At 41.3% G+C, this 122,666-nt stretch overlaps 12 protein-coding genes across 17 annotated transcripts; 8 read left to right on the plus strand and 4 right to left on the minus strand.

Moving 5' to 3' along the window:
• The first annotated feature begins 529 nt into the window (after positions 1–529).
• lrrc8da (leucine rich repeat containing 8 VRAC subunit Da) lies at positions 530–6,956 on the plus strand. The gene is made up of 2 exons (XM_041055045.1): positions 530–844; positions 3,361–6,956. Coding segments are annotated over exons 1-2 (2,559 nt in total). The 5' UTR covers positions 530–843; the 3' UTR covers positions 5,919–6,956.
• A 1,865-nt stretch (positions 6,957–8,821) lies between these two features.
• Positions 8,822–14,771, plus strand: LOC121193153. Of its 2 annotated transcripts, none has more exons than XM_041055334.1 (11): positions 8,822–8,989; positions 9,229–9,344; positions 10,171–10,264; positions 10,411–10,894; positions 11,131–11,206; positions 11,425–11,482; positions 12,660–12,807; positions 13,012–13,072; positions 13,166–13,296; positions 13,399–13,488; positions 14,363–14,771. In XM_041055334.1, exons 1-11 carry the CDS (start codon positions 8,910–8,912, stop codon positions 14,378–14,380), a joined length of 1,356 nt encoding a protein of 451 aa, XP_040911268.1. In that variant the 5' UTR covers positions 8,822–8,909; the 3' UTR covers positions 14,381–14,771. The 2 variants fall into 2 exon arrangements, with proteins under 2 accessions (XP_040911268.1, XP_040911269.1); XM_041055335.1 differs by having other exon boundaries at positions 10,411–10,873.
• An 864-nt stretch (positions 14,772–15,635) lies between these two features.
• Positions 15,636–24,756, minus strand: znf644a (zinc finger protein 644a). 2 transcript variants are annotated; one of them, XM_041055332.1, is made up of 6 exons: positions 24,646–24,756; positions 19,588–22,240; positions 18,335–18,928; positions 17,624–17,749; positions 16,612–16,714; positions 15,636–15,831 (listed from the first exon to the last, which is right to left on the minus strand). In XM_041055332.1, the coding sequence occupies exons 2-6, from the start codon at positions 22,235–22,237 to the stop codon at positions 15,636–15,638; spliced, it is 3,669 nt and encodes a 1,222-aa protein (XP_040911266.1). In that variant the 5' UTR covers positions 22,238–22,240; positions 24,646–24,756. The 2 variants fall into 2 exon arrangements, with proteins under 2 accessions (XP_040911266.1, XP_040911267.1); XM_041055333.1 differs by having other exon boundaries at positions 24,707–24,732.
• Positions 24,757–26,357: 1,601 nt separating this feature from the next.
• hfm1 (helicase for meiosis 1) lies at positions 26,358–40,630 on the plus strand. The gene is made up of 39 exons (XM_041056287.1): positions 26,358–26,428; positions 26,522–26,637; positions 26,992–27,307; positions 27,949–28,289; positions 28,708–28,749; positions 28,823–28,893; positions 29,033–29,165; positions 29,646–29,797; positions 29,939–30,016; positions 30,361–30,516; positions 30,630–30,830; positions 30,938–31,026; positions 31,122–31,165; positions 31,327–31,428; positions 32,057–32,202; positions 32,337–32,431; positions 32,567–32,700; positions 32,801–32,848; positions 33,033–33,113; positions 33,256–33,347; positions 33,523–33,629; positions 33,781–33,828; positions 33,986–34,083; positions 34,169–34,303; positions 34,473–34,558; positions 34,679–34,762; positions 34,940–35,097; positions 35,323–35,426; positions 35,641–35,826; positions 35,971–36,036; positions 36,181–36,305; positions 36,882–36,964; positions 37,106–37,221; positions 37,366–37,440; positions 37,876–38,175; positions 38,315–38,396; positions 38,580–38,679; positions 39,167–39,311; positions 39,446–40,630. Exons 1-39 carry the CDS (start codon positions 26,358–26,360, stop codon positions 39,499–39,501), a joined length of 4,662 nt encoding a protein of 1,553 aa, XP_040912221.1. The 3' UTR covers positions 39,502–40,630.
• Positions 40,631–44,441: 3,811 nt separating this feature from the next.
• cdc7 (cell division cycle 7 homolog (S. cerevisiae)) lies at positions 44,442–50,031 on the plus strand. Its single transcript, XM_041055351.1, has 12 exons — positions 44,442–44,608; positions 44,978–45,068; positions 45,461–45,547; positions 45,710–45,845; positions 46,726–46,819; positions 46,911–47,053; positions 47,237–47,588; positions 47,816–47,923; positions 48,164–48,339; positions 48,490–48,572; positions 48,775–48,924; positions 49,114–50,031. Exons 2-12 carry the CDS (start codon positions 44,978–44,980, stop codon positions 49,554–49,556), a joined length of 1,863 nt encoding a protein of 620 aa, XP_040911285.1. The 5' UTR covers positions 44,442–44,608; the 3' UTR covers positions 49,557–50,031.
• Positions 50,032–50,281: 250 nt separating this feature from the next.
• On the minus strand, positions 50,282–56,823 carry glmna (glomulin, FKBP associated protein a). Of its 2 annotated transcripts, none has more exons than XM_041055267.1 (19): positions 56,741–56,823; positions 56,275–56,354; positions 55,925–56,050; positions 55,715–55,828; positions 55,445–55,553; positions 55,043–55,331; positions 54,805–54,904; positions 54,517–54,698; positions 54,347–54,400; positions 53,940–53,970; positions 53,234–53,323; positions 53,082–53,123; positions 52,843–52,916; positions 52,661–52,745; positions 52,439–52,548; positions 51,736–51,799; positions 51,083–51,218; positions 50,806–50,873; positions 50,282–50,694 (listed from the first exon to the last, which is right to left on the minus strand). In XM_041055267.1, the coding sequence occupies exons 2-19, from the start codon at positions 56,311–56,313 to the stop codon at positions 50,605–50,607; spliced, it is 1,803 nt and encodes a 600-aa protein (XP_040911201.1). In that variant the 5' UTR covers positions 56,314–56,354; positions 56,741–56,823; the 3' UTR covers positions 50,282–50,604. The 2 variants fall into 2 exon arrangements, with proteins under 2 accessions (XP_040911201.1, XP_040911200.1); XM_041055266.1 differs by having other exon boundaries at positions 50,806–50,876.
• Positions 56,824–56,874: 51 nt separating this feature from the next.
• Positions 56,875–65,884, plus strand: rpap2 (RNA polymerase II associated protein 2). The gene is made up of 12 exons (XM_041054319.1): positions 56,875–56,939; positions 57,218–57,263; positions 57,467–57,581; positions 57,726–57,824; positions 57,936–58,001; positions 58,093–58,181; positions 58,290–58,325; positions 58,500–59,646; positions 59,850–59,956; positions 60,310–60,390; positions 62,341–62,409; positions 65,596–65,884. Exons 1-12 carry the CDS (start codon positions 56,885–56,887, stop codon positions 65,738–65,740), a joined length of 2,055 nt encoding a protein of 684 aa, XP_040910253.1. The 5' UTR covers positions 56,875–56,884; the 3' UTR covers positions 65,741–65,884.
• An 889-nt stretch (positions 65,885–66,773) lies between these two features.
• On the minus strand, positions 66,774–71,302 carry gfi1aa (growth factor independent 1A transcription repressor a). Of its 3 annotated transcripts, XM_041054323.1 has the most exons (7): positions 70,922–71,302; positions 69,441–69,667; positions 69,057–69,260; positions 68,021–68,439; positions 67,676–67,813; positions 67,343–67,508; positions 66,774–67,214 (listed from the first exon to the last, which is right to left on the minus strand). In XM_041054323.1, exons 2-7 carry the CDS (start codon positions 69,550–69,552, stop codon positions 67,036–67,038), a joined length of 1,218 nt encoding a protein of 405 aa, XP_040910257.1. In that variant the 5' UTR covers positions 69,553–69,667; positions 70,922–71,302; the 3' UTR covers positions 66,774–67,035. The 3 variants fall into 3 exon arrangements, with proteins under 3 accessions (XP_040910257.1, XP_040910258.1, XP_040910256.1); XM_041054324.1 differs by lacking the exon at positions 69,441–69,667 and having other exon boundaries at positions 70,922–71,301; XM_041054322.1 differs by lacking the exon at positions 70,922–71,302 and having other exon boundaries at positions 69,441–70,564.
• Positions 71,303–78,057: 6,755 nt separating this feature from the next.
• rpl5a (ribosomal protein L5a) lies at positions 78,058–81,717 on the plus strand. Its single transcript, XM_041054325.1, has 8 exons — positions 78,058–78,162; positions 78,532–78,601; positions 78,743–78,858; positions 78,943–79,077; positions 79,339–79,541; positions 80,166–80,343; positions 81,167–81,255; positions 81,550–81,717. The coding sequence occupies exons 1-8, from the start codon at positions 78,160–78,162 to the stop codon at positions 81,650–81,652; spliced, it is 897 nt and encodes a 298-aa protein (XP_040910259.1). The 5' UTR covers positions 78,058–78,159; the 3' UTR covers positions 81,653–81,717.
• A 204-nt stretch (positions 81,718–81,921) lies between these two features.
• dipk1aa (divergent protein kinase domain 1Aa) lies at positions 81,922–90,279 on the minus strand. The gene is made up of 6 exons (XM_041054321.1): positions 89,884–90,279; positions 85,167–85,301; positions 84,675–84,782; positions 84,372–84,548; positions 84,126–84,257; positions 81,922–84,024 (listed from the first exon to the last, which is right to left on the minus strand). Exons 1-6 carry the CDS (start codon positions 89,935–89,937, stop codon positions 83,344–83,346), a joined length of 1,287 nt encoding a protein of 428 aa, XP_040910255.1. The 5' UTR covers positions 89,938–90,279; the 3' UTR covers positions 81,922–83,343.
• A 593-nt stretch (positions 90,280–90,872) lies between these two features.
• Positions 90,873–100,821, plus strand: mtf2 (metal response element binding transcription factor 2). The gene is made up of 15 exons (XM_041056069.1): positions 90,873–91,068; positions 92,102–92,303; positions 92,488–92,569; positions 93,702–93,812; positions 93,969–94,069; positions 94,317–94,489; positions 94,606–94,701; positions 95,064–95,132; positions 95,272–95,395; positions 95,797–95,864; positions 95,991–96,161; positions 96,490–96,604; positions 96,834–96,892; positions 97,646–97,747; positions 98,308–100,821. The coding sequence occupies exons 1-15, from the start codon at positions 91,064–91,066 to the stop codon at positions 98,681–98,683; spliced, it is 1,854 nt and encodes a 617-aa protein (XP_040912003.1). The 5' UTR covers positions 90,873–91,063; the 3' UTR covers positions 98,684–100,821.
• Positions 100,822–101,079: 258 nt separating this feature from the next.
• On the plus strand, positions 101,080–117,579 carry ccdc18 (coiled-coil domain containing 18). The gene is made up of 25 exons (XM_041056146.1): positions 101,080–101,609; positions 102,445–102,602; positions 102,857–102,963; positions 103,268–103,396; positions 103,631–103,727; positions 103,829–103,950; positions 104,127–104,415; positions 104,652–104,739; positions 105,071–105,288; positions 105,389–105,499; positions 105,771–105,902; positions 106,191–106,325; positions 106,493–106,570; positions 106,690–106,806; positions 106,950–107,117; positions 109,040–109,170; positions 109,919–110,082; positions 110,215–110,428; positions 111,529–111,628; positions 111,758–111,895; positions 113,141–113,281; positions 113,643–113,780; positions 114,963–115,385; positions 115,467–116,216; positions 117,219–117,579. The coding sequence occupies exons 2-24, from the start codon at positions 102,471–102,473 to the stop codon at positions 116,196–116,198; spliced, it is 4,104 nt and encodes a 1,367-aa protein (XP_040912080.1). The 5' UTR covers positions 101,080–101,609; positions 102,445–102,470; the 3' UTR covers positions 116,199–116,216; positions 117,219–117,579.
• Positions 117,580–122,666: the final 5,087 nt, after the last annotated feature.

A 122,666-nucleotide genomic window follows, 5' to 3' on the forward strand; every position in this document is an offset into this window, starting at 1 on the left:
CTGGGAAGACGTTTCGCCTTTTATCCAAGGGCTTCATCAGTTCATACGCATCGGTCTATCTAGTCCGCACTAGTCTGACTAGTGACTAGTCAGACTAGACTATGACCTGGATGAATGAGAACATTCACAGACATCACTGTGTCTGTCTGCTGTTTGCTCCTGAGCAGGTACAGTGGGTTTATAGAGACATTTGGCTGAAAACATGCACTTTGTTCGATTTAAAAAGGACACTGTGATAGCGTTGATTGAAAAAAAGTAAAGTTGTGTTCCTGACAATGAGCTGAAACTCTCTGTAAAGCCGGGATAAACTGCAGATCCAGGTCTCTGCAGGCCCATCACAGCGAGCCACCCCCTTTCACGTGTTTTCACATTGTGTTTAAATACATCGTCAGTGTGAAGTATCTGCTGCTTTCAGGTTAATGTAAAGTTGCGGTTCTGCTCGGCCTGTTCGTTTTTTTCCCCACACGCCCTGAACGCAGCATCAGATAAGCTCGCAGGCGGTGTCTTCGGGAACTTGCCGTAATGTCATCCTCCAATGAAAAGCGCCCATAACACCCACAACAGCGGTCCGTGCGGCTCCATATTGGATCTACCTTGTCTTAGAAATATACTGTGCCGGAGGTCTGCCCGGGCACACCGTCCAGAGTGCGGCCGGCTCTGCTCCGCGGGCTCAGGTATGAGGGATGGAACCGACAAAACCGCGCTGTCACGAACAAATGTCGCTCCGAGCTTTGTTTTAACGAGGCCGGGGAAATAAGGTTAGAGGCGCACCTGAAGAGCGGAGAGAAAAGTGGCATGCAGGCTGAGGAAGAAATAATTGGATTGAGATAACCCCACAAAGACAGTAAGTGTATTTATCTTGCTGTGTTTTCAGTCATTTATTCAAAGAATACTAATAATCAATAACTTGACTGATATTCTTTCTTGCCGCGTGGCCCAGGAGGTAATGCCCTCCCGATAAGACACTGGTTACCTGGCGTGAATGTTTAACGCCGGGACACATGATGATTCTCAATTTCACATGTTTCAACAGGTCACCTGACGCGGTACACCAACAGATAAGTTACTGCGCAAGAACTCCCCGCGTGGAGAAGGCAGTCAAATGTTTCACCATCTTACTACAGAGATGTGTTATTTCCTCTTCTGATGAGATTAGTCTGCCTAAATACAAAAAATGTTGCCCAACTTATTGTTTATCTTAATTAACTTACACTTAACATGTAGCACAGTGTTTTTTTTTTTTTTTTTTAATAACTTGATGCAGTTTAAAACAGGTTTAACCCAGTGTAAAGAGGCAGCCCCTGGTGCTGCCAGGGCCCGCCTGTGGTGGCACTAGGGCCCCACCCTTTCCTGGGGGCCCTCATGCATAAAGCTTTTTTTTTCCACCCCCAGAGCCTGTTTGGTTCTTCCATCATGTGGGAGTGTTGTTATAAACTACCGCGGAGCCACAACCACTATCAACTTTGTCACTGTTGCAGTGTATAAATATCACTGGTACATATGCTGGAGATAAGGCAAGGCGGTTATAGGCCCCCAGACCCCCCCCCCCCCCAAAAAAAAAAAAATTTAAAAACTAAAACTGAAACTTGATGGAAGCCCATTGATGCAAATTCATGACCTGACTCAGAGCGATACATTCAGCGCTGCCTGCCACTCCAGACTAATCAAATTTAGTCGACTGTATAGGCCCTCTTCATGATGCACAGTTTGACTTGTCACAGAAGGAAAAGCTAATGTTACTAATAACATTAGCAATGGCCCAGTTCTATTCAGGTGTCCTGGTAAACTGATGACATTGTGACTGTGAGCCAGCCTGCACAACAAAAGGACCCTGAAACTCATTTATTCATATTCTATACCGCTTGATCTGTGAGGGTCGTGGGGAGAGGGGGGGGGGGGGGGTCTAAATTCCATTTAGACACCTTTAATTTTATTATTTACCAGTGTTTCTCCTACACTACTGTGACTGTCTACTGTGATTGTGTGTGAGAAAACACTACTGAAACACCTGCTGCACAGTAACACGCTTGTGTTACAGTAACACAAGCGTGTTACTCTTTACGGTATAGATCATGTCCATGTCAGACTGCTTTTAAGTCACAGCGGGAGAAGAAAAGACTTTCAAGTTCCTCAAACAAGAGGTTAACCTATTGTAACCCCACCGAAGAAGCGCAACTGGTTTTTGTGAGAATTTCTAAATTCTTTGGCATTTTTGCAATGCTTTTTCTTGCATACATGCTGATCCAAACTATCTGTTGTAAGCCTATATAAGCAGATAATATCAGCCCACTGATTTATCGGCGGGCTCTGGGGAAGACATACTGGAGCTGAAAAAATTCTGTAATTTTTCCCTTGCGAGATAAAAGTATATAATAGTACATATTATACTGTGAAAAAAAATAACTTCTGCTCTGAAATATACCATAATGTGAGTCGAGAAAATTCACTTTAAAGAAAAATTGAGTTTGCAAATCTCTTGTATCTTCATTGAAGTAGAAGCAGGAATCAGATACAAGCAGTCCTCATGATACAGAAAGTGCCACATCTTCCAAATAAGGGGAAAAGAAATGCCACAGTTTTCAGTGATTCACTAAACAAAACGTGTGTGTGCCAAACATCTTAGTCAGTCCGAGCAGTTGGTGGCCTTATGTTTACATCAAAGGGCACTGCACTGTTCCAGTAACCACGGCTTGTAATACGTCTTAATTTAGCGCGGTCTTGGCTCTGTGCTTAAACGCTATTAAAACATTACTGAATGAAAGTAGACGGCAAAGCGAGGGGAGGTGAGAGTTGAAGTTAGCACAACAGGATAAAATGATGGAGCGCAGTCACACTCGGCAGCACCGTCACAGTTACACATTCACACCTTGTAGAGCTGGGGGTTAAACGTGCTACTCTAGCAGCTTTAAGCAGGGAGTACTGCAGGGCTCTCCACTTTTGGCACAGCTTGCTATGAATTTGCCCCCAGAAGGGTTTTAACTTCCTGGTGTAGGTTTGTGCTCTGGAGACTCGCATTGAATGTTATTTTTAAAAATGCTTTTTTTTTTGTTGTTTCCTGAAAGATTACTCATAACAAAAGGGCACAGTGTTGAATGAAGTCATAAAGGACTGTTTATGTTGAGACGTTGGTAATCTAAACATAGGACTTTCCCAACATTTTGAAGTCGGGCTGCAGTTAGCAGTTATGTCTTTTAAAAAGTGGATCTGCGTTAAATAATGTCTTTAAATGTCCTTTTACTCTCCAGCCAAGTGTATGAAACCCAGATATTTTCCATTTACAGAGATGTAAATCAGAGAAAATGTTAATAGCATACAGTTAATTTGAGAGTGCCTTAACTGACTCTCCTCCATTTGTTGCAGTGATGTTCACACTCACTGAGGTTGCATCCTTGAATGACATCCAGCCGACGTACCGCATCCTAAAGCCATGGTGGGATGTCTTCATGGATTACCTGGGGCTGGTCATGCTCATGCTGGCCATATTCGCCATGACCATGCAGATCACCAAAGACCAAGTGGCTTGCCTTCCGTGTCTGGAGGACCCAGAGGATGCCTCGGGAGCTAAGTCTCACTCGTTCCCTCAACAGAGCGGGCACGAAGCAGCCTCATCCGCAGCCACCGGCGCCCCTGTGGTAACCACCATCCCGCACATTACCAAGGACTTACCGGACGAAGCTGTCCATGAGATCCACGTTACACACCAACACACGGCTGTTTTGGCAGAGAAATATGTCAATCAACCTCAGCCAACGGGGATCAAGACCAATCTGGACTTTCAACAATACGTCTTTATCAACCAAATATGTTACCATGTTGCCTTGCCCTGGTACTCAAAGTACTTTCCATACCTCACTCTCATCCACACAATTGTTCTCATGGTCAGTAGCAACTTCTGGTTCAAATACCCCAAAACGAGCTCAAAGATTGAGCATTTCGTGTCTATACTGGGTAGATGTTTTGAGTCTCCCTGGACTACCAAGGCTTTGTCTGAGACAGCTTGTGAGGACTCGGAGAACAAACAGAGGCTGACTGGCACCTCGTCGGCACCAAAGCAGGTATCTTTAGAGGGGAGGGATGAAAGCCCAAGTGTCACCTCATCCACTCCCATGCTCGGGGTGAAGTTTTCCGCAGATAAGCCCATCGCGGAGGCCCCAAGTAGTATGACAATCCTGGATAAGAAAGATGGGGAGCAAGCTAAAGCCTTATTTGAGAAAGTAAGAAAATTCAGAGCTCACGTGGAGGACAGTGATTTCATCTACAAGCTTTATGTAGCGCAGACCGTTGTCAAAACTGTCAAGTTTATTTTGATATTGTCCTACACTTCGACCTTTATGGCTAAGATTAATTTTAAGCACAGCTGTGAACCTGATGTTAAACAGCTAACAGGATACAAAAAGTTCTTCTGTACGCACAACATGGCGTTCATGCTAAACAAGCTTCTTATTAGTTACATGGCTTTGATTTTGATCTATGGGATGGCGTGCTTGTACTCACTCTTCTGGGTGTTTAGACGGCCTCTGAAGGAGTACTCGTTCGAGAAGGTCAGGGAAGAGAGCAGCTTTAGTGACATTCCTGATGTGAAAAATGACTTTGCATTCCTCTTACACATGGTTGACCAGTATGACCAACTCTACTCCAAGCGCTTTGGTGTCTTCTTGTCTGAGGTCAGTGAAAACAAGCTGAGGGAGATCAGCCTCAATCACGAGTGGACTTTTGAAAAACTGAGGCAGCTTGTGACCCGTAATGCACAGGACCAGCAGGAGCTGCACCTTTTCATGCTCTCTGGACTCCCGAATGCAGTGTTTGACCTCACGGACTTGGAAGTGCTCAAACTGGAGCTGATTCCTGAGGTAAGGTTCTCGGCAAAGGTCTCCCAAATGACCAGCCTGCAGGAGCTGCATCTCTGCCACTGTCCCGCCAAAGTAGAGCAGACGGGTTTTGCTTTCCTCCGTGACCATCTTCGCAGCCTGCATGTCAAGTTCACCGATGTGGCTGAGATCCCAGCTTGGGTGTATTTGCTCAGGAGTTTGAGGGAGCTTTACCTGATTGGCAACTTGAGCTCAGAAAATAACAAGATGATTTGTCTAGAGTCCATGCGAGATCTGAGGCATTTAAAGACATTGTGCCTAAAGAGCAACCTCACCAAAATGCCCACAAACATCACGGAGCTCTCGCAACATTTGATTAAATTGGTAGTGCACAATGATGGTACAAAACTGCTGGTACTAAATAGTCTGAAAAAGATGACGAGTCTAATCGATCTGGAGCTGCACAGCTGTGAACTAGAGAGGATTCCCCACGCCATTTTCAGCTTGACCAACTTACAGGAGCTTGACCTGAAGTCCAACAACATCCGAACCATAGAGGAGATCATCAGCTTCCAGCACCTCAAGAGGCTGACGTGCCTTAAACTATGGCACAACAAAATTATTACCATCCCAACCTCCATTGGGCAGGTCAGGTCTCTGGAGTCTCTGCACCTCTCACACAATAAACTAGAGTCCCTGCCTCCAGCCTTGTTCGCGCTTCCTAAACTGCGGCACTTGGATGTGAGCCATAACTCCATCACGGTTCTCCCTCCAGACATTGGCCTCCTCCACAACCTCCAGTACTTTGCCATCAACTCCAACAAGCTGGAGGTGCTGCCCAAGCCTCTGTTCAGATGCACCAAGCTGAAGGTGTTGTGTCTCGGGCACAACGCGCTCACCGTGTTCCCAGATGCCGTGGGTCAACTGGTCCAGCTCACTCAGCTGGACCTAAGAGGAAACTGTCTGGACAGACTACCCTCCATGCTGGGAAACTGCCGCCTGCTGCGCAAAACAGGCCTGACTGTGGAGGACCATCTCTTTGACACTCTGCCTGTGGAAGTTAAGGAGAGCATGAGCAGGGAGAACGTGTCCTTTACGTCTGGCTTATAGCACAAAAACCACAATGCAGACAGGCCTGCAGCTCTGGTGGTTCATAAAATGCCTGTACAGTGGATGGAAGAGACTTTTTTATTATTGTAATATTCATAAAAATTGAATGCTTTTTTTTTTTCTAGATTATTTTAATGGGTTTTTCTTAGTTGCTTATATGATAAAATAATAGATTGCTTTTATTGTTGGTGAGTATGTATCTAATTCAGCTTTTTCATAACTTTGATAAAAGATTAGAAATTTAGCTTCTCTATAAACCAAATCTGTTTGCTCTAGTGACACAGTATGTAGAATTATCATTATTGTTTTAGGTACTCAGGTATAATTGTTACCATGGGGAACAATCTTTTGCCTTAACTGCTGCTATTTTTTTTACAGTGAGGGCTTTCACAAACTTAAGGCCAAATATAAATATTTCATGTTTTCTTGTCCATAATTCAAACACACATTATCCACAGAGCAATTTCTATATGTTGTGGAAGCAGACACAATGCAATGCTCCTTTCTTGGTAGTATTTAACTTTTGTTCAAATCATATAACCTTTATTTTCCTTTATGTCTTGTAGCTAACAGAATGAGTGTAGAGTTGTAAAACTCCGGTGGAGACTAAGCACCAGAAATGACCCTTTACCTTACTGTTGTAGAGATTGTACACTAAGGCCTATAGTAATTCACTTGCACAATGAAAACCTATCAATTTTAAAGATTGACGATTGTCCTTCGTGTTCTAAGACCAATGTGAGTTGATAAAAGGGAAATCTGTTGACTATCTTTTTTTTAATCATGCTTTGAAATTTGAAATTTGAAATGTGTGATAAGACCTGTCACAGGTGGGACTGATTATCCTACATGTAAGAATTATGTAATGACATTAAACATGTCTGCCTTTCTTTCTTCTCAATGTATTACTCTGTAGGCCTATATATATATATGTGTGTGTGCGTGCGTGTGTGTGTGTTCCTCTGAGCTGCTGTACCACCTCAGTGATCCTATGCTCAAAGTTCACAACTTTATGGCACAATAAAACAAGATTTTAGATGAATGTCTAATTGTTATTCATCCACTTCAGCTGCACTCCCCTGAACACTCTGCTGCAGGCAGTATGCTGAAATAGAAACACCTGTTTCTATTTTGTTTCTATTAAGTTGTTGTTTTTCTTTATTGTTCTCAAGTGGATCAGATTCACAGGCTTCACTTGGATAGCATATAGCATTGTCATAGCAGGAAAGACACACGTACAACTAATAACATTAACAGTGACTTTACAGTGAAGTTAGCCCTGTTTCCTGTCTACAAAATAAGAGTTTTTGCTCATGTCCCCTCAGTGAACATGATCATGATGCCAACCGGCTAATTCTACAATGACACATTTAAAAGTCCACATACAGGTAATGTGTTTCCACTTCACTGCGAGTAAAGACGCTTTAGTCTTCGTCTTAACATCCCAGATTTTTTTTCTTTTGGTTTGTGAGGCTTAACCCACATGATCTATAATCTTTTTCACCAGATGTCTAATGTTAATATGAGGAGGATAGATGTCTCGAGTTCATCCATCCATATGATCCTACAGCAGATATTCCTGCCAGAGTTATGACTTCTACCAGACTGCTGGGTTCTCCAGTACATGGGTTGGATTTGACAGAGAACTTGTGCTGCAAACCAGACCAGTAACATTGTGAGTCCTGTTGAGGAGGAACAATATCTTCACTGTTCCTGTGTAGATCTGGACCAGGTCATAGAGGTCATGTGTGTTATCCATGTATGTAGCCTTCTGTTCAGCACTTTAACTGATGGCCTTGCAGAAATATTTAGAATAACTGAACTTTTCAGTGAATTTACATCACGGTTTACCCGTCCTTGAGATATCCTATCCTGGCTCTAAAGATGTCAGCACATACTGCAAATAATTCTGTCTGGCTGTGTTTAAGCTCATTCACTTTGTTTAGACTATAACTCACCTTTCAGCAGATGCTCTTGTCTGCTCAATGTATTACTGTAAATCTCCTCTGCAGAATGTTTGTTAAATTCTACTTCAAGCATTCAGGTGTGTGCCTTTATCAAGCTATATTTACTCAGCCTGTTCATCATGTTTAACACAAAGGTTAAACTACTATCCCACGGACTAAAAGCGAGGTAGGATCTATGTTTACAATGTTTTGAATACACTATGATTACACTTGCAGTAGAGACACTTGTCCTGTTGAACACTGATGTCTCTGTTTTTCCTAAAATAGTATCAGATTACATTCTGGAAACTTCCAATGACGTTATTAAGAAACTGTGAAACACCTGTGAAATAAATCCTTAGAGTTGTTATGTTTCAAAGCTCTCTAACAAGAATTAAACTCTGGAACATACAGTGAAAAAAAAATCAGCCTTCAGTCTGTGCATTCAGCACAAATGCCATCCATAGGTAGTCAGAAGCAAAATCTAAAATAGAAACCCAAACTGGCATCAAAGTGGAAAATAGTACAAAACCATATTGACCTGAGGATAGGACATATAGGTTTAAATCAAACACTACATAGAATACACAGGCACCTTACTGGACTATGCACACTGTGATAAACCATAAACTGTTAAACATGTACTGATAGACATCAACAGGTATGATGAAGAAAGAAGGGAATAAATATCAGTTTATAAATGGTGGAAAACAGTATTACTTTGGGGAATCTGATGGGGAAGACGTCTTGAAAAATACACAGTTTTGTAATTAATTATTTAAGAGCAACATAGTGAAAACGCGGTTTTCTCCTGCTGATCCACGGCTCCTCTCTCCAGTCCACTAGGTGGCGGTAATAAAACTACAAGCTTGTTTATCAACCGGAATTTAAAGCCGGAGAAGAAGAAACAGGTCTATAATACGCTGCATGATGCTGCCACCTGTCGGCCGACGTAAGTATCTGCTAACGAGCTCTTTGTAGGTGAAGTAGCTTCACTCCACACACTCCAATACTAACTCATCTTCTCCCGTAAAGCAACTAAACAATGAACCGTCAGAATAATGTTCCGTTCAGCTCTTCAGCTGTTCCTATAGGAGCTGCTCCAGGATTCAAACTGCCTGGGAGGTAAATAAATGCCCTGCTCAGTCTGAACATGTATGAACTCTTCTTTGGCTAGCTATGTAGCTAATGCTAATATTAAAAAATGCTAAGCTAGGTAAGTTTGCTTTCCTGCTATGTTGATGTTAGCACTGGTAAAATACCATCCTGCCTTTGCCCTGATACGTTCATTGCTCGCTTGCTGTGATTGTGGTATTCACTTGCTGTGCAGGAGTGCTGAAATATTTGTCTCCTGTGATAAACAGAGTACCCATAGACTTTATAGAAGCTATGAAACGCATCCCTGCGAAACCAGCAGCCAACACAAACCCTAGGACACCTGACATGGCTGCTAAGGCACTACCAGCCCAGAAATGTGCAGGTAATCTCAGTGAACACCTGCAGACAATCACACAGCAGGTCCTCATGAGGCCTTACCAGTTCCACTGCATGTTTGGTTTACATGAAATTGCTTTTATTTTACATCATTTTGATATCGTGAAAGTTTTTTTTTTGAAGAATAATTCATTATGTCTGTTTTTTACCCCCATATTTTCAGTGTATTTTCTAACTTTTGGAGTTATCAGTAGAGCCTTAACCTTTAGCTCCAGCACTTACCCAAACCTGTATTATCTTTTGTCAGAGTTACATTATTGTTGAAAGATAATACAGTAGCAACATTTCAAAAATAATTTTGCCCTAGAATTAGCATGCAACAATACTGACCAAAACTGATGCATGATAAGGATCATGAATTTTCAAACTGAGGCAAGTTTTATGACTTTAATGATTGATTTTGATATTATAGAGAAATCAATGGAAACCAATCTCTGGCTAAAATTATGGGAAAAATACACCCAAAAGCCTTGTAGCATGTGTTAAAAAATGGCCAGCATAAATGAAAAGTATACATATTTTTTTTGTTTAGGATCCTTAATCTGTAAATATTCTGGGGAAAAAAAAAGCTGCTTACTGTATAAGAACTAGAAAAGCTGTCTGTGGGTATTTTTTTCCAGGTCAGATTCTGGGATTATTGTGTTAATTGTTGTCCTAGTAACCAATAAAGTCAAATTTCAAACAGAAAATAACCAAACACCACTTGCTACAGTTCATTGGTAACAAGTTGTAACAATAGATTGCATATCTGAACGCATTAAATCTGTCAAAAATTGTCATCACTGTCATGACTTACTTTTTGCATTCTACAGCGCAACCTTCTGTCAATAAATGGAAGTCTTCATTCAAACCGATTGGAGACAAAGATAACAATTCTCAGGACAAAAACACAGGCAGCTCAGAAAGGCAAGTCAGAAATTATGGAGCCTCTGTAAATGATTTGTAAGTCTCACTTAGTAGGTTCCTTGAATAATCTCTGCCTCCCAGTGATGATGGTGACATTTCTTTACAGATGTGATTTATATCATTGTGAATTGCATGTAATCCCTCAGGGACGAGCTCTATGACCCTTATGATCCCGGCTCGTCAGATTCTGAGGTCGAGGTGACACAGAGAAAAGACTGCAGCCACCCCCAATCTGATCAGGAAAACAACCTGGGACGTCGACGATTGTCTCCGTGTCGAGGTTCCCGTAGGAACAGCCGCTGGGATATACCCTATTCTGAGGCAGGGAGCCGACTCTTTGACAGACGTGACTTTAGCCCTGAAACCATACCCAGCGAGAGCCGAGGTCTGAGTTCGGGGCATAGACTGCCGGAACAACAATCTTATAGCCCAGACACTGAACCACTTGACAGACCGGTGTATGGCTCCATAAGTAGACCTCTGGACCACAGGGTCTGCAGCCCTGACAGGATTGTTCACGGCTCCTCCACCCAACAGTTTCCTACATCTTATGGAGGACAGACGACCAACGGTGAGGAGAGGATACCAGTGCCAGAACACAGGAGAGAGGTATCATCGACAAGACTGAAAGTATAACGGTTGAACTTTACTGCCTTTATGATGATAACAACCTGAATTTATGTCAAGCAGTGCATAATTATTCAGAAAGAAACCTGGTTTTGGGTTACTGGTTACATTCACTGTTGAGTTGTATACTTAAGCAGGGGTTAGGGCCTGTTTATGGAACAGACTCTGTTTGCTTTTTATGTGGAGGTGACAATACTGTGACACCAGGTACCAGTTACAGACATGTCTCTCTTCTGTAGATGACCACTACTGTTAGACTGTCCCCACCCAAGTTACAGCGGGATTATCAACATCAGTTGGGGTTCGCGAAAACAAGTGAGTTGGCATTTTCATGAAGTGTTATTTACCACCATTTCAGATTAAATATTGGGGAGCATATGATTGCATTCACTACACACTAGAGAATATAGTTTGGAAAAAATGATGATAAACAAAAACAGCATGTGTTTTAATGAGCAGAGCAGTACTTTTTTTTCATGTGCACATGTATTTCCTCTGTGAACCTAAGTTATTCTGTGGATAATGTTCTGCAGGTCTGGATCAAATCACAGAGGTGACAAGAATCAGAAGCAAACCTATAATAATGGAAAAGTAAGCATTGATACATTGATGTCCTATTGTTTAAAGATGCTACATGTACAGTGTTTTGGTCACAATCATATTCACTTTGATAGTGTAGGAAAATTGCCATAGCAACAGCAAGGACACACAGGTTCATATTTTCTTTAAAATTATGTTTCATATTGTCTGATACCGTTTGGCTCAAACTGTGCAGGATTAACTAATATAGAAAGATGATACTCTTTAAATCTCACTGCATGTTTTCACTGAGGCAAAGTTACTGTCCTACTGTATCGAGCTAGATGTTCAGCATCAACTGTTTGTGTAGTTTAAGTTACTAAATCCTGGAGATAATCAACATTAATTGCTAATATATTGTCAGAAGAAACAATGTACAGTAGAGTAAGTCTCTACATACTACATTGCAACTGTGGTAGGTCAGCTGTCATTAGCTATCATCCACTAAGTTAGATGTTAATACTATTGCCCAAATCTAAGTCTCCACACCTCTACTGTAAAAACTGTATGAATAGCTCAGTATAGTTGTAACTAAAACATGTCAGCAAAAATGTGGGTACACATGTGTCAGCCGCTGCTGTTATAAACACATTTTGACACTGTATAAACACTGGGTGAGACAGTGGAGAGAGAGAGAGCATAGTTAACTTTGTGCAAATTAATAATTTTCATTCCAGTTACTTTACAGCTTTGCTAGCTCTGTGTTTTTGTCCCACAAGTGTTAGTCACAGGAGCTGCAAAGCTACAGTGACTAACACTGCAACCAAGCTACAATTAATATGATGAGAGAGTCCTTAATGAACACAACCGGTAACATTAAAAAAAAAAAAACTTCCTCAGTTTTAATGTTTTAAGCCAGTTTTAATGCTTCCTCTGTACATTCATGTCTACGCTCTGCGGTCAGTAGAAGGGGACTGTGTCACTCACATACAAGTTATAAGCACATTTACCTATTTATGTAATACTAAAGCACTACACAGAAATGGAAGTTTATTTTAAACCCAGCTTTATAGCCTGAAATTGTCAGGTTGGATGTTTAAACTTAATTCTTAGGACTCTAATGTCAGTCTGGTCATAAGAAGTCACTTTAAGCTCCTGTGAAGACCGTAGGCTGTTTAAAGCTATGCTATTTAATTGTTCAATAACTAATATTCTGCAGCACTGAATGTCTGAACATTTTTTCTTGCAGGAGTTCCATCACCTGCGACCTTTGTGACGTTGAGCTGGCCAATGGGCAGGAGCTGGATGATCACTTGGACAGCAAAAGCCACTGGGTGACATTGGAGCACATTCAACAGGAGAATAATTACGATGATCTGGCTATAGCTTTCCTGCAGGTAAGATAATACATAACATGGCTCAATACTTTATATTGAGGGTCCATGGGTTGAACCGCCAGTCTCTGTAATAGGGTTCTGTGACTACTTCTTCTTTTTCCCCAACAGTTTTTTTGTGTTTAACCTAATTGAACAATAGATACATAAACAAATGTTGGTACATTAGTGTGTCAGGATGGTGACTGACATCTGTTATTCCTACAGGAAGTCATGCTGTATAAAAGCCGTCAGTGTAGTCGAGCCATAGGGGAGAGTGCTCTTCAAGGTAAATGCGGAAAAAAAAAAAACATCCGTTGTCCCATTATCTTCTATTTAAGACTAACAAAGCCTAAATGCAGTGTGATTGTCGTATTGTCAGCTCTGCAGGAAAATGACCACATGACAAAGGTGGAAATGTTCCACTGTGCAGCTTGCAAAGTCTATGTATTCACATCTGCATCCTCGGTGCAGGCTCACATTACCTCGGAGGAACACCTCTCCAACACAAAGGTAACAGCATCAATTAAATATCTGTCATCATAATCTGTGAACTCAATACTGGCCCTAGAAAGAACGAGTTGAAGTGTTGACCGATTGATTGATTCCCTGAAGGAGTTTGAAGTGCAGCAGAGACGTACTTGCCTCAGCAAAGCAGAGACCATAATGAAGGAGCTGAAACCGCAGTTTGAAAACTTCATGAAGGTATTTGACCGTAGAGAACATGCAGTGTATGTACTGTAAGTTAGAACTTAATGTATGTAATACATGTCAGTGTGGAGCTATGGAAATTTTTTGAGAAATTGTTCCCCCATGTGAGCAATTTTTGCCATCAAATAACCAAAACTCTTCAGTGTTATTTCATGAATTAAATTAATTCATGATTATTACAGTTAATCGAGGGTGTGCTCGAAATACAATTTGGTTTTATTTTGTTTTCGGAACAAGATGTATGTCAGTGCTTTAGGTTTTAGATGCTGAGGACAACATGTTATCCATGACATTCTTCATCTAATGTGTATTATGAAATTTAGGAGCTCAATTTAATATTATGTGGGCACAAATCATTAATGTAAAGGAATAAACTCAACCATTTGATGGCGCAAATTCCTAAAAAATAAACCAATCAACTGGCTCTCTTTACTAATGCAAATAAAAAACTACTTTGTCCCATGGCTGGTGGGATTAGCAGCCTTTGTCCAGTCACATGCAACAGTAAAAAATATATTTCAATAGAGGAACAAAAGCCTTATACAATAATCAAATACTAAGTACTTGGCTGTGAAAATATGAAAGCTATCATGTGAGTTCTTCAGTCAACGTTTTCAATACATAAATAGTCTTGTATGGAAATATCTAATATTTTCCGTTGTGTCTTAAAATGAAGGAACTATTGTATAAGATGAGATTGCAGTTCTTCCTCTCTTCCACTCTGAAGAGACAAAACATATTGAAGTAAAACACTGTAAATGGTACCCTATAAAGCTTCTAGTAATTACTAGTAATTAGAGTGGACTGCACTTGGGCTATGTTGAGGTCTGTGTATTCAGGTATCAGACAACTGACTCTTCTCTTTCAGGGTGACAGCCCGTTTTGAATGACGGAAATCGTTCAAAGTCTTCGAAACACTATTTACACTGAGATGCTGTTCAGATCAAGGATAATGGACAGCAGCTCACTTTGAATCACAACCACGTGAACTCTGTATCAGTTTTCATGGACAGCATATTGCTCAGAGAGCACGATGTTCAGGCGCCAGTTGGGACTTTTCCGAATAAACAAAAGCGTCCTGAGTTCAGGTTTGTTCACACAACATGGAATTTTTTTATGTGCGGTTTGTCTTTTCACGTTCTGTCTATGATAATGTTAGCTACAAAACACCCAGGTCATCACCATTTGGTCACTTTAAGTAAATGAAGCTTGTGATTTTATTTATTTATTTATTTTTATATTTACAGATCCGATGTTTATAATTTCTGGACAAAAATAATTAGAAAAAGTCAATTTGTTTCGCTTTTTTTTTTTATTTAGAACAACACAAATGTTTTAAGCATTGTATCTGTGTGATATAGTACATTTAAAATTAAATTATTTCAAAACAGTATATTTAAACATTAAATATAGGTGACATGTATGAACGGCATTGCCAACACAGGCTGTGCGTGTTAGGTCTTTTCTTAACCACCTTCAGTTTTACTTGTTGTATTTGTATTAGAAACAATGCAGTTACTGAAATACTATAAAACACTTTCTATGCATAACAAGTCTGCAGACATTTTTCTTTTTGTTCTTGAGTAGTAGCTCACTTTTTCCACTTGCAATTCTTGAAACTGTTTATCAAGAGCTTTCTGGTGCCGTCACTTTCACTGTTCATCTCAGTAATTCTGTGGCCTGAAAACAGAGACTGTGGGCTTTGATTTCAACATGTTGCAGTACAAAAGAAACATGATTTTATGCATCTTACGAATGTGAGTATTGATATAGAAGAGAGGTGCTCCCAAACTTTGACAAAAACGGACTCAAACCATGAGAAATCTGAGGTAAAAGTTGTCTTCATTAGAAATGGATTCCACACTACATTACTGCATAAATCAAGAAAACAGTCTGTCCATTTGGAATTGATTCCAAAAAAATGAACCATGTAAAAACAGAAAAAGGTAACAATATCCAAAATAACTTTTTCATCTGTCCAAATGTCCAAACATGTACAATACGTCCATCATTGATTGTATTGTACTTTTGGCCAGTATTTCATTGACTTTAAAAAAAAAAAAAAAAAAAAAAAAAGTGAAAGAACATCCAATGTACATACACATAAAGTCTAGTGAAATCTAAAAGGATCCCCATTGGCTTCATGAGGCAGCATGTGTGGCTGTCAGAGAGCTGTCTTGGTCAGTCTTGAGGTTTGGGGGGTCCATGGGCAGCGAAGTAACCTCTACCATGCCTAGCCCAGTGTGAGGGACACTAGTGTTCATAATGTGTCTCTGTAAATGTTTAATCCAGTCCTCCTGGACCGACAAGGGACCCTGGAAGACGAGGTCACAGAACCTGTAATGAGAAGGAGAGACTGATGATGATGCCCCCACAAAGTGTGTTTTTAAAACAGCAGATACACTGGTTGTCAGATTTTGGCACATGTTTCTACTGTAAACATATTCATTTGTAAAAACAGATATGCTGGCTATGAGTTGGAGGAACAAAATATTGTTAAGCTTCTGATGTTTCCATGTGTGCACTTAATTTTTTTTAAGTGCTACCAAAAATTAAGCGATAAGTCAATCGGCAGAAAATTTGACAATTTTGATAACTCATTCAATTTTTAAGCATAAATAATTATAAGCCAAATACTTGCCGCTTCCAGCTTCTCAAAAGTGAGGATTTACCGATTAATTTGTTTTATTTCATTGTAAATTGAGTATGTTTGGGCTTTGGACTGTTTGTGGGACAAAACAAGACATCAGATGACACCATTGTGTACTGTACTCTTCTTTATCAGTCTCAGTGTCGGTATAACTGTCTCGTTGGTTATTCTACAAAGCTGGATTATGGTTTGTGACTTATTTTACTGCACGCTCAGTTTCATTATTTTTGGAGCACGATGATGACAACATGTCTTTCATTCATCTGGGCTTTTTTTTTTTTTAAATAAACGAGAAGGGTTCCCAACTGATGCCAAACAGACCAGAACAAACAGATTTGGGCTGACAGCAGCCCAAATCTGGTTGCCTGGGGCAACAGTTGATGCCTGTCTGACTGCAAATTCAGTATTATCTATCATTTAAAAAGAATAGTACTGTATGATCATTAAATAAGAAATAATCACAGTACCTGCAGGTGAGTCTGTACATTTCCTCTGGAGTTTGTGTTAAGGGCAGTGTCTTCTTCTTTGAGCCAGGCCTTGAGCGCTGCCTCCTTGCTTTACAGTCAAATGCTGAAAGGCAGAATTTACGTTATTAATTTACAGCACCACGTTTGAGATTACAGCAAAGCCTTGCTTACTGATTTAACATTTTAATTAAATAAAGTCTATGATATCTACTAGAAAGTTTTGATATTGTTAAGTAATGTTTCAACAGTAATATATTCTCATGCAAGATATTTTGGCAGTTAAGTAAATTGGGATAAAAACCGCGAGCCTGTTTCGGCCTTGTGACCTGAGAGGTGAACGGTCCGGCTGTGTGTCTCAGCTGCATGGCAGTGCAGCTAAGGCACAAGGACCAAGACAAGTGTGATGATCTTTGCCTATGGGAAAAGAAGGCCTTCAAGGCTTTCTGCCATGAAAAGGTCATTTCTCCCACAGATTCACCCACCACGCTCCACAATTAAAATCTCTGCAACATCTCACTTGCTGATGCCCTTCTAGATCTTTACCTTGGGGAGGACACAAATAACCACTGGTACACTAAATATAACTGTGGACGTCATAACCCCTTGTGGTATCGAGCCACAAAGGTAGTTTTGGCTTTATCTGCTGAGATTTTCAGATATCATTCTGAGTCTTCTGCTGCCATACCTTATACAGAGGAGTTGACTGGATTTCATTTGTGAAAAACTGAGAGATGATCAGGTTACTTAGGTACAATTAGATAGTTGGAATTTACTTAATGCATGTCTGATCAGATTTGTATTGGTCAGAATATCAAACAAGTGAGGTTAAGGCTAAAGGTGTTCATTTCTTGAGACTGTAATAAATGGTGATGCAATGATACTATGTCAATCACTAATACGATACGAACTATCAACCAGTATGATCTGCTAGTGCAGCAACAATAATAAAGAACCTTAATGATGCAATTTAACTAGCTAGTGTCTAATTTAAGTTGCCACCTATGGCACTTACTGGTTCCCTCAAGTAAGGCAGTCCTCTTTCGTTTTGCATATGCCCGGAGGTGATTGGACAAGCTAACTCCACTGTGGAAAGTTGCATTGCAATGGACGCACACCTTCCTGTTGAATTCACCTTTCTCTGTAACAACAAAAAATACAAAGACAAGTGAAAACATAAATACTTATACTTATTATGTAATTAAGGTTATGAAACAAAACAAAAAATAATAATAATTTTCTGCATTATATATGAAGCATGCTCTAATGTTTTGGACACATGATCTGAAGGTACCTGGAAAATCTCACTCTACGCCTTTATGCTGATGACACCTCACTTCAACAATGCACAAAATCTGCTGATCAGTACTTAGATGTTTGCCTCAAAACATCTTCTGTAGATATTAGTGTCCACCTTTTCTAAACCTTCAAAAGCTCAGAATAGGCATTTTAAGTAGATGATTGGCTATTTTTCAGTTCGGGTGAGGTCATATGCCTGACTTGAATACATTTTACAATTAAAGGCCCAAGATGTAAGTGTGATGATATTAACCTACATGAAAAGTGTGAATGAAGAGATATTCAAACAAACTATTTTTATTTATTGTGTTCTCAAATATAGTGTTTTCACTTAAAAAAAAAGTAAATAGGATCACACAATTCTTCTGGATGAGTATTCAACTTCTTGTTTAACCTGTCTGGTTACTTCTATATGGAAGTTACTTACCAGATATTGAGTTTGGCAGTGAAGCTGCAACTCCTGATCCTGAACTGTGCTCACTGTTTGAAGAAACTATTAATGTGTTTCTTGACATCTGAGAGGACCCCTTTAGCCTGCCGTCTTCCTGACACTTCCTTCTCTTCAGAATTCCTATCAAGGCAGTTGTGCCTGAGAGTGAATTTTTCACATCCAGTTTTGTCTCTAGTTGTCTTTTTTCAGATTCCATTTCCCCTAAGGAAAATGTGGACATCAGTGGTTTGGCATCAGTGCAAACTCTTGGAACAGAATTACTTTTTGGGATTCCAATGGGGGCTGGTGTGAAACTATCAACACTGGACAGCTTTGGTGAAGCACCGTATTGAAAATGGTTCCGCCTCTTTCCCAGAATTTGAAGTGCCCGCTGGAACTCCTTCTTGTCGCGCATCAACTCCCGGAGTAAAAATAATGGGGATTTGTTCTTTGTTGCAAAGCTTTTACCAAGCTTTTTGAGGTGGCCTCGTATGTGGTTCGACTGCCCAGTCCTGTTATCAAATGAATCCCCGCATAATGGACAGGAGTGAATGCTCTTCACAGTCTCAGAATCTGAGTCCAGCTGTAATGCTGAAATAAATAAATAAATCAAAAATACATCTATCAGAGACGAAAACAGGGTACAATATGATAAATTTAAACTTTTTAGCATCAAAGTACATATGTAGGAAACTAAGGTTTAACCCAGTTTAAAACAGGTTGGCCCATTGGTTCTACTGGTCTTGAGAACACTGAGCTCACCAAAATAATTGCTGAGATCTCAGTTGTGGCTGGATAGGTAAAAGAAATAGAAACATATAATCATGTAGGTTGTAAATAAGCTGACTTTTTTTTTCCAGAATAGCTTCAGTTTTATTTGGTGGTAGAAATGAAAGGGAGTGTACCCATAATGTCTTGTCACAGAAGAATTGCAGGTGCACACAACTGCGCAGAAGTAAGTCTATAAATCCATGGACAGTTTAGGTAATAACTTTACCCGTTCATTCTTCTCCTTTATTCTAAAGAAATGTGACAAATCTCTTTGCTTTGTTTACAACCTAGAGGACTGTCTGATCCTTTGCCTTTCGTTGCCCCAAGGGATTTTTTTGGGAATGACGCCACACCAAGATCTTAGCCATGACTTTGGTAAGCTTAAGGCTCAATAATAACCAATTTAGAGCCACAAAAAGCTGAACTGCTATAAACGAATGTTTTCCTTCAATATAAGACCATGCAAATTTCTGAAGTACCTTTTTTCAATCTCCGGAATGCCGAAATCTTCCGGCGAATTCGTGGCCTCCTGTCTTGAGAAGCCACCTGCTCAGGAGGCACTACATGGCGTGCATTGTAACTCAGTCCGACCCTATGAAGATGCCCTCTGACATGATTGGACAATCCAACACCTGACTCAAAGACTGCGGGACAGTATGGACAGCTCTTGCGGTCTGAATCCATCTCTGACAAATCGTCTGTGAAGGATTCCTGCAGTGGTATTTGGTGGGAGTCAAAGGTTTCTTGAAATACTTCTGTTTCTATGCATTCTTCTTTGATTTCAGGGTCGTTCTGTTCTTGCTCTTCAGTCTTTATTTTCTCAAACAGCCTTTTAGACGCCTGCAGAGCACCCCTCATGGACATTCTTCTGCTATAGGTATAAATGATGTTTTGTTTTTCTTTCTTGATACCATTGTCAAAAGAGTTTGTATTGGGATCTGTATCCTTAAACTGGAAAATGTCTTTTTCATCCAAGTCTGCCACTTCTTCTTCTTGGTTTATTTTCTTGGGACTTGGCAAAGGTTTTGGTAAGATGAAGCATGAGTCTTGGTCAGAGGTGTTGCGATATGGGGTGGACATCTTCCGTTTAGATGGTGACTTTTTGAGTGTTGACTTATCTACATTCAGCTTGGGTTCACCGATGCTTTTGAGATCTCCTTCAGCTTCACTGGAGGGCACGCCATGGCCATTTGGAGATAAAGCTGAATCTTCCACCTTGACAGTAAATGGTCCTGGCAACTGATCATAGCCATCCTTGTCACTTTTGGAATCCTGAACAGATGTACTGCAATTATTGCTTTCCTTCTTCTGTTCAGCAGTCTTCCTTCCGTGTCTTTGTCGGGACAGGAGAACATTAATGGATTTGTCGAGCTTTGACTCTGTTAGCTGAGACTTGAGACCTCTCTTAATCTTGCTATTTTTGAATAAGTCTGAAATGTCACTGGACTCACTAGGCAAACAAGCTCTTTTAGAAGAGATCTGATTTTTTATTGAGATTTTAGACATAAACTCTGCATCTTCTACAGGACTTTTACATGTAGGCACATGCTGCTCCTTAGATGGTTGTGCGTTTTTGTCACTATGCTGTGCAGCTTCGTATTCTTCAAGTGTTTGTTGATGGCGCCGCAGAAGATGATTCTCAAAAACATGCTTGCTGAAAGCTCTATAAGAACAAATGTTACAGGAGAGGCTTTCAGATTCAATCTGGCTCTGTACATTTTTCTCCCTACGCTGTGCAGCTTCGTATTCCTCAAAAGTTTGTTGATGGCGCCGCTGAAGGTGATTCTTAAAAACATTTTTGCTAAAAGCTTTATAAGAACAAATGTTACAGGAGAAGGTTTCAGAGTCATCATTCTGGATCTGCTTTCTAACCGTAATAACAGTGTGCTGCATTATGTTATGTCTCCTAAGATCATTCTCACTCACAGTCCTGAAGCTACATTTGTCACATCTAAACTTTCTCTTGTCCTTCTCATGAGTTTTCGCATGTTGAACAAACGTGTTTGGGCAGTTTGTTCCAAATGGGCACTGAGGGCAGAAAAGCTTCACGTTTTTTTCCTCTTTCTTCTTATCATTCATGTCTTTGACCTCTTCTGTGAGCCTTGCTCTCTTCTCCTGGTGGATGGACATGTGCTCAATCAGTGAACCACTTTGTCTGAAAGACTGTCCACATTCACGGCATATAAAAGGCTTTGGCGAAATATTCGGAGAGTCAACGTGAGACCTCATATGACGATGCAAATGATGCTCTTTCTTGAAAATGAGCTTACATTTTGAACAAGGGTAACATGATGGCTTCTCTTCTGAATGAGAATTTATTGTGAGCCTCCCCTTCAATGGTGAAAGTCCATGATTTATACTGTTCCCATGTGCATTTCTTGTGGGAGCATTGTAAAGAATTTCCTTAATGGCCTTTACAGTTCCATTGGGATACTTGGACACTTTCCCTGTTGGTGGCGACTGTGACTTGGGGAACTTCCTTGACTTTCGGACTTTTCTGGCAGGAATGGAGTCACCTGGTCCCTCGGTATCAGATGATTCCTCAGATGACTTGTGGCTCAGATCAGGGTAAAGGTCTTCTGAGGGATCCACCATGACAACCATGTCCATTTTCCGTTTCCTTCTCCTTTGGCTATTAGTAGGAGGGACTTCCTCTTTAGGTTCCTCACCAGGAGAATCACTATGGTTCTCCCACAGAAACTGCATAAACTCTTTGTGAGGGTCCCAATGAAGGTCACTGGCATTACTAAAATTATCCAATGAGTTCTCAGGTGAGTCAACGTCAAAACCCCAAATTCCTGCAGTGTCAATTTCCTGCACAGTTTTTAGTGGGGTGATGCTTTTTTCCTCCTCTTTCTCTGTCGAGATGTTATTGAGTTCATCAGCTTGTGTGGCCAGATGTGAAGAAGGTCCATTTCCCAGGCCAACCGGAGACAACATATCTGTGTTTGACAGAACATCTAGGACACTGTTTTGTTTCAGAGAAGGCTTGCCGAAAGAATCGGTGCAGGAGGCTGATTCTTGAGCCATTCTCAATGGCTCTTGCAGGAGTGAGAGGGCATTGATCTCAGGATCTGGATCTTTGTCATCTTCATCAACACCTGTCAGACATGACATTTCAGCTGCCATGACCTGAAAAAGAAAAGTAAAGCCTTCTTAGATATCCTGAAATCAACAAGTGTTTAACTACAAAGTCCACAGTTAACACTGTAGCATCCCAAAAGTTTAATTCAAATCTTTTTCACTTTAATCACAGACAAGACCTGAGATCTAATTCGGAAGTGGTCTGAGCCACACAGGGCCACTTTCATTTGGGAGTGTAAATGCATTGTTGCCGTTGGTTAAAAACAACAACACAGCTTTGTAAACAGAATTGTACGTGTTTCTTTGCATATAGAGCAGGGAGGTGAGATCTGATCACAAGTGGTCACTCGAGATGCAAGAAGAGGCCTGAACAAGGCCTTACTTCGTCTTTGTCATTATGAATCTGCAACAATCCAGCCTGTATTCTTTCATTGCGGCCGTGGCGCAACAAGTTAAGCGTGCGGCTTTGGACTTTGGACTGCCCGGAGATCGGAGGGTCGGCGGTTTGATTCCTCAACAAAGCACAATGGATACGCACAATGGATATGGGTGGTGGTGAAGGAAATGCACCCCCCCGCCTCTGTGACCATGGCCGTGGTGCCCCTGAGCAAGGCACCGATCTACCCAGCTCCCTGGGCTCCTCCTAGGGAAGCCCCCTGCCACAGCGTCTCTAGTGCATGTTTGTGTGTGCGTTTCGTTCACTTGGTGTGGGTAAAATGCAGAGAGTAATTTCCCCAGCTTGAGGGATTAATAAAGTATAAACTTAAACTTAACTTCATTCACTTTGTGATTAAGCAAAAATTGCAATAAGAAGTGGAAATGGTTTCAGAAGATTACAAATAACAAAATTTATCTCATGGTAATGAAAAGGAGCACATTGCTGAACCTTTCTTTAACCTGTTCCACATTATCTACCTTATCATTACCTAGGGTGAACAAATACAGTTCCTTCAGTCTCCATGTAGGCCTGGTGGTGTTGACATTTAGTTTGATTTTCACATTAGTGCTAGCTGATGTATGTAACCATAGCTACATGCTACGGCTACATACGTCAGCTAGCGGCGGAGGAGCTTCAGACGAAAACATTAAGATTTAAACTGTTAAGAACAGTTGAACCGCCCATAGATTGTTAGTGCTGTATCATCACATTTGTTTGAGTGGGGTGCAACGAACATTGCAACCACTAGAAGCTGCTACCATGGCTTAAACATTTAGCCATGTTTAAAATGCAAACAGAGCTGAAACAATTAGTTGACTGATGGAAAATTATTCTACAACTATTTTAATAATTGTTTAAGCCTCTTTTCAAGCTAAAATACCAAACTTCCCCTAATTTGATCTTGCAATTTATAAGATCAAATTAGGGGAAGTTTGGTATTACTCATTTTTGAATATGTAATAATAAGCTGTATAGCTTTAGGTTTTGTATTGTTAGGCAAAACAAGTAATTTGAAAAAAGCCTTTATAACGGGTAATTTTCACTTCTCTCCGCTGACATTTTATCTACCAAGTGATTAATCAGTTACTTGACAAAATAATTGACAGATAAAGCGATAATAAAAATCTTCATGAGTTGCAGTCTTAAATGCAAATGTGAATCAGTGATGGTTAAGATGGTGTAACAGTCTGGTTAATATGGTCAGTACTTGCAGCGTTTAGCAAGCTTTGGGAATTGTTAGAAGCAAAACAGACAAGAGCCTGTTTATGCTTTTACAGTACATTGTAGTAGTACATACAGTACATTGTAGTAGTACATTGTTACTCATGTTTACCAGTTAAAGTTAGTTCTAGATTTACTTATTTAAATGTGCTTGTTTGATGTGCAAGGGAAACAGTTTAGTTACCTCCAGTGTCACCTGAGTTGCCTTCCTGACTCAATCAGCACCCACTGACTAGGAAATGAATATAGCTAAACATAAAATATACTTGACACTTTACTTACATGATTAATTGTGGCCATTTATAACGCTACAAGGTCGCAGGAGTGAGAGGTCTCGAATTTGAAGGGCAGTAAAAGTGTCATACCAAGTGAACGCTGCTGTAGTAAAGAAAGGTGTTTGTAACATTTACACAGCAGCACCGAAACTGCAAAGGGATGGACATCGTAAATGGCTTTTGATGAGCGGTTGTGGATTTTGTATAGAGCTAAAACTTTCAGCACAGTAGTTCGGTTATATGCCAGCCAACAATAGTTGGGATGTGTTTCCAAAGGTACCTACTCTCAGAGCAAACTGGGTTATTAATACCATGTTCCGTAAAGGTATCGTTGCATTTCTTTGACGTTTATATCACGCTGGCTTGTTGGATGCTGCTTGCAGGAGCTGCAGACCATTCCATTAAGGCTGTTCCATACCAAAACCTATTCCTCAGGCTAAACTATAGCTAATGACAATCATTCCTCGCTACTCACTATACATATATCGATAAAATGATGAAAAACAAATAAACGTTACCTCCGAGCGGTGTGGATGGAGACAGGACACAATTTATACGCTGCATTGAATAATTTCTTACTTTCGTCTTCCATCTATTTCACAGTCGCCATTTTCCGTGGTGGTCTGGTGTGGGACAGATCATTTCTTTTGTAAGGGTAACAGTACATACAATTTGCTCTGCAGAGACAGAACAAATGAATGTTTCAATAATTACATTTGATTGTGTCCGTGTTTTACGAAACAGCTACAGTTAAAAAGTTACTCAAGTTATCGTCTCGTATAATTCCGTCATGTAATGTTACGAGTCGGCGCCATGTTCCCCCGAAAGGTTTGTAATGGTTCGTTCCAGATAGGAGGCATAAAAAACCTGAGTTAATGACCATCTCTTTTGGGTAGTAGATTTTTTTAGGTTGATGGCGGTTAATCACCGTTTTAATTGACACAATGATTTGAAACTTCAATTACTATTTGCTTAGTGTTTTTAAAGAACATATTTGCTTTTGCTATTTAAACTTGTCATTGACGCACAGGCAGTAAATGTGTGCCAGCACAGGAGAGATGTTACCACTATCCCCCCATGGTTGTCTTCTCAGAGGTCTTTGTTACTCTCCTAGCCGGTGATTAGCCGGCTCAGTTATTCACAGACTCCTGGCGTTTTAAAGAGAAACAGTCTGTGTTTCAACCGCTTTTGAACACACACTTCACAAAGTAAGACATCAATTCCGCAGTAAACATCTTATCAAATCTGATAACATTTAGCAGAGGTTAACATTTTTACTAAATAATTAAGTCTAGCTACATTGTTGTTAGTCGAAATGAAAATGTGCATATAAATAAAGTTGTTACTTGATTCAATCTGTAAGAATAAAGAGGCACTAACTGAAGTGTCTGACGTAGTGGGGTCAAGGGTTAAATTCTTACCTGATTTAAGCCAGTTTTGGTATCTGTTAGTACATTTATTCATCATTACAGGTGAGTACAGAACGAGAAAATGGTACAGATAACCCTGAAAACGACGAGCTTTCTCGCTTAAACAGCGAATGCTAACAGATAACCGTCAGTTGTTGAATGTTGCCAGCTGCCGGTTCACCGTTTATCTGTTCAGCTAAAACTAGCAAAGCCAGGTTAACTCAATTTTATCAGCCCGGAAAAAAAACATCTACATAATTAGGTATTTTACTAGGAAAGTCTTACTTGCCTGAAAACATTTTTCATAACGCTTTGTTCAGCAGGTTAGCAGCCATTTATAAAGTATTGTGTTCTGTCATAGGTTTTGTGTATTTGAAATTCTTAAACTAATTCAGCAAGATTATTGCTAACCATGTAGCTGTGTCAAAAACCATTTCCAATGTTTGTGTCCCAAAATGTGATGTAGAGTTGGTTTTCACTTCAATCCCTTAGTTTTGCATGATGAGTGAAAAATGACAATATGGTAATTCACATTTTAGCCTTGTTGTCACAGACAAAAACAGATCTTCAATGATGCCTCAAGTTTGCATTAGTAATTGTAGTAATTGTTTTTCATTTATTTCAGCCACCAAATGAATTTCAGCCATGTACCTGACATACTATTAAGAATACATAGCTATCCAAATATATTTGTTGATAAGTGTTTGCATCCATTTAAATATCTGTTTGTTTGTTTGTTTTTTAAGAGACAGATGTCTGCAACCAAGATCCATCATCCTGCTTTGCATTCAAATGTGTGCACACCTACATGATCTGATAAGATGCTGGACTCCAGTGACTGCTCCTTGTCTCTGGACAATCTGTTTTTTGAGAAACCCATTGTCCACAAAGTGTGAGTAGAAAGAGATAGCCCACATCATCCCTCTCTCTTCTTTCTCCCTCTGCTGCTTATCAGTGTTTTTTCCCTCTGGGTTGTATCTGACAGAAAGCCACTGCACCAGGAGGCCAATCCATGGAAGCTGGAAGTGCCTCCATGTCTTTCTCAGATTCCAGCTAGTCAGGATTTGCAGGAGGAGGCAGAGTCACTCTCTACCCTATACAGTATGTTGTGCTCTGGATTAGGGTGAATTCCTTTTCACCTGACTTGAGTAAACTGCTCAGTATCTGGCCAATTGAAGCCCTACTAAATTTAACTTTATGACTCACGGACACAATAGCTTGAATAGGCTTGAAAGCTTTCCCAATTTTCCTTGACTTGCATAAACAAACTGGGATCTGGTTCCTATGATATGTTCTCAAAATATTTAGCATAACTGCAATGGTAAATTTCCTCCTTTAAATTCTTTTCATCTCACCAAATCATTTTGAGAGTTACACCCATAAAAAGCACCAGATTACAGCTATAAACATCTTGATTTGATAAAACTCTCTCCTCCTTTTCTGTACTGTTCACAGGTTTCTCACAGAAACCCAAGAAGTTTCTTCCTCCTTTTAAAGTATCAGATGGCCTTAAATTATTATCAGAAATCAACAGTTCTTGCAGTTTTAGCAATGATAAGAAAGAGATTGAGGAGACGCAGTGTGGCAGTAACAGTAACGGCATCAGCAGATGTGATGGCCTCTGGGGAGGTGAAGAGTTCAGGGATTACTCTCAGGGTGCCTGTCAGAGTGGCAGAGGTGGAGATGAAACCCTGCAGGACTCTGGTCATGCGGCCATCAGCACGAGGTGTTTGTCTCTGAACTGCAGCAAAAGCCCACCGCTACGGAGAAGGCAAGTGCTAAGACGACATTTACACGACTGTGAATTAAAGACTGTGTGCACATTGTTTTCAGAGTCTTGCTGTAGTACATATTTTGAAAGATTAGAAGAAATCTACACTTGGGGGCAGAAACTGTTTTGAGATTTCAAAGCTTTTAACTGCCTTGATATGTGGCCTTAAGTACAAAATGGTAAAAATTTAAGGCAATAAAAATCAGGTCAACAAGGATTTTCTTTCCTTGGAGGTGGATACAGAACATGATTTAAAAAATGCTTAAATTAGCAGGATTAATGTTATTCACTATTTTAAAGCCTTGTTTCCAGTTTTTTTCCCATCCAAAAAGGCAATGTAGTGCTGATTCACTCTTTAATCCCTGAAATTGTTGCAATCCATGATACGCTTAGTTAAAATGGAACTACGGTGAATCATGAAAAGGCTTGATTTTTACATAAGTGGACATTTCATAAGAAGAAAATGAAAAGATTCTAACCACCCCCCTCTTTAGCTTTATTGCCAGAGGCCAGAATGCTTGGCCTTCCTCAAATAAGCCTCCAGCCTTTCATCAGCAACAGTAGTTTTCCCTCTTTCATTCTACCCTCCACCTCTTTCAATTCTTTATTCCCTCCCTATCCTCTCCTCCCTCCCACAACAGCTTGTTCAAGGTTCAGGTGTTGAACAGCGGAGGTGACTCGTCAAACACGGATGACCTCAGTATCAGCGGCAGCAGCAGCAGCCAGAAAGCATCCAGACCTCAAACTTTTCTCAGTCAGGTTACCATGGCGACAGTGCCTCCTCCTCTTCAGCCGCCACGGGCGACAGTTAGCCAGGCAGCTCCTCCTTTCCCCCCAAAGCCCCCCTTCTCACCCCCTCCTCTGAGCTCATCTGCAGCGAGTGGCCGACCCCCGCAGCAGGCAACATATGCAGAGATGCCGGACAAGGGCACAAAGAGAGCCTTCGTTCCGCCCATGACGCCTCAGCCGCTCTGCATACAAGGTGCTGCACTGCATTGACACAGTCACAGACAGGCGCCGCGCTCACAGTCTATGACTGGTTTACCAAATACCTCTCATATAGCTTCTGTAGAGTGTTGCAGCTAATGAGTATGCCAATGTCTAGCCATGGCAGCAGCTGCCACAATGTGTTAGGGTGTGATGAGGTGAAATGAGGTGAGCTCTCCCCATTGACCGCTCCAGTGTAATGAAACATGCTGGTCACAAGGTGGTGGATAGAAGCAAACAGGAGCAGGCAGTAACTGTAGAAGCCTTGTAGTCCACAGTCATTTTTTTAAAAACACAATTCCTTACTGTTATACCATAAAAATGCTAAACATTTCATAACATAAAATGGGCATTGGCTCAGGGAGAGTGAGACTGAAAATGAAAGTCTGGTGATTGTTTGAATTACATTTTAGGTTCATCTGGGTCAGAAGTTTTGCGACCTGTTTCTGAAATCCGTATCCTTTTTGTTGTAATGCAATGTAATTTCACAAGTGACGTGGTTTGATTTCCTGAACTATGCTAACACAGCGTCTAGGTTCAGATCCGTCTTCAATGAGTTCCCGTTTTTCAACTACGTTCAGTCCAAAGCACTAGATGACGTAAGCATTATCTGAAAGCCTTTATAAACAGATTGCTGAGGAATATGAATAACACAGTAGTTTCATTGTCTCGTTACAACCCATGACCATGTGACTGGGAGTGTCTCCTGGAGTGTAATTATGTTTGGTTTGTTCACAGGTTCTTTACACAGGTAAGAATTTTGTAGCCTGTGCTCCAACTGGATCTGGTAAAACAGTGCTGTTTGAGCTGGCCATCATTCGCCTTCTAATGGAAACGTCCGAGCCCTGGAGAGACGTCAAAGCTGTCTATAGTGAGTGTACAATATTATTTGGTATAACTAGAATTCCTCTAAGGCCCCATTTTAGGGAGACTTGGCCCAAAATAATTCTTTATACTCACAGAATATATGACATTGCATTTGAAAAGCCATATTTTCCAGTCTCAATATTGGTGAAAACAATTCCTACTCAGAAAGTTTAGAAACCTTTGCTGAAACTTTGGAGCTTTTTTTCTGTCATTTATAACTGGTTCAAAACATATCTGATTTTCTTTATTGTTTATACGCCTTGCCAGTGTAAACAAACTGTCAGCTCTCTGTATCAAAAGCGCAAGGAAGTGAATGAACTCGATAAATCTGAATTTAAACAAAACCGGCTAAGGCAACATTGTTTTGACACAATACACCTGACTGCAATCACACATTTAGACATTTTTTCTTCTGACTTGCTCATTGTGTATCATTTCCAATGTTTTGATTTTTGAGCCAGTCTTCATTGTTTTTTCTTGCCAGTGGCTCCTATCAAAGCGCTGTGTAGTCAGTGCTTTGAGAACTGGAAGAAGAAGTTTGGTCCTCTGGGGCTGAGCTGTAAGGAGCTAACGGGTGACACAGAGATCGATGACTTCTTTGAGATTCAGGACTCCCACATCATCCTGACCACGCCTGTGTGTGACACCATATGACATTTCCACTGAACAAATGCAAAAAAGTTTGAAGGAGTGGAAAGATTAAAACCAAAAAAAATTAAAAATAAACCACCTGAAGTTTTACCTGAGTAAATAATGTTGTGCTTATTGGTCCTTTAGGAAAAATGGGACAGCATGACAAGGAAATGGAAGGATAACAGTCTTCTACAGCTAGTCAGGCTTTTCCTTATTGACGAGGTCAGTGTGTTTGTCAGATATTTTGTTCACAGGCCCATTTTTCAGTGTTCATAGTTTCTCAAACTCAGCCTGCATTATGGTGGATGCTCACTGTGCAGTCATGTGCCAGAAGATGTACCGTTCACATTGTGTTTTATTATGCCACATTGCATGATTGCACATCGTTAGCCTCGCCTCAGCGCTTTATTTCACTTGAGGTTAGCCATTAAGAAGTTATAGCACATCATGTTCTGGGCCCGTGTGTTATGAGAGTGCATATGTGCCCTGTCTAGTTCTATATCTATAATAGAAAACAATGATAAAGAATGGGTTGACTTTATTCTACCTGCATTTCATTCTTCCAGGTGCATGTGGTGAAAGATGCAACCCGCGGTGCCACCTTGGAGGTGGTTGTGAGCAGGATGAAGGCAGTAGACACTTACAGGACAGCACAGAATGCACAGGCACGCCTCTCTATGCGGTTTGTGGCCGTATCAGCCACCATACCCAACATCTCTGATGTAAGTGGCTGACACAGAATCACTCACCACTTTGTCCTGCATACGTTTGCATTGTATCTCCGGTATAAATCAGTAGCCTGTGGCTGATTCTTGAACTGTCTGCCTGTTATTAGATAGCTGACTGGCTGTCTAATGAAAGTGGTCCAGCCACATATCTGGATATGGATGAGAGCCATCGTCCTGTGAAGCTGAGGAAGGTGGTTTTCGGATTCCCCTGCAATCCAAACCAAACAGAGTTTAAGTTTGACCTGTCACTCAATTACAAGATGGCCAACATCATACAGACGTACTCTGACCAGAAGCCTGCTCTAGTGGTGGGTAGGGAGGCTGGGGCGAACTGTGTGTTCTTGTTTTGTGCATGTGTTTGCTGTCCTTTTTAATTAAGATTATTTCATGGTCCAATAATTATGTTTTTCTGTAGTTTTGCTCTACCAGGAAAGGAGCCCAGCAGTCAGCGGCAGTTCTGGCCAAGGATGCTCGATTCATCATGAGCATTGAGCACAAGCAAAGGTAAGTTCCTTCCTTATCCATGCTCACATGTTCATACACACGCAACTGAAAGCTTGATCCTGTTTTTTTTTTTGTTACTTTGGAATGCTGTTTAGGTTGATAAAATATGCTAACTCTACTCTGGATTCAAAGCTGAGAGGTGAGTCTTTTGGGGCAGCTTCCAGACCCTGTTTGAAACTTAAAATGGTAAGATCTCAGATTTGAAAACTTATCTGAGTCCTGACACAGTAAGAAAGCACGTTGAGTGTGGCTATAATTACCAGCTATATAACATAACCTTGTATTGTGTTTGTGATCCAGATCTGGTGTTGTTAGGAGTTGGTTACCACCATGCAGGAGTTGACTTGTCAGATAGGAAGGTGATAGAAGAGGCCTTCACTCAGGGAGACCTGCCTGTCCTCTGTGAGACTTTGTCACTAACACAGTTTTTTCCTGTTCTGTAAAGGGGTAGGAGACTATTTAAGTATGCAACATAATCCTGTGTTTATATTTTCTTTGTAGCGCCTCAGGCATAAACAGGAAAGACAAGTGTCACAGGTTACAACAACCGAGTCATATAGTATTTCAGCCATAACGTGTTGAGACATCACCAGGCCTCTGCCAAAGCTTTGTATGTCAAAAATTCATAAATGCCAATGCCTGTTTAATGGTAATATAATACACAGAAAGTATAAAATGACCTATTTACACACCTATACTAGTGTGTTTTTTAAGCCCCCATCATGAGTAACAAATGAGACTGAAAGTTCATAACTTTCATTCTGTTTCTGATTTGATGGTTACATTATGAGACACATTAAAGGTCATAAAAATAACATCTCCATATCACATAACGCTAATATTGGTTTGGAAGCTGACATCCCCTGATATTGATCATATGCCGACTTATTGGTGCATCACTAATGCAAAACATTCAGAAGCCTTTACCACTTACTGGCATGATTTACAGTAAAGTTTTTAATTGTTTATTTATTTATTTATTTAAATGGGCACTGAATTTGTGTTTGTGGTCTTATTTCTTATATCCTAGTTACCACCAGGACTCTGGCCATGGGGGTGAACCTGCCAGCTCATCTGGTGGTGATCAAGTCCACTATGCAGTATGTTGCAGGCTCCTGTGAAGAGTACAGCGAGTCCGACCTGCTGCAGATGATAGGCCGAGCTGGAAGACCACAGGTGACAGCACAACAATAATGGAATATTTAATTCATCTCTATGGAACAATTTCTTTTAACCATCGGTCAGTAAATTTAGGTTTTAAAGCATGCACATTTGCTTAAATCGCTCCATTTGATTCTCTCCTTCTTTAGTTTGACACATCAGCAACTGCCGTGATCATGACCAAGCTTCAAACCAGAGACAAGTACATGAAACTTATGAATGGGATGGAAATCATTGAGAGCAGGTATTATGGATAGTAACTGTGTCACTAGGTGTTTACTCCTCCCTGGTCTTTGGTCTCTCTATCGTTCTCTCTCACATACGAATTCATAAAGGAGAAAGATCATACATGAGGTTATAGTTCGGCTTATTTCCTCAGCTTAGACAGTCACCTGGTGGAGCACCTGAATGCTGAGGTTGTTCTCCAAACCATCAGTGATGTCAACATGGCTCTGGACTGGATACGCTCCACCTTCCTCTACATCAGAGCCCTCAAGAACCCCACACACTACGGTCAGAGCTCAAAGCACAAGCACACATAAAACATCAGAATGAGTGATGTACTGACTTTCCACAGTAAAGTCAGTACAGTGTGCTCCAACTCCCATTTCAGGTTTCTCTGCCAGCTTAGACAGACGTGGAATTGAAGCAAAATTGCAAGGTGAGCCACAAGCATGTTGCTACTGAGATGACTCTATAATAATTAATTCATCAATTAATTACTTACTAAATTCATTTAAACCAGTGTCATGAAGCCACTTATCATCCAAGCTCTGCTTTTGTCTGTAACTGGATCAGATGTACATGCTACTAGTTTAAGGTGACCACTGTTCACATCTCTTTAGAACTGTGTCTGAAGAACCTCAACTCTCTGTCCTCCATTGGTCTCATCGACATGGATGAAGATATTAACATCAAACCAACAGGTAGAGGGCAAATTTGTTACTGATGAAAATTGTTTTCAGTTGCGTGGATGACATTTACACCTTTAACTATGCTCTTCTTTTTCAACGGACCCTCATATTCTGGAAATAAATCTGTTAAGTAGTTTGTTTTTGTTCATCTTAGAGGCCGGCAGGTTGATGGCTAGGTTCTGTGTTGCCTTTGATACCATGAAACAGTTCTGCAACGTGTCTGGCACTGAGAACCTGTCTGACCTGGTAGGTTTCCTGATAAGACTGCACAGTGTTGATGTGTTTGATTAAAATGTCGACACAGTAACATTTTGTTGTGATATACCAGATTCCTGAAAAAGTATTTTAATGAATTGCACGCTGTGTATTGCATGGCATTGCTAAAACATGGTATTCAGATCAAAAGTGCTTGTATGCCCAGATTGAGCTGGTGTCGAGGAGCAGAGAGTTCAGCGACATTCAGTTGAGGATGAATGAGAAGAGGCCTTTGAACACTTTGAACCGGGACAAGAACAGAGTCACCATCAGGTCAGAAACATTTATACGATGGACAGTATCTTAGGCTCTGTTTGCTGAATCCGTGTGCACAATCTTAATTTAACTTGTGGATTGGAAAGGCATAGTGATGGATTTCGACACAAGCCATAATAAATTTTATTTATATGTTTTTTTTTTTCAGGTTTCCCATTGAGGGAAAGATCAAAACCAGTGAGATGAAAGTGAACTGGTAGGTTTATTCATTCTGTGCTTTCCCTGTGGAAAAGCAGGGTTGAGTAAAAACAGAATACTGGTTGATGATTTTTTTTCTTTTTGTATAAATGTGCTTATGGATTTCCCATACACTGTCCACTGTACATGTCCTCCATTCATTACCTTGTCTTCAGCTTGATTCAGGCTCAGCTAGGCTCCATCTCAATTCAAGAGTTTGGACTTACACAAGACACAGCAAAGATCTTCAGGACTGGGATGCGCATCAGCAGATGTATGTTGCATAAATCATAGACAACATGTGAACAAAATGTTCTCTGACTGTATCTTTTTAAAGTTTGTATTTTGATCTTTATCAGGTCTGTCAGAGTATCTGAGTCAGCGATCCAAGACCGGTTTCTCTGCTCTGCTCAACTCTCTGATCCTCGCTAAGTGCTTCAGATCAAAGCTTTGGGAGAACTCACCCTATGTTTCCAAACAGCTGGAGAGGATAGGTGGGTACTTTGCTACTCATAACAAATACTGCCTTATATCTAAGCAATGTAAATACAATAATAAAATGTACTTTCAGTGGTTGTTATACACATACTGGCATATTTCAGTCAAAAATATCTCTGCCACCTTTGCTGTAAACATTTAATAATAACAGGCTGTGTGTTTCAGGCCAGACTCTGTCAGCTGCCATGGTGAACGCTGGACTCACCACGTTCAGCAAAATAGAGCAAACCAACCCCAGAGAGCTTGAGCTGGTCAGTCTGTGTAATATTTAAAAAGAAAACACTTTCTGATAATTCAGAACCTTTGATTTAACCATTATTTGAACTAGATTTTCAGGTAATTTGATTATGACTTCATTTCTCTCATTACAGATTCTCAACAGACATCCACCATTTGGCAACCAGATCAGAGAATCTGTCACACACCTCCCAAAGTATGAAGTTACTCTGGAGCAGGTAAAGGTGCTGCAGAAAATTACTATCACAAGGACAAGTACATTATATTACATCATTTAATAGAGCTTTTCTCTTTTTGTTGGTCAGACTTTTAAGGAGTTACTGGAAGTAAGGATTCACCGGATAGTTCTGTTACTCTTCATTGTCTTTCTTTTAAGCTGTTGCTGTATTTTATAGCTTCCAAGGTATAGCTGTGCTACAGCTGAGATTGTGGTGAAGGTCAGTCTAAAAAACCAAGCACAGCTGCAGTCCAGGAGAACGGCTCCAGACCGCCACTATGTCTCTCTGATCATCGGAGACTCTGACAACAACGTGGTCTTTCTACAGAAACTCACGTGAGAGAAAACAATTTGTGTCCCAGGGCCCCGACAAAGTTTACTTTCTTTCTCTTACCCTGTCGTTCACTATAATTCTGGCACTGCATCAGAAGACACACTTTTCACCATTGGGTTAAAAAAAAAAGACAGAACTTGGTTTAAGAACAGCATAATACCAATCAATCAAGTGATTGATTTCAATAAATTGATTTTCAGCAGGTATCCTCTGATTTTGTTTCTCAGGGACTTGGTGCTGTTGAAGTGTGGTAGCTGGTCGAAGAAGATTGAGGTGGCGAAGGCCTCGAAAGGAGAAGAGATCAGTGTCAATCTCATCAGCTCAGAATATGGTGAGGCTCTAAGCCATGGAAATATTATAAAGGGGAGAGACAATATGTTGTGTTGTTCCTTTTGTTCAACATTTGTTATGCAATGTATATCTGAGATGTGAGTTGATGCACTTGTGTAATGTGCCCACCCTGTCTACACTCTTGGACTGCCTGTCAATGTTATGTAAGCAGTTAACAGACATTTACAGCACTTCCTGCCTTTCCTCTCTCATAGTGGGCCTCGACATCCAGCAGAAGTTCAACGTGTACTACTCTGGATCAAGAAGGTTTGGTACTGGAAATCCATACAATTTACCGTATGATCCCACTGGCCAGAGACCACAGCACTCTGCACCGAAACCACAGGCTACAGATCAGGCTACACTTCAGTGGGAAAATGTCACATCTGGTACAGACCAAGGCACTGCACTGTAGCTTTGTTACTGATGATTGTGTTAATCCTGACACATGAAGTATTTTATATTGATGTTTGAAGTGTTTCTTTAGAGGTAGATTGATATTTGACATGTTTTTTTCTATTAAAATGTGACAAATTTCCAATCAGATGTAGGCAACAAAAGACAGTGCAACCACTTCTGCAAGAATAAGGATCTCTGTGGCCACGACTGCTGTGAGTGCAATGTCACATCTGTCGCTGTGTTCATGTCTTTTATGATGTCATTTATGTATCTAACTTTGTGTGTCTGTCAAGATTATAGAGATCTTCTTCCTCCTGTCTGTCAATCAGAGTTTATATGTGTCTTCCTCCCCCAAGGTAAAGTAGGTGTAACTGTGGCACGAAAGAGGTCAGCGATTCAAGAATCCAGTTTCTCTTCCTATTTGAAAGACCTGAGGAGCAGGTGTGACACATTAGCACAGACTCCTGTCAAGCGCCTCAAGGTGAGGAAGACAAAAGAAACGATTTATGACACAGGAACAGAAAACAAAGTGCACTTATGCAAGATACTTGTCTCCAGCAAACATTTCATGTTCAATCTGTAGAAGATGCTAACGAGTCACTGCCATGTCACCTCAGGTTAAGATAAGATTAAAAGAAATGTCAATGAAACAAGTAGAGGATGTTGAATTATTGGAAAGAAAAATAAGAAACCAGCCACATGAAACACCAAGTAAAGATTATAGGAACAGCACAATAGATATATACAACATAATCATTATACATGTACACGTATTATACTGTGTAATATTAGTGTGCAAGTTAGTTTACAGATGTAGAATATGCATATGATTAGGTGCAATAGGTATGTTTCTAAACTCTTCCTATCCACAACTCCAGATGTGGTTATCATACAGTATGTAAACGTGGAAGCAGGATGTGCATTGTTGTGTGTTTTTAAACAACTGTTGAAAATGAGAAAGGCAGCCCTTTAAATTTGCTTATAATTCCACATAAAAATAAGAAAACCTTTCAGTATTACCGTGCTGAATGAGTGCGTGTTTGACATTCTTCCTCAGATGAAAATGAGTGAAGAGTCTGTGTCTGTCAACATGCAGGAGTTTCCTTACAAACCCAAAGAGAGGCTTCCTGCTGTTTCCTGGTATATACACTGACATTTTAGACTTTGAATGGGTCCCTAAACAACTGCTGCAACTTAGTATAAAATTTGTGAAACTTAGTTTGGTTTCAATTAACTCTGATGGTCTGATGGTTAATTATATTCATTTTATGTGATCTGAAGGTATGGGGTAAATCACCATGAGGCTTCAGTGACATCTCACACTGAGACTGTGGATCTGACAGGAGAAGACTGTGCTCAGCTGACAGACGTGGTTCATCTGGATGACTTTGACAGTGGTAAGCAAGTGGCATAAAGAAACAGACTCTGAACTCTACAAGTTTCCGTTTATGCCAGGGTTTAACCATCACATGTTCCGTGACTGTGTATTTCTCTGTCTCTCTCTCTCTCTTTGTCTCTCTCCTTGTCTCTCTCCTTATCAGATTATGTTGGGGACATGCACAGGATGATGGAAGAGCCCGTCCAAACCCCTGCTGCATCTCGCGCAGTCCATCAAAGTATCATCAAATAACTAAAACTCATTAGTAGACAGGCCATAGTGGCAGTTTGCAGGTGGTAGCTCATTAACTACCAAATCTCATATACTTTCCAGTTATTTTTCAGTGCGTACTGCATAGGTTTAGGTTTCCTAGCCATGGTTATCAGTTCATTTCAGTAAACTACCATTAAATCTTTGAATTTACATTTGCAGCACAGTACAGTGCATTCATAAAACCTGTTCTTGGGATATGTATCTAAAGGGATATGTGGCTAATGAAAAAGGTTGTTCTTTGGTTGCAGACTTTTAATTTTGGGGGCCAGCGCCTCCGTGAATGCACTAACAAAGAGAGAGCATTTGAAAGTGGTGAAATGTTTATGGTATTCATCGACCTTCCTACCTTAAGCAAGTCTTAGGATGTTTATATTATACATCTGTATTCATTGTTTCTCAGCGTGGATGAACCCGGGAACAAGTGGATGGAGTCAGAGCCCTGAACAGCATCTAAACCACGTCAATGCGACCAACGCAGCTCACTCAAAGAGGTCCACTGAATTAACCAACCAGGCCAGTCACTGTGAAACTTACTCATCCTCACAAATACCAACAGTCAGCTTTGACCTTGGAGCTGAATGGGACAACTGGGACGACTTTGATGATGAGAACTTGGTGCATGCCAGCGAGACATCCTTAGCCTCATGCACAGCTAATGCTAAACCTCAAATCCAGCAGTCTGATGAGTATAACATGCCAGGTAGAGTGAAGACTCTTTCATTTATCTCAGGAGGTAGATCAGTGTGTGGATTGCCAGCAGTTCACTTTTTAATTATGTTTTCATAAAGTGCTACATTATGTTTATGAATTTCATAACAATACATACATTTTATGTGTAGGCTTTGCTGCTACATCAGCTCCACTATTCTTCAGTCCCTCACAAGTCAAACCCTGCGTAACCGCTGCCAGGACACCACTGAGGTAAGGCCAGAAAAAATGATGCTCATGTTACCTTTAACTAAGGTGGAATTGTCTGTTTCAAACACCAGTAATCAAATCATGTGTGAAATGTGTCAAATCTCTTCTCAGAAAACACAGAGTTGTCCACTGAGGTTACATATTGTAGTGAAGACAATAAGAACTTTCGTCATATTTGTGTTTTAGGTCGATTTCAGCAAATGGAAGTGCTGACAGCAGAAAACCAGAACCCTCACTGGTCACAGTCAGACCACAGAACAGAATCACACTCGACTGGAATAAAAAGGTGAGTATGTGCATACACTGATCTTTTTGTCATTTAATGGCTACATTTCCATACATAGAAAACAAACTATTGTTTACATTGTTATTCATGTGGATTTGTTTCTGATTTTGATAACCCAGTAAATCTCACACTGTGGTTGTGGGAAACACAGTGAAGCTGCCTGGTTTACATAATGTACATATTACAGTATTACAGTCTGCTTAACTGTCTAAACAACTTGAGCATCTTACTCATTGAATTATTTTCAGCTGTGTTGGTGCATTTAGATGTCAACAAAACACACAGCAGAGAGTAAAATTTACTGTTTTGCTGATGAGATTTTCTCTCTGAGAACAGGGAGTTAGTCTGTTAGTTTGCTAATAGCTAAATGGGGTTACTGACTCCCAGGTTAAGCTTAATGAAAGATGCCTGCAAACAGCTTCAGCTTTCTAAAATCTTAACTGGGGTTACGCCAGTGTGACACTTGCATTTCTTCTTTCTTGTGCAGAGACCAAGCTTCTTCAGTGAAGAGATAACGGTAAAAACACCAGAAATTTTACCCGAACAGACTCACAAGGCCTGGGCAGCCACGAGGTTTGATTTCTTCTCATCAGTGGGAGTCCCAGCCAACGCCAGCTCATGTGACAACAGAAGGTAGTGTAGAATTTAATTAAAAGGAGAGTAAAGCCTGTAATAAGTTTTTCTTTAATAATAAAGACTAATCTAAATGGAATTCACCTGATTAATGGATATACTTTCCCTCTTTTTGTTACATACTGCATCTTCTGCATCAACAGCAAAGAGGAGGAAGCTTTCCTTGGGATATTTGATGGTATATTTTAGCGCTTGTTTAACTCTGCTATGAATATGTCTTGAACAAGTGTTTTCTTTGTGTTCATCTTTCTTTAACCTGTGAGCTTTACATCAAGAGTAGGATACTGTTTTAAAGTCATGTTATTATATATTCATATTGTAAATGAAACAATTTGTTTCTAATGTTTGTTCTAATTGTTAATGTAATTTATTTATTTATTTATGTTTTTATTTTCTTAACAACTTCTGTTCATTGGAGGATACAGTTCATTTATGGATAAATTCTAAACATGTAAGCCAGGTTATTTTGTTGGGGACGACTGCGGAACGAGTGGGGCATAGAAACTAGTGTTTGCACTTTTGTTCTTAAAATCACCCAGCTCATGGAGTTATGGATATATTACCAGTTTAATCCACAGTGTGCTCTAAACCAGGTTTGGTCATATATAACTGTGGTGGCAATCACAGTGTGGCTTATGGGGGATGTGAAGTGATGAAAAGGGAAGTGGAAATACAGCAGGTAAGAGCTCAGAGTAAGATCACATACACAGAGGCTGACTGTGAGTCAGTGAGGAGGAACTGATGAAAGACGGAGAACAGGAAAACAACCCACAAAAGAATCAGAGCAGGCAAATGAGGGCGAAGTAATGGTTGATTGATTTAAAGTCGCTAGTTACTTTCTTAGCAGGGGTAGTAAGTGCTACAATGGAGGTTCCATTCTTAGAGAATATAAATAATCATTTAGATATCAGCAGATAGATATGGGAGGAGGCGAGGAACAATCTCAATATTCAGATGCCATTTGTGTCCATATGATATGTTTCTGTGATGGGTGGGTCAGAGTATGGGGGAGGATATGCTACATTTATTAGGGAGTATTTTATTTAAAGTGGTGAGCAGAACAAATGAGCACGAATTTGTAACTGTAGAGCTATAGCAATGCAACAGCAAGTTACAAGTTTAAAAGGTTATTCTTTGTACAGATTCCTGTTCTGCATGTAATGTCATAGCAGTTATTTACATCTCATGATAGGCAGGATATTGTTAATGAAATAAAACTCTAAAAAATATGAATATTTTGATAACATTTATGTGGATATCATCTCACGTAGGGCCTGGTCCACAGTCCAGCATAGTAAGTGGCGGTGGTGCAGCCTAATGCTTGTTGCCATCCTAGATAAAACGGTAGAAAGAATAAGAGACCCACTGGGTCACAGACTTTGGTGTAACAACGGAACCAACATTTTTGTTCCACGCACCCGGACGCCGGGTTTCTACACCTCCTGTTTGCATCGTTCAGCTTTAAGGCTGCATGACAGACCTGCAGGTATGTCCAGGTGCTGACGCAGAAATTTAAGATAGTTGACACATTGTTCCAGTAACTGGATCATTCAGGGTAAGATTTACGAGATACAGTGCATGAAAGCGTCACCTGACTGCATGTCGGGTTTTTTTTTTCTGAGACACCATTATATTATGTGGAGCTGTTTTCTGCATGCGCCGCTGACTGCATCAGAAGAGTGAAATTACTATTAGCTCTGCCGGTGTAAGCTAATGCAGCTGATACTGTTCTTTGGCAACTGTCGTCACTGACGCGACGTAAAAGCTCGAGGCTTCTAAGTGTGTGTCGCGTACAGCTGAGCTTTCCCAGCGAAGCGCGTGTCGGCGTGCGTATCATTTTAGACGTATGACGTAAGTAATGTCGTGTGAAGCGTTCGTCTATACCACGTGACGACTTTTGGCGTTTGGGGGGTTCGAATCATAGGTCTTGATAAAAAAAATTGTGGTTCGAGTTGTGGAGCGAGACCTCCCAGAGAAATGAGACAGAAATTAGTTGATGTACTATTAACATGACATGTCACGAAATGAACCTTTTCTTGAACCACTTTGCTGGTGCACCGAGATCAGATTCTTAAGATGCGTTAACAGTCTATCACTTAGTCATCCTGATTGTTCATGTTATAAATCTACCACATGGTGCACACACATCTATTGCAGATTGTAAATCTCCTCTGAGAGGCAAACGTGTAATTTGTAATATTGGGCAAAATAAATGAAATTTCACTTGACTAATGTTTTTCCTAATATAGAAATCTTCTGTGTCAAATCTGTGGAATGGCGTCTGACCCACTCCACCTCCAAGGTTCCCTCAGGGTGCTCTCACCATCAGGTAAATGCATACAACAACCTCAAAGCCAAACGTAACGGATCAGTCATCATAAAGCATTTTTGTCAGTATGACATTGCATACACTTTTAAAATCACTGTTATACAACCTTATTGTCCTTAAGAATAATTTTTACATTTTTGTAAAATCTCCATTTGTTATTAGTAAAGTGTTGCTCATGTAAGCTGAATCACACCCCACAGTGTCCTTATCCCTAAAAAGTCTTACAACATCTTAAATTTGATTTTAAAAACTGAATATTATAAAATATCTTACATCTAATTATGATAAGTCTTGAATTTTGAGTTGGTGTTTTGGCCTATTAGAAATCATGTTGACCTACAGGTTATCATGCTGTTTAACAATATTGTATGATCTGTTGTTATCTGTACAGTTCAAGTCTTTTAGTGATTATGTAAAATTGAAGTTCATAACTTTCTTATTTCTGTTTCAGCTAATTGAAAATTGCAGGTCAGTGCTATCTGAGAAGATGGACAACATCGGCCTTCGTGCAGTCATCCGCTACCTTGGTCTCAAGGGCTTATCACCCAAGGAGGCCCATGAGGACATGGTGGCAACACTAAGGGAGGGTGCCCCTTCTTACAGCATGGTGAAGAAGTGGGCTGCTGAATTCAAACGTGGCAGAGAGAGCCTTGAAGATGATCCCCGTCCTGGAAGGCCAGTCACTGTCACCACACGGGAGACCATTGACAAGATCCATGACATGATCTTGATGGATCGACGAATAACACAGCGATACATTGCCTCAGAGCTGGGTATCTCCCAAGAACGAGTCCATGCAGTTATCCACAACGAACTTCAAATGACCAAGGTGTCAGCTCGCTGGGTCCCAAAACTCCTTGGGCCTGATGAGAAGCGGATTCGCCACAACATGTCAAGGGACAATCTTGCCATTTTTGAGGCAGATCCCAAGAGATTTCTCCAGCAATTTGTAACCATGGATGAGACTTGGGTCCACCACTTCCAACCAGAGATGCAGAAACACCCAGAGTCTCCGGCTCCCAAGAAAGCCAAATCAATGAGGTCCGCTAGCAAGGTGATGGCCTCCGTTTTCTGGGATGCAGAGGGAGTACTGCTGGTGGACTACATGGAAAAGGGTCACAGTATTACAGGGGCCTACTACGCTGATCTCTTGAGAAAGCTACGGGACAAAATGAAGAAGATTCGGCGTGGGAAGCTGACTAGAGGAGTTCTCTTCCACCAGGACAACACTCCAGCCCACACATCCACAGTAGCGATGGCTGCCATCCAGGAATGCAGATTTGAGCTCATCCAACACCCGCCCTATTCACCTGATTTAGCACCCTCAGACTACTACCTCTTCCCCAAGATGAAGACTGAGCTCAGTGGTCGCCATTTTGACAGTGATGATGATGTCATTGCTGCTGTGGACCACTTTCTGGAGGTCCAAGATGCCGACTTCTACAAAGAAGGCATCCGTATGCTCCACGACCGCTGGACTAAGTGTGTAAATATAGGAGGGGACTATGTGGAAAAATAAATGTGCTAGGTTTTCTAAAATTGATTCCTTCTACCTTAGGCCATGAACTTATCAGTCACCCCTGGCAAGTGATTCTGTCTTGTTGCAGAGCATTTCATCAGATGATGAATGGAATTGATGCAGTTCTGAATACATCATCTGTCCATCCCAGACGCACCCCTGCTGTACTTACATGACATAGTGTGGTTTATTGCTGCTTAATGCTGTTAGTCATAGTTGACTCTGCATTATTCTGCCTAAGTTGTAATCTTTATTAGTACATTTGATTTTTTTTTATATCGTTATAAGTTTACGTTTTCTAAATTGAATGGCAAACTGGCATAAGTTCTTGCAGACAGCACAGATTTCCAAAAGACACCACAAATTTCAGATTTAATTTGTGCAGAACATTTCTATTTGATGAAAAAGTGAAGCTATGAAAAAATATGGAACCTTGGATTTAAAATATTTCACTGCAGTTTCAAGGAAGAGTTTGAACAAGATGACACGACTGCAGATAACACTGCCAGATATGAAAAAAGATGAGCTTTTCTATCTTAATGCTGGCTTGAGTAAAAAATGGAGATAATTGTAAGTACAATTGTTAAGTCACCAGTAATTGAACATTACCTTAAGCAATACCTTGGCTCCATTTTCACAATAGTTGCTATTATCAAATCAGCACATAGATGATAGGTGTATTGAACTGAATTCAGGCCAATGAAGTCACACTAGACTCAAAACTATGTAGTTGAGTAAAGGAATGATTTCAAAAAGGCAAAAAGGCAGATGCACTCAACAGCATTTCAGAGATCAGATAAGTTTTTGTTTAAAGCACATTTTTATCTCATGAATAATCTTTGTGGAGAAATAGCCTTTTCATTCTCTTTGAAAATGCAACAGAATAAAACTGATTAAGATGCTCTATGATGAATTTGCATTGAGATGGCAGGGTGGATGTTGGAAGGGGGCTACAGAATGAGTACATGGGCCAACATTTACAGTGTGGAAGGGGTTGGTGAACCACATCAGCTGACAACTCTCCCATGTCAAGCAGCTTTTCCTGTGTCACAGGCTGTTTTATGCACTCCGGTCCACACTCCAACATAGTAGGTGGCGGTCATGCACCTAAACGCGGGTTGCCACCACAGTCTGTAGTGACCACTTTGCTTGCCACTCGCCATAATACCGTAAAATGAAGAAGAAGCACCCGGCGCCAACTTGACACACGTGATTTGCGCTAATGTAACGCGAGATGTGTGACGTCACTTTTAGCGCGGAGTTTGTTGCTGGCGGAAAAGCTTTACTCAGAGTCGGAACAATCAAGTTTATTTAGCCGTAGACGGAGTGAGATTTGGATATTTAATGATATTTAATAATTTTCACCGACGGAGAATAAGCTCATGACTATATTGCGCTTTTGAGAAATGCTCTTTTGAGAAACTTGCACTTTACGACCAACTAAAGCGGTGAGTTTGTTTTTACACGAGCTGTAGTTAGCTAGCTTGACAGACTGTAGGCAGCTGTAGCTTTGTAGATTAGCTGAAATGACAGTACTAACAGCGCTTAGATAGGTTAGCAACTGCTGTATTTACTTCTGATCCATCTGGCACTTTAATCAGGTAGTTCACATTATGAAGTGGATATAGCTCTGCATGCGCTTTATAACTAATCGTTTCTTCTTAAAGCTTGTTTGGCAGTGGCTAATCTAATCTACCTGAATGGTACTCATGAAGATATATTATAAATTTAATGATATAATATATACACATGAAAAACATTTCAGTTTTTTTGTCCTTAACATTTCTAGGCCATTACAGTTTCTTTCTGTTTTGCAGATGGACTTGTCTCCTGTCTGCACTGAGGGCATCAGCACAGATGGATGCATTATCAAATCTAACAGAGGTCACAGGAAAAGCAAAGTCTCGAGTGAGTTTGACTCTCTATGACTTAACTGTGATGTGAAAGAGACAAAAAGAAAGAAATATGATTAACATTTGAGTACAGATCCACGAGTATATTAATATTTTGACGAATATAAAGTTGAAAAGCAATATTTGTAGGTCTGTGACATTCTATTTTCTGCCAATATTTGTCACACTGGATTTTTTAAAAATGTAGAGGTATGCCTCGAATAACAAAATAATCATTGTCTTAGAGGTAAGCCTGTAATAACAGTATCCCTGTACAGCTATCACCTTTCTTCTCACTGCAGCCTGTACACCAACCAATACTGTTCTTGGCTGATCTGAGCAGAGGAAAATGCCGTGCAGGATTCAAAGTAACATGTTGTACGTCATTATTTTTCTGTTTTCTTCCAGGGGATGTGGAGATGGACATTGAGTCCCTCTATAAAGCTGTTCCTCAGCTGGCAAAGGTTTTCCGCATCATAGACAAAATTGGAGAAGGTACGTGCTATGCATAGCTTTATCCACGCTTTTGGAGTTTATATACAGTCTGCTGAAGAGAGACTGTTGTTTAAGATTTAATACACTTACTCACTCGTTCACCTCACTGGATTTATTGGAGCAGAAGAAGTAATATGTTCATGACGTGCATGTGTGCATCAGGTACATTCAGCTCAGTGTACCTGGGTGAGGCTCAGATGCGGGATGGGAGTAGAGAGATGTTCGCCCTGAAGCACCTCATCCCAACCAGCCATCCTACACGCATTGCTGCTGAGCTTCAGTGTCTCACTGTTGCTGGGTGAGTCTAAATACTATTGTGCTTTTATAAAGTGAAATACAATATATTTCTCTCTGCCTGTAGACTTTCAAACAGCCTTTATGAACTTATAATTCAAATTCTTCACACATCATGACATTAAAATAGATGAACAGATTTTGCTTCATGTATTGTTGATCCTGTTCGTTTTTTAATCCAGCGTTTCAGTTCTTTTAAACTCTTGATCACATTATACTTTATGTTTTACTGTTTTTGCTTTTATTCTTTTATTTGTTCTAAAAATGAGCATTAGATGATTGTTATACAAATAACATATTCTAGAATAAATCTTTTGGCAATTAGTTTAAAAGTCTTATGGGAGTTTATTGTTCAGTTTTCCTGCAGTTCTGCCCAGTAAATGTTTCTTTCTCCAGATCTTCTTCCTGATTTTGGTTCTTTTTGGCTGTTTAGATATATAGATAGACAGATAAATACTTTATTCTTCCCCTAGGGGAAATTCACACTCTCAAAGACCTACTGTTTGTGCTGCAGTTAGAGAGTTAGATCAGTTGTGTGCTCACAAATTCAGAAATTGTGAATCAAAGAACTCTTTTGTATCATAGCAAATTCTAGCTTCCTTCCTTAAATGTTATATTTATGCCGTAACAAATCAGTGCGTGGGTTCCTCATTTGTCTGGCATTGCATGATTCAACTAAACCTACGCGCGTCAATACATTGATGGCTGGTTTGGCAAGACAGCAGGAAGCACACTCATTTGAAAATATGCTTGTGCATTTATTTTGAGTGTTTTCGTTATGATTTTTGGAAGTGACCGACTGAAGATTGGCATCACTTGGAGAGAAATCACGGAGCATACTGAAATAAGTTCTGTTGTCCCAATGCGTCTTTTTCTGTTTTCAGAGGAAGAGAGAATGTGATGGGGGTGACGTACTGCTTCCGGAAGGAGGACCATGTGGTGATTGTCATGCCCTATATGGAGCATCAAGCTATTGTGGTATGTGCATTGTCAAAAATTCAGTCTGCAATTTATTAATCAGGTACTAGTTCTCTTGGTATAGTTGCCATTTTTATGTTTGCTTAACCAGGACATCATCGGCTCGCTGACCTTTGAAGAGGTCCGTCTGTACATCTACCACCTGTTGAAAGCTCTGAGACACATCCACCAGTTTGGTATCATTCACCGTGACATCAAACCAAACAATTTCCTCTACAACAGGAAAAACGAAATGTGAGTAGTTGCATCTCTCTGGATAATAAAAGTGCTGATGAGATGTTGAGCAAAACCGTCTATTTTAGCAGCACATTTGGTTAATGGTTCCAGGCTCCGCTTATTTTAACTTTGGAAATGCAGATTAGGCATATAACAAATGAAGCATTTATTAGTTTCCCTGTTTTTTAAATGCATGCGTAGGTATGCCCTGGTGGACTTCGGCCTGGCTCAGGGAACAGCGGACACCCAGATCGAGCTGCTGAAGGTGGTGAGGCAGAGGCCATCGCAGAAAGGTGGAGGGAAACAGGACACCACACAGCGGAGCAAAGCACCACCTAGAATCCATCCCAAAACTACCACCATCACCACAGCCTCAACCTCACTACCTCTGCCCCCACGTCAATCCACGGCCCTGCCACGTTCTTCCTCTTCTTCCTCCACTACTACCATCACTGCCACATCTTCCTCAGCCTCTCGGAAAGCACTAATTAGAAAAGCACGTTCTGTCACCACCACCGCCACCTCCTCCACTTCTCGCACAAAACACACAAAGGTGCACTAAGTCGATATTTTATTTTTACATCCTCTGGTCTCTCTGGGTCTTTTCTTTGTCTGGAAAGAGCAGAATTATTCAGTATTTTTATGTAATTAAAAGTGAATTGGGTATTGGGCTAAAGGTTTCTTGGATGGAGGTGTCTGTGCATTGCTGTGTGTTCTGTTTTCTTTGCGCTAATGTGTTGGTTTTAGCTAAATTCTTCCATCCACGTTTGTTTTCTCTAGGATTTGACAGCGCTATGCAAAGTGCCACGGCCTGTGTTTGGAGAGAAGAACCTGAACAGCTGCACTCCAGCTCCCTCCACCACCAAACAAGCTGCCATTAAGACAGAAGTAAGTCAGTCTTTTCCTTTTCAAGTCATGGAAGTGAGTTGATTAGACCAAAGACTCCAGGACTCATTAAACATTTATCTGATGAGCATTTAAACATGTCAGTGTGGTTATGTATGTTTATCTGACAAAAAAAACAAGAAAATTTTGCACCCATTGCATTACAGTGTTTTTTTTTTTTCTCAATGTTGTCATATATTTTTGCTTTATAACACCTCATCTTTCACCCGTGTCTTTGTTTAGGTGGTAAAGCTCATCAAAACAGAGGACCCAGCCAACCGAAGGTACTCCTCAGCCAGCCGGGGGCCTCTGCCTGTCAGGACCCAGAGCAGCAGTCAGAAACCTCAGAGAACTGTACAGCAGAGCCTCACCTGTAACTGCTACCTGACCGACCGTGTCTGTAATATCTGCATGTCAAGGTAACAAAAAACATAACACTGAAACACTGGCATGTATAGAATAAAATTCTTGTCACAAGCCACTCACTTTAAAACACTACAAATCCAAAGTTGTAGTGTGAAGTACTTGATATTTGATTTTCCTTTTGTGTGTTGTTCCTTTGACCGAAGGAAGCAGCAGGTGGCACCCAGGGCTGGGACCCCAGGCTTCAGAGCACCTGAGGTCCTCACCAAGTGTCCCAACCAAGGGACAGGTCAGTTTCTCAAACCTTTATTGGTATACTTGATCAATAACAACACAAATATGTACTCTCACATAGCGAATATTGTTCACTCCTCATGCCTCCACTCATACTCCTCTACTACTGCTGACTCACAAAGGCAAAAGTGTACTCTTGTCACTGTCACTAATGTTCACTCTTGCACCGTCCCCTGTCTTATTGCCCTGCACTGTAGCCATAGACATGTGGTCAGCAGGTGTGATCTTCCTCTCGCTGCTCAGTGGTCGTTACCCGTTCTTCAAAGCCAGTGACGACCTGATCGCTCTCACTCAGATCATGACCATACGAGGCTCCAGAGAAACCATCCAGGCCGCCAAGTCATTTGGTGGGTGTTAATATTTTTTCATACTTCAGACGCCCCCACTTCTGCATTGTCATTAATCCAGTAAAACCATTTATCATCATAGTTAAAGTAAGTCAACAATTTAGAGGGACTGAATTCAGCTACATTGACACGTTTGTAAGTCTCTGTGCAGACTGTAAACTTTGGTGTTTGGTTGGAACCCATTTTCAGGTAAGGCGGTGGTGTGCAGTCGGGAGCTACCTCGGCAAGATCTCAGAACACTGTGCGATACACTTAGAGGACGAAGACCATCACCAGATGATGAAGTCACACCACTCCCTGGGGACAGCAGAGGCTCCACAGCCACCCGCCATCAAAAAATCCAAGATGATACACCCACACACCGTCCCACTGAAAGACCATCAAAGCAACATAAAGATGGAGCAGGTGAAACTCCTCCGCCTCCCTCATCTAACCTCACAAACCATCAGGAACATTCAGTCAGCAAAGAAACCTCCTCTGAGGCAGGCTGCAAGGTGGAGGACGATGAGCGGGGCTGGGACAGAGTCCCCGATGAAGCCTATAACTTGCTGGACCGGTTGTTAGACTTGAACCCCGCCACCAGGATCACAGCTGCTCAGGCACTGCAGCACCCGCTGTTCAAAGACCTGTGACTGAACGAGGAGTCTCATGTCAACATCACAAAGCTGCTTGGCTTCAGGATGCGGTTCAGGTATGGAAAAGTGTGTTAGACAGAGTCATTTCAGTACATTGGAGTATAATGAACTTCCATTGTCCTTGTGAGGAGACATTACCTGAAGAAGGCAACAGAGATCTGGTAAATCTTTGTGGAAAGTTTTACATGGGCATTTTAAAGGGCTCTAGGATTGACTTTAGACATTAAATTGGCTGTTATGTAAATGGATCAACAGTTTTAAATGTAGACAAGATACCATACCAGCTCATTACCATTGTGTGCAGCATGAAAGGGCTTTTAATCTGAAGGTGTGTTTGAATTCCATCTGTATTTTATGTATGTAAGTATGGATGATGCTGTTTCATCTGTGTTAATTTATACCACTGAAAAATGAACCGTCTGGCTCGCTGTACTTTCTAATGTACAGTGTATTAGATTTTCTAATAAAACCAAAAAACTAAGCGTTGGCTGTTGTTTACAGTGTGTAGTCCAACAGTTTTAGTTCAGTTCTTGTGCACACTGGGACAAAAATCAAATTTAGGAGAATTGTAACGAGTGGAATGAATATGAATCGAGTGGAATGTAAATAGAAATTGCTAATAGAAACAGATTTAACAAAGCCTTTAAAAAATAATGATGCCATATCCAGAATACAACAAAACTACAATGTATGGTTTTTACCATAGAAAATATCACACAGAACTTTAATTAAACTTTTTGTGTACAAAAGTTTGAAAATGTCTTACAGACGTAATACAAACTTCCCAGCCATTATTTGGTTTGTTTCATAGACACGGCTTAAAACATTTCACAATTATACTTAATTCTAAATACTCAGCAGACCTGCTGACAACAAATTGAAGTATATATATAATAATAAAAAAAACAAAAAACAAGCAGTTGCATTGTTAAACTGATGCATCCACAGCTGATTTACTTCAAAATCAACAGAACAGTTAAAGGCTTTTTTGTCTTGTGTGTCCTGAGACAGGTGAGGCTGTCTGCCGGTCGAACTTAAACTCAGTCTAAAGATGATCCTTCACATCGATGAGCTCCTCTATCCGCACCAACACGCTCTCGATCATGTCAAACGTGTGCAGGGCAGAGTGCAGAGCCTGAGATGACACGTTAAAATTGAATCAGGTCATCGCTGTGCTCTTTGTTACAGCTGCACAAACACACGATGAAATTTAATTATCAAGTGAATATGAAACAATGGTGCTGACCTGAATCTGTGACTCTGACGTCATGTTGGGCAGCTTCTCATCACCAACGGACACAGAGAGCACTGACTCCTCTGTGGAAAACACACAGATGCTGTCAGAACATTTCCTCCACATTGTGCATTTAGTGCAGGTGGATAGAAAAAAAGGACTGTCATAGGTTATTTAGTGTCGGGTCTGGGTATGCACAGTGTTTACAAAGAAGCTGATGAGTTGTTTGAGAAAGGTGGAACTGAAGTAGACATAAGTGTCAGTGTAAATAAGAAAGTTTCAGTCTGACCTTTGACCTTGCCCTTCTTGGTCTCCATGGTGTTGTGCAGCTCCCTCTCGTAGTGGGCCCTTGACATGTTCAGCCCAACACGCAGGGGCTTCATGAACGTATCCTCTATTTTGTACAGCTCTGTCCAGATCCCAGTCTGCAAGATCAGAACAGCAGCAGAAAAAAAAAAACACGATGAGTGTGGTTAAGATAAGGCTGGGTTTAACTGGCTGGATCGAGCCGGTACCGATGTACGATGGGAAACAGAAAGCTGTAGGTGAATAGAGGTAAATGGCATTTGTTTGTGAGTTTTCAAATGTCATGTTCAATGTTTTGAGCAGCGCTGGAGACATTTCATTCACCTCAAACATAGACAGGTTATGGGACAATGGCTGCTTGTGCACAGACATGTAAAAGCCTCCTCTTCCCGTTGAGTCTATCTTCACTTGCATTGCATCTATGGTAGTTGTGCATCTCTTTGTGGTCATGTTGTATCAGGTCATATACTTGTTCCAGGGGGCCCGAACCTGTGCTGGGTAGACCCATTCAGTAATCCATCCATGACCTCAAGATCTTATAAAACAGCCACTAATGCTATGTTGAGTCATTGTGTCGCTCAGGTGTGAAACAGATCAACGCTCCTACACTGCTGTAAGACTGAAGGGTGCACTCACCTGGTTCTCTGTCACTTTGTCTCTGATGACCAGGTAACGTAGCAGGTTCAGAGACTCCATAACCCTGAAGAAAACAACACAGAAAAGTAGGCATAAAACCTAATTCTGGAAGTTGGTCATGATCCATTTACTAGTTATTTCTAAAGTTTTCAACTAGAGCTAGACCAGTTTATTGGCCAATATTGTATTATTGCAGATAAACTGATATCTGCAATATGATAGTAACATAAATAATATTTGTTGGCCGTGATAAGTAATACAAAGCAAGAGATTAAGCACAGAGATGCCAGACTAGGTCTGAGGTAATCTTGAAACAGATTCAACATTACATTCTGTTTCCACCAGAGAGCACTGACACTTTATTTTTCAAATATAAAATGCTCTACTCAGTAAGTGTCTTGGTCACAATGCTATAAAAAAAAGACAAATCTAAAGGATCCATATCAAGATTGTTTATTTATATGTTTGTCTAAAATAATATTCTCTCTTGCAGCATAGAGAAAGAAGCTCCCTCTGGCTTTGACATTTTCCTTTAACAGTATTACATGTTGGTCTTCTGACCAGATTCGGTGATCTTGATCAGTGCCTTGCTTATGTACCCTGCCTCTTGCCTAGAGCATGCTGGTACAGGCTCCAGCCCCCTGTGCAGGATCAGCAGCTTAGGAAATGGATGGATGGAGTGTTACAGCATGTGTGTGCTGACCTGTCCAGGTACTGAAGGAGGTCGGTCTCTGGACCGTCTGGGAGACTGAGAACCTTACGCAGCAGAGGGAGCAGGTGAACCCCCTCAAACCAGGTGTTGCTGTTAGCTGGCTGAGGACAGAGAGAGACAAAGACAAACTTTACGCTGCCACTTAGCTCTTAGTTACTGCACCAAGACCTGTGAAATGGCAACAAAGTTTAAATTTTTAAAGTGACAACTCACCTGCAGAGCAACGTCTATCTGAGTCTTAATGTTTTTGATGATGTAGCCTTCGACACCTGAGTGATTACTGGTCTTCAACATGTACCTGAAACAAGATGGCCGATAAAAGTCATTATTCTGAAGGGTAGAACAGAGAGAGAGACACTTTTGATAAATTTCAAGGAGGAAAGGTGGAAGCTTACTGGAAAAAATTGTACTTGGCTTCAGTATCAAATTTATCAATGCTCATCTGGAACACCTTCAGACCTTTAGTTCTCTGTTGAAAAATGTGTATTCATTTCAAAGCTACAATCACCACAAAATTAGAAAAAAGTCAGTGTTAAGTCCATGATCTATGGCATTACACTGACAACTTCATAAATATGCTTTATAAAACACAATTTGCACAAAATAACATTAGTCTCCAAATGTTAAGACTTACCAAATCATGCTTTGGACATATCGTCATAACCTTCACTAAGTTCTGAAAATAAACATTGAAATTAATAAGTGAGAGTGATGCACTTTATAGGAATCACAGCAGAGTAAAAGCTGAGGCGTTCACAAATAACCTGAGTCAATAACTGGGTTCACCTGAGGGACTGAGAGGAAGCTTTTGATCTCCAACAGATCTGCAGGCAGACTGCCATCCACTACCCGCACCAGACTCTTCTCATACAGCTCCTGTGTGATGGGAAACACACATCCATCAAACTAAAGGTTCCAACTGAGTCTGAGATGTCCTAAAATGCCTGCTGTACAGAGGATGAACTCCTCAGATACAGGTAAAACATGACCTTCATTCTGGTACCATCCTCAGGCAAAACCTTGTTTGTTTGGCCCACTAGTGGTAAAGGTCAAGGAACAGCAAAGTTCTCTCTGCTTTTCATCCACCCATCAAATTTTCATGACGTTCAGTGAACATTACGGCCTCGTAGGGCTGCTACTGTGGCTACAGATTGTCGTCTTTCAGGTTTCAGGTCAAGCTTTAAACCCACTGATTTTCATTGTGTGAAGTACGTCTGCGGAGGAAAAACTGCTTATTCAAATTGTTACGAGGATCCTCAGTCAAGAAGAGCATGGAAATCAGTTTTTAAGGTTCTGTTTGTCGCCAAAGGCTACTGGTTTGCAAGACTTGAAAACAGGCAAGTACATTTTAGAATACAGTTCTACTATTATTTATTTATTTAATAAATATATGTGAATTCTCAAAAATTTGGAAAACACAAAACCAAAATCCAGAATGTCACAACGATGAAAACAACCATTATCTTTCATTGAGTGTTTCAGGATGACTCACCAGTCCTTTCTGAATCCTGGTCTCCTCAGTTCTGACAAAAAATAAATAAATCAAAAATAGATTCTATTGTGTCTACCTCAAATACACAACATCTAACTGTATTTACTCAGTATGGCAGTCCAAGTTAGCATTGTACCTTCGCAGATATGCATGTTGTAAATGCTCCATTTAAAATCTGAGCTACATGGTGTGTGAGTAGTGGCTAAATGTTTTAACCATTACATCATGTGGTTTTGATTTCAATGTGTAAAGGAAACTTGATTTAGGAAAAAATGCTCATCTTTTTTTTCCCTGAGACTGTGCCAAATAACTCTTTGTATGTTTTAGCAAACACACAAAGAAACAGCAAAAAGCTGCAACAGCACAGTACAGAAGTATTGTAACATTGTGCCATACAGTATATTCACCTGGACAGGAGGAGGCAGATGTGCTCCATGTTACACCGAAGAGAGAACACAGGACTGGAAAGACACAGAGGGAGTTAGGAGAATGAAACACCCACTGCATTCAAACAGAAGAAACTCATACCGTATTATTTCCCAGTGCTCTATTATCCTAGATATTTTCTCTAACTTACTTGAAAACACTGGGAAATGTATCTGCAGCCAGGTGATGGACGAACACCAGGTGAGCCAGGCTGGCCAGTGACTCTTTAGGATATCGCACCTCCTCCTCCAGAAAGCCTGGCACCTGTTTTCTCTTCAGCAGAGGCTGGTACACGAGACCAGCTAGGGACTCTCCGATAGCACTGAGGGTATTCTGTACAACAACAAAAAAAACACACATGACCCACCACAACATCTGTGCTAAAGTTACGGGACGATGTCAGCTCTTTCAGTTCCTGTGATGTTTAAAGATTGCATACTAGAATCTCTGTGGCAAAATTCCTGAGGGGAGACACGGCCAGAGTGTCAGGATCCTTGAGTTGCACCTCCAGCAAAGGGTGGTTCAGAGTCTTCATACAGCTGCAGGACAAGAAAAGACACTGATTTAACCTGGAGGCCACAACCGAGATTCATACAGCTCCTTATTATTATGTAACGTGAGATAACATGCAGGCTGATATTTTGTGAAACACTTCAAATTTCAAATTTCTCACTCACAACTTCAGCAGTTCTGTCCGCAGTTCGTCCTCTTTATCAGTGTCCTGTCCTCCCACTATCTTGTTCGTGCTCTCTCTCAGCTCTTTGCTGCTCATGAGGTTTTGCCTGACCTCGTGGACAAAAGGTCTGACAAAGTCTATCAAGTCAGTGCAGCAGCGGCAAAATGAGAAGACGTCATCCTCCTCTTGGTCCTTGGTGTGAGGTAGAGGCAGTTTGGCCACCTGGTCCAGCACAGAGGACAGGGCCATGCCCAGGGATGAGGCCTTACGGCTGCCCAGACACAGCAGCACTGAAAGGAAGAGACAGGTGATGGAGAAGGTGAAAGAATTAAAATGGCTCCATATGAGTTAACACCTGATCACAAGTATGTTGTGAGTGCATATTTAAAGAAATATTCTCTACCTTTCTGTAGAGGGTTCAGCAGCAGATGGAGACTTTCTGCTATGGTGTCAGGGTCATCCTGCTCCAGCTGCTCCAACAGGCCAATCAGCAGCTCCTTGGGCCTGCAGGTCTGAAAAACCAAAGCTCTCCCTTTAAAGGACAGTTTAATCCCAACATCCAAGATATTCAGCATCTACACACTGCTAAATTTCTAAAGTGGTATTTTGGATAGTACTAGACCACTATCCATTCTGTGATGCTGTGAAGCATCTGAGGAGCAGATGAGCTGACCTTTAGCAGGTGGTTGAAAATGGCCAGGCATTGAGGAAGGTTCTGGTCTTCTTTCTTGAGCAAAACCTGAATCAGGGGAGGCAGCAAATTCCAACCCATACATCTCACCACGTCCTACAGAAAGAGGGATAAAGGAGTGTTACGTAGAGTAAGACGGTGCACATTTATAAACCAGTGTACATGCTGAAAGGTCAACTTTGATCAATGTACCTGATTCTTTTCATCCAGGATAATACTGAGGACCTGCGCGCTGTTTCCCTCCTCGATGCAGGTCCGCCCAGCAATCGTGAAGACGTCGTAATCCTCAGTGGTGTATTTGTCATCAGGGAGCGCTTGCTGTGTAAAAGAGAAAATATACACATTTCACTGAAGTCAGGGAATTAAAACTAATTAGTGGATCTACAGAAAATTCATTCTGATTCATCATTTTAATCATTTCCAGGAAAAAAGGCATTTTGTTTGTATCACTTGAACGCTATAAGTCCACTGATTGTGTTAAGATGTTTATGGAGAACCCTAGAAAGACGGAGAAATGTGGTACTGATGGGTGGTAGACTCACGCATCTCTGGACCACATCACTGAGCTGCTCCAGAGCCATCCCTGCTGTCTTTGAGTGAGGTTTGTTTTCACACAGCAATCCTCCAAAACAAACAGGACATTTCATGTAAAAAAAAAAAACAACAACAAACGCACACCATAATACTTGATCATCAAGCATTTCCTAATTCAAGAGGGTCTACTCCAACAACTAGCTGGCTGTACATGATCTGTACCATCACTTATATGTGCGGACATGTGGGTTGCATTAAGGTTAAGATCAGATGAGCCTTTGTGGGGTGGACAGCCTGCTGTAAACAGAGGGGAGCTGAATGAATGCTAGTCTTATAATTTACAATTAGCTTCACGGTTAGACTGAACATAGAGCTTTTCTTGCTAACAAATATAGCCAAACACAGGCGCCAACAGTACGCACTGTCGGTGGCTATATTCGTGTCAAACAGGACAATACTGATGCAGATACCCACCGACGGTACATGCCCCCAAACAGCCCGGTGAAAACTACCACGCTACCTGACCTGAGAGCTAACGACCGGATTGTCCGTTCGGGCTTGCCGTAGACGTAAATACGTCAACGGTCAAAGTTGAAAACGTAGAAAACAGGAAACAGCATGGAGACGGAGGAGAGGCGAAGGAGTGGGGCGTCCTCGAAAACCTCCAAAAAAGGTTAGTTTCCACTCAGAATTTGGTTTTCTCATACCAATATTAAGGTTTTCAAACATGTTAACTCTCCACCAGTCTTCAGAACGAAGTCAGACATTCACGCTAACGTTAAAGTGGTTTTAATGTTGAACATATACTGGTGTATGTAGTGGCTCACTCCCTGTTAAGTAAAAAGCTGTTCTTTTCCACGCCACAGTGACTTTTCTTCAGAGGGAAACATTTTTCAGTTCTCTTGATAGCATTTTAAACGTGCTGTGTTTTGTTTTACTTTTTTGTGACAGTTGGAAAACGTGTCAAAGCACTGACCGCGGAAGAAGAAGCAAGAAGGTGTGAAGGGGCACATTTGTATTGTATATTAGTATTGATTCAAGCTAATTCGCTATTTCACACTAATACTTTTAAGACGGGTGTATGCTTGTTTAATATTCAATTAATTATCAATTTTCTAGTGATAATTGTAGTAATACATGGCAAGTAAATATAAAAACAATGTCAGCACTTCTTCAAGAGTTTGTACTATATGTTGTCAGGAGAGAGGTGGTGAAAGAGAAGCTGAGGGAGAAGCTGGAGCTTGAGAGAAGAGCTCTGAAGATAGTGGAGCGTCTCCTGGAGGACAGTGTGGCTGAAGACTTCCTGGTTGACTGTGTATGTATCATCTGATCTCAGATGAGCTTAGCTTTTATTTGGGAAGGGGGACCAGGTTAACCTCCAGCACAGGCTCTGAGACTCTGGATATTCATCTTTAAAGCAGTATAGACGTTGTGTTCAGCCTGTCTCCTTTCTTCACAGGCAAAATTCATCACTCCAGCTAATTACAAAGATGCTGTGGAAGAGAGATCCATTGCTAAACTGTGTGGTTACCCCATATGTCCTAATAACCTGGGCAAGGTAAGACTCTCTGTATCAGTCTTTATGATCCTTTGTGTGAGGTAGATGTTGTTATGCTTCATGCTTTATAATCTGTTTTATCATATCTGAGTTCTATTGTTTGCTTTACAGATCCCAACTCAGCAGTATAAAATTTCTACTAAGACCAATAAAGTGTATGACATTACAGAGCGCAAGGTAAGTGCTGCTCCGTGTTAAAATAAACACATACACATATATGTGAGAAACATGCAATAATTCATTTTCAACCTTTCTGTTTTATGTCTAGTGTTTTTGTAGTAACTTCTGCTACACAGCCTCCAAAGAGTTTGAGCTACAAATATCAAAGACACCTCTTTGGCTCAGGCAGCATGAGAGGTATACTGCTCCCTGTCTCATCCCTGAACCACAACTATGAACTGATCATTGAATACATTCATCTTCTACATATTAAGGTCACGTGTTCACTTCTCTAATCACTTACAGCCCTCCACAAATTAAACTGATGAAGAAAGGAGACAGGTATGTGCTAGCTTCAGTGTTTTAATTACATAATACAAAGTGCATATTTTATAATAATAATATATCTGAGATTTGTTGCAGAGCTGATTCTATTCACACTATTTTTAGATGTTCTAAGTGTAACATTGGCTTTATAATAGATTTACTAATTCAGCCTTACACATGCGTCTTCAGTGGGAGCTCTGGTGAGGAGGTGCTGCTGTCAGAGAGGTGTCTCCAAGAAGAGGACATCGAGAACCCACTGGCTGCTCAGCCTGAGTACCCTCACAGCTCTCAGCAGCATTATCCCGCAGGCAGCCACAGCGACAGCAGCGATGTGGAACAAGAGCAGGATTTTGTCTCCAGCGTGGTCTCCCGGCAGCAGGGACCCAGGGTGCACTGGGGTGACCTGCCTAAACGCAGAGATGGAGACGAGAAAGGAGAGCGAGAGAAGATGCAGAGGAGAAAGAAACAGAGCGGAGAGGGAAGAGGAGAAAAAGAGGAGATCGAGCATCACCAAAGTCAGGATACAGAGAGGGAGGGAAAAATGAAAGAAGATATGCAAAGGAAAGTGTCACATGCATGTAAAACCGATGTTAGAACTGATGCTGAGCAGCTGCACATAATAAATACTGACCTGGCAGCACCAGAGGAGAAAGACTTGCCTGAAGAAGCCCGTGTGGAAGAGGCTACAGCTAAGCTGAATTTGTGCAGTTTGTCTGAGACAGTCTCTCACACTGTTTCCCTGCCCGTTGACTTAACACCTGCACAGGCAGGACACACTACACCAATCACCTCTCCTCCACTTACTGACTCAAAACCCCCAACAGAAACCAAATGTCTCTCTTCTTCAACACGAGCCACTACTGATCTGAACAGCCAAAACACGACCGTGTCTGCCCAGCCAGGACTTAGCATCACCAGGGTGGGTATGAGCAAGAAAGGGGCGGCAGGGCTACGAGACCTACTCAAGAACCATACTGCTGCACCCAGACCTGACTCTGTCCGGCAGAATCTCCTCGAGTGCTTGAGAAGAACCCTGAAAGAATGGGGCACTGATGAGACCTTGAAGTTCCTGTACGGTGCTAACTGTTCACTAAGCTCTTCATTTGCTGATGTAAAAGAGGAAGAGGACGATGACAGAGAGGAGGAGCTGGATGAAGATGACCTTGAGGATGAGGTGACAGTGGAGGATGGTGATGTCCTGAAGAAGCCGACAGCTGCAGCTCCAGACTATGAGACGTTGAGGAAGGAGACCCAGCATCTGGAGCTCAGAGTCAGGGAGTTTTATAAAGGGACGTGGATTCTGCCTGAGGAGTCAGAGGCCCCGAATGGAAACCAGGTGGGTGAAGGAGGGAGGAAGTAGAGGAAAAAGTTAAAAAAGAGAGGAGGGTCATGAATGGACTTGTAAGAGCCATTGGCCACATGGAGGCACTATATTGAAAATATAACGTGTAAATAAAGTTTATTGGTTTAGTACTAACTGTGTTTATGGGCTGCGGTTTGCTCACCAACACTTCTGCATCTTGTTTTTCGTCCCACCAGGTGACTGTCCAGGACCAGGGCGTGGTGGACCCAGTTCTGCCGCTGGTTGACTCTAATGCCCAGCAACTCATCCAGAAACGAATCACAGTGGAGAAGCTCACCAGCTGGTGTGTGTGTGTCTGTGCTTTATGTGTGTGACTCTTTCAGCTTTGTGCATCAACTGCATTTCATTTGTGTGTTTGTCACAATTTATTAAGTTACGTGCTTATTAACACCTTTTGAAGCACTTTCAGTTACAGGACTATGTATTGGCTCAATAAACACTGCGCAAATTAACTTAAGCTCATATGTCCAGCATTAATTGCAACTGTAACTGTATTAATTGTAACTTAACTGTAACTGTAATTGAAACCCTTTCAGCTTGCCTTAATAGCACAAATTTATTTACTGTAAAAATGACAGTTTTTCTGTTGTATGTCTAACTCTGTGTCCCTCGTCTTTTCATCTTTGTGTTGTGTAGTCTCAGAAACATTGTGGGTCCGCTGCGTCTCACCATGAGTGACATCTCCACTGACCTGAACAGCCTGGTCAGGACGTTCAGGTCAGTATAGCACAAACTCACTCAACACAAATTCCCATACACCGTCGTTTCTCACTGTGCTCACACATATTGTGCTGTTCTCATAATATTTTGCCTTACTGAATCTCACACGCTCAATGAAATATAGAAGTAGAGCTGTGCAGCATAGACAGATAACAAATCATCATCCAGTGTGACCTGTGACCATCTATAACTCCCTGCCAGCATCAACTTAACATGCAGCTTCTCTGCTTAAGACCACTGTAATATTCTAAGAGAAGTGAGTGATAAACTTACAATGAGCAAATTAATTTTACTTCAATTCCACAACACTGAGGGGCGGATTGGTGAAGAACTCTGGTGCCCCCTACAGGTAGGTATGAAACACAACATCACCAGGAGTTTTATTAACTGTTTATAGACCTTTTTCACTGCAGACATTTTGTCATGTCATAGCTGGAAGAGCACATGTGTAGTACATAACCTTAATTATGGCTGTAATCTATTCTGCAAGCTCACTTACTGGAATGCTTCAATATGCAACAGAGCTGCCATTATCTTCAAGTAACGCCTGCACTTCTTCTGTTTTGACAAGTCACAGTGTCGGCTGTGAAAGATGCCTTCTGCCTCACCACATTCATTATGCATATTCACTTTTTGACGTGTCATTACACATTTAAATACTGTGGTAATTTTTGGTGTGTACATTTCTTACACATCAACCCAGATGGGTTGTACACAGGGCTTTCTGCCCCTTTTCCCATTTTCTCACGACATGCTTTGCAACTTTACTAAAACTTCAAAACATCGACTGTGTATTCCACTCTGTGCTGATCTGTAGTTACACACAGTACATAGAATATTACATGTTTTGTTGTTGTTGTTGTACCACTTTAGGCTAATTAGACCTGAGCTCAGGTCGATGCCAGGTGGAGCAATGTTGGAATTACATAATGTCGCCAATCTTCACAAAGCACTGATTGACTTTTTTTAACAGCAGGCATTTTGACTTGCCACAGTAGGAGAAGGCTAGGTGTTGTTGATACCATTAGCAGTGGCTCGGCTGTGTTCATATGCCTCAGTAAGCCATGACAGTGTGACAGAGAGCCAGCGTGCACAACACCAAGACCCTGAAAAGGAAGCAGCTAAATGGAATTCATTTATTTTATTATTTACTCCTGTGCTTTTCCTCCTGTGACATGTCAAAACTTCTACTGTGAAAAAGGCTGAATAAAAAAAAAATTATTTTCTTCTCTTTTATTATTGTGTTTTTTTTTTTTTATTGGAACATTATAACATTTTACTGTGGCTTTTGTTACATAATGGAAGTGCAGTCAACCTGTGATGCAGGACAGGAGGCACACACAGTCCCTGTACCTCTGTATACATTATACATGTACAATAAATGTGTTCCCTGCCCAGGAGTGGTCAGTATAGTGCTTTACTGAATATATTTTAAAACCTCTATCTGAGTTGAACGTTTCCTGCCTTAGACACATTGCGTATTCCCATCGGCTGGTTAGGATGTTTTTAACAGGATTGCTTTTAAATCACTGTGTCAGTGATTTAAAAGCCGAACGGGCAGCAGAGTAACACCTCCAGAGTCCTGCTTCCAGGAATTCTCTTTGTGCCGTCGAGAGGCCCCTGCTAACAAGAGGCCGAAGCCAAAGAATATACACAGCGCTGTCAGCAGCATACATCACTGCACTATTGCAGGCAGTGTTTGTGGTGTTTGGTCCCGGCTTGTGCACATTCTGTTTTCCTAGTTTACTTATCGTCCGAATGAGGTGGTTTCTGACACACGCCTAAAGGAGGTCGCTCAGATCAAGAGATATATATGTGTTTTTTCATATCTCTCCACCACATAGACAAAGTACTTTACATGACATAAATCTTTAAGTTATGACTGGCAGGTTGTTCTACAGTTTTGACCTGTTGCCGATCCTGTTTTTTTAATTCTCTATAACACAGGTTCACTAACACCAACGTCATCCATAAAACTCCAGAGTGGACCCTCATAGCTGTGGTGCTTCTACATTTGTAAGTACAGCATGTGTGTGTGTGTGTGTGTGGATGTGTTACACTAGTATTAAGAGGATGCACCTTGACAGCTGGACAGCTGGCTCCTCAGTCATAGAGAACAGTAGTGACACAGACAGAAAAAAGTATGGCAAGGAAATCAAAGACTATTGCTTCCCAGGAAATACACCCTGTCAGCAAACTCACTGCCTGTGTGTGTGTGTGTGTGTGTGTGTTCTGCATGTACCTTGTGAAGGATAAGCTGCAGTTTTAGTCTATGTAAGAAATGATCAGGTAAAATAATTGCAATATTCATACTGGAACTACAACTACAATATATTGCTGTAATTTTCTGTTGCATTTTTACAGAACTGTCCTGTGCCTCAAACAAAAAGACAACAGTAACTTTTCCTAACTGTGACTCGGATTCACTTTCAGCTTCAGAGCTTCATGGTGCATTTCACAAAATACTATATGGTGTGGCATTGTTCAGCCCATGCCATATGGTGTGTGTGTGTGTGTGTGTGTGTGTGTGTGTGTGTGTGTGTGTGTGTGTGTGTGTGTGTGTGTGTGTGTGTGTGTGTGTTGCCAGTAGTTCAGGGACAGTTCCGTGCTGCTCCCGTCTGAGTACACACAGACGCCTCATGGCCTTATCTCCACCTGATTGCCCCCTCCAGATCCGTGATGCAGGACAGAAGGCACACACAAGCAGCCCTGTACACTTTCAAGTTAAATACACACACACACACTTAGTTCCTCTGTATACATTCAGCCAAAATGGGCACTTTAAATTACCCTGGGTGGGAAAACTTTCACCTGATGCTCGGCTGCCTCTGATTTATGATTCCCTCAGTGGCCCTGGGTCAGTTTATTTCAGTATCATAACTTGAACTTGAGCTCTCTTGAACTTAACAAAAGAATACAGTAAGTGTTGTGCAGCTTGACGTACCAAAAACCTATCACTCTTAAAGCGAAGGAGCCCTGTGACTGCAAACTCTTTCCTAAAAATGCATCACATAAAAATAATTCAGCCGCAGAAGTAAAGTCCTGGTAATGGACTTTGCAATTTGAAAGTCTTTTGCCTAATTTTTGTTGTGCTTTGTAAGAGTTTGTGAGTTTGGGTTGTAATAAAAACACTGTCGACCTGTGTGGGCAAAAAGAAGAGACTAGATTTGTTATCTGTGCATTATGTTTTCCGATGATGTTGTAAGATACATGTTGAAAGCCACTAATTTTTAAGATTTGATCTAACTGATGAACCACTTAATAACATGTAGTCGTCGCATGTTTTGGTGTTGTCAGTGGCTGGAGGGATCCATATGACGGGTTATCATCAATGCACTTTTAACAGCTGGTTTTCATTTTCTTCATCAGGGATAATCAGCTCTTTTGAAAACATTTATTCTCTCTGTCACGTGTCCCATTGGTACTCTATGATTTCATTAGTTCCTGTTTAACTTCAAGCTTCTCCATCCTTCCATTCCTCCATCATGAATAATTTGGTGTGCTGTCTTATCTGTCTGCTGCATGGCAGCTGCGGAGCTAGTCGGGCCTCTATTGTTCAGGCCAGCTGAATAATGGATGCCCCCCCTGCAACACTAGACCCCAGGGTGAACCGGAGATTAACCAGCAGCGCACCTCCACACAGGTAGACAGGACAGGTAGTGGGGGAGGGAGGAGGAGGAGGAGGAGGGGGAGATCGATGGGGGGTTGCAAACAGTGGCTTTAAAACTGAAGGTAAACAATCTTTACATAGTGATTTGGTCTATGCTGACTTACACACTCGGTTTCTACCTCGTCCTAAAGGTGCTTGATTTAGTTGAATCTAGAGATTGTGCAAGTGGTTGGATAAATTAAGTCACTGCTGTGTAGAGATGGGTGATATGTTTTTTCTATACCTTGAGAGTAAAGGATGTAAGCACACGTAAGTGGAATCATTCATGTTGTTGCAGACATATTGCTAGTAGAGGCATAAGGTTAGTTGCCAGTGTTTATCAGTTAATTATATTTTATTATTTATACACTAAATGGGATAGACAAAATATCAGAAACACCACTCACTACAATGCAAACTCAGCAACTCTAAAACACTGAAAACTTAACACCAGCCCTTCATGAAGGCAGAATTCATCATTGCAGGGCTTTTGTATTAGACTGCATCACGTTACAAGCTCAAGACTTACTGTGTACGTACTGCCAGAGGCAGCCTCACAGCTAAAACACACACTTGGCTAAGGGTGGAGTGTGTGACAGTTTCCTGGCCCTGTGTTGTGGGTGCGAAGCATTTTTCAATAGGTAAAAAAAAGAATAGATGTACTGTAGATGAGAATTTACAACAATCCCCCAAAAAATCAACAAAATATAGATTGCATTTTTTTCCTAATCTCAACCTCTAAGGCTTTTTACATGAAGTTAAGATATTACAGGATGGTCCAGGACACCATGGAGTGTGTTTGCATGTGCCCGAGTGTCCTGGTTTTGATCAGGTTTTGTTTTATCCTTGGTACGAGTTGCGAATGTAAACATCACATCCTGGTTTCAGGAATCTGAACGAGGCCTTACCCCGATTTTGAGAAACCCAGAAATTCTACTCAGAGTACTGTGAGAGAAAGTATGATACTGCAGCTTGTAAACACCTGATCCAGGTTTCTGAACAGTCTCTGTAGAGAGATGAGTAGCTGAGGTGTTCACAGATGATGATAAACACGGATACTGTTGTGTTCATGTGTACAAGGATATGAATTTCTTATGTTGTCATGCTCCAAATAGAATCAAAACCAGGATACCAATGTGCATGTAAACACACTAAGCAGTGAGCATTGGTCCCAAAGCCAGATTTATTGAGTTGGTCTGGATAACTTTTCTGAGTGAAAACTAGAACCTCCATGAGTCAGGGACACGGACCAATTTTTAAAAGACTCGATTTACTCAGCAAAAGTATTCATGTGACTCAGTATACCTGCTTTGTTTTTCAGGATGAACCCTGCTCAGCACTCAGTGCCTTAGCTAAGTGGATCCTGTGACAGAACACATGGCTTAAATAAGAAAGAAATAGCTCAATAATAGATTTACATTATCGACTGAAGACCTGACATTTTAGTTGTAGGACAACCAGTGCTGAAGTTTGTCCTTATACGTACATCAAAAATGTAATTACATTTATGAGTGGAAAAGTTGTGTATCATTTTTGTGTGTTTTGTGTTTCAGGTTGTCAGAGGTGTCTCTTGTGGTGCGAGAGGCCTTGGAGACGCCGGCATCAGTGGAGTATTTGAACACGCTGATGGAAGAGCTCGGTCTACAGGAGCAGGATATATTGAACTTAGTCCAACTGTTTAAAATCCCAACACACTGACACACACACACACAGAGCCAGGCATGGACATACGAATTATAAATATACATTACAGAGCCCTGACCGAATAAAATAAATGTGTGTATCAGATGTTTCATGTAAGGTATATTTTTCATAAATAAATTTAGTTGTAATAACAGTTAAGACAAAAGCCTGAATCCTCTTGTGTGTGTTTGTTTAATGTGGTTTGTACTCAACTTGACATTGACTTGACAAATTCAGTCACACCACAAACTGATCTAGGATGTAGGAGTGGAGTCTGTTGATATTGTGGAGCAGCATTACTCTATGTACACAATCTGTGGCGAGATATGCGCAAATCAGATCCTTGAAGTTGTAGAGCCGTGGATGTTTAACCTCTGCAGGGCCAAATAAATCACACCCATGCTTTTCCCAGTGAAAACGCCATGTGGACGCGGCCGCTTATTGCTGCTGTGGAAGAGCTTCTGCTGTAATAAAAGTGACGCTATTTCTCCAGACTTCCTTCACATGAAGGTTTATGGCGCCATAATGTCATTTGTTATATGGGTATGTTAACAGTGCGTGTGTCTGAAAATATTTGGTTTTGACCAGGTGGCGCACGCAGCCAAAACGTTTTTTTCTATTTAATAGTGGAGATATAAGTTTGACCTGTCATGCAGATTGGGGACGTGATTGATGGCCTGCATGGCTTAACACACAGCTTCTCGTTTTTCACAACGTACAAACAATCGGTGGAGGGAGGCAGAGAAGAATTTTTAAAAAAAACAAATGTATTCAGTTTTTTAATTGTGTTATTGTGGATTAAAACCTTTAAAAAATCTGAATTATGAGAAATATTGTCTTCACATTTAGCGATTAAATGTAGAAATATTGAAAGCAAAGGCTCGTTAATTCTGAACTAAAATAATAATAAAAACCTACAACTGAGCTTCAAAAGTTAATATTTAATTTCTGACCATGAAGGTAACAAATTGACTACATTTATACTACATTTAAAAAGCCGAATTTCCACTGTCACATAAAGACATGTAAAGAAACCAGAATGCGGGCATTGGAAACACAGCTGAGTTTTTAATATTCACAGCCTACTTTTTAAAAACACACTCGATAAATAAACTTTTATTTCCATAAAATCAACTAGCATATCTCAGGCTAAATATTTAACTAACTAACATTTAACTGTAGGGAAAAAAAAAACAGTAACAAACAATAAAACAGAATAAATTAAAACACGACCATCCATATGCATAGTCAGTACATTAAAAGTGCAGGATTTTCCTTTTTTTTTTTCATCTTAAAGCATCGAGGTGTGTTCATTTCAGTCCGTGTTGCGTCTCCTTGTGTCTCCTCAGGTCCACTTTCCTCTGAAACCCCTTCCCGCAGAGGTCACAGCCGAAGGGTTTGAAGCCCGTGTGTTTCCTGCTGTGTGTGATGAGGTTGGAGCTCTGACTGAAGGCCTTCCCGCACACCTGACACTTGTGCGGCTTCTCACCTGAACAACAACAACAACAACAACAACAAAAATCACAGTTGGAAATTTTATTTTTTCTTTTACGAATCACGCACGGTGAGGCGTTTAAAAGTAAACTCTCTGGTCACGTTCAGTTCACAGCGTCTCACCTGTGTGGATGAAAGTGTGTTTTTTCATGTCTGACTTCTGGTGAAATCTCTTCCCGCAGTACTGGCACGGATAAGGCCGCGTGTCCGAGTGGATGAGCAGGTGCGTGGACAGTGTGGAGGAGCGCTTGAAGCTTTTGCCGCAGATTTTACAGCTGAAGCTCCTCTCCTTAAAAAAAAAAAGAGATTTAACTGCCGAAATTCAGCAGGCCCTAAAACATAAACTGATTTTGGACGTTGTGGTGGCAAAAAAAAAAGTCCCAGGATGTGGGGCCTAGAGGCCTTTGTGTTTATACAGCAGCTTATGCAATAGCCTGTTTCCAGTCAGGGGCCTACCTGTGAGTGAACTGCTCTGTGCTGGTCCAGGCTCACTGCGTGTCCGAAGGTTTTACCGCAGATCCCGCACTCAAAAGGCCGGGTCCCGCTGTGCGACCGCCGCACATGAACCTCCAATCCGTGAGGTGTGGAAAACACCTTTTGGGAAATGTAGATAAATTACACTTTTACTTCGAAATCGAGCTCATCATCCACAATAAAGTCATTGCTAGTTTATGAAGAAAATGACCTTTGACACATAATAGTCACATTTTTATATCCTTATTATGAATAAATCATCAGTAAGATCATCAACATATCAGCAAACACAGCTGGTGTGCTTTTGTTAAAGTAGCGGAAACGAACCTTGCAACACTTGATGCACTTGTAGGATCCACTGGACTCGAAGTTAGAGCAGATAAAATCATTTTCAGACTTGATTTCCGCACCGCGGGGCTTCTGCTTTACATCCAGATACAGCTCGTCTCCGTCTCGCATCCTGCGGATTTGATGGGTCGTGGAAGAAAAATCCCGGAAGCATCCGGCCGCGGGACCCCGCTGTGCGTAAAGCGGTTCGGTGCCGCTGTCGTCTGCCCCGTAGATGCTGACGGGTGACTTAGGCTCCCTGTGGCCCTGGAGGTGGTGGTGGTGTTGGTGCTGGCGGTACGGTCCCTGAACCAGATGCCTCAGCTCAGAGCCGGAGTATGCTGACCAGGAGTAAGGAAAGAAGGGAATGTTGAAGTGGTGACCGTCCTCCGCTGCTGGGGTGGAGCATTTCTCTGAATCTGGGAATTCATTTGGACGTATAGTGTGAGTGGATATACGCTCAATGAGAAGTGTGCGATCTGCAGTTTATGGAGTGTTTTCAATTCCATCATTTGAAAATTACGCTTGCCGTTAATGGAAATGGCCACATGCCGTGGGTGACAGTAAATACAGACTTCAATAAACAACTGAAAGCCTCACACAAAATTTTGCGCCTTCCATGCTCTTTTTCAGATAGAGATTTGTATACAAAAACGTACGTACAGCAAAAGATGATTGACAAGATGGTAGGCTATTTTTTAAACGAAATTATTCATTAATTATAAATAAAACAAAGGATGCATATCAATTAACAACTGACAACCAAATCCTGACAATTAATGAGCCTGGTCTTTGTTTTCTTTCATTATAATCAAAACTGTACCATGATGAGAATAAAAAAGAAATTAAAACTTATAAAGCTGATAAGGTTTTATAGCAACTGCAAACTAAAAAGGTTTTAATTTATATAAGCTCACGGGTCTGATAATCACAACACCCTCACAGTTCAAATAGGCCTAACATGAATTTTACTGTATGTTTAATGCTTCTCTGTCAAAAGTCATGGAAAATATATTTCCATGATATATTTCCAGACCTGGTGAGGAGGAGGGAGACGGGGGACGCCAGAAATCACAGTCGGACGATCGGTCACACACGCTGCCTCCGCAGCTCAGCGGGGAGCTGGAGGACAGCGACCGCGGGGACATCAGCCGGGACCCGGGAGACAGTCTGTCAGTGCCGGCGGACACATCCTCATGCGGCTCCAAGTTTGATTCATACTCCGCCTGAGATTTGGTCTCTAATGACAACAGAGGAGAACAAGTTAACTGAGTTATTCTGACTGACTGTGCAACTAGTGTCTTTTCCCCTAACTTAATATAATTAATTAATAATAAATTAATAACTTCCATTAAGACAAGCTGCCGTTATTACTATAATTCAAACATTTTCGTGCGTAATTACGCACAAACGAACCTACCCGCGCACGCGTGAGCCAGAATAGTGTCCAGTCTACTGTAGTCATCGTCAGGGTACCGGGGCTGGTGGTAGCTGTGGGCCCGTTTGCTCTTCACCAGGAAAGACCTCGGCATGGTTTTGTTTTTCCACTCTCCTTCACTCAGTCTGTGCTGCTCAGGTCTGAAATCTTCCACTTCACTTCACCCGTCTCCACCCTGCTCTGACTTTATCTCCGGACAGATTGGGTCACTATTGGTTGACAGGCGAGACGGCGTTGGGATTTTTGGCAGGCTATTACGCATGCGCAGAGAGGGCGTATCGTTTACCAGGTGTCGCGGTGCAGGTGGCCAAAAGCGAGACCCCCTTCCCCTCGGAGGGTCCCCGGTAGATATGGGATTGAGGAGAAGATATTGTATGTCCTCAATGCTTTACTCATGGCTGTAAATGGGACTCCGTTTTCAGGAATGCTTTATAACCTATAGCCTTTATTTTTGACTAAGACTAAATCTTTACTGTCAAAATGAATAGCGTGATGGGTTAAGTGGTGTGATATAAATTCCCTGGTGTTATTATGACGGTTAACTTTGCCATAAAAAGCTCAAAAGTAGTTCTGAAATTCTATTTGTTTATAAGGATATAAAGTTTATCGAGTATATATTAATTTCTAAGTGGGCCACAGTTAGAAATGCTGTGTAAACATAGCAAGACAGTCAAATAAATTAAAACCGAGATTGGATTTGTGCGCAGGCCCGTCTGTTGAAAGCGGTTGAGATTGACGTTAGAAGCCTAAACTGGCTTGGACATACTACAGACTGGCCACAGTTTATTTGAAGAGTTTCATCAAAAACACACTGTTGACCATAAAATTTGAATGTGATGAGACATAAAATGTGTGTGTGTGTGTGTGTGTGTGTGTGTGTGTGTGTGTGTGTGTGTGTGTGTTTGTGGATGGTCCACGCAGGCAGCTGTGATGGATAATGACCTATTTGTTTGAGGCTTGTAAAGTGATCCTGTTAATGAGACGCGCACGGCCGCTCCGCACAACAGCCTGCTGGTGGGGAGCTGAAGTATCCCTTTACAGTTACACTGCTTCAGCTTACCCGCACTGACTTCAAGCCTTACTGTTTTACATCATTAACCCCCCACCCCCGCCCCACGCCCCCTCCCGGCCCATACAAGGGTCCAGTTGGGATGTCCACTGACAGAAATGCGGGGCACGAATCACAGAAGCACCAAGAGGAATATTAAAAATAGGGGATCAAAAAATAGACCAAAAAAAATATTTTCAGTAGAAATCTGTCAGGCTCAAAATGCAAATCATAGCGAAGATTTGGGCATTGGTTCAAGGTCGGGCGAAAGCAAAGAGGCATCGATTTTTTTTTTCTTTTTTTTGTCCCATGTGGGAACAGAGTTTGTTTGATGCAGCTGTAGCACGTTTAGAGACCTGCAAGCAAAGCGCAGATAGCCGAGGCATAAAGTTGAAAACACATGTCCCATACTCACACACGGCAGTGACACTGCAGGAACTATATCCCAGCTCTGAGGACACACACTGTCCTGATCTCTGTCCACATTTAGTCTGAATGTCAAAATATCTGTCACAAGCTGCAGAGAGACACCCTCTACTCCTCACACTGACACACTCTAACTCTCTCATACACACACTCACACACACACTCTTTTTCTCTCTCTGGCTCTCTCGTCCCCTCCCTCTCTCAGAAATGAATTTTCATGTTAGTCAGCCATGACAGGCTAACAAAAACACTGATTCATGTTTTGATAAAGGAGTACACTGGTGCCACAATCTTTGTACATTTGCATGAAACAAAAATAAATCTGTGAAATTGCTAGAACTTGTCTCCTTTCATTATTACAGGTTTCTACACCCACTCGCAGCCAGAACTTCAAATTATTACATTTCTGTGACTCATTTAACTTAAGACCACATTTCATATCTGTAATTGACAGTTTTCTGTTAACTCCAATCATACTTTTATCAGAAAGCCTGATTTTGATGTATTTTATTTGCTGAAAAGAGTCAAAAAGAGTTAGTCCATAAAATTTGGCAACACTGGAACTTTTAAGGACAAATTCTCACCTCTCCTCCTACTACTGAGTAAACTGCAATGATTTCTCACGACATACGTTTTCCTTTAAAATTTCAGACTTGAACTAAATCAGTCTCAAAGTCCATCTAAAACTTTCCCAGCATATGATAACCTCTGCTGTGGAGACAGGACCAAATTCAGCTCTTCTGTCTAGCTCTCGGTCTGACGTTGACAGCGTTCTGATAATCCTCGTGAAAAAAAATAAAAATTAAAAACTGAAGTGAGACACACAAGGACATTGTTAATGTGACAACGTTCAAACTAAGGGTTACACACTGACTCAGAACAGGAAACCAAACGCAGGCGAAAAAAGACGCTATCAGTGCTGCCACAGGCTCCTCTCTTGTCTCTGTGTAACTCACCCCCCCACCCCACAACCTCCACCACCTCTTCCCCCACAGGCCTTGATTCTCACTCTTTTACAGCAAGTATGTGATTGAAATAGAAGCCCAATCGCAGTGATCACAGCCCAGGGGGGGAGGGGAGGAGGAGAATCGGGGGGGAAGAGGTTTAGCAGCAGCAGAGGTGCGGATCACAGCCGTGGGGTTAAATAAAGACTTGTGTCAGTGAGACCTGAGCTTATTTTCTCAAGCTCAACCTTCAGCCACTTTTCGGTCCCTCGTGAGGATAGAGAGCACGTGTGGGGACTCCTCATAGTTTTAAATATACCTGATGCTGCAGCTTTTATACCACATGCATGTGAATGTTGACTAGTGGAGCACAGTACACAGCAGATTGCCAATATTTTGTCTTGATTATGTCGCGATGCAGCTAAGCCAGATTCAGTTTAAAGTGTGGCCAGCATGGAACTGTGTGGCCATTGTGACTACATGTGTCAGTTGCGGTATGAAGATAAATGCTAACAGCAGCAGAAGGAAAGAAAACTGTGAAGTCTGTGTACTAGTGCCTTAAATGCTACGTTGTAATGTCGAGCTAAAGTTTGCTCACATAGGCTAACGTTAGCCTCCCTGAGCTACTGGTCATACCAGACCAAATAAGGCTGTAGCAACAAAACCCCCGGGTGTGTTGAACTGACCAAGGGTACATTTGATTATAAATGAATTCAATATTTTTTTTTTCTTTCAAAACTTGCATACTCTTACTTTAAGTCAAACTGTTGACAAGTGAATCTAAGCCAGATTTGGTTCTTGCAATTGTTGAAAGTTGTTCAGTCGACTTTTCTGCAGTTCTATGGTTTCGAGAAATGTAAGAAATCATAAGAAAAATCATTTTATTTAATACACTTCATGCAATGAATTCATGCCATTATAGCTTATTGTGGCTAAACTGACTTTCTTTGGTTTACGTCCGTGTCTGACCTAGGCACTCAGTTTTGAGCGCTCACCTCTGCGCCACCACTCTGCTGTGGCATCTCAATGAAAACCACATCATGCTATCTCATCCCCTCACAGGTTCCTCTGGCTCCAGAACTCTAACCACAGCTCAACAACACCCCCGCCCTCCCTCTTTCTTTTAAACTATCTCCGTCCCTTTCCGTCTAACTACAATCTGATTTTAGTTCTTATCCTCAGGTTCAACTGCATGGAGCACCACCACCAACACCAACACCCTCCCCCAGGAATGGCCGGGCTGAATCTCATCGGGCTCTCAGCTGGCCCCAACTGCAGCTACCAGATAGGGACCGAGTGTGAACACAATGAATGATTTACTGGACGCTGCTGACCGCAAGACAGTTCTTCTTTCACACAGGAGGTCCATAAACGTCTTGTTTTTCTCGTTGACTTCTCCCTTAAAATCTTATGAGCCTGCAACAGCAGAGGAGTTAGTGCATGTTACTGTAAACAGATTTGATTTAAATTAATGATTCACTTGTTGAGATGATTGATTCTGATTTAATTCTGTGCGATCATGATACTTGGGCCCAGGTTCAGCACGGCTACAATTTCTAACAAAAAAAAAAAAACTTTGAAAGTGAGAAACACTGAAAAGCAACTCTCGCGTTACACCAAAACAGATCCCTGGATCTATGCTATAAACACTCCACAAATCACCTCCCTCATCCATCACTGTGATCAGCAGCTCCCCTTGTTTGCGACCGGCCCACTTCTGGTTGTAAATTTCCCCCCAAAATACTGAGAATTTCATCTGGGATGTTGGTGTGTGGATGTGAAGAAACCTAGTCAGTGTTTCCTGGTCATTGTGTCTCAGTGCATGGGGGGGTTAGATGGCTGTTTGAAAGGTCAGAGTTCAACAGGCATAGTTGAGCCTAAATAAGTCTGCAGATCATGTGAATAAACTATGAGCTTATTCATTTCCTGTGTTGGAGTCCTGTGTTTAATCACCTTTAGTAGATTTTAATCTGCTTTCCACTGGTGAAATGCACCTGATTTATTGTGTTTTCTACTGGGAAAACATTTTCTTGTCGTTTTAGTTGTGACACCAGATTGAACACATGTCCTCCACCATTTCTGCTCTGCTGCAAGTACAGAAATGAGAAATGGTGACTGATGCTCTAAAATCTGTAGTCTGTCTGACATATTTTCACACAGAAAACACCACTGTTTTGTCTGTTTCTGCTTGGGGTGTAAAACACAGGTCACATGGTGGGTGGAGAAAAATGCAGGCTGGGCTTTCACACAGAAACTTCATCTCAGCACCATCTCTGCTGTCCCTGATATATTATATTTGGTGTTAAAGTTAGAAGAACTCAATTTAGTTTCAGCAGAACTGATTTGGTTTTGCTCAGTATTGTGTGTGACGCATTTGGCTGTTTGCCACTTCATGTTATCCAGGACAAAGCTCTGTGACTGTGCTGCATATCCATACTTGAAAAGTTGGGAAAGTGTTGACAGGTTCATGAGGCATATGCATGTTGCAGATGTAATTACACTTGTTTCTGTTTATCTTTGGACTGAAGGGGAAAAGCTGTGTTTAACGCTGTAAATGATGCTGATCTTCACCATGTCTCTGTATGCAAATGAAAATAAATGCAATCAGCAGTGAGAAAGAGAGGCAGGAAAGACAAGAGTGTGTTACTTGTCAACAGAGTGCAGTCTTCTTATCTGTGGTGTGCCTGTGAACACACTTGTTGATGTGTGATTTTCTGCAAGTCATTTCTAGCCCACTGTAACCTCAGCGTCATCTTGTTTCAATGGTAGTTTGTGACTTTTAGGATGAAAACATGAGTTGGCAGCACACAAAACACATACTGATGGATCTCCTTCTCGATATTGTATCCATATATATACAAGTATATATAAGTAAAACTCAAAATTAGCAGAGGATATTACCATTTAGAGTGGACATACGTACTACCAGTGTTACCCCTTCAACTGCCAACCACACCCTCCACTCCCAATGTGAACCCTTATTGACTGCTGACCACTATTGCACTATTGCAGAGGGATGACTGGACAGTTGCATCTCTTCATTGTGAAATCAGTTCTGGAGAAACAGAGCTTTGAATGACTGCAACAAAAAAAAGGAAAAAAAAAGGAAAAAAAAAGAAAAAAGCTGTCCACAAGAGTGACTTTGACTTTTCTTATCTAACACCAAGAACATCTGCACCAAGAGTGACGGTGAGGGATATTATCTATCATGCTTGAACAGGAAAGCAGAAGATCCTGGTTCCTTTTTTTTCAGCAGTTGTTGATAAGGTTGACAGATAATCTCATGCTGAACTACAGCTTCATCATTTAATACAATAATCGTTAAAGGATTTTTTTTTCACTCGCAACAAAACACATCCAATGGTCAGCCGACCATTTTTATAAAACAAACTTAAGACACTGAGCTGTGATGTACTTGTCACTGAAATGTACAGCTCAAACATTTTGTGGGGTTGTTATTCCCACGCAAACAAAAACACATAACACATTTCACAACTTATGTCTCAAATCTAAATTTTTGACCACATCCCTGTCTTGTCTCATGTCTGTTCACCAGATTGGATGCAGTAGCCTGTTAGCTTAGCTTAGTTTAGCATAAAGGCTGGAAACAGGGGGAAACACCTAATTTGTTAATTGGTGAGACTGAGGCGTGCTGGTCCTTGGACACTGCCAGGGTAGCTTTTCCCCTCATTTCAACTCTTTATGCTAAGCTAAGAAAACCAGCTGCTGGCTGTAGCTTCATACTTAGCAGACATGAGAGCAGTGTAGAGCTTCTTGTCTAACTCTCAGGAAAATTTGTATATTTCCCAAAATGTCCAGCTTTTGCCTTAAATAACGGATTTTAAAACTTCTTCCACCACTGTTTAAAGTGACTGAAATAGCTCCAGCTATTTACTGGTGTATTATTCTAGCATAGCCTATATCAGTTTTTCTCCTACATAAAAAACAGAAAATCAAGTTGCTTTGCTTTAATTCATGGCATGTTCATCTTTGTGATAGGTGTTGATTTTCTGAAAAAGTCTGTGACAGGCCTCTTCCCGACACAGGAACTCTCATCTGTGCTCCCCCTTGTCTAAATACATTCCCGGCCACATCCATGAACTCTGGGACCTGTGGAGTAATACTGAGCCCTCTGAATGACACGGGCAGTATGACGATCACTGCTCATATTAATCACAGCAGAGTTTCATGGGTGGGACAACAGCACCACCGGTTTTAGCATCTGGAAATAGGTGTATCCACAGAGATGTGGATACTTACACTGTTTTGTTACTCATGAGAGTCTCAGAAACTGCTGCTGAATGTCAGGTTACATGGAATGTGCTATCAGTGGATTAGTCACACTGGTACATCATGGTGGTTTCCCAAGTGGTGTGTGTACTATGATTTTACTATAAATAGTGATGCGAGACTGAAGGTGGGGATTATGGCTACTATTGTCATTGTTGTACCATATTTCCACTTGTATGATTGCACTTATGAACTCAGATATAGATGTTGACATGACTGTGAGTGTCTCATGTCAGAATGTGTCAGTAATTAACTGACTGCGTCTGCTGCTCAGGCACATCTGCTTGTCTCTACATCTTCCTCTATTAGAAACGTTTACTTTTTTGTCCACAATTTTGCATTCTTACAGGATTATACGGGACTATCTAAACAATATACAAACATGCAAAAACAGCTGTTGGGAAAACAATCTCACCAGAAGGTTCATTCAGTAGCTGTTCTGAAGATTTCCGTCAAATCACAGTTATGGAGCATCAGTCAAAACAGTAACATTTATTAAATGTTTATAAGCTGCAACTGATAGTTTTATTAATGGCTTACCCATCATTTAATAATGCTTCACTATAAGCCACCAGTAAGTACATTTTTTGGGTAAATCCTCCTCCAGCATAGCACCTTGCTTGTTTTTTTAGCTCTTTAATCCATTGAGGAGACCCCTCCTCCCCATCAGACTGTTCAACCACTTACCTTCTGGAAGGGCTGCAGCATGACAAGACCAAAATCCATCTATAAACAGCTCATTAACATTAACAATTAACAGTTATTATAAACAACTGTACAGTTGATGGAACTGCGGGCCTGATCACAAATTTTATTACTGCTTTATTAAAAACACACAGCCATATTAGAATAAAAAACATTTTATTTAAACAGAGCGCAGTGATACAACTGTAGTGTTACACTATATTATTAGTAAATAGTGTATGTATTTATTCAATCAGCAGAATGGGAACTTCTTAACATAAAAATCTAATAAAACGGTTCTTACCATCAACATTTAACATTTACTGTATTGTTCTTTTCACATTTTCTCTATTTTAAGTTCTGAGCTCACATAAACAGTTAGTCATGGCATAACTCTAAACCTTACTGACACATGGACAAGGGTTCAGTGAGTGGATTGTGAAGTTATGACATTAAACAAAATGCAAATGTGAGATAATGCACAGGGCTTTTGTGTGTAGGTGGGCAGCCAGCTCAGACAAAAATCTGTCATAGTTTCTGATTCAGTGGTCAAATATTGTGACCTCAGTCTGAATTTAAAATCCACCCAAGCTTCAGAGATTTCACTGTTTATAGTTTTCCAGCCCAAACCATCATCACTTTCTCGTGTAGCTGGATTTCACAACATGGATATGTTACATCAACATAAACCAGTTTCACAAACTGTCATAGAGAGTGCAGTAGTGTCTGAGAGCCAGTAGGTCTAGTTTCTACCAACTTCTCTACTGATAAATGATTCTCCCAGAGTCCCTGTATAGGCTTCTAGTCAGGTTTGAGACTGACAGTTTATTTACGAGCTTGTTCCCATCTAACTGGTTGATAACAATACAAATACAGTATACAGTGTCCTCAGTAGATCCCTTGAATCAGACTGCTGCTCACTGAAGTCTCAGACAAAGACTTGATGGCCTGAGGCCACTGTTTGTAATTCTGGACATAAACTGTGTGCTTTAAAATCAAACTATCCTCGCCGTTCTGCTTTCCACTTGAATAAACGTGGAAGTGTATATAATAAATTATATTGTCATAACCTTCACTAAAGAGAAAATACTTGACTAAATCAGTGGCGCAGACGGTGAGTGAACCTCTGCTGTCTGTGTCGCTGCTGCCCCCTGTAGGTCATGTGTGGGTGTTGTCCTCCGGTACAGCAGGGGGCGCTGCCTGCTGTTGAAGGGACGTCCCGTTGAAGAAAAGTTATAATTTCAGGCTTCCGCAGCCAAGAGACAGAGTCCGAACCGGGGAAGAAGAGAAGCCAAAAAAAAACCCCAAAATGGTGCGTAAAATCTATCGATAAACATCCAGTACAGACAGTCCGAGTGTGGTTTGATGTGTCTGGTGGAGGAGAAGTGTTTTCAGGGGTTTGAGGGTCAGATGTTTGTGGATGTTTGCGGCTGTCCGGTGGTACCGGGGGCCGGCGAGCTGCTGAGCTCCAGCGTGGCGCTTCATGGCTGATGAAACCTCAGCTGACCTCCTTCGCTGCAGAGCACACACGAAACTTTTCAAGACTTGTTGAAATACCTTTGTATGATACTGTCAGCACCGTGAGACTTAATACAGACGATATTTTGTGTCGCCTGTGCATTGAGCCTGTCTTCGCTTCTTAGCTAGCATGGTAACATCTTGACTCCTCGTTTCTCCCCAGGGTTTCGTCAAAGTGGTGAAAAACAAGGCCTACTTCAAGAGATATGAAGTGAAGTTCAGGAGGAGGAGAGGTAAATGTCAGCTTTAACTGCACATCAGCTTTACGGCCTTAGCACTGAGCCTGCGCCATTACCTCAAACTCCTGTTGAGATTTATTAACCGCTGACTTTGATTCTTTCTTTCTTTTTTTTTTTTTTTTTTTAACTTGTCAGAGGGGAAAACTGACTACTACGCTCGGAAGCGCCTCGTTGTGCAGGACAAGAACAAGTACAACACGCCCAAGTACCGCATGATCGTCAGGCTTTCCAACAGGGACATCTGCTGCCAGGTGGGTGCCTACAGGACTCAGTCAAACTCATGTGATCACATATTGAAAATGGCCTGACTTACATCTCACTGTCTCTTTTCCCAGATCGCCTATGCAAAAATTGAAGGAGACCATATTGTGTGTGCCGCTTACTCCCACGAACTGCCCAAGTATGGCATCACTGTAGGCCTCACAAACTATGCTGCAGCCTACTGCACCGGGCTGCTGCTGGCTCGCCGAGTAAGAATACTCACACACACACACACACACACACACAGAAAGTTGCATGTGTCAGCAGAGACAGCACATGGATATGACACTGAAATTTGTGCTGAAATTGCAATTCCTGAGGTCAAGTTTTGTCCGATTTGTTAAATCACTGTTCGTCATACCCAGTGAGAACAAAAGTAAAATGCATCACTGTGTGTTGACTACTGGAACGGATTTGTCAAGTGTTTTCTCATATCCTCTTTTGTACCTTCCTCCCCCGCCTCGCTATAGCTGCTGCACAAGTTTGGCATGGACCAGGTTTACGAGGGCCAGGTGGAGGTGACTGGGGAGGAGTTCAATGTAGAGAGTGTCGATGGCCAGCCGGGCGCCTTCACCTGTTACCTGGACGCAGGTCTGACCAGAACCACCACAGGGAACAAGGTGTTCGGAGCGCTGAAGGGGGCAGTCGATGGAGGGCTCGCCATTCCTCACAGGTGAGTATGAGAATAACACCCAGTGTTTATTCGCACTGCAGCATCTTTGTAGGTTACGTTGTCTTTTTATTTATTTATTTATTTATTATTTGCATCATCCTTGCGATGTGTGTCTGGTTTCAAGTGAGGACTCAAAGTTTAACAAAGGAGCAAATCAACAATATTATTCGTTATTATTTGAGCCATTAGGACAGTCACAAATAAATCTCCATGTTAGCACACAGTTGTATCAGTTTTGAAAAACAGAACATTAGATTTCCTCATGCAACACCAGTCAAAATGCTTCAGCAGCTGGTTTCCAGGCAGCCAGCGGGATTCAGTTTGTGGTCACTGGTTCTTTTCTGCTTCTTGATGATGATACAAAGCACGCTGAGCAAAATGTAGTTGGTCCTTCATTTGCATTAGCTGATGTTTCTTGTTCTTTTCAAGACGGGGCTGAGAGAAGCAAGATGAACCAAAGCAAACGTCTTTCATTGTGTTACAGAGTATTTATGTAGCAGATCACTGTCGAGAAATTAGCACAATCGCAAGAAACCAGAAAGTTGTAAGAAAGAAAATTTAAAAGTAACGTTAAATGACTCCATCACTTAAACTCATGTGACTTCTGCTCTTTGTTGTTTCTAGTCTGAAACGTTTCCCCGGTTACGACGCAGAGAGTAAAGAGTTCAACGCAGAGGTGCATCGGAAACACATCATGGGCATGAACGTGGCCGACTACATGTCGTACCTGATGGAGGAGGACGAGGAGGCCTACAAGAAACAGTTCTCTCGCTTCATCAAGAACGGAGTCACGCCAGACACGGTAAGATAAAAGCTTTTTGCACATGAAAATGGATTAAAAATGACACTTTGTGGCCACAGGTGCAACATTATATCCGTTTGCAGGTTTGCTTAATCTAAATTTCTCTGAATTATATTCATAAATCAATCACAGCAGCGGCTCTGGTGTATGAAATATCTTGTCAGCTGATTTGTTCAGACACATAAATCGAAACTGTGGCTCCATTACATAGTTTGTCCACCAGAGAGCACTGATGTGTTTATTATTTCCACAGTGAAATGTCCTGCTCTGCACACAGTTCTTAAAATAAGAACTATAAAATAAGTAAGGCTCAGTAAAAATTTGATTGATCCTTACCAAAAATATTTGTTATATGTTAAAAAAAAAAAAAAAAAAAAAGTGCACCATGACATTGGCCTTACTACAGCTACGAAGTAAATACAAAGGCTTAATTCAGTGTTGTGTGTGTGTTTTTTTTATAGTCACTGTTTTAAATGTTCCACAAATGCTAAATTCTAAACTTGGGCTTATTAATCAGTCGTCAACTAGGAAATTAAAAGCATTAGTGTCACTGTGGTTTGTACAGGAATCACTCTACATGTTCTATTCAGCTCAGTTCATTTGTCACCGATCCTCCACTGTGTTTCTGGTTCTTTTCTGCTTCTTGATGATGATACAAAGCATACTGAGCAAAATGTAGTTGGTCCTTCATTTGCATTAGCTGATGTTTCCTGTTCTTTTCAAGACGGGGCTGAGAGAAGCAAAATGAACCATTATCTACGTGTAGTGAAACTCATAGACTCTGTTCACGAATGCGTATGTGTTCGGTTTTTGTCCTTTTCAGGTCGAAGAAATGTACAAAAAAGCACACGCCGCCATCAGAGCGAACCCTGTACATGAACAGAAACCCAAAAAAGACGTCAAGAAGAAGAGGTGGGTTCCAGATTTCCACACCTCAGTGTGCTTTTTCCTTCTCTAAGCTTGTAGCAATGATGCTGTAACACACGAGACAAAACTGAGAAGTGCGGTTTCACCCCAACTGCGACATGTGAACCTTAAAATACCCCATGTCACATTATTGTTACCCAGGGAAAATAAACTGCCCTCATTTAACACCAGCAAGTATTGAATGATACCGGGAAGATCCCCGTGCTGAGCGCACAAACATTTCTCTCCACTGATGTGTTGAATGTTAATGGAGCTTTTATTGTGTGTCTTTCCGGGCAGGTGGAATCGCGCCAAGTTATCTCTGGCACAGAGGAAGGACCGCGTCGCCCAGAAAAAGGCCAGCTTCTTACGAGCACAAGAACAAGAAGCAGGGGACGGTTAGGGGCTCGGTCCGGGGCCCCGCTGCAGAAACACACACCTCACAGACAAATAAATTTATTTCAAACTCATACTTGTGTCTGGATCAGTCAATACTTGAATGAGTTTTATGTGTTAAGAACATTATGGCTTTGTTTGCTTGTGACTGTTTAAGTTACACCCATTACTAATATTTATAATGTTAATATCCACTGTAAGGGTGTGATACAGGATCGCAGTGTGGCGTGGAGAGTAAACTTTGACAGACCTGAACAGATTTGACAAGTTACAGTGAAGTGGTATGTAGTTTAATTGTGCAAAATCATGCTGGTTTCTTCAATAAGTAAACATTTTTTTGTACATTTTTCAAAACTCACAACAGCATTGACCACGAGCTTGATATGCTTTACAGGTCATGTCTGCTCTGAAATGCATTTAAAGTGGTTTAACAAGTTACGCTGGTCAACTTGGTCACAGTTACATCACACTGGCAATGTTGAAAGGGATCATGGAAAATATTCTTTTATACAGCATTCAAACGTGACCACAAGGTTAAAGATCTCCGCCTTCACCGGCGGTAAACATTCACAAAATGATCTCAGCATGATCTCTGGCACTGTGAGAGAAGAAATCCAAAAATAATGTGATACAGTACGTTACCACAGATGCTCTTTTCAGTGAGAAATACAAGTAGAGAACATTCACAATCCAAATGAAATACATTAGTATTTTCTCTTCGTGTCGTTAATGCAGCGTTGATGATGCCACGTGGGTTTACAGGTGGAAAACTCACAGCATAGTGAATTACACTGATACACTCTATGAAGCCTGTGTGATAGCAACAGACAAATTCCATCGCATTGTCCAATTTGAAGCTAATGAACTGCCCCACCTTCATTATATACATGAGTGACAGTTACAGGAAAAGATGCCATGAATCTCCAAAACAGCCTCAGGGCTCGGCGGCACTGGATCTTTCACAGAGGCATCACTGTTTGTTAAATTCTTCCACGAATTTGTTCAAAATTTTCCTTTGTCACCGATCTGTGTTTGTTCAAGGTTAAATCCTGTGATGTCCTAAGTGTTTTCTTATTGTCAAATAATCAATCCGAAAAGACCAAAACCAACAGTGGATCAATCCCACTTTGCCAAATCTAGAAAAAATAAAAGGAGGATATCTCAATATAGTGCAATTTCATTAAACTTCAAACTGGAGCTTTTCCGTAACAGTCACTCTGATTTTGTAATCCTTGTTCTCCTAAGTGGAATAAACTCCTCTGTGATGAACCATCTTAGACCGCCTATATCAGCATGATTTTGTGGCAAAAACAGCATTTTTGTGTCTCGGCTCTTAACAACAGCAAAATAAGTCTGCGGTGCCCCTGAAACATTCCACGTTGGTGAACAATACAATACAATGAAATGAAATGTGGCTGTGTGAATTTTTTCAAGTGTGACTGATGGAAACATGCAATCATTCCGTTTTTTTTTAGTCTTATATTTCAACGTACTCTGATGTGTTTTCCAGGTCCCCGAACTTCTTAAACTGGTACTAATAGAGGAGGTAGAGTCTCCATCAGTCAGTTCATTCATAAGTGTTAAGAGTTGATAAAAATAACTTCTTTAAATTTGCTACTCCTAAATCACAGCATCTTTAATACTCAGCTCTATTTGAGAAACTCACTGGCATGATTTCAGAAAGGTTTCTTCTCCTTGTCATGAGTCCTTGGTGTGTGAGATCTGTTTCCATAGAAGAGCTTTCAGGTTGTTGAGGATAAGTGAGTGCTCCATGTTCATCTGTCCAGCATTACCCTTCAGAGCCATGCAGGCGTACAGCTGCCTCTCCAGTTCCTCCCTCATCGCTGACGGCGCCCCGCGCAGGAGGTAGTCCTTCAGTGCACCGCACGCTTTTGCCAAGTTTGGCTGGACCGGCTCCTCCCTGCACCGTTTCTCTGACAAGTCACATGACGTCCGACAGTCCACGCCATACACGCAGTCAGCATCAGTTTCACACTTCAGTACTCGCATGGTGCGCCTGAACTCGTCTTCAGGAACAACCGCTCGGGTGTTGGTAAGACGGAGCTCATGGCGGTCAGTGTAACCGAAGTGTGCCGCGGCGAGGTCGCAGATGAGAAAGCTGCCGTAGGTGCCGTGGAAGATGTCCTCCACCAGCTCCAGCAGACCCATGGAGATCTTCGCTTTGCGAGGCCAAGAAGGAGTGAACCACTGGTCCATAGTGCGCTGCAAACTGCTTGGCACCCAGGACACCAGCGGCCAGGGAAGAGACAAACCATACAGGGGCCCGTAGGGGACTCGCTCCGTCATGTACAGGTCCCCGCAGTAGCCGAGGAGACGAGGAGTGTGTCCACGATCCTGGAGCAGCAGGCCCAGCAGCACCTCAAAGACCAAAACAGAAACCTGTTAATGTGTCTGTTATTATATATTTCCACAATGAGGGAAAATGCACCATCCAAAAAACAAAAAAGTTAATCCCTTACCTCGTCCATCTGCAGGAGGGCCCACGTAGAGCGGGCTTCTGGCAGCGACACTCGTCCATCTCTGTTGCCATCAGCGACAGACAGGATCTGGCCAACGAGGCTGGCGAGGTTGGCCTGCTCTCCAAGCTTAGACTGAGAGACGGAGACAGACAAGAGACTGAAAGATGGTTGTTTCGGGCTTCAGTCCGTCATGTCACAGATCTGGTTCTACCTAAACCTTTCTGATCCACGTCCATGCTCCTTTACCTTGAGATGATTGAAGACCATTTCTCTGAACTTCTCCACTGATGTGCCTCTGGTGGGCTTGTCGAAAACAGGGGCCTCTCTCCGAAGCTCCGGTTCCTCGCCCAGCTCGTAGTGCACAACCTCCCCCAACTTACAGCGGACGATCCCGTCATGGTCTCCCCAGCTTCCTGTGTATACCTGTTCAACATCAACAGTGCCAAGGACATGCTGAACATTATGAATAATCAGATTAGAACAACTCAGACATGCTTTAATGCCTTAAAACTTTAATATCATGTTGTGGTAAGTGAGTTTGTTTCCTACCTGGTTGTTTGGTAGTATCGACAGACACCTGCCCATATAGAGTGTTTCTTTGTCACACAGACTGCTGCAGGCCGAGCCATCAATGATTCCCCTCCTGTATTTATCACACTTGAAGAAAGAGCAAACAGACAAGCGTGCGTTTGTATTTTTATTATCCAGTATATTAGGTCCAGAGTGTCCCACATTCAGAATAAAGCGGGAATATAACTTTAACTTTTCCAGGCTGTCCACAGAGAACACAACGAGTTGCCGATTATTTGCTCAAATAACAAGTTGTAGTTGCCACAGAGAACTCAGATTACATCCTGAGAAAAACTTATGTTCAAACCACAACCACCTCTAAATTCCTGAGGTTGACTTGATGGTATAACAACCTGTAGTCCAGGTGTTTCTCATCGTACTGTTTTTTGTAATGGACTTTTAACCCCACTGTGCTCAGAGTAACGAGGCCGGAAAAAATAAATGAGGTGAACGAATAATGTCAATACTCACAATGGCGTTCTTGCACTCGTGTCCCCTGCACAGCTCTGTGTAGGCGGAGTATTGCACGTAGAGCACCCAGCTCCCCACCAGAACGGTCAGCCATGTAAGGAACAGGTACTTCACCCGAACAAAGGAGATTCGAGCCTAAGAAGGGCGAGCGGAAACAGAAACACAAAGATGGATCCAGATCTGACACTTGTTGGTTTCACTCTGAAATCCTGGCAATGTCATTTCTCCATCTCTTCATTGTGTTGGTATGAAATTATTTATGTATGTATTTATCCATGTATTTATCTATGTACAGCCTGTAATAACACAGTGTACAGATGCAGTGCACTGAAAGAGTCTTGATCCAAGAAAGACGTCTGCACTCCCTAATCAACCCTGATCACATAATAGGTTGCCATGGCGACCTATTATGTTATGGGGGTGTCCAATAAAAAGGCACTTGCTGGCTGATTAGTCGCTATGTGCAACAACAGCTCATTAAGCTGGAAAATGGTTTTGGGAGGTGCAGATCCAGCTATTCCAGAGTGGCATGCCATCCTGGTTATGGCGTGAAAGAAGAAAAAAATAATTCCTGCCTGTGTCACAGGATGCACACGTCACATGTCTCACAGTGCTCCTTTGGACAGAAGTCCTGTTGTTTTTATGACATTGTGCAAGTTAGTGCAGTCAGTAACTCATTTTCCACACTGATAAAGCACACAAATGCGGTGACATAAATAAAGAATAAAGGTTTCACTCCTACAGCAAAAAAAGTTTGTAAAAGTGACATTAAAAATCCTTAGATTTACACAAGTTAACTCAAAGGAAAAACTATCTGCAAGCAATCTAAATGCAAGACAATAAGGCTGAAAAGGAGATATACAGGACAGGAGGTATATAGTACATGTAGAACTGAAACAAATGATTTATCTGTTTACTGAAGTTTTGAATGAACTTAACAGACATGTACTCTACAATGCCAAAACATAAATCCCCATTAAAAGTCCCCAGAGCCCAGTGTAAAACTGTTTCTGAACAACAGATGAAGATTTCACTTCCATTTTCTATCATAAATGGAAAACAGAAAAGTAAGCACCTTTGCACAGAGCAGATGTTTGCTGTTATCCAAAATGGAATCAGTTTGAAATTGACAAGAAAGTTGTCCGTTAATCATTTAAGCAGGACATACAGACAGTAACCAACAACCAACTGAAAGATATCATATAGCTAAAAATGTAACATCAAAAGTTACCGGAGTCCACTGTGATATGTTACAATTTCTTCTGACCAACAACTGAAGACATAAGTCTTCCATTTATGTTAAACTACCCAACAAAAGTGTTTTTATTGGAACTGATATTCAGTTGACAAGCCAGTTAGTAAAATGATAATTTTAGCAGTAGATTGCTGAAAAGTGCAGTGGAGCAGTAAAGGAGGATTTAGGTTGAACTTTCAGTTTCTGTCTCATTATGTGACTGTTACCAACACAAAACTGCAGTTACTTTTTCTACAGGGACTGTAACTGCACTTGGGAGGATCAAGTGATTTTGATTCTCGCTCTGATCACATGGCAGGAACAGCTTATGTTGTGTGTATTTTGGCAGCGTGCTGTGCTTCTCCGTTCAGCTTCAGCAATGTTTGCGAATCCCAACAAAAATATGCACACAGTGAGGCAGGGATCCAGTCACAAGCCTTTTTATGTTTAATGTGCTGATTACTGTAAACAGGACTGAAGATTTTTCTGTTTTGGGTCCATACAAGCTGCAGCAGAATGCCCACAGATGGCTGGTTTACAGTCATTAATCCAGATTCTTTATAGAGTTTTGGGTCATATGACCTGTTTGTGGGTTTTGAACATGAGTTCAAATGATGACTTCTTGAATAAAGTCTGGGGCTTTTTCATTGAGTTTGTTCACATAAAATATGTAAAACATCCCCACAGTGAACTACAGGCTTCACCGAAAAGCAAAGGGAGTGTACAGGAAAACCATAATTTTTCCTGCCTCTCATTCCCTTTGGTGCATTTCACCAAATCATCTGTTGGCAGCAGGAGGCTGTTAAAGCTTTGACAGCGGCTTCATGTTAGAGCTGCAGAGACTTCTCTTCTGCAGAGCTGCCTTGTTTTTAAATGCTCTGTGTCCTAAAGAGGTGAACAAACAGATAGTGGGGCCTCCAGGGAGGGAACAGGGGGCATCAAGGGAGTACAAAGCAACTACACACTACTATCAGATCTGACTCCTTTGGCATGCATAAAGGTGTACGTGCACTAGACACACACACACACACATTACGGTGGCATAAAAGACAGTTTGTAAGTATATTTGAATGACAGTGGCTTTGTTCAGACTGCAGGCAAATCAGATTTGCTTCTCAGATCATATCTTTAGGACAAACTATCCACACCGGTACTTGCAAATAATCATTTTGCATTTATGTGTCCAGACATTACCACCCTACCTGCATGGGTTGCTGTACGCAGGCGTCAGTTACTACGTAACTACTGTCACTCTGGATCTGACATCTGCATTGAGATGCATCTGCAGAGTCTGAACAAGGCCATTGAGTCATGTGTGCCCATTGTCTGTATGATGGTGTGTCTCAGCGTGTGTGTGCAAACCTTTTATAAACAGTCTACAGTGCAAAAACATGATGAAGCCTAAAAGTTAAAGAAGTGAAACCTGAGAAGCGAATTTACTCCGGTGCCTTACAGAGGATCTCCTCTTCCCCTTGACACATGAATACCACATAGGAATTCATGTGCCAGACAAGCAGTTGGATATTATAGTACAAACCATTAGACAGAGATATTATATAACAATGTACATGTAGCAAGTGTGTACTGTGAAACTGTTTTGCAGCTCTATGGTGACTATATGGAGCTGACAGTTGAGAAAAACAAAAGTAAAAATAAATATTGTACCTAAATAGAAAAGCATACGATGTCCTTAAAATGTTTAGCAGTGTAACACAGCTGAGGTAGCAGCAGATGGTGCATGATACTGATGTTCACACTGAGGACAACAGTAGCTGGCAATGAGTACTGCAAGAAGGAAAACTTCAACAGCTGAAATGTGCAAAGTCACATATTACAAAACCCACATTAGAAACCTTGTAGTTAACAGCTGTCAACGGTTAGATTCAGTCACCCAGCATTAACCCTCAAGAAGTATCGACTGTCTTAAAGTCCAGTCACTGCAGCGGACACAAAAGACCTGTAGTATCACATCTTCACTTACTGCGGATGGAACAGACTGTTGCTAAAGCAGCTGCCCTTAGAGTTTCAAGTAGGGTCTGGAGGGTTTTTTTTTTCTATGGAGTCCACAGAACTCCTCAGGACAGAGATAGCTGTCCTCACCACTTTGTGTCTCCCTGTCTGCAGCTGAGATGTCACTGATGCCATGCCAGCATGAAAAAAAAAAACATTCCTTAAAGTAAGTTCCCATAACAGGGTAGGGTTTACAGTACATAGGAACTGCAGTGCTGGTATTGAAGAGACCCAACAGGGAAGACAGAAGTTCTCAAAATTAGCTTTCACATGGCTTTTTAAACTCAGTACCATCCAGAGTACGCACAATGTAGGTGTGTTGACCTCTTACCTAAATATAAAAAGGTAATAACTGATGTGGAAGTAAGCTAGATGGACAACAAAAATTTGCTAAATTATCATCTCAACCCCAAATATTCTAAACTGTCTCTCCTTTTATATGCAAACAGAAGCAACCCTGACAAATGACTACAAACAAGACCAGCGTGGCCAAAAATATAAGTATGTCTTGCTTCCTTTCATTATGTGCAGAACAACCTCTGCACACAGTTTTGTCTGTGTATGAATCTGCATGTGTGTGTGTGTGTGTGCATGTAGGCACATTGGGACAGGAACTGTTTTAACATGTGCAGGAAGAAGTGTAACCTAATTATGACTAATCTTGTTGAATTATTAACCAACCTATGAGGCCACAGGAAAACACTGGCTTCTGTAGTTAGATGAAATCAACCCGGCCAAACATGTCCCCCCTCCCCCTTGAGCTCTGCATCTCTCAGCTTTCAGAGGATTTTAACCACCAGTAGCTCATCCTCAAAAGTTGTAATAAACTGCCTGTGCTTATGTTATAATGCAGCAATATGTTTCCTCTTTCCTAGAGCAAATGCAAGTCGGTGTTCTATTCCTCTTGAATAAGCTCTTTATTGTACTGTACTTGCTGGCAGCAGGCCACTGGTACCCGACTCAGAAAGTTCAACCCTTATCATCCAAGCCAAATGACTGCTGAAACAACTGTGAGCTGTAAGTGGAAGTGTTGGCAGCTCCTCAGTCAAATGTGAGAAGATAACTGAAAAATGAAGTGAGATGAAATTATTCAAACAGAGATTCTCCCTTGGCATGAGTCCTGGCATCATTTACCACAATTTCTCCTCACTCGGTGTACACACACTCTCAGTGGTAGGCCTGAACTCTGCTCTGCACTAATTATTCTGGATCAGCAGAAAGACTGTCTTTCGAGTCTTTAATCAACAGTAACATTCCTCAGGTTTTGTTTTTTTTTTTTTTTTTTTGGAAACAGCACACAGAGCTGAGCAGCCCGAGGTGGTAGATATTTACTGCCAGCTGTCAGTCTAATGTGACACCACGACGACCCCATTACACAAAGGTTCACTGTCAATTTTAAACACAATCCGCAGCGTATGTATATATACATACATATGTGTGACGGTAATCCGCTTTACAGAGCAGTAATATTACCTGGAAATAGAAAGACTTTTTCACCCAGGCCCGTGGAAACAGACCCTTCGCCATCACAAAAATAGATCATCTCAATACGTGGACCTGGCTGTGGGAGATCATCCAAAATTCATGGGAGAAAGCGTCTTCCACCATCAAACGATAACTGCACATTACCCGGTTTCAGCCCCTGAACGACCCACACTCCCGGACTTGTGTCGGTTTGTCTTGGCTATGTGAATCGCTGTGATAATCCACTTTGACTGCGCCTCTGCTCTTTGCAGCAGCTGCTGATTTTCAAGCGGAGCAACATACCTCCTGCTGAAAAAAAAAAAAAAAACCCGTAGGTTCAGGGCGCAGGCGCAACTTGTTCGTCTACCAATAAAATGTTTTTGAAGTTTTCAGGTCGTCAGCCGCACTAACAAGAATGTGTGTCAAAGTGCGGTCAAATGTCACCGCACAAATAACACTGATTAACTCTGCTGTGCGATTTCTCGACTCTGGAGATGCGAACTGGCCAAGCCACCGAGCGTTATTACAGGACACTTCCGCTGTCTCTTTCGCAATAAAAGCCGTGTAGTTGAAATGGTACCCCCCGCGCTAAGCACAACTTCCGGTAATCGCATGCAAAATTAAAATAATCACCCATGATGTTGTGGCGCCAGCAAGTGGCCAAAGTCTTCACAAGTTTATTAGACACTGCTTTGTTTAAGTTTTGAGCGTTGTGTACAAACATATGTGTCATCTGCAAAAAAAATGTTTTACCCTTGACTAATAATGCGTAAAACGTTGGTGGCTATTTTTTATTCACACCAGCAGAAGAAACTGCGCAGAAAAGGTTACGCTGTGTCTGGCCAAAAATAAATACATCTTATGCTTCTTTAAGGGGCGGATATGCGGTGCTTAGCAGCTAACTGCCCTGCCTACAATTTCAAATGTTTGAAAAAAGGTGAACGTAGCGGCGACAACCAGCAGTAGCGCTTCCCATAATGCACTCCCCGATCATCAGCGGGAAACCAAAATGGCGAACGTGCTGGGGGAAAATGAACCGTTTGTTATTTTCTGAAGAAGATACAAGCCCCGCAAGTTTTCGCGAAATACTTTTGAAATAAATTCAACTACAGAAAGAGCGAGATACCAGCGGCCATTCCTACTGAGTTATTTTGTCGTGCGAGTTATTTGTAGAAGCGGAGGTGACCGAATGAGGTATTGTTGTCATCATGTTTTCCTCCTGTTGGGGGGTGTGGGTCCGACGGTCAGCGACCTAGCCAGGGTTACGGCTTTGCATGTGGATCATTCCTGCTAACAATTGGGCCTGACTGCTAACTGTCTCCTGTACTAAACATTATTTCAGTATGCAACGTTGTCTCAAACTGCCCCTTTATCCTCTCTCGTTGTTGGTATTGCCCATATTCACTCAGTATTCCGAACAAAGGGAATCTCAGACTGAGGGACGGAGGCTTAAAGGAAACAGGAAAAATAACATCTCCGATCTCTCTAGCTTAGTGAAGAATAGAACAGAAAATTAAGAAAAAAAATTAATGCGATATTTGTAGAATTACAACTGTCAATTGTCACTGAGAGACAAATATCATTTTAACTTGTATGTGAGTGTTAGAAAATGATTATGCCTTTATTTTTATTATAATTTTTTTTTTTGAGACGTCAAAGAAATACTTTGCAGCGCCCTGCGGCCACCGTACTCATTGCTTGGTTGTGGTTACTCAACTCTTAGCACTGATTATGAATATAATCACCTGTTGTTTGTATTCACTGGAGGTGAATATGCCATGTGTTTCAGTCTGAGTCATTGTTTTCTAAGCTCCTCTGTAAGCACATAGTCTATTCTTGTATTTTTCACAACCATTGCATGTACTTGACAGTGTTACAGGAGAGGTGCAGTTGTATATCTACATAATTTCCTGTTCTTATCAGTTAGAAAGAAATTACACCAATGTTCCAAATTGTGTTGATTGTGGTATTAGTATTTTTTTAATCCACAGAAGAAGAAGACTGTCTTATACCAGCATTTTTATCCTGACTCTCTATGGAAAAAGGGCAAATGTTTGCATATATACTTGCATTTGTAATTATTAGGTGTATAATGAAACACCAAGGACACAGTCAGCAGCACACAGACTGTGAATTGCTGACAGTTATGCAGAGAATGAAATATCACCTGTAAAATATAATTCACTTCATTCCTTTTTATAAATGCATGTCTTCCCACACTTTTCAGAGACTCAGGGGTTGTGGATCACCTGTCTGTCCATCACAGAGCTCACCCCCAGCGGCAGCAGCAGGCTGTGTCCTTGTCCCCCACAAGCCTTTCTGCTAGGGGAGAGTATGGAGAAGACGAAATGTCTGGCAGGTTTACAGAGGGACAGGAAGTATTGGCCCGGTGGTCAGATGGCTTGTTCTACTTGGGGACAATCACAAAGGTTAGTGTGAGGAAAGCATTCCTTCTGGTACTGTGATTAGTTTTCTGTAACAGGCATCCTTGGTAGGATTTCTGCCTCTTTTTTTTTTTGCTTGTTTCTGTAGATGTTTGATTTGTGGGCACTGTGTTTAGACTATGAGAACAATGTGGGTTTTTGAAACATCTATTTTTCATGTCTTTTTCAGATAGATCGGGACAAGCAGCGATGCTTTGTGGTCTTTGAGGATCGGTCAAAGTCATGGGTTCTGTGGAAGGACATTCAGACAGGTGAGTTCTTTTAACTTTTAAGATTTACATGTTTGCAAAATAACTGGATTTTTGGTTGAATAATAATGCAGTCCTCATTTAATTGCTGTGAATCTAAAATATAAATGTGCTTTTTTATTACCTGGCTCTTTTTGCATTTTAAATTCTGTATATTTTAAGAGGTATTTTACTTAAATTCCTCGGATGGTAATGTGCTGTTTGCACCCCTGTCTGCCTTCTTCTGCCTTACTTATCTCCCTGCTCTTGTTGCTGACAGTTAACCGTCTACAGCGTCTGGCATCAGTACAGTAGCAGCACTTTGACCACATGAGAAGATGAGCAAAGGGGAGATATAATGAGAGGCTGGGGTGTACCCACTCACAGATCATTCATTTAACATGCAAATATGATGCAGATTTTCTTTATAGTAAAGTTTAACATGATTTGTTAAAAGAAGTTAAAAAATAGAACCTATTAAAGACAAATATCCATAATTCATTTGGGTATTTAATTGGGTATTTAATTTTTAGTATTAACCTATTTTAAATTGAGCTGATCCACATGTTGCTGCACAGTTGCAGATTCACAGTCTTGTATTTCAGATTTAAAAAGTTAACAGCAGTTCAAAGTCTTGTTTTTGCTGACCTCCAGTGGTTGAAATTTCCACTTTGCTGCAGTGATGTAGACGTCTACTTGCAGTGTTTCACCAGACCCAGACTGTACTGTTGGGTGTGGTTACAGGGGCAACAGACCAACACCCTGGTATCAGGTTACTCTTTAAAAGGGCGGTTCGTCCACATATTCTAAAAACATATATTCTTATCCTTATCTTATCGTATATTATTTTCTTATTATATTCTTATTATTATATAATTATCCACACAGACAGGTTTGGTTGTATTTGTTTTGAGATATCCATACCAAAAAATTCTGCCACCACCGTAGTACCATAAATATGAATGGAATTTCCTTTAGTGGGCTTCACAGAATTGAAAAATTACATATAAATAATTAAAAATATATGTGTCTCTTAGGTGTCCTGATTAATCAGGACAGTTCACAGACCTCACTGAGAACATTTTTCTTCCAGTCAAAGAAATAGTCTCTTATAGTTGTTGTGATTCTACACCCTCACGTCTTCTGTCTGTTTAAGGGGATGAAGATGATGAGGATGATGAGGACGATGACATTGTGTGCTCCATATGTCAGGATGAAACTTCAGAGGAACCTAATGAGATTGTCATTTGTGACAAGTGTGGACAAGGTACTGTTCATTGTCTCTGATGCTGTTGTACCTTTCATTCAAAATACTTCATCTAGCTGTTGAGCTCTAATCTCTGGCCTTTAAAAGCATTTGTAATTCTTTAAAGAACAATCCAACAGATTGCAGCTGCATTTAAATGTGTCTGTTGTCTTTAAGGCTACCATCAGCTGTGCCACTCCCCCATTATTGATGCCTCTGTCATCGACTCAGATGACAAGTGGCTCTGCTCAGAGTGTGAGCTTACGTCTATACCTAAGGTACAGCTTTTGCTTTGAGTATAAATACATAAAATCTTTAGTCTGATGTACAAGCTGTTCGATTAAATGAGAGTGTGTTTACCTGACAAATTGCTGTTTTGTGAGACTCCTTATTTGTTCTGATTTCACTGCAAAGCAAAATACAGAAAGACACTACAGAGTCACTACAAGATGGAGAGTAAATAGTGCATGCGTGTACATTGTTTTATGTTGGGGTAAACATGCTTTTTGTGTGTGTGGTGTACAGAGGGGGGGTGCACACAGGAGGGGAGCGTCTGCTAAAGGCTTTCTGCAGCAAGAGCAGCAGCAGCACATGGAGCTGCACCTGTCCTTCCCATATGCCCTGGATGAACTGGTGTGGGACCAAGGCCACAAGACTAACATCCAACAGTGTTACTGCTACTGTGGAGGCCCGGGAGAGTGAGTGACACATTATACTATGTACTTTGAAGCACAAATAAAAGAATCTGAATGCAGAATCTTAATATCATGTATACCAGTACAGTTAACCAGTCTCTCTGTCTGCTTCCTTCTAGCTGGTACCTGAAGATGTTGCAGTGTAACACGTGTCAGCAGTGGTTCCATGAGGCCTGTCTCCATTGCTTACAGATGCCCATGCTCTATGGAGATAGGTACAAATACTACACTATATTTTCCACAGTTCGGAATATTTATACCATGCTTGTTGAAAAGGCTCTGGATTGGCTCACTGAACCATTGTTTATCTGTCTTTCTAAATCAGTACATATCAGCCTCATGCTATTTGACTAATTAATTTAAATGACTGAAACCTTTAAAAAAAACTTTAAACCTTTAAAATTTAATCAGTGATTTCAATAGTCTTTTTTTGCGCATGTGGATCAACCTAAGTTGTCCTGCCAAAGAAAATACTGTAAATTTAACAAAGAAAACGAAGCCAAATGTTTTTTGGTCACAAAGAATTTTGATGTGAAATAAGGCTGGCTAAAGGTGCAATGTGTTTTTTCTCCTTCAGGTTTTACCTGTTTGTTTGTTCCGTTTGCAATGGTGGACCAGAGTACCTCAGCCGACTGCCTCTCAGATGGTAAGTGAATCTCAAGATGCTAAAGATATAAAATAAAGTTCCAGTCTTGTGTGTTCTTTGTACATTAGCATGTATTTTATGATACTGTTTCTGAACCAGACTCAATAAAGAAAACCCTGCTTTTATTCAAATCTTTCAGGGAGGATGTCGCACACTTGAGCTTGTACAACTTGAGTGTGATCCACAAAAAGAAGTACTTTGACTCTGAGATGGACCTGATGGCCTACATCAATGACAACTGGGAGATGCTGCAGCTCGGGGAGGTAAGAAGACAAGTCATCTGTGGACTCACACTTTTATGTTTTTATTAAAATTAATTTTTTATTTGTTTTACAAAAAACATCTGCTCACACATACTGTCTTGAATGTCATATAGAAATGTCTGTTTTGGATTTGACACACAATGTCAGGGATTAACATTATAACATAGTAAAATATATAATACGTAGCAGGTAAATGCACCAATACATCTCAGATATAATTGGAGGCCAGAGAACCACATTGTTAGCATGTTCTAGAGAGTTAATTATTTCTAAATTATTTGATACCCTGGCTGGCAAATTGGGTTTTGAAACCATATGGTGTTGATTTGTGTTCTATCTTTTTTTTTGCCCTTGCACCCTGACTCTCCTGTTTGGTTACCTCCCCTCCCTCATGTCTGCAGCTCTCCAACACTCCGAGATCAGAGCGATATGAATGTGTTCTTGAGGCATTAAACAACAACAGCAGCATGTAAGTTTTACTTTTCAACATTTAACTGTCAGTGATGTCGACGATGGCCTGAAAGTGGTCAACTGTCTCTTTCAACTGTCTGTTCCTACCCATCATTACCATGTCTCCCTTTTCCGTCTCTGCCAGGTTCATGTCAGGGAAGGAGGTGAAGAAAAAGAAGCACTTGTTTGGCCTGAGGATCCGTTTCCCTCCCGCTCCCCCCAACTCTGATGAGCCAAGCAGCAGAATGATGGAGAGGGCTTCACATGAAATCACCATTAAGGGTTGCAAGTCCACCAAAGCCCTGTCTGGCATGAGGCAAGTTGTGAACCTTATGCTTCAAGTTCTGGAGTTAAATGTTCTGACATTTGTGGGATTTGGCATCACTCAGAAAAAAAAGATCCTCAGTTGACATCAAGTCATAATATTAACTGAGTCTTTGGTAACAACATTGTACGTATCCCTTATCATTCTGAAGTTCTGAGTTGATGCCTAAAAGTGATACAGCCAGAAACAAGCAGTTTTGATATTGTGTACTTTGTAAATTGTTTCATAACATGCAACTGCTAAACAGTTTGTGTTTTTAATGCACAGCTGTCATTACTTGTGAAACTGTTGAGCAATGTTGTTGTTATTGTTGCTCTAGGACTTGCGCTACTCTAACCAATGGCACAGAGAAGAAGAAGAAAAAGAGGAAGCAAGGAGCACGTTCTCTGGAAACTCTGGCTAAACCACAACGCTCCAGTGAACTTTTGTCCCAGGTGCGTGTGAGTGTGTGTGTCCATTTGCATGTATGTCGTAATTGGTGTGAGCGGGGTGTGCACGTAGCTGTTGAGAGGGGTGGGTATTTTTGCGTTATCCTGCATACATCCTGGCTCACACAGCCACTCTTGTGACGAAACTGTAACCTCTGATGGACATGTTAAGAAAGTGTTAGATTAGAAGGAAACCCACTGAGAAATGCTAACAGTTTTCACTTTGCTTTGACAGCAAATAAGAAAGCCTCTACCACTAGAGCCCCATGCATTGGACCACTTAACTTCTATCAAGTAAGTACATAAATGTGGTGTGGAATGTAGTCCTAAGCAAGCATGACTGTTGCACTGTGTGGTGGTGAAGCTACTGTACTGCTGGAGCTGCATCTGCATCTGAGAGCTGTTTTTATATTGATTAATCTGTAGATTCTTTTTTGATTATTTGAAGACCTAGTCTAGAAAACATCAGAAAACCGTCAAAAATACCTGTCACAATTGTCGCGACTTCTTCAGATTGCTTTTGTCCAAACACTCAAAAGTTATTTGATTTGTGTTGTGTGTGTGTGTAACAGTGTTGTAAGAAAAGTAGCAAATCCTTACATTGTGGTGCTGTGTGGTTGAGAAGCAGTGCTGTGTCAAATACATGGCATTCCTGAAATTTTTACCCCACGCTCAGCATATTGCTGGACTTTCCATCATTAATGAATTACTATGTACAGACATTACAGCCGACACTGTGGTCATCTTTCTTCATGAAACCAAACCACGCTTTGGATTGTTTGTTTCCAGACGCATGAGTTTGACATCATTGTTTTGCAATGCGCGAAGGTCAGAAAAATATGCCAGCACTAATAAAAGGAATTTATAGGCTCGGGGGAATATGATTCCAGTGGTTCGGACAGTTTGGAACCAGTTCTCAACTAGGACCGGTTCTTGATTCCCATCCCTGGTGACAATAAGTTTAAGCAGCAGTTTTTGTTTTCCGTCTGTAATGTTTTATCCTGCTATTTCTCTCCGTTTTTCATTTTACCTTCTTCACAACACTAGGAATGGCAGGTCTCTGCTGTCTTCACAAACTTCAGATGTGGAATCCATAGGAGCCCTGAGCACCTCAGAAACTACCTCAACTAGCATTTCAAGACAGTCCAGGTACGCTTACAATGCAACTGCAATATTTACCCCTTCCTCACTTTGACATCTGCGGCTCTGTGGATAACAAATGGTGCGTCATTCGGTTCATCACTTTGATCCAACATCTCAACAGCTATTGGATGAATTGCCATGAAATTTTGTACAGACAGTCAGGGTGAGGATGAATTTATGGATCCCCTGACTTCTCGTGTAGTTTCACCTTGAGGTTCTGAGCCACATTTGTGTTTTTTAGTGAAATGTGCAAAACTATTTGATGGACTGCCATAACAACAGGGTACAGACATTCAAGAGGGGAATATGAATGTTATTTTGAACATGGTGAACATTATACCTGCTTGACATCAGCATGTTAGCATTGTCCCTGTGAGTATGTCAGCATGCTGACATTACTACTTCAAAGCATCACTGTGCCTAAGTGCAGTCATAGTCTTGTTTTTTGCAGTTCAGCACCTCTGTATACTTTATTTTTGTTATTTCCATCAGAATAGAATTTAGGGTCTTGCAAGACTCTAAACTTCGTTTTTTAACTTCCTCTTTTCCTATCAAACACTCTCCAGCCTCTGTAGCTCCAGCAAGACGCGCACGACAGCCTGCATCATGCCTGTTTCCTCTCCACCCATAAAAAGGAAACGTGGGCGGCCACGGCGGGCCCTGCAGCCCCCTAACCCGGAGATCCCCCCTCCCAGCCATGCAGACCCAAACCCCTCAGCGACAGAGATGCTGAGCAGCCTCCCAGGGCTTCACTCAACAGACATAGTTCATGGCATGGACCCCAACAGCCAGCTCTCCCACCTCAAGAGCTCCATCAGCAGCTATTTCGGAGCAGCAGGGCGGCTGGCTTGCGGGGAAAAGTACAAAGTCCTGGCCCGACGGGTCACCCTCGACGGCAAGGTGCAGTACCTGGTGGAGTGGGAAGGAGTCACTGCCTCCTAGGCCTCTCACTTTCATCATCCCTTCTAACGTTTAACCAGCACCTACAAGAAGTTTATGGCTGTGGTGAGGATGCTTGCACAGCCTGTATTCAGAGCATTAATTGATATATGCCTTTGTTTAGTTTAGACAGAAGCACGTTTTGCCTGTTAAGCTTACTGTAAAGCCTACTGGTTCTGTGCAGTCCAAGGTGATTACAGCACATTTAAACATATGTATTTTCTTCATGTGTTTAAAGATTACAGTTCATTCATAAAGACGAGGCATTGTCATTTCACCACACCATGTTTGTTATTCTGCTTTTAACTTTCATTATCTGCTTTGAATGTTTACAGGACACCCCATTTATTCAGGGGCAAATAATTGATCAGTGGACTGCACCTGTAGGCTTTCAGTGAACCCGTTATTGTGCTTGATCCAGTGATATGCTTTTTCATTTTCAGACCCATTACGTATAAACTTGTAAGAAATGAACAAAATGTAGTTGGTCGAACATTTAAACGGTGAATCCTGGGGGATAAGAGAAAGAGGGGAAGTTTAGTTCAAACATATATTTTTTTGACAAATTGCAGTCATGTTGTGAAGAATTACATATGTTTGGTTAACATTTATTTTCTAACAAATTTGGTAAATAACATGTCCCTTTACATCAGTGTCCCCTCCTTCTCTAGTACCTCTTGTTGCCTTGGGCAGACATATCCTTCAGTTCTCTTTGGAAAGGCTGCTCATTTGTGAGCAGCTCAGGAGGAAATCGAAACAAAAGAGATGTGCTGCTGCAAATGTTTATTATTTTATATAGAATTATACTACATTTATTATTACCTTTTCTACTTGTACTTTTTCGTATGCCTTTTCCATTCAACAAGGCAGATTTCTCTGCTTTCCTTCTTTTTTTTTTTCCAATTATGGATTGCACATATCAAATTATATCTATTTGGCCAGCATCTCATTTTGAACAGATAAATTAAGGTTTTTCAGCCCCTAAAAGGCAGCATGTAGATCATAACTCCCAACCATTCAAGTGTGAGATTCTTTAAAATAACACCCCCAAATGAAGTTTAATTACAAGTTATAATTGTTAATAACTCCATACCCAAGAGGATACTTAGTAAGCTGTGTGCATTCTGAAAAAAAAAAAAATTGTTTTCGTAGTAAAAATTTTAAGAAACTTCAGTGTCTTTGTCTAAACACATATCCTTTTAAAGCATTTTGATTTGAAAGCGATAAAATGACTGTTAACTTTGAGATCTTTAAGGACCTATTTAGTTTTTACTTTGTCTGATAGTTATTCAAAAAAAATAATAAAGTGCTGCGTAAGATGAATGTTGTATACCCAGTTCCCAGTTCAGAATTGTTTTACCTTTTTTTTGTGCTGCCTATGCAAGTTAGTCCTGGAAAAAATGTTCTGTTTCATACAACTTGACGACATTGAACTTCAGCATCACTATTTTGTCGATTTGACTCAGGTGTTTCAGTTGTCATGTGACGGGTGCAACAAAAAATTTACTTTAAAAAAAAAATGCACTTGGATTTTTGCTTTTAGAGTCAAGTTCACCTTGTAGTCTACACACTCAGGATATGCCCAAAAACTTCACTGTATTGCATAGGCCGGCATTTGCAGCTTGACAGGAGGTTTATAAGTTATTTACTCAGTGTTTTTTTTTGGTCAGTATTTTTTATATCAGGTCCTCCATTTGTCACTTTTCTTTGGACCGTTATGTAAGTATGCCTTTTTTTTTCTATGAGCAAAATAATTTGTAGTCCATTTTTACTGCAGCAATTGCTTGTTTAAACTGAGTCAGAAAACAATCACTGGAAAACTAATGTGCTGTATGTCAGTGCTAGAGGTAAATATTCAGTTAGTATGGCTGTCTCCTTTTGGAGATGTTTTTGTTAAAATGGACAGACCTGTTTGGCACTGATACCTCCTCATTGTATGGATGGAGTCAGTGCATTTGAAGCTTCTCTCTTCTGTTCAGTCAGTGTCTCAGCCCACATGTTGCCACCACTGACTTCCAGCAGGCTTCTGCAGCCAAAGAACGTTCGTCTGCTTTGTCTCTTGAGATTCTTCTTATTACATTTTTACACATCATTATATAGGTTGACGTGTTACTTCTGAACCTGTTTTGTTAAAGGTTGAATAAAAGCAGATATTTTTAACTGTTGTGTTGTGTACTGTGTTTTTGATTTCCTGCCTTTGGCTAATGTTTCAACTCCGGAGCCTCCTCAGATCAATCTGCCGTTCAGAATCTGACAGGTCCAGTGCACGCGCCGTTCTTCGCGGCCATTCTCATTGACAACCCTCTCCGCCAATCATTTCACAGACAGCGTCGTCTTATCCAATAATAGAACGCGTTGTTTAAATGTGGGCGGGGATTAAAAATACAAATCGCTCTGGCTGTCTTGGTGTTTGCTACTTCTGCACTAGGTAACCTGCAAAGTAACAAAGAAGTTGCAAGTACATATTTTATGCTTTCACAGCGGTACGACGGCAAAATTCACGTTTCATTCGAAACAACTGTCGTTCGTCCGGTCGTTGGGAGCGTTTGCTCTTAAAACAACGATAACGTTAAAAAGCTAGCCACCTGTTGATGCGGCGAACATCTTTGTTTACATTTCGCGAAAGTAGCTATGCTAGCTAGTTTGGTATTTTCTGTTGTGGTCACAGAAGTTTAAAAAGTAGCGCTACACCGATGAGTTAGTTTTCGGTTTTCTGTATCTTTCCAACGAGTCACACAAGCTAGCAATGTTACTTGTGCAACTGAAGGCTAACTTCAGCCAGTCAAGACGAGTTGTGGATTAGCTGGAGGTCGACATGTACTCATCAGTAGTCCAGTGTTTGAGAACGAGGAGAGTTTGACCCAAGATGTGTTCAGTCTGAGGAATCCGCTTCGACTGACGGAGCACAGCCTGTGGGACATAAACTGAGGTGAGCTAACAGCACGACATGAACCCACAGTCTAAACCAGCTGTTACAGCTACATCACTTCTGGTATTACAGAGTAAACCTGCAGCCATCGTTTCAGGACATTACAGAGGGTTGCTATGATGCTACATTTGACCACCTCTGTCCTCTCTTGCCCTCCTCCTCCTTGAACAGTCAGTCAGAGGGTCATGAGGATGAGTGTGTGCGGCGTCCTGATCGCCTGATTTTACAAGACCTGCAGACAGGCACCTGATGTTTCTCTGTCCCAGTCTTAGCCCACCTTCCTCCAGCTCGAGAGTAAGAGAGAAGACTGTGTGTGTGTTGTTGAGTGTAAAATTAAAGAGACAATCAAGTAAGATGCGCTGTCCATCACCAGTCATCTTGTCTCATGCTACATACTGTATGTGTGTGTGTATTTAGGGAAGTGGTACTTGTCCCATCTACCAAAAAGACAGGCAAATTAAAGATGTGTTCACTAAAAACTGCCTCTGTAGATCAGCAGATTAACCACAGAATGTTTTTTACAATGTTAAGTACATCAGTTATCATAAATGATATTGTATTATTACAGTCTGTTTTAAAGCATGTAAATCTGATGTAGATCTGTGCAACAATCTGTGTTTGTTAGGGAGAGAGAAATCAGATTTAATGTTTCCAACTCTGATCTGTTTTACATTAAGCTGTGAATTTAAAACAGATAACCTTTATGCAGGATACTTGGTAATAAAAGTGTCGGTGTAACATCATAACTAAAAGGTAAATAAAAAAAACACTAGTATAAACCCCTCATCACAAATATACACCTCTCATCCACACTTGTGTTCTTCCTTCTATTCAGTCTACTTCAAAGTCAGGTCAGAAGACATGGAGTCCATTTCTTTAAGGAAGAAGGTGGGCTGTGTGCGTCAGGAGAACGCCTGCCTGTCCATGCAGGATGAGCAGCTAATCAATGACCATGATGCTATGCAGTATGAATTAGCCACCTCCAAGTCTCAGGTATGACAGTAATCCCTACACGGTTGATTTGTGTGACTAAAGGTGCTTCATTCGTAAAACACTGTATCTTGTGCTTCATATTTGTGTGCTGCAAATTAATACAGCGTGAAATCAGTGTTCTTTCATGTGTTTAGCTGCAACAAAGAGATTGTTTTTTTCTGTTGCTTCTTCACTTGAATGTCACATCAATGAGATAAGAACAAAGTATATATTGGATACATATGTATATATACTGTATGTGTTTTCCTTTTCAGCTCCACCTCAGAGGCCCTAGGGTTGGAGTTAAAAACAGTGTGACAGTCATGAGTCAGCAGATTCGACAGCTTGAAGCAGAGCTGGAGGCTCAAGCCAAAGAACTAAAGTAACCTCATGACCTAAACATATACTTCTGCAGATGTTGCTGTTTATGTAATTGTAATGTGGTCATTACATGCCTGTTTGTATACGCTGAATACTAAGTTGTGTTAAGACTGTACTGATGTAATTACTATGGGATACAGGCAGTTATTTATATTACTGTCTTTAGACCTTTGGTTTGATTGTGGCTTTTGATTTGATTTACATTTAACCTTTGGATGTTTTTTCATTTTTAGAACTAGTACACTAACCTCTACTTGAACCTGATATTAACATCCTAACAACTTGTCCTTGTCTGTGTTTATTAGGGCAGCAGAGCTGAGGGCTGAGTGCAGCCAGGAAGCAGCAGCTCACAATGACATTGTGGTGGCGACTCTCACTGAAGAGCTGAGTGCACTCAGAGAGGAACTGGACAATAGGACAGCGCTAGGAAAACGGTGATGTCTGGGCGTAGCTTCTCCACATTTATTCAATTTCAGTACAGTTTACATTTCATCACAGTTATTTTAACATGTGTAACAGGATGAACACCATATGAAACTGAACTGCTACAGTGACCACTTGGGCCTCAAACTGAAATCTAATCAGATATCCCATATCTAATTTACTTTGACAAAATGATGAAGTTATTGTTTTAGTACTTACTGTATATTCTTCCTAATCTCTTACAGGGCTGAGCAACAAAGGAACCAAGTACTTGAAAATGCAGAGACACTCAAAGAAGCTTTCAAAGATTATAAGGCCACAATTTCCATTAAGCTTAAGAGGGTAAATTTGATTAATATGAATCATTTAATTATTCAGATATTTATTTATTTTTTAAACAGCAATTTTATGTTTCATGTTAATGATATAAATGTGTTTTTAAGGTGATGGAGAGTGAGAGCAAACTCAAAGAGAGTCTTATTGAGTGTGACAGAGAAAAAGAAGAACTGGAGATGAAGTGCACTGTGTTGCAGAGAGAAAAGGCAGAACAGAACCAAACGATCAGGTAGACTGATTGTTTCATATAACTGTTCATGTGTCATTGTTTTGTTAAGTATTTGCATGTGTAAACTAAAATAATTTGGGGGATTTCTAATTTATTATCATGTAACTGTATGTTTAAGAAGAAACTTCTTTGATGTATCAGTTACCGTAGTTAATCCTCCACATTCTGCCTCACAGCCAGCTGAAGGAGGAGCTGAGGCAGGCCAAGAGTTCGACTGCTGCGTGCTCGGACCTCCAGGCTCAGCTGGAGGAGGCCAAACATCAAGCCTCACTTCTGGAACGGCAGGTTGTGGAGCGGGCAGCCGAGTGCAGGGAGTTGGCCTCTCTGCGCAGGGAGGTGGAAGACCTGCGGACTCTGACCCAGAGCCAGGAGCGGAGGGTGGCCCAGAGCCACAGAGAGTTTCAGCAAAGCCAAGCAGAGCTGTCCGGCCTGGAGGCCGTACTGGCCCTGCTGCATATACGAGAGGTGGAGAAACCTAGACACACTCACTAACATGGTCGTCTGTGTTCCTATTTCACATGATTTTGTCAAGTTGCCCACAGTGTTTGACCCAAGGGATTCTTACAATATTAGTTTATTTGTTTTCCCAAATGTGGTTTTGGAACCACAGTAACTGTCCCAAACAAGCTGCCATATTTATCACTGATATTGCGCAGAAGATGACGTGTTTACTGTTGTCATATGTTATTTTTTAACTTCAGGGTGCTGTGGGGCCACTTTGTGCTAGGCCCTGCATGTTGCCCCCAGTGGAGTATTCTGGAACTGCACACCTGCTGAATTTAAAGCCAGGTAACACTGATCATGTATCAATGTGTATGTCTGTAAATGGAGATTCTAGGTCTGTTGCTCAGTAATTATTGTCTGTATATTTGGTTTCTATGATTTTTTCTTAGACTGAAATCATTTTTGGATTGTTGAAATTTAATTTAATTAGAATGGGGGACTCATTCTGTGTTGTTTTTTGGGCTTAAGGTGTATACATTGGTGTCTCACTTCACAGTTCACACAGTGTGGTAATATAGTTAATAAAAGGTGCCATTAGATGACCCTTTTCCCAAATACATGATCTAAAAATAGAAGCATTCCAGTCCTTTCTTTCCCTGTCTCTCAATCCTTGCAGGTGAAGGTTATCAGCAGCTGCTGCGGGTGCTGCAGTCGATGGAGGCTGAGAAGATTAAACAGAGCAGCGTGGTCGAGCGGCTTCAGGAGCGTCTGAGCAGAGCCCAGGAGGAGATCTCCTCTCTGCAGAGCTCCATGGCCCAGAGAGCCTCCCACTACCAAAGCCTCCACACTGAGCTGCTGGACAAAGTCAGCCAAGCCACTGACACAGAAAAAGAGGTAACTTTTTTTCTTAGACCAAGCTTGATAGATAATTGTTGGTTCTTACAGGTTTTTACTCCTAGCATCTTGTTATTTTTCTGTCTCTTTTTCATCTCAGTTGAAGAGAAAAAGTGCGCGTGTGGCTGCACTGGAGAAACAGTTACAGGAGAAAACTTCAGCCTACAGTCAGGCTGCACTGAAAAACACTGAGCTGGAGAATCAGCTACTGGTACAACACACACACACATACACACACATGTTTTTATCAGGCATGAAGAGGCAAGTTCTGGTCAACTTGTCTCTGAATACAACTGTGCACCTGAAAGAGCTTGAACTCAATTCACACCCTCTTATGACTTGGATCATGAGCGATATTTGCATATTCTGAATGTTTTCTCTGTCAGCTAGCTTTAGCATGCAACACCGCAAATCCATTTATGCTCCCTTCGTTTTTACATTTGTGCTGTTCAGACTGTTGCATTTTCTTTATCTAATTACAGGAGAAGACCAGCGCGCTGCAACATTACCAGTCACTGATGACCAAAAAGCAAAGAGAGTATCAACAGTCTTTGGACAAGTATAAAAAATCACAGTCTCAGCAAAGCATGGAGCAACAGCACAGAATAGAAATGGTGAGCTACAATTTTTTTCTGACCAGCTTTCTCTCCTTTGAACCTCCCTTGTGAATCCACTACACAACTATGCTACTGTTCTGTTTATTGCTCAATTCTGTACAACCAACCTTTGTTTCATCAGCGACAAAGTCCTTCATGTCACATATGATTTTAAATTAATTTACTCCTAGACGAGAATTCTTGCTCTGAGTTGCTAAAACATTAGCTGTGTCCCTATTTTAAATGAAGCAAAGCTTTATCTATGTTGTCGTTACTTGTAACAACAGTGTTTTTTCTCTTCTACAGTTGCAGTTGTCTGTGGAAGAGGCTCAGTCTCGGGTGTTAGAGATGGAGCAGGAGCTTTGTTTGCTCCAGAGGGAGCGAGACGAGGCTCAGAAAGCAGCTCTCTTGCTGCAGACCACCGTGGAAAAGCTTACACAAGTAAGGCCACTTCCTGTGTCCAGCTATTCACCCACTCACTGGGTAAAGCACAGGAACCATTTCAGACTTAAGTTAAAAAGGCACAACTATAATTTAACCCAGGTAAATACTGTGCTGTTTACATACATATATTTATATGGACAATTGTGTTCTTGGTTTGACTTCAGGAGAAGCAGGTTGAGGTCAGACGCATTGAAGAGTTGCTGCAGAGTTTAAAAGAGCAGGCAGCTCAGTCTGCTGCTAAGGTTTGTACAGAGAATGATTTACCGTAGACATACACAGATAACCTAGTTTGATCTGTACAAAAACATATTCCATCATAACCACCTGTATGCACCATCCGTGACTTCTGTCTGTACGTCAGGTGCGTGAGCTACAGTCGTCTCTGTCAGCCTGCAGAGAAGAGCTGGCCTCATACCAGCAGCAGATGGAGGAGGTGAAGACGAAGTATGAGAGTGAGCTGCAGAAGAACAATGACAAGGTACCGTTTTACATACGATGAGATGGTCTTTCAAACTTTGAGACTGTTCTAAAGAAATAAAAATATACGCCTCTGTCTATATCTGTCCTTCAAAGCCATGCGTTCATTCAGGTTTATATTCTCCCCCGTTCCTCCCTCTTCAGGTGTCCTCTCTGCAGGAGAAGCTCCACAACACCAGCCTGGTTTGTCAGAGCTCCAGTGAGCAGAACTTGCAGCTGCAGCTTTCTCTCCAGCAGCAGCAGACCATGCTGACTGAGAGCAATGCCCACATCTCTGAACTGGAGGAGAGCCAGAGCCACCTGCAGAGACAGGTAGGATAGAGAGAGACTTAAAAGCTTTCTCCAACACCAGGGTAACTTTAAAATGTACTTTTTGATACCTGGGGGAAGTTACCCGCTGTTTGGGGTTGGTAATCAGACTTTTGTTTGCAGAGCTGTATTTTCTTCTGTGTTCATGGCAGCAGTTGTCCTCTCTGTCTCTGTTGGTCATATAGTGGGTAACATGTTGAGCGGCTGTGCAGAGCACTCCCTTTAATATTCTAACTTATGTGTTGTCGGACTGGTTTTTGGGTTTGTGGTTGGATGGATTATGAATTCTTGGAAAATATACTCACCAAGACTTTATTAGGAACACCACATAAATACTGGGTAGTACCTCCCTTTGTTCTGAAAACAGGCTCAGTTCTTTGTGTCATTGATTCCACTGAGATTCTGCTTCTGACATGAGTGAATCACATTATTTCTGCAGATTTGTCAGCTGCACATTCAAGCTGCCGATCTCCTGTTCTACCACATCCCAGAGTTGTTCTCTACTGGATTCAGATCTCATTGTCTCATTGTCATATTCATGAAACCAGTTCAAGACAGCTTTTGCTTTGTAACATTATCATGCATAAATGGCTGAATGTGATCAGCAGCAATAATCAGATAGGCTGCAATGTTCAGACCATGACTGACTGGTGTAAACTGCTCAAAATGAGCCAAGAAAAGACTCCCCACACCATTACACCACCACCAGCCTGGACTGTTGACACAAGGCAGGCTGGGTTCATGGATTCATGCTGTTGATGTCAAGTTCTGACCCTGCCATCTACAGCCACAGCAGAAATCTGGCTCAGAAATCAGGCTATATTTTTCTAGTCTTTAACTGTTTGTTTTGATGAACCGGTGTCCACCGCAGCCTCAGATTTCTGTTCTTAGCTGACAGGAGTGGAACCTGACATGGCCTCTGCTGGTACAGTCCATCCTCCTCGAGGTTTGACGTTCTGAGAAGCTTCTCTGCTCGTCACAGTTGTAACGAGCGATTATCTGAGTTACCATAACATTTCTGTCAGCTCCAGTCAGCCTGACCATTCCCCTCTGACCTCTCCAGTCAACAAAGTACTTCAGTCCTCAAAACTTCCACTCACTTGATGTTTTTTGTTTTTCTCACCGGCCAGAGTTAAACCCTAGAGGCTGTTGTGCAACAATCATGCTACAGTCAAAGATAACATTTTTTCCACATTCTTATGTTTGATGTGAATATTAACTGAAGCTCATTAGAGTGGGGTTATCATGTCTACTAATTCAAATATGTTTTATGAGTGTTTTTAAGAGGTTGTTGCTGGAGGGTGTTGGCTTATTAGCAAGGACAAAGTATTTATTGAAGCTTTAAATTGCCTTGGCCGACAGAGATACACGATGAGAAGAAGACAAACATGAATGATTGTAGTCTAACATGCAGAACTGCCAAACCTACTGCTGCACCCTGCATGTATCACAGACTTGAGGCACATTTGCGTCACTGCTTGAGTGAAACAGCTGTTAGAGCTTGTGATTTCATTTATAGCTCAGCACATTTTAGCTGCTGGTTGTGCTCTCTGTGTGCTCTCTGTCTTTCACAGAGCACAATGGTCTCCGTTTAGTGAGCAGAGCTGTGCAAGGACAGGAACATGGAGTCTGATCTGGGTCTGAACAGACATGAAAAACAAATGGCCTGTAGAGATAGACTGTCGAGAAGTAGTTTTTTTCATAGTTTTGAGTTGTAGGTCAGGTCTACTCTACAAAACAATGTTACTCTCAGAAAAAAATGAATATCTGGGCCAAGGTTTCTTTAGTGTCTCCTTTACTTTCCCCCCCTGTGATCTCTCCAGTTTTATGCAGAAGACCCGAAATGTAAGCATGAAATGGCTGTCCTGTTTGTTTTCGCTGATGTGGCAAATAGTGATGGATCCTGCCTTTTTGTCTGTGCGTAGGTGTCCAGTCTGGAGCAGCAGCTGGAAAGAGCCCGGGCCTCTCTACAGGACGAGGTACGGGACGCCCAGGAGAGAGACAAGGACCTGCAGGAGATGAACCAGCGGAACACTCACCTGTCTGAGTCTGTCACGTAAGAACACCTGCACACAGAGGAAACAGAAAACCCGAGCTCAGAGATGGCAAAAGTGGGAAATTTGTGTAGTAAAACAACATTGCTCAGACGACTATATTCTCTGCCATACATTTTGAAATTGCCTTGGTTCACACTTTTTTGCCCATCATACAGGGTTGCAGCTACTGAAGACCGTTTGTATGAGTCTTTTGTTTGCAGCTATTTTCTGGCTGTTGTTCTTGACCTGCAGCAAAAATAATCAAACGCCTCAACATTCTGTGAGACGGTCTTATGATTAAACCACATCCCATTTGTCTGTAGGCATGAAGCAGCCCTCCCCCTCTCCAGGAATATATGTATAAATGGCGATCTCACTTTTTGGACACTGGGAGTTAGAAGCCTGTTTGGAGCAACTTCAGTCTGCAGGGCTGCTGGTAGCCTTCATTTTTGTGAGGTTATTATAGACTGTTAAAGAACAGCATGCTGGCTGTTTGAACGTGCTGTCAAAAGGCATGTTTGTTTAGCTCCATTTAGTTTTGGAGGCTTTTGCTTCTCTTTAAGTCGCTCTAAGACTACGATGGGAGCCGTGCTCACATTAAGGTGGGAAACTGCTCCACCCATAGTGCAGTGTGTTCATCTTGCTGGATCTATGCTTTCGTTGAAGCTTAAAAATCTGAAAACATATTTGTCTGGTTTCTTGCTCAGTTCTTCTTCTTTTTCAGTTTTTTTCTTTAACTCGTGATATCTTTGTGATTTCTCTTTGCAGCCATCTGACATCAGAGATGACAAAGTGTCGAGGGGAGCTGGTGTCTAAAGAGTCGGAGCTGCAGCGCCTGAGGAGGGACGTCACAGTCAAGACTTCTCAGATCACACGCATGGAGGAGAGCCTGCAACACGTGAAGAACCAGCTCGACAGCAAGACTGACATGGGTATGGCACGTAATTTCATAATTTGCGTAGTTCTGGAGTTTTTGGTGTTAGTTAACTCAACTAAACAGTCAACTAAAAACATCCTTTGTTTTTAGTCTTATTTATTTTTTGTCCCCGTCTTGCCCCTTGCAGTCGTGGATCTGGAGGAGAAGCTCCATCGCTGCGAGGCAGATCGACTTAACTCTGTTCAGCGGGTCCACATCCTAGAGGGACAGCTGCAAGGGGTGCGGGGAGAGTTGGCTGATACTCTAGAGCAGCTACAGAAACTCAGGGACATTCTGCAGAGGACACAGACCATTGCAGATGACCGGCAGGCCTGCGTGGAAAAACTGACTGTCCAACTTAGGTGAGGTTACGCCGACATGTGAAATATTCTTCTGCTCACAGGGACGAGGGGACGAGCCTGAGATGGACAGAACACCCACCTACTGTTGCTCAGTCTTGTGCTGAATCAGAGTTTATTGTTCATGTCTATCACAAATACATCAAAACACATACACATGCACAGTCATTGAGCCCGTTCCAGTTTCACTCTTGAAGTCTCACACTTTGGTGACTGTATGTCACCTAGAAAATGAACTGGCTGGTCTTTATTGTAAGATGATTAAATGGCATTTGAGGAAGTCCTTTGCTGTTGAAGATGTAATAATAGTATAATATATATATATATATATTTCTGTTGATTATTTTAAAGCTGTTTACCTTATTATCCACGGTGGAAACTGTGTAGTGTTTAATGTACTTTGTTGTGACTGACTTTTCACATGGCTGTGTTTTGTAATGTTTTCTGTTTAAAAGAAAGAAAATAATAACTGTGAAAATAACTAATACCAAGAAAATAACTGTGTAACCAGATACTGTGTGTGCAACTAATGTACATCAAGCACTCAAATGGGCGTGCAAGAACCAGACACAGTCGTGGATAATTGAATAATTCCTTGTGTAAAAGAGGAAAAAACAGGATGCTGCATGTTTCAGGTCATTAATCATTAGTTACTACAGCCGTTACTATTCGATTCTCTTCAGTGTTACTGTCTTGCAGAGCACAGTGAGCACATGGCAGGGCGTATTAGCAGGGACATGCGGATACTTGATACAGGAAGAAGATAGCTGTTTTAATCACAGGTGTCATGATCCAGGTTGTAGTCATGAAGCTCTTTTCCCACAAAAAAGGCACTGAAATTAGTTTGTCAGCCCCGGTTAATTGTGTTAGAACTCAAACCAAGGGTCAGTCTAAAAATGTTCAAAATAAACTCCCAAAGAAAGCCCTCAAATCTTTCTCCCTGTGTTTGACCCCGCTAGAATCAGACTCGATTATTTCTGCCATTCAGGAAATATTCCCTGTGTTGTTACTTCAAATTACTCAGTGTGGTTTTTGATGAATATTAATTAGATAGATATCTGGTAAACTTTTCAATAAAAGTGTGTGTGTGTGTGGCTTCACAGTGAGACCCAGAGGGAGTTGGAAGAGAGAACTCATGAGGTCTTAGACATGGATAATGCACTGAAGGAGAGACAGGGGGAGCTCCAACAGAGAGCACAGCTGGTACAACTCACACACACACACACACACTTATTTTATATATATTTCATTAGATTTGCAGATTGTGTTTTGCTGCTGTTACTTTGTTTAAATTTTCTTGTTCTTTACCCCGGGTCGTCCTGTCATTCTCAGCTGGGCCAGCTGGATGTGGCCATCAGAGAGCACAAGCAGGAGATGGAGAGGAAGGTGGAGTCTCTGCAGCAGAACCTTGAAAGCAGAGAAGGAGAGCTGAGGGAAGCACAGAGGGAGCTCACAGACAGACACATGAAGGTCAGGAGCAGTCTCAGAAAAAGAGGGCAAAACATGTGAAGACAAGTGTTTTCAAGTGTCACTAAGACTCAGCTCACTTTTAATAGATGTATTAAATGTTTAGAGCACAGAGAATAGGAAGAGAACTGACTGACTGAGAGCCTGCAGCAGACGTACTGATGATATATTTATGATAATGATACTGATGTCAGTGTTAAGTGTTTTCTGTACTGTACCATATGAGCAGCTCTAAACTGAACAGTCAAAAAGAAACACTGAGGAAAAAAAAAACATAATCAACAAGATAAAGTTCTGATTTATATGTTTACACCCTTTGAGATAGTATTGCATAATGGTTTCTGCTGCACAATGGCTTATAATGGTTTCTGCTGATAAATGATAAATATTAAGAACAACCTTTTTTCCATAAAGTAAATAAACATCGTTCAGTGGCACAGCCATCGTATACCCTAAAATCCATTAAAATCCAACTTCCCACATTGTCCACATTGCTTACACTCTCTCTGAGCTCTTCGTCAGGGGCCATATGCATGAATGTTTTTTTTTTTATCTAACCATTAGGAGTCCTCCTAATGAGAACTCTGAGTTCCTAGCAAAGAGTTTTCGTCTTTTCACAAAGCTGCTGAGAGCAACTTTTACTGAGAAGCTGATAGAAGGGGAGGGGTTGACATCTGCTGCTATAGATGTGATAGTGTTTCTGAATGAATTTAATGTTATATATGGAACAAAATACTTTTTTTGACAAATCGTGGCCGAACAAGTCTTCTATCTTCCAATGATGGAGGCAGTTCTACATTCAGTACATATTGTGTAGGTATCCCTTAAATGGCCATTAAATCAGCTTTATTCAAAGCTCATGTTAGGACTGACTACACCCCTTATTTTAGAAGCTAGGAGCTACTTTTGGTTGTCAGTAAGGTCCCTGGTTACTATCAGCTTTAATATGAGATGTGAGGAGCAGAAAGTATGAAACGTTGATCAAACACTGTCAGTTAATCCATGATCATATAATGAATCTACAAATATTTGCACACCTTATGTTTGTTCTGTCTTTATGTAAATGATTATCTGGTGTCATGTACACAGTTTTAAAAACCAGCACAAGAGATGTACAGCTTTTATTCAGAGTATGTTATGAAATTAATGAATGAATTTGGATGTTTTACCCGAAATGAGATACGTTACAATGTAGATCATCAAACTGTAAGCTGACATGTGTGTGTGTTTGTGTGTTTGTGCTGTCAGGAGTCTCAGGAGCTTGGCCAGCAGCTGCGTGTGACTCAGCAGAAACTTCAGTCTGTGCTACAGGAGCTTGAAGATACTCAGCATCACTGTGAGGCTTTGAGCAGAGAGCTGGACGCCACCAAGCTGCAAACCAAGGAGAAGGTAAAGCTGAAGTACAATTTATAATTATTCTGTCATTTATATTGAAAGTGTTAAGTGCGTAAACTGGTGATGGAAGTGAAACTTGACCATTATTTATATATAGATTGTATTCTATCTACTGACTTTATTTCTGAGTTTTGTCTCATAGGTGATGCCTGATACATTTTAGCAAGTAAATTGTTGGAGCACTGAGTCTCAAAACTCATTTTGCCTTATTCTATAGCTCATTTCACAAGAATCTTCAATGTTAAGTGGAAGTAAGAGGATGAACGACACGTTCAGAAGTATATTTTGACTCTGCTGTGCTACTACTTTACCAGCAATTTGTCCGTGGTGTGCGTGTGTGGGTTTGTCTCTGCAGGAGGTCCAGCTGTGTGTCGTGGAGGAGGAGCTGGCACTGAAGGAGGCACGCTGGCTGCAGTCGGAGGCCAGGCTGCAGAGCATGGTCACCTCTTTAGAGCGGGAGTTGGAGCTGGAGAGGGAGCAGCACAGCACGGAGGTACAGTAGCTACTGAGGCTTCAAAACAGGCGTCCACCTAATGCAAAAATAAATTAATCTTGCTCTACAAAAGGGACAACAAAAGTTTCTCAGCACTGTCTGAGAAAATGGACAACATCAGCCTCCGCTACCATCTGCTACCTCGGTCAAAAGGGCTTGTCACCCAAAGCGGTCCTTGGCCTGATTTGACCTCATTTGGCACCTTTGGACTACTACCTCTTCACCGAGATGACGAAGGAGCTCAGTGGTCGCCATTTTGACATTGATGATGACATCATCGCAGCTGAGGACTACTTTCTGGAGGTCCTTCTTTGTCAAAGATGAAGATCCATATGCTTCATGGCTGCTGAACTAAGTGTGTAAATGTAGGAGGGGACTATTTTGGAGAATAAATGTAGTTTTTTTTTTTAAACTGTCTCCTCCTACCTTAAGCCACAAACATATCAATCAGACCTCTTACTGTTAAGATTAGACCTTAAACTTTAAACTACACTTTTTTGTTTTGTTTTGACTGGAATTCATCAAAATGACTGATTAAAGAGAAACCACTGTTGCTGCTGAGCAGCTTTGAGCTGTCCTGTAAGACTTGGCTCTTGGCTTAAGCCTTAGCTCCAATTTATGATCTTAATGATAAGGTTGATATTTGAGATTATAATATAACACTGATTTCACCACTTGTTCAGTAGACGTCCCGTCAGTGTCCTGTCGGTCAGTGTGCTTTCTGTTTGTCCTAGTGGTTTTTGAATCAGCCTTTCTGCTCATCACTTTTGTTCCCCTTTCATCTCTGTTTCTTTTCCTCTTTTTGTTTAAACGTCAGCAACGCCGTGTGAGTTCCTTATTTCTTCCATCGTCAGTTTCTCTTATCACCCCATTTCTCCCACACGCACCTGATAACATCTTAGTTCCTCCTGATATTTGTGATGTTGCTGTTTGTTTGCTTCTTTGTTCTGCTGCAGCCTTTGAGCTTACCTGCTTACATCAAAAGGAAGTGGATTCTATTTTTTATTAGAGCAGCACATCAAAAGTCAATCAGACAAATAGCTGCCAGCGTGTGGGCAAAATCCATTTAGCTGAAGCTCATACATCAGTTCCGTCTCAGCTTGTAAGCCTTGCTCTACCGAAGACGGCTTGTAAAAATACAAATTTGCCTCATCAGCTTTTTCTCCCTCCCTCCCTCCCCAGCTGGAGTCCCTGCAGCAGACTCGAGGTCAGCTCCTCAAAGTCTCTGAGCAGATCTCCTCCACCATGCGCTCCTCCCAAGAGCAACTCACCGCTAAGCTTCAGCAGAGCCAGACTCAGCTCGAGCAAACCAAAGCCCTGCTAGACCAGACCAAGACGGAGTTGGATTGCACCCGGAACCAAGCCCGACACCTCCAAACACAGCTAGACCTGAGCCAGAGCCAGCTCCTTCAGAGTAAAACCCAACTGGAGCAAATTAGGATTCTGTATGAGCAGACCAGATCCCAGAACAGTGACCTCCATGTCCAGCTGGAGCAGCTCAGCGCCCAGTTAAATCAAGCCAGAGTCCAGACTGCCCAGCTCCAGACTCAGCTACAGGCCTGTGAGAAGTCCATGGAGACCTCCAATGAGTCCATGCTCATCAAGGTAGAGTTTTTAAACGTGTTTAACTAAAATTGCAGTAACTTGCTTTTCAGTATCAAAGTTTTCGCCCTTGTCTCCCCGCAGGAGTCTGAGGTGACTCGTCTCCAAGCCAGGATCTCCAGTCTGGAGCGAGCTGCTGACCGCCAGAATCTTTACAATCACACGCTCTCTCTCCCAGCTCTGCACAAACTCACACACTCAGAGCACTCCTCTTCTGCTCACTCCCCTCCTCCCTCCCCCAAAAAGCTTCAAACACCCGCCCACTCTCCCACACATGTTCACTCAGCTTGCGTCCACTCATCGCCCCCCGCTCACACGTACCTTCACCCCTCCTCAGCCCTTCACCTGTCGGAGAGCCACCACCAAACTCACGATTGGCTACAGAGCAGCAGCATCGACTCCTCTTTAGACCTCCCTCTGAGCCTGAAGGCAACACTGAGGGAGGCTTTGAGCAAGCAGCCATGGGAGTCTTCCTCCTCCTCCTCTGTCTCCCCTTTCCCAGATAAAGTGGACCATAGCTGGCAGGGCCTCAGCGCCATGGAGGGCACAGCAACCTCTGACCTCTCCTTCAACCCCCTCACGTACATGGTGGATAAACAAGATGATGGAAACCCCAACATGGAGGCTACCTCGATACAGGAGGGAGACGGTGAGCAGTTGAGTGAGTCGAGGAGAGAGTCCGTGTGCACTCTGGTGGGTGAGGAGGAGGTGGTGGATATGAGTTCGCTGACAGGGATGCTGAGGTTTGTTAATCAGACGTTAGCCATGCAGGAGGACCCTTCGTTATGGAGCTCCACAGGGCTGTCACAGACCTGATGCAGCCTTGCCCTCCAGGTAAAAACACCACATGCTATTCACCACTCATTACAGATTATAATCTACAACTGAAATGAGAAGTCAGTTTATCGATTAGTCGATCAACAGGAATTGTTTCTATTATTTTCAAGCAAAAATGCCAAACATTCACTGGTTACTTCGTCCCTAATGCGATCATTTTTTATTGTTATAGTTTTTTATATCACTGTAACCTGAATGTCTGTAGGCTTTGGATTATTGTTCGGACAAAAGAAGTTATTTAAGGACAACACCTCCGGCTCTCATTTATTACTTTGTTCTGTCATTTATTCACTAAACTGTTAATCGAGAGAATAATTGGCAGATGAATTGATTAAGAACTGTTAATTTAAAACCTAGAGGGATCATAAAAAGTCATAGTCTGAAATTACTTTCCAAGTATCTTTACACTTGCTGAAAACTGATGTGTAAGAGATACAGTGCCTTGAAGAAAAACTCAGCATTCTTTACTATGTGATGATACTGGAAAGATGTGTGTTTGATACATTTGATGTGGAAATTATGGCAAGTTGGAAAGTGACGCTGGATGTTTTTAGGTGGAAGGTGATGCGCGAGATGCATTTGGAGAGGACAGTTCAGTTTAAAGCTGCTGATAGGTTGGTGTCAGATAGAGAAGTATTTTCTACTACTAGATATTCATAGCTATGGAAACAATAATCAGAAAAAAAGAGTTTAGTTATTCATTGAGAAAAGCAACACTGGTTTGATCAGATTTGATTGATAGTTGCTTAGCAACAACAACAAACACCCTCACAAGTGTCATCACATGTTGTTCCAACACCGACTGCTTGAAATTTTCAAGTGAAATGACTGTTCAAACTGAAGCAGGACGTGTTGTGTTCATGTTGGACGCCATCACTCAAATTGAGAAGCTGACAGGGCCATTAATGCAGAAATCAGTCATATGTCATATGTCATGTTATATTCATAGGATTTGTTCCAGAGATCTTTCCCATTTCACCATTTCACCATTTTTTCCAGGGACGTCAAGGAGACATGAAGCTGTGTTGCCAAGGAGATGTCAGAGAGGAGAAGAGCTGTTTACGTTGTTGTCATCCTTGTGTGTCTGCATACATGAAATATATTTCCCATATTCATTAACATTTTTCATAAAGCTTGTCCTCTAGGTGTGTTTTTAAAAGCAAGCTGCAATAGTGTCTGTGAGGGAAGAGATAAATTGTCTGTCCAGTTTAGACGAGCACTACTGCAGTCTGTAAATAATCTACTGTGAAGTTTTCTTATTAATGTAGCATTTGCATTTCATGTTGTATCTTGTCCTTACCAATATTTATATATTTGTACACTATTCTAAATAAGCTAAGTGAATAAAATATGTTTTTTTATTTAAGTACTTTGCCTTACCTTGATCATGCAGTGTTTTTTGTGCCTACCACTGTGATTGGTACTTGTTCTCCAGGGAAATGTGAAGCTGTGCTTTCACTAACATCTGTTTGGATGTTCTCATGCTGTTGGTGAGTGTGTTACCAGAACATCTGGCAGCTTCCTGTCCGGCAGAGGAATTTTTGGATCAGGACCGTGGAAGGGATCACGCTGAATCTAATGCAGCCTTGAGCTGGTTAAATTGGATTTGACGCTCTCATGCAGTTACATAACTAGAACATGCTGAAGATGTTTGGTCTGTGGATAGAGTGATAGTTTCACTCCTTTAGGATCTTTTTTTATTCACCAGTTTATGTGCTAATATGACTGCATGAATTCACAGAGGTTTATAGATGTAAGGATGTAAATCTGTAAATCTTTAAAATGATTAGTACCATATATGAAACACGAAACACAACTATTATTATCAAGGATCTTTATGTCTCCATGCTGTCGCGAGCCATGGCTGGATTTCCTGCCTGTCCCATTTCTGTGGACACTGAGGAAATATTTCAAGTTTGGCACAAAATTTCATGTAAATTCTGACATGTAGTTTTGACTACATGTATTATCTGGACAGTTTTCAATGTACTTTTCCCCTCCCGCTGTACCTTTCTGCTTCTGGGTGGGCGACGGACGGGGGAGGGGCAGTCTTAGAATCAGTCTATGCTCTCTCAAGATTAGAGCCTGCAGCATTACTTAGATCAGATCAAAAAATAAACTAACAAGTATAATGGTTACTTATTTCAATCACTCGTGGGGCTCTATGGTTTAATCACTCGTTGCGGGTCATATAAAGTGTTTGGTTTGGCTCACAGACACACACACCATTAGCAGGCTGGCTGACACGGTGAGTGATGTTTTGCCCTCACACGAGAGCAGTCTGTTCATATTTACATTGTCACACCACTGACCTCAATTGTTCTTCGAGCTTTTCTATTTTTGTGTGGATGTGACAGACGTTTATGGGTGTGTGTTTGTTACCACTGGAGATGAAGCCTACACTCATTTCTGCCGACCAAACTAACCTGTCTGTCTTGCACTCCCACCCACCACTACACACACACCCTGGGGGGGTTGGTGGTTGGGAGGCCTGAAATGAAAACTTTAATAAGTCTAACATAATTCCAAGCTGCTGTCTTTTCATTTAGATCTCTCACGTAAAGTTTTAGGATCATCTCTATCTTTCTGTTCTCTTTTTCTTATGCTGAGTCTATGGATTTTAAGAACTCATTTTGGTGTAGAGGATGTGGTTCAGTCAGTGGTATATTGCGTGCTATATAGCTGTGCTGTTACTTCCCCCATAGTATTTCTGAAACGTTTCACCAGCATGTTTGTCCAACAGTCTTTATTGTGTGTACTCCTGGGAAATTTTAAGCCAAAAAATAGCAGTCCACCACAGAGTCTCACTGTTGTGTGGAAGCAACTGATGAGGTTTCAAACAGACCCTGCAGTATACAGTACAGTGTAGTTACAGTGAGGTCCACATTGACCACTTACAACATTAATCGCTGCTTATACATTAAAACATATAATTCTCAATAATACATATCTAGATTTATGTGAAATTAAACCAGCACAGTACATGAGAATATATTTTGATGTCTTATTTATATATTTTATAAATTGGTTCTGGAGTTCTGTTGAAAAGAATAAAAGTTTTAAAATCAAATAACATATAGTCTTTTGCTTGGTACTCAATATGGGGAGATAAACAAATTCTCAAAGAGATTTTTTTTTTTAAGATGACAAAAAATCCATATTCATTCAAATGTTTGTGTGATAGTTCAGTGAATGTTTTAACTGGTCAGGCCTCAATCACTTAGCAGGACAGCAAACATTGTACACAGAGAGGCATGGCTTCAAGTCAGATTTCTAACTTACAATTTCTAAGAATCAATAATATTGTTCATAGTAGAACTTACCCTACCAGGCTGCAGGTTTCCAAGAAGACTGACTCATCAAGCGACAGCCTTCACTGCAAAAGATTCTTAAGGCTTTAGGCAATAGCTCCTGGTTTTCTGTTTACTTTCAACAAAGACTATCACATTTGCAGTTGTTTTATTTCCTATTATACTTGTGCACCTCCTGTTCTGCATTGTATTGTTTAGTATATTCCACAAAGAAACAATTTGAAAACATCCATTGTTACATCTGGCAGTAAAGGATGTGAAAACAAACATCTTCTAACACGAAAGACAGGACTGTTGATTTAGAAAACTAAATCATGCAGGGGAGATTTAATGTAGTTGCTTGCGTGTTCTCTGCACATCTACAAACTAGGCACAGGCATGCCAGGGTTAGACGGATAAGACATTAACCACACTCATGCATGCACACCGGAGCTTGGGGCAACAGGCACGCGAATTAACCACAGCTGGCAATGTGCAGGCTAGCAGTGTTTACTAAGTAAAACACACAGCCAATGCACTGTATAATAAAGTAATAATGTTATGATTAAAGATCCTTGTTTGTTCATTGTAACATCAGGATGTTCGGCCTGTGCTGCTTTGTTGAGCAAATGTAATAAAGCAAGAGAAAAAACCCTAACCCTGTCAAATAAAGTCACATCAGGTTCAGACATGACAAGACTCTGATTACCTGTTCATTTTTGTGTCTTAATGCTAACCAACTAAACTGAAAGGACAGACACTTATCATGTTCCATCTACTGCAATAATTCCTGGTAGATGTGGTCTATTTTGACAAATTTATCCAGCCATATATTTGTCCAAGGGGTCAAACTGATGGACAATACCTGTTATCTGCATCCATGCCCTCAACAGCTTCCTTCATAGCATTCAAAGTGACAAATGCCTTTCTATACTGGTCACCGAGGAACTGTGCAATCCTTATCTGACTACCCACACACCCAGGAGGACTAGTGATAACTCTGACACAGGCTCCTTGGAAAAATCTATAAGTCTTTGGTCGTCTTTTCATGGTAATGGTAGCAACCTTTACCTTGAGTGTTCAACTAACTCAGATCACAGCAATGTTTAGCCAATTTTTACATTTTACTGGTAGTACTAAGACAAGATGAGGCTCCACAATCCAGAGGCTAATTCCTCCCGAGGAGATGACGCTGAAATCTAGAGTAGTATCTGAAGCACAAACTGGTCATTCTGTCTTCAGGCTGAGCTTTGATGGACTTCATGGAGCGTAGCAGTCGGCCCACTGTTGTTTCACCAGAAGGAGCGGTGTGGTTTCAGTCAGCTTGATGTAACACAACGATTAATGGTCAGCATTGTTGAAAGGTCATTGTTATCTCCTCCTCCAGCAGTCCACAATCACCAAGCCACAGGTCACGTGTTTTGAGCTTTCCCTCATTAAACTGAACCTTTATACAGAAGCTGTGGGGGTGGGTGTCCCAGTAACAATTTTATGACAAGTCAAGGTTAGACACAAGGTTTGCTTCTGTGCCTGGAGCAGGATTGGTTAGACTGACACTTGTGGTCAGTTCTCATTCACCCTCATAGCTCCTGCTTGGTGTCATTTGTGACTTTGTTGACCCACCATGCCCAAACCAGTTATCATGTCTTTACTGTGGACACTTTCTGGAACAAGTAGTAAGATAAGAGTAAGGGTGGGTAAACCTGCTGGAGCCAGCTCTCTGTCTGCCTGCTCCCCAAAATAGAGTTTTGCGTTATTTGAATTCAATTAGAAACTGGAGTTTCAGTGCTGATATCAAAAATGATTAATATAAGTAGGCCTAAACACGATCTGATTTTGACCAGATATTCAATACCAGCATTTGGTACTTTACTGCTTTCAATACTTGGTACTACGGGCACATTTGGTTTGCTAGGTTTGGTTTATGGCCCTTGTTTTTAACTAACTCAATTCTTGAAATCTCAAATTTTTGGGATATATGTTAATTCTAGCTTAGCTTAGCACAAAGACTGAAAACAGTCAGCTGGAGCCAGCTGTTAGTCAGATAAGCTAAGTAACAGCTGGCTCCAGCTTCAAGAGATTTTCAGGTGCCTATATTGTGGGTAATCGAGGTAATCAAATAATGTTTTGATTGGCCATTTATGTTTTACTAGACCTCCTGACTGTTCTTTGAGTAAGTGGTACATTTCTGCTTCATTTCCCTCAGTGAACTTAACTTTGGTAGCATCACTTCTCCCAGTGTGAGCCTCTGATGATTAGAGTCTAATCCATTTTGGGTTGGCTGTATTATGACTGACGATGTGCCTATGTCAGCTGTCAGAGAGTGGCACAATGGGGCTCCGGTAACCAGCCATTCGGCCTGCCTGTCACATCCTGTTTGATGATAAGCCTCACCCGACCCTCAGTCTGGCACCAGCCCGTTCCCCACGATAAACAACTGAGTTCAGAGTGATAATGTAGCGCCAACACTTGTGAAAGGATACCAACAAAATCTGGTCTGTTTACATGGAGAAATACACTGTTGCCCATAAAGTTGGAATAATTTTGTTAATTTTGACACATTCCTCTTTTTTTCCCCTTTTCATACACATCAGTAATCACAGATTGATCAATAAAGTTTTGAGAAGATATACACTTTACCTATCAAGAATAAATCACATTGTCACAATCATTTCACAAGAAGAGGTAAAATATATTTTATTCCAACTTTATGGTGAGTATAATGAGGTAGCCGTAGTGGTATGAACAAAAGTCAAAGATTTTGTATCAGTCTAAGAAACCAGAGAGGTAGTGGCACAGATGTTTCCTCCACTGCTTCACTGAGCTCCTACAGTCAAATCTGATTTGAATATTTGGGTTACTACGCCTTACACACACATCGACACAAACAGCAGATAAATTAGGAAATGTCATTTTTCATGTTCATTCTGCCCACAAACTGAGATTGCACACGCTTTAAGGTTTAGTAAATTTTCTCACAGTTGTGTTGCAAAACCTTTTTCGTGTGAGCAGTTTCTCATCCCAACGCACTTCCCTTTAAACTGTGAAATATAAAAAAGCTTTATTCAGCATCAGCAGCAATTTTTTGGTTTGGTTTAAGTACACTGTACTATCACGTAGTTTGCTGCATCCATCAGATTAAAGCCGAATTCTCAAG

The sequence above is a fragment of the Toxotes jaculatrix genome, chromosome 14 (assembly GCF_017976425.1).
Source record: "Toxotes jaculatrix isolate fToxJac2 chromosome 14, fToxJac2.pri, whole genome shotgun sequence".
Taxonomy (NCBI): domain Eukaryota; kingdom Metazoa; phylum Chordata; class Actinopteri; family Toxotidae; genus Toxotes; species Toxotes jaculatrix.

Excerpts from the sequence above, each read along its gene's own strand:
- LOC121193153 (XM_041055334.1), top strand. The coding sequence starts at position 8,910 with ATGAACCGTCAGAATAATGTTCCGTTCAGCTCTTCAGCTGTTCCTATA. Across the intron at positions 8,990-9,228 it reads GGATTCAAACTGCCTGGGAG|AGTACCCATAGACTTTATAG; the intron begins GTAAATAAATGC and ends TGTGATAAACAG. Across the intron at positions 11,483-12,659 it reads AAACCTATAATAATGGAAAA|GAGTTCCATCACCTGCGACC; the intron begins GTAAGCATTGAT and ends TTTTTCTTGCAG.
- znf644a (XM_041055332.1), bottom strand. The coding sequence starts at position 22,237 with ATGGCAGCTGAAATGTCATGTCTGACAGGTGTTGATGAAGATGACAAA. Across the intron at positions 18,929-19,587 it reads ATTCCGGAGATTGAAAAAAG|CATTACAGCTGGACTCAGAT; the intron begins GTACTTCAGAAA and ends TATTTATTTCAG. Across the intron at positions 16,715-17,623 it reads TGCCTTACTTGAGGGAACCA|CATTTGACTGTAAAGCAAGG; the intron begins GTAAGTGCCATA and ends TCTGCCTTTCAG.
- hfm1 (XM_041056287.1), top strand. The coding sequence starts at position 26,358 with ATGCTGGACTCCAGTGACTGCTCCTTGTCTCTGGACAATCTGTTTTTT. Across the intron at positions 29,798-29,938 it reads ACATCATCCTGACCACGCCT|GAAAAATGGGACAGCATGAC; the intron begins GTGTGTGACACC and ends TTGGTCCTTTAG. Across the intron at positions 37,441-37,875 it reads ATCTCGCGCAGTCCATCAAA|CGTGGATGAACCCGGGAACA; the intron begins GTATCATCAAAT and ends ATTGTTTCTCAG.
- cdc7 (XM_041055351.1), top strand. The coding sequence starts at position 44,978 with ATGGACTTGTCTCCTGTCTGCACTGAGGGCATCAGCACAGATGGATGC. Across the intron at positions 47,054-47,236 it reads TACAACAGGAAAAACGAAAT|GTATGCCCTGGTGGACTTCG; the intron begins GTGAGTAGTTGC and ends ATGCATGCGTAG. Across the intron at positions 47,589-47,815 it reads CTCGCACAAAACACACAAAG|GATTTGACAGCGCTATGCAA; the intron begins GTGCACTAAGTC and ends TGTTTTCTCTAG.
- glmna (XM_041055266.1), bottom strand. The coding sequence starts at position 56,313 with ATGGCTCTGGAGCAGCTCAGTGATGTGGTCCAGAGATGC. Across the intron at positions 54,905-55,042 it reads CGGACAGAACTGCTGAAGTT|CTGTATGAAGACTCTGAACC; the intron begins GTGAGTGAGAAA and ends CTTGTCCTGCAG. Across the intron at positions 50,877-51,082 it reads CAAGAAGGGCAAGGTCAAAG|AGGAGTCAGTGCTCTCTGTG; the intron begins GTCAGACTGAAA and ends TGTTTTCCACAG.
- rpap2 (XM_041054319.1), top strand. The coding sequence starts at position 56,885 with ATGGAGACGGAGGAGAGGCGAAGGAGTGGGGCGTCCTCGAAAACCTCC. Across the intron at positions 56,940-57,217 it reads CTCGAAAACCTCCAAAAAAG|TTGGAAAACGTGTCAAAGCA; the intron begins GTTAGTTTCCAC and ends TTTTTGTGACAG. Across the intron at positions 57,582-57,725 it reads AAGACTTCCTGGTTGACTGT|GCAAAATTCATCACTCCAGC; the intron begins GTATGTATCATC and ends CTTTCTTCACAG.
- gfi1aa (XM_041054323.1), bottom strand. The coding sequence starts at position 69,552 with ATGCCGAGGTCTTTCCTGGTGAAGAGCAAACGGGCCCACAGCTACCAC. Across the intron at positions 68,440-69,056 it reads GTCTCCCTCCTCCTCACCAG|ATTCAGAGAAATGCTCCACC; the intron begins GTCTGGAAATAT and ends ATGAATTCCCAG. Across the intron at positions 67,215-67,342 it reads ACACACTTTCATCCACACAG|GTGAGAAGCCGCACAAGTGT; the intron begins GTGAGACGCTGT and ends GTTGTTGTTCAG.
- rpl5a (XM_041054325.1), top strand. Across the intron at positions 80,344-81,166 it reads ACGGAGTCACGCCAGACACG|GTCGAAGAAATGTACAAAAA; the intron begins GTAAGATAAAAG and ends TGTCCTTTTCAG. Across the intron at positions 81,256-81,549 it reads AAAGACGTCAAGAAGAAGAG|GTGGAATCGCGCCAAGTTAT; the intron begins GTGGGTTCCAGA and ends CTTTCCGGGCAG.
- dipk1aa (XM_041054321.1), bottom strand. The coding sequence starts at position 89,937 with ATGGCGAAGGGTCTGTTTCCACGGGCCTGGGTGAAAAAGTCTTTCTAT. Across the intron at positions 85,302-89,883 it reads AAAAGTCTTTCTATTTCCAG|GCTCGAATCTCCTTTGTTCG; the intron begins GTAATATTACTG and ends CGCCCTTCTTAG. Across the intron at positions 84,783-85,166 it reads ACGAGTGCAAGAACGCCATT|TGTGATAAATACAGGAGGGG; the intron begins GTGAGTATTGAC and ends TCTTTCTTCAAG.
- mtf2 (XM_041056069.1), top strand. Across the intron at positions 92,570-93,701 it reads GTGGAAGGACATTCAGACAG|GGGATGAAGATGATGAGGAT; the intron begins GTGAGTTCTTTT and ends TGTCTGTTTAAG. Across the intron at positions 95,133-95,271 it reads AGCCGACTGCCTCTCAGATG|GGAGGATGTCGCACACTTGA; the intron begins GTAAGTGAATCT and ends CAAATCTTTCAG.
- ccdc18 (XM_041056146.1), top strand. The coding sequence starts at position 102,471 with ATGGAGTCCATTTCTTTAAGGAAGAAGGTGGGCTGTGTGCGTCAGGAG. Across the intron at positions 102,964-103,267 it reads GCTCAAGCCAAAGAACTAAA|GGCAGCAGAGCTGAGGGCTG; the intron begins GTAACCTCATGA and ends TGTGTTTATTAG. Across the intron at positions 104,416-104,651 it reads CCCTGCTGCATATACGAGAG|GGTGCTGTGGGGCCACTTTG; the intron begins GTGGAGAAACCT and ends TTTTAACTTCAG.